At 38.6% G+C, this 121,896-nt stretch overlaps 7 protein-coding genes, 1 long non-coding RNA gene and 1 other non-coding gene across 14 annotated transcripts; 7 read left to right on the plus strand and 2 right to left on the minus strand.

The window, feature by feature from the left end:
- Positions 1-18,726: 18,726 nt before the first annotated feature.
- Positions 18,727-23,031, plus strand: LOC131543564 (E3 SUMO-protein ligase ZBED1-like). The gene is made up of 6 exons (XM_058781027.1): positions 18,727-18,918; positions 19,020-19,259; positions 20,612-20,672; positions 21,057-21,246; positions 21,405-21,955; positions 22,073-23,031. The coding sequence occupies exons 1-6, from the start codon at positions 18,727-18,729 to the stop codon at positions 23,029-23,031; spliced, it is 2,193 nt and encodes a 730-aa protein (XP_058637010.1).
- Positions 23,032-25,843: 2,812 nt separating this feature from the next.
- Positions 25,844-26,481, minus strand: LOC131543381 (uncharacterized). Its single transcript, XR_009271896.1, has 3 exons — positions 26,411-26,481; positions 26,148-26,298; positions 25,844-25,975 (listed from the first exon to the last, which is right to left on the minus strand). It is a non-coding gene; the product is annotated as an uncharacterized LOC131543381 (long non-coding RNA).
- Positions 26,482-58,279: 31,798 nt separating this feature from the next.
- On the plus strand, positions 58,280-63,636 carry penkb (proenkephalin b). Its single transcript, XM_058782822.1, has 4 exons — positions 58,280-58,332; positions 59,568-59,660; positions 59,819-59,959; positions 62,480-63,636. Exons 2-4 carry the CDS (start codon positions 59,655-59,657, stop codon positions 63,119-63,121), a joined length of 789 nt encoding a protein of 262 aa, XP_058638805.1. The 5' UTR covers positions 58,280-58,332; positions 59,568-59,654; the 3' UTR covers positions 63,122-63,636.
- A 1,335-nt stretch (positions 63,637-64,971) lies between these two features.
- sdr16c5b (short chain dehydrogenase/reductase family 16C, member 5b) lies at positions 64,972-69,755 on the plus strand. 2 transcript variants are annotated; one of them, XM_058783571.1, is made up of 7 exons: positions 64,972-65,146; positions 65,310-65,648; positions 66,270-66,401; positions 66,515-66,614; positions 66,705-66,849; positions 68,505-68,630; positions 69,162-69,755. In XM_058783571.1, exons 2-7 carry the CDS (start codon positions 65,328-65,330, stop codon positions 69,256-69,258), a joined length of 921 nt encoding a protein of 306 aa, XP_058639554.1. In that variant the 5' UTR covers positions 64,972-65,146; positions 65,310-65,327; the 3' UTR covers positions 69,259-69,755. The 2 variants fall into 2 exon arrangements, with proteins under 2 accessions (XP_058639554.1, XP_058639555.1); XM_058783572.1 differs by having other exon boundaries at positions 65,346-65,648.
- Positions 69,756-80,472: 10,717 nt separating this feature from the next.
- chchd7 (coiled-coil-helix-coiled-coil-helix domain containing 7) lies at positions 80,473-87,939 on the minus strand. 4 transcript variants are annotated; one of them, XM_058782699.1, is made up of 5 exons: positions 86,018-86,117; positions 83,760-83,801; positions 82,686-82,769; positions 82,338-82,436; positions 80,473-80,843 (listed from the first exon to the last, which is right to left on the minus strand). In XM_058782699.1, the coding sequence occupies exons 3-5, from the start codon at positions 82,743-82,745 to the stop codon at positions 80,739-80,741; spliced, it is 264 nt and encodes an 87-aa protein (XP_058638682.1). In that variant the 5' UTR covers positions 82,746-82,769; positions 83,760-83,801; positions 86,018-86,117; the 3' UTR covers positions 80,473-80,738. The 4 variants fall into 4 exon arrangements, with proteins under 4 accessions (XP_058638682.1, XP_058638683.1, XP_058638681.1 ...); XM_058782700.1 differs by lacking the exons at positions 83,760-83,801; positions 86,018-86,117 and adding an exon at positions 87,765-87,939; XM_058782698.1 differs by lacking the exon at positions 83,760-83,801 and having other exon boundaries at positions 86,018-86,120.
- plag1 (pleiomorphic adenoma gene 1) lies at positions 86,264-96,554 on the plus strand. The gene is made up of 3 exons (XM_058782696.1): positions 86,264-86,584; positions 90,245-90,580; positions 92,682-96,554. Exons 2-3 carry the CDS (start codon positions 90,348-90,350, stop codon positions 93,628-93,630), a joined length of 1,182 nt encoding a protein of 393 aa, XP_058638679.1. The 5' UTR covers positions 86,264-86,584; positions 90,245-90,347; the 3' UTR covers positions 93,631-96,554.
- A 797-nt stretch (positions 96,555-97,351) lies between these two features.
- Positions 97,352-99,100, plus strand: rps20 (ribosomal protein S20). Its single transcript, XM_058783471.1, has 4 exons — positions 97,352-97,509; positions 98,292-98,391; positions 98,573-98,646; positions 98,853-99,100. Exons 1-4 carry the CDS (start codon positions 97,507-97,509, stop codon positions 99,033-99,035), a joined length of 360 nt encoding a protein of 119 aa, XP_058639454.1. The 5' UTR covers positions 97,352-97,506; the 3' UTR covers positions 99,036-99,100.
- Positions 98,431-98,499, plus strand: LOC131545105 (small nucleolar RNA U54). Its single transcript, XR_009272342.1, has one exon. It is a non-coding gene; the product is annotated as a small nucleolar RNA U54 (small nucleolar RNA).
- A 747-nt stretch (positions 99,101-99,847) lies between the features above and the next one.
- Positions 99,848-104,921, plus strand: zgc:56231 (uncharacterized protein LOC406257 homolog). 2 transcript variants are annotated; one of them, XM_058783469.1, is made up of 18 exons: positions 99,848-100,152; positions 100,263-100,358; positions 100,655-100,774; positions 100,879-101,017; positions 101,112-101,296; positions 101,461-101,551; positions 101,635-101,811; positions 101,897-102,008; positions 102,174-102,236; positions 102,310-102,456; positions 102,538-102,703; positions 102,860-103,036; positions 103,174-103,313; positions 103,384-103,549; positions 103,787-103,901; positions 104,061-104,125; positions 104,245-104,343; positions 104,601-104,921. In XM_058783469.1, the coding sequence occupies exons 1-18, from the start codon at positions 100,030-100,032 to the stop codon at positions 104,832-104,834; spliced, it is 2,415 nt and encodes an 804-aa protein (XP_058639452.1). In that variant the 5' UTR covers positions 99,848-100,029; the 3' UTR covers positions 104,835-104,921. The 2 variants fall into 2 exon arrangements, with proteins under 2 accessions (XP_058639452.1, XP_058639451.1); XM_058783468.1 differs by having other exon boundaries at positions 99,849-100,152; positions 104,224-104,343; positions 104,601-104,919.
- Positions 104,922-121,896: the final 16,975 nt, after the last annotated feature.

Consider the following 121,896-nt stretch of genomic DNA (forward strand, 5'->3'; position numbering starts at 1 on the left):
GGAATCAGATAAGCCCTTTACACAATCTGACATGGCTGCGGTTGGAATTGAACTGCGGGTTTCGTCTGGCCAGAGGAGAACTGGCCCCCTGACTGAGCCTGGTTTCTCCAAAGTTTTTTTTCTCCATTCTGTCACAGAGGGAGTTTTGGTTCCTTGCCGCTGTCGCCTCTGGCTTGCTCAGTTGGGGACACTTCATTTCTAGCAATTATCGTCGATTTGGTTGCACAGATGCTATTTAAACTAAACTGAGCTAGACAATGACATCTCTGAATTCAATAATGAAATGCCTTTAACTGAAAATTGAGAAAATTGAGTGTTTAATCTTATCATTATACATTACTGACACTCTGTCCTCCAATTTGATACTGTTAAGTGCTTTGACACAATCTGTATTGTTAAAAGCGCTATATAAAAAAAGATGACTTCTCTTGACTTGACAGAAAACGCTTTTTCTTTCCGTTTTTCGGAATCTGCCCTTGTCTGTGCATTTGCTCCCTCTGGCACATTGTCAGTTTCCACCACCATGCCCCATAGTCGTTTTGATTTCATCAAATGTGCCATTTGAAATTTCTGTGTGCTGTCTGTGCACAAATTCAAAAATTGACACCAGAAGAAACATTTATGTCAGCTTTGGTTGTGAAATGCCATTGGCTTTTGTGTGTCTCGTGACCGACTGCAACATGCTAATGTTTGGGAGTACCTTTTTGAATGAAATGTGAGTGGATCATTTTCAGCAATTAAAACCTTATTTTTAAAGTTATCATATGGCTTCAGAAGACTTGGAATGTAACAGAAAACTGTTTGTAATACTTTGATAGTGCTTTTTTTGTGGTCAGTTTTTGCAATAAATTATGTGTTTAATGAGTCACATGTTTTATATTGTTCAGAAGTGGGTAGATTTAGGGTAGGGGTGGGGTTACATGCTCCAATTAAAGTATAAATTTATGTAGTACTCTCTTAATAATAAATGAGAGAGACAGAGACAAGAGTTAGTGGTTGCCCAAGCGGTCCTCTTTGTTGTCTTTAATATACATTGTATTTCATTAAGACACTTTGAATCACAGTAGTCATCAACACATATAAATACTTAAATCAAATCACAGTCAACAAATAAATAGATAATAATATGTACAGAAATGTTGCAGATCTTCCACACATCTGGATTTACTCATAAATATCTCAGATCAACTACTCCGGTAAGTATTAAAGGTAGTATGCAAACGACTCATATAAACTTCTCTATGAAACGGGTATGAAAATTACACAATTACACAAATGATCAATTTAAACAAATTATTAACACATTAAATCATGTAAACTGTAGTTTGGCATTACATTTTAATAACTTTAACTAACCTTAATAATAAATGAGAGAGACAGAGACAAGAGTTAGTGGTTGCCCAAGCGGTCCTCTTTGTTGTCTGAGGATGCGCTGCAGTTGTCACGGTAACTCTACTCTCTCTCAACTGCCACCAGGAATTCGGAAAATGCAGCTGGACTGTCCAGTGCAAACTCATTATAACACATTAAAGTAATTTTAATTTAACTTATATACACATGTAAATAGAAATAGACATACCTAAATACATAACAAAATATATACAAATAATTTAATATTGTTATGACACAAACTCCATGCAGCAGGGTGGTCACACTCTCCCCAACAAAATAAAATGTCGTCCCGACATCAAAACACTCAAAGCCCTAAACCAGTCCATATTGTTTTACTTCACACTTGTAAAGGTATCAGGTCACACAGTTTTCAATACTTATTCTCAATTTTCATTTTTTTTTTTTTTTTTTTTTTTACATTCAGTACATACATTCAATAATCACTCATCATGTTCCTGTTTTACAGACAGTCCTTGTTAGCTGATTATCAGCTTTTCTGAATTCAAGTCCAATGAGCTAGTGCCCCAAACAACAGTCCCAGAATCAAGGCACTAAGGAATGTTCATTAAGTTCAAGTGCAACAAATACTTCAAGCCGTTCTCCGAGCTTCTTCAATGAAAGTTTCAGAACATTCAGCTCATTTAATTTGTCTAGGCCTTTAAACAGTCCATGTTCTTTCAAAGTGTACAGTCCATTTAATCTGTCTAGGCCTTCAAACAGTCCATGTTTTCTTTCGGCCCAACAACAGTTTATTCTATGAGTGTCACAGTCCCTTTGTTGGCAACAGATAAGTGCAATCAGTTAGGCAGTTAGTGTCAATATGATGTCAATGCAGTTTGTCAGTACAGTTCTGCAGTGCCACCTGAGACCTGGTCAAGTGAAGGTTCATTGGTGTTCTTTAATTTGCTGGATAATAGATAAGTGAGGGCTGAGAATAATGAATCTGCATTGGTACCCAAGAATTCATATTTGGTGTCCATGTGTGTATGGGGTGTGAATTAAAGTCATTTCTTGCATTTTGTACACTGTAGCATGTAGGAGTTCCAAAATTTTCATATGTGAACCTCTTTGGTGGTCGCCGTTGTCGGATTCTAGATGGTTCCTCTGCAGGATTCCTCTGTGCAGGTGAGTGATGTTCTGGTTGTTGTCGTTCTTTGACAGGTAAGTGTTGTCTAGGTGAGTGTTGTTCAGGTAAGCAGTGTTCTCCAGCAGGTAAGTCAACATGTTCTATTACATCTTGTTCCTGTTCAGCTTGATGTGGCAACACTGTCAACTCGAGCATTTGTTCTGACTGAGCTGATGATTTCTCACTAGTATGTAACAGGTGTGATGTGGTTTCCTTTTCCATCTGATTATGACTATTTGGCTGTGTTCTGAACTGGTAGGGTTCAACTTGCACATAGTACTCTTCATCACTTTCACTGTCATTCTCTGGCTCATGTTCCTCCCTTCTCTCGGCAGGTAAAGCTGTGCTTTTCTGTTGGTGCTTTCTCAGTGTGGCATTTTGAGTCTGTGTGGTAACCTGAGGTAAGTGATCACAGGGGAGAAGATGATTACGATGCAACACTCTCGATCTGCCTTTACCCTGCTCTGGTTTCACTTCATAGATTGGAGTATCTTCAGCAGCCTGGCGAATGACAATGTGGACTTCATCCTCCCAGAAATTTCAAGTTTTCCTGGACCCCTTTTGAGCCAGATTTTTCACAAGAACTCTGCTGCCAGGACATAAACTAGTACATCTCACTTTTGGTCATAATTTCTTTTGTTTCTCTCAGTACACTTCTTTGCATGCTCACTGGCAATCTCATAAGCCTCTTGCATACCCTTTGTCCACCTCTCCACATATTCACTGTGGTCGATGGAACCTTTGTTTGGATTGAGGCCAAACAATGCATCAACTGGAAGCCTTGGAGAGCGACCGAACATGAGGTAGAAAGGTGAGAATCCAGTCACTTCACTTTTAGTACAATTGTAGGCAAACACTAGCTTATTCAGTTCCTCTTTCCAATTCAATTTCTGTTTTTCTGTGAGAGTTTTGAGCATCTGCAGAATGGTCCGATTGAATCTTTCTACTTGTCCATTTCCTTGCGGGTGGTAAGGGGTCGTTCTAGAGGCAGTGATGTCGCTGTATTTTTGGAGCTGATCAAAGAGTTGATTTTCGAATTCCCTGCCTTGGTCATGGTGAATTCGCGAGGGGAACCCAAACCTCAGGGCAAAATCATTGAACAAACGATCTGCTACAGTTTTTCCAGATTTGAAGTTGTAGCATATGCCTGCACGTGTCGAGTGAAATGGTCGATGATCACCAGGATATACTGTAACCCCCTTGCACTTGTCTAAGTGAAGGAAGTCAATGGATACTAACTCAAATGGATGTGTCGTCTTGATGCTCTTGAGGGTGCCCTAATCTCTCTGCATGGTTTTTCTGCTTTATGCATGAACAGGTTCTCAGCACATAGTGTTCAATATCCTTTTTCATGTAAGGCCAGAAAAAGCGATCTCTGATGAGACTGGTTGTGCGGTCAAGACCTTGGTGACCCATCTCATCATGCAGTTCCCTCAAGACGGTACTCTTAAACTGGGCAGGCAACACTAGCTGCATTCGTTGTGATGTTTTGCGGTGCAGTATGCCATACTCGTCCAACACCAGCTTGTCCCACTCACGCATTAGACCTCTAACTGTAGGATTGGCTGACCGCCACTGCTTTGAAGAAGGTCTACTTCCCGACTGTAAGTAGTCTATGATTTCTTTGACATTCGTGTCATCTCTTTGTGCTTGCCGGATCTCCTCTTTTGATAATGATTTGTAGGGTTCATCACCAATCTCCATGCTTGCTGGCGCACACTGACAGACTAACGTAAGGGTGGATCTGGGTCGTGCTGAACCTCCACAGCTTGTATTGTGGCTCCCACACATTCTGATGAAAGCTCCTCTGTAAATTCTCTCATTGCTGTTTCTATATCAACTGGCATTCTGGATAGTGAATCAGCATCCACATTCTCTTTACCTGGGCGATAGTGAATGGTGAAATGGAAATCTGCAAGTTCAGCAACCCATCTGCATCCAGTGGCATTTAACTTTGCAGAGGACAACACATAAGTGAGGGGATTGTTATCACTGTACACGGTGAAGGTAGGTGCATAATATAGGTAGTCTCGAAACTTTTCTGTTATAGCCCATTTGAGGGCTAGAAACTCCAACTTTCCACTGTGCAGGTGGTAATTTCTCTCTGCATTGGTCAATGTTCTTGAACCATAGGCTATCACCCTTAACTTTCCGTTCTGGTTCTGATACAAGACCGCACCTAGACCTTGATTGGATGCATCTGTGTGAAGTACGAATGCTTTTGAAAAGTCTGGAAATCCCAATATTGGAGGTTGAACGAGACAATCAATCAGCTTTGACAATGTTTCTTGATGGTACTCTGTCCATTCGATCAGCTTACTGGATGGCACCACGTGACTTTTTCTGTTGGTAACTACTTTGTAGTTTCTTTTCTTTGTGCTCTCATTTTTCTCATTGCTCTTCAGAAGGTCGTAAAGGGGTTTAGCAATTCGTGAAAAGTCTTTGATGTACTGGCGATAGTAACTCAGTAGACCTAAAATTTTCCGTAGCTCTCCCACAGTGCTTGGTCTTTTCTCTTTAAGTGTTGTTACAGCAACAGTGTCTGCAGGGTCCATTCTACTGCCTTCTGCGGAAACAATTCGGCCTAAGTAGCGAACCTCATTCTTGAACATATCACACTTTCGTGGTTTCAGCTTTACTCCATGGGCTTGTAAACGTTGCAACACTTTTCTCATCGCTTCAAGATGTCCATCAAATGTCTTGCTGAAAACCAGGATGTCATCCAAGTAAGGCACACAAATTTCATCTCTAAGTCCTTCTAAGCACTCTTCCATGAAATGCTGAAATGCTGCAGGTGCATTCATGAGGCCAAAGGGAATACGAACCCACTCATATAAGCCCCATGGTGTACTGAATGCTGTCAATGGTCTGCTTTCTGGAGACATAAAACCTTGATGGTAAGCTTTGCCCTGATCTAATACAGAAAACCAGGCATTACCTCCTAAACTGTCTAGAATGTCTTGTACTCGGGATAGGCTGGCGATCAGGTAGTGTCTTCCTATTGAGGTCTCTATAGTCAATGCACAACCTAAGGCTGCCATCTTTCTTACGAACACATACGATTGGTGAAGAGTAGGAGAATGGGTTTCTCTATCCAGCCCTGGGCAATCAAATCATGCAGGTAGTCCTTCATTTCCTGATACAGTGGCTTGGGGACTGAAGTGTACATGCGGACAACAGGCGTATTGTCAGTCAGAGAGATACTTAGTTGAAGATCTTTGATGCACCCAATATCGTCATCTGACCTTGAAAATGAATGGCACTCTTCTCGTAGTAGCTGTTTTACTTTATTTTGCTGGTGCAAAGGTAAGTGGCTTACATCAGCAGGTGGGTCCCACAATTCTTCACTGTTACTTTCATTAGCATTGGTGGTTTTTTGAACCTCGCTGATCATGGCTGTTGTTGCACAATGTGATACTGCAGTTGGTAGTACAGATTTTATTGATTGCATTGTCCCAAGCTCAGTTTTCCCTGCAAGCCTGATATCATGGTCTGTGATGTTCTGTATGCTGATCTTGACCACTGGACGCCTTCCTTTCTGAAGAGTTACTAGGGTTTCCAGAGGTTCCAGACCATCTGTACACTGTGGGTTTACATGTGGTTCAAACAAGAAAACAGTGTCTTGCTTCATATATGGCATTTTAACTTGACACTGTATCTGCATAATTGTGCGTTTTGGTATGTTCACAGGGTCTTTCATTGTTTTCACCAAATATTCACCCAGATTCTCAGTAGTCACAAGATTAATGAAGGTCTGTATCTTATTTTTCTTCATGCCAGGGAAGGCATACTTGACAATCTTGTGCAAACGTCCTTTACTCACTTCATTCTCTTCACTTGCTTCACTCTGTCTCATCACTTGTTCAATCACATTGTAGCCGATGATTGGTTTGGATAACCTTTGATCTTTTAAGACGAGGACAGGAATGCCTAACTCTTTTACACTATCAACAGGGGAAGCCAATTTGAAAGTTATCTCTACCCATCCAACATAAGGCATACTGGTCCCATTAGCTGCCACAAGCTGCAAGCCATCTGGAGCTTCTGTTGCCTCAGAAATGTCCTTCAATTTCACTTCAGGTATGTACTTGTCTCTCCATTGTTCATCTACAATACATACTTGAGAACCTGTGTCCCATAACGCCTCAGTTTTGTGTCCTTGTAAGTAGCAGGTTACCAGACATTGTTTGCCGACGAGAGAAGTGACAGGTGAATATTTGTTAACTTGACATGAAGCAGTTAAAATGTGATCAAGTGGAGGCAACTCAGACAACTCTTGTTCTACATTCTCAAAGTGCTGCTTTGGACGTTGGTGGGACATTTTGCAGTTCGGGTCACTCCTGTCCCGTGGAGGCAACCCATTTCCGTTTAAAGGCGTTCTACTTTGAAATCTTGCACCTCTGGTTCTGCAGCCTGCTGAAAAGTGCTCACTGCTACCACAACAATAACAATGGGTGCATAGTTCCTCTGGTCCCCTTTGCTGGCAATAAAAGCACTGTCTTGTTCTTGGGGGACGTGGCTGTCGAAACTGCTGAGGGTATTGTGGTAGTGGCGATGTTGCTGTATACTGTTGGGGCGCTGAATTAAACTGTGGTGGGCGAGGCTGTGAGGTTGCATATCGTGATGGATGATTCGCATACTGTGTTGACGTTGGATGTAGCAGGGGCTGCTGTAATGGCATTGAACATGGTTGCAGACTGTGAGGCTGTGATGTCATATACTGTTGTTGTGAGTTCTGTTGTGATTTAGGGTGGTGGAGTTGCAGTGGATACTGATGTTGTTCATGCGTTGGGTGACTTATTCCCCATGTTTGGTTTGGCAGCTCTTTATTCCACTCTGCTACTGGCTGGTAACTTTGTGAGAAATCTTGTAGCGGCTGACGAGTCATCGTCATAGCTGGAGCCTTGTTACTGACCGCAAAACACTGAGAAGCAGGTGAGGGCTGTTGGATTGTTTCTTTAATTTGCATTATCTCATTACTTAAGCTTTGCAGTTGCGACATCAGGTCAACTTGTGTCTGTTTTGATTGATATTTTGATTCATTTAACTGTGCGACATGCACAGCAACACTGCGTTCGGACTTCCGTTTGTTTTGTCTTTCTGTCTCATGGGAACATGCAACATTTAATCTCTCCAACAACACTTCATCTGAAATTGTGGGGTCAGACAGGAATGGCTGGAGGTCACTCTGAACACGGTCATTCTGTAAGCCAGTCAACACGGTATGGAGGAACATGTTTTGAACTAAAGCCGGGTCATATTTTAAGCCAGACTCATCTTCTTGTGAAGCGAACAGAATTTTCTGTCTCAGATCAAGAACACGAATGAGAAAGCTTTGTGGTGTTTCTTTAGCACGCTGGGCCTCTGCAGTGAGCTGTTTGTATAGTTCTGTTGCATTTTCTCTTGATAGTGAGAGCGGAGAATTCTTCTTAATGTTGGAAGTGTGAGGTCTGCTTTGCCTTCAAGATAACTACGTAACTGAAGTCCAGGTGTGATCGCTCGAATGACTGAATCAATAATATCTTGCTCAAGGTAGCTTTTATTTAACCCACTCTCTATTTGACGCGCAAGACTTGAAAATGACAATCTGTCCTTCTGACCTGGCTCACCAATGAGGCCTGAAATTTTAAAGTCTTTGCGCCACAGTGCTGGTGGGATTTGTCCCTGTAATGCAGATGTAGAATCACCACGTGCATTGTCAGTCGTTATCTGTCTTCTTGTCATGCTCTGTGACACAGCAGGGCTTATATACATGGCAGACAATGATTCAGATGCATTGCCAAGTTGTCTCAATTGTCTTTGAGCTAAACTTTCTCCTCTTTCAGGTGGTCTTAACTCTGTTCTCAGCTCAGTTCCATTTATATCAGTCATCATCAAATCACTTAATTTCTCATTGATGCTGAGAAGCTCGGCCATGCCTCCATCCTCCAGCTCTTCTAATTCTTTTCTTAAGAGATGATTACTGAGGAGGTTTACTAAAGACAGGCGATTTGTGTTTTCAGTGTCCTCTGCAGAGATTTTTAAGAATTGGCAGAGTTCAATGAGCTTTCCTCGTGTTAGTGCACATAGCCGTTCACCTATTTCTTCGTGAAGGCTCTGAAGTGAATCCATCTTTATCTGCAGTGGCTGACAGTATGATGAAAGTGGATGTTTACCTCACTGACTTGACTTTTGCTGCCTCTAGTAGTCACTGTACCTCAGGCTTATGCACAGTTCAATCAGTTTTGCAGTACCACTTCACTCAGCTGCTTCACACTGCTGCTTGTAGGTAAGTATGAATGTTACAGGGTGGGGCTCTGCTGATCAAGAAGATGAACCACCCTATAAACATCCCAGCGGTGCCTCCAAAATTTGTAGTACTCTCTTAATAATAAATGAGAGAGACAGAGACAAGAGTTAGTGGTTGCCCAAGCGGTCCTCTTTGTTGTCTTTAATATACATTGTATTTCATTAAGACACTTTGAATCACAGTAGTCATCAACACATATAAATACTTAAATCAAATCACAGTCAACAAATAAATAGATAATAATATGTACAGAAATGTTGCAGATCTTCCACACATCTGGATTTACTCATAAATATCTCAGATCAACTACTCCGGTAAGTATTAAAGGTAGTATGCAAACGACTCATATAAACTTCTCTATGAAACGGGTATGAAAATTACACAATTACACAAATGATCAATTTAAACAAATTATTAACACATTAAATCATGTAAACTGTAGTTTGGCATTACATTTTAATAACTTTAACTAACCTTAATAATAAATGAGAGAGACAGAGACAAGAGTTAGTGGTTGCCCAAGCGGTCCTCTTTGTTGTCTGAGGATGCGCTGCAGTTGTCACGGTAACTCTACTCTCTCTCAACTGCCACCAGGAATTCGGAAAATGCAGCTGGACTGTCCAGTGCAAACTCATTATAACACATTAAAGTAATTTTAATTTAACTTATATACACATGTAAATAGAAATAGACATACCTAAATACATAACAAAATATATACAAATAATTTAATATTGTTATGACACAAACTCCATGCAGCAGGGTGGTCACATTTATATAAAATGATTTCTAATTTTACAAATGTATGCAAACCATTACAAACAACTGAAAGCAATGGAGTACCCAGTACGTCGAAAAGGGATGCTAAAGGTGCACCCTGTAAATTAAAAAAAATATGCTAAATGGGTACCTTTAACGTCAAAAAGCGGGTCCTGACCAGCCGTCAACATGTGACAAGTTGGGAATGTGTTGCAGGTATAGGCTGAAGTACTACTTAATTCTTGAAGAGTTCAAAAACTCAAGTCCCGGAATTACTGGAAAAGTCAGATCACAATCTCTCATCACACAGGCTGTAAGAAATTAACTCAAATTTTCAGCTTCTTAAGGAATTGATTCTTAAAGATTCAATGTTGATTTGATTAAATTGATCTGGTTCAAAATTTATAGTTTACACTTTATCAACTGTTCGTCCAGTATCTTAGTAGACTTTAGTGTGTCTTATCAATTCTGTTGGTATTACTCCATGGCCAACGATAATACCAACAAAATGATAATTTTACTGAGCAAGGTAACAAAGATCGACAGCTCAACTGTCGGCAGTAAATGATCAAGCACATAAACACAAACACTGCTCTTTAAAATACATCAAACTAAACACACACACACACACACACACACACACACATACTGAAGATGAGATTTACGGAGTTTGCATGAAGTTCCCCAGAATTCTAGTACCTGCTACTAGATCTTTAATCTCAACCTGAGAAAAATCATAAAGCAGAGATTTTTGCTTATCTTTACTGCTTAAAGATTTAGCACCAGTTTCCAGCAAGAAAGGAGACTTTGTTCATCTACTTGCGTTTGAGCTGACAGCTGAGCTTTGACTTTACTTCTCTGGCTGAAGTCAGGGAATTCCGGTGTTGTCTGGTTGCTGATTGGTTTTTCGGATGACGTCCCGTTGGGAAACTTGGTAATGAATGGAGGTTTCCTTGTGATGCGGAAACTTTGGAAGTCGGTTTTCTGGGCTACAGCTGGTGATGCACTTGCAGTTCTTCTCAGAGTTTTTTTGCGTGGCTTCAGGCTTCTAAAGATTTCTGCAATCACGAAGCTTCACTGAGCAGTTCACTGAGCAGTTCACTGAGCAGTTCAAAAGATTCAAGCCGCGAGTTCCTTTTGGTCACTTGGTTTTAACCAAGTCGAGTTAGTCCGTCCCTCGGCGTGATCTTCCAGTCAGACATTGTGGCAGGGCTTGGCCACGCCCTGTGAGGCTCCTCTTCGTGCATAAATTAACATATTACTTAATATTCCACGTGCGGAATATCTATGCAAATTCTGTTAATAACTTCTTTAAAGTGTTATCACCTGAGTATGATACTGAATACCATTTTTTTTTCATTCACACCAATGTTCTGCAATTTTTGTGACCATTCATTCGACACCAAACTTAAAATATCTGGCACACACATTAATAGCTTTATCTGCTAAAAGGGGTTATAAGGCAAATATTAAAATATCATAGATTCCAATAAACACATAAGGCATAAAACACAATTATTAGTGAATATATTGCTCTAATAGCAGCAGCAATAACTGATTGTCCTTTTAAAAGGAAACCATAGAGTTTGTGTACTGCTTTGTCTGGGCGAAATAGTGATTTGGGCCATGGAAGAGCAGGAAGCAGATGGTCAAGAGTCATGGGACGCGCTGTATAGAGATCCTGTGTGCTTTTGCAGGCCCGAGGGTCAGTTAATTATCCTGTTCCGTTGGCTATACTGATCCCATACATTCGCGAACACGAGGTGCTTCTCGACCACAAGTTGCATGAACAAACTTTAGTTCTTGACACAAAAAAAACCTTTGTTATTCTCATGATTAGATTAGTTTTTATCACTCTTCTGAGTGGATAAAAACAAGGCGCTGACAGGAATTTTAGATTCTCCAGGAATATGTTCAATATCTTACGTGGTGGCCTGCTCGAACAGAGATCCTATAAGGCTCTGAACAATTAAACATAGTCATTTATTGAGCATTATAAGGATACTTTTCTTATTGAAGCCATTAGCTAAGAAAAAGTTTGCCCTCTACTGGACTGCCAGGTTTCTCCTTTTTTATGTTATTCCAGAGAGTTTCTTGAATCAATACATATGTGCTGCAAGTGTTTATTATTGCCTCACAGTGATGGTCCCAGATGACTAGAGGTAAAGTTAGTGAGGTTATGGGTCTCTGACCAGTCTCTGTATAGATAGCTATAGTGGTGGCCAGAATTAGAACACTAGTATGTTCACCAGCTAAAAATGGTTTTAAGTCAGTTATTTCTATCTTTTGCTGTAGTGTGTGAGTATAGGAAATATCAGTTTACTTTTCCAAACATTCATTTTGCCATTAATTGTAATAATCCAATGAAATTTTTGTTTGCACAAGGAGTCTGACCACAGCCAGTGCTAAATCCAGAACAACTGTGGCAACATATCCAAGATGCTTTAAGAGCCCTACCTGCAAATCTACCTAAAAAACTATGCACAAGTGCACCTAGGGCAAAAGCTGCTTTAAACACAAAGGATGGTCACACCAAATGTTGATTTAATTTAGCTAATAGAAGTTAATTGGAAAAAAAATAAAAATCTATTTATGAAATTACTTTGACAGCATTCTCATTTTACAGCATTTTTACACAAGTGACTTAAACTTTTAACAGTACTGTGCAGGTAGGTTTCTTGAAGCATCTTGGAGATGTTGCCACAGTTCTTCTGGATTTAGTCTGTTGTAGGATCAGAACGAATCAGACAATTTAAGATTCGATCAGAACATCGAAACACGACAGGACATCACAAATCAGATTCCTAGCTCCAACCGTCTGAACACAGCCTAACTAACAAGCCTCTTTCACAGAACAGCTTGCAACATTAAGACAAAAGAACACTTATTTATAAGTCCAACGCAGGAAGGAGATTGTCAAATTTGGGGCAAATAATCAAGATTAATGGTCAAAGAGATGGCCATCACATGTGTTCCACAAGAGAAATCACGAGCTTCTTTAGATTGACTTTTCCTCCACACATAGAAGACAAAGAACCAGACTGAAATTCCTTTGTCCAAACAACATGTTTTTTGGTCTACATAGAACTACACAGAGGCTTTCTTTTTCATATGTACCTAAAATTATCCTAAAAGGACATTTCTATGCATAACCCCATATTATGTATGTAACCCACACATTAGACTATCATGTTTTAAGCATGATAGCATTTTTAATAACTATTGAATAACTTTAAGGGTTATTCGTGTTAGGTATGTATGAGTTTGACAGTTCTAGCTTGAAACGTTTCTTCCAATTGATTCTTTGTCAAATGTATCATATTCTGGCTATAGAAATCACATCCAAAAGTATACTTTGCAAGAGTGTGTAAAATTTGGACCATGTGACTGATAACATGCTGATTTATGATGGAAGGAACAACCCTAGCTAAGATAATAGCCTATCTATTATTGGTCAAGACACCAGATGGGATGTGTCCAGAAGCCGAGTTTAAAAACTCAGGACACCATCAAATCTTCCCTTCTCCCTTCTCGTCTCTCTTCTTCTTTTTGCCACCGCATTTTGACGCTGCTTGTAGTGCTCTTTGAGCGTGCTCTGGCCTACAGGCCAGTTGCTACTTAACACCACGATGAAAAGAAAAACCACCTAGTCTCATTATATCTTTTCTTTCTTTTATTTTAGTTTCTTTTCCTTTGCGAGTTTCGTGTTCTCAGTTTAAGTTTTGCCGCCACGCCTTGTCTCCAAGTTCAACTCGAGCCTGTGACCGCCTCAAAACTTCAACCAGACCAACTCCGCATCTCCAGTCAACGCCCAAGACATCACTTCAACGACTACTGAACTTCCAGTCAATCGGCAACTTGGGAAACCCCTTTTCATGCAACGACGACGACGACAAAAGGGAATCCCTTAACACAGAGGCAACGCAACACAAGTAACCTCCAGATTCTAACTGAGCTGGTGCATTTAATAAACATTTTAGCCTCATTGAGAAACTCAATGCGAGGGTTAAATAAGTGATTGATGGTTGTTCAGGTCTATACAATTGCACATATTGCTGTAAACTAGGGATATCACATTTTCATTCTCTTAAACTCATCCTGTCCTCACTTTCTCTCTTTCTGCAACTTGTGTGAATGCGTGTGTTCATTTGTTAGATTAGTTTATGTCTTATTTATATTGAAAAGAGAAGTATCTTGTGTTTTGTGCTTACAAGTTAATGTCTTAATCTGCCGATCGTGTTACTGTGCTTATTAATAGTGTTTTCACTATATTTTGAATTTGAATATCCAGTGCAGAATTAATGTTATACGGCTCGTTCAGTGAATTGCCTGCCGACTCAGTGATTAGCCGCAAAACAGTGATTCTGTTCAAATTCCCTATAAAATCATAAATTAAATTATTTACCTATTAACCCCTACACTCTCTTGGTTTGTTTTGTTTATTCATGTCATTCCAGACAGACTGGATGATGATGATGAGATCAGATCTTTGTGTGGAGCACTGGCTGTTGTCAGACTCCTTTTGCAAACAAAAATCTCACTGGATTATTACAATTAATGGCGAAATGAATGTTTGGAAATGTAAACTGATATTTCCTACTGACACACTGCAGCAAAAGATGACTTAAAACCATTTTTAGCTGGTGAAAATACTAGTGTTCTAATAATTTTGGCCAACACTGTATATTGGGACTGTATGAATGTCCTTTCCTGTGATTTCCTGATACATCAGGTTTTTGCGCTTGTTCAGCACTTTGCGTTGACATCAAAAGGCTCTCTCCTTGCTTATGTCCCTCTCTACCAGCTCATATATTGTACATACTCTTCCTCACAGCATGCTAGCTATATATGAGGTTTACAGTTTCATAGTGTGGCTTGTAGAAATTCTAACTCAAACATAGAAGGTTTTAGCCTTAAGTACAATGCTCTATAATGATAGATGAATATGCATATGTTCCTATCCAGTCTCTGGATTGAATCTCTAATCCTTTATTCAGCTTTCATCTCATGATCATCAGGTAGGAGTGAACAAAGGAAGACAATTGGTCCACGTTTTTACTTGCCAAAAGCACAGCGGCACTATATGAGGCTATCGGCGCCTAGCCACACACTTTCCTAAGTAGGGTCCTCCCCATCAAGGCTGACTATTTTTGAAATTCTTATTTGACAGAATGTACTGGTTGAGAAATGTTGTAAGAGGGGTTGGGTCTAATGCTGCATTCACGGCATGTCATAATTACTGTAATTTTGAGATGACAATATGTGACATTCTACTAGGTGCTGTTCACACCCTTGGACCTTTCAGAACTAATTGCACTATCAATGCCTAAAGATAACACTTAATGAATCTGAGGCAGTCAAGTGGTACAGAAAATTCCCAGTTCACAACTTGTAAGTCCAAGTTCTACAAGGATGTGAAGAGTTTTTACAAGTTGGCATTGTCAGGGTGCACACAGCAGGGAGGAACGAGGAACACGGAGACGAGGATAAACTTCAAAATTAATAGTCTTTAATGATGACATCAGGGCAAGACAAGGCAAGGTTAATACACAGTGAACGTTCAATACCAGACAGTGCCTGTGCGGGAGGAATGCCTTCATATAGTGCTCGGACTGAGTGGTGACAGGTGGCGGTGGTTATTACTCTGGTGACCGTGATTGGTGGTGACTGTGACTCTCTGACAATAAGGACAGGAACAGGACCAAATATGGAAACAAGAGGCGGGAACACATGACAGAGGACTGACAGGTATCTTGTAATCACAGTAATTACGATATGGCGTGAACGTTTACATTTATGCATTTAGCAGACGCTTTTATCCAAAGCGACTTAAAGCGACTTTTATCAGTATGTGTGTTCCCTGGGAATTGAACCCACAACATTTTGCGCTGCTAACGCAATGCTCTACCACTGAGCCACAGGAACACATTGAATGCACCTTAATACTGCACCTTAATACTGCGGTAGTAGCCATATTTGGCATGGAGCCATTAATTGGTAATCCCTCTGTTTCATACCTCTGTTATCCCTCTAGAGTTTGAATGTTTTCATCTAACTGATATACACTTCAATAAAGCCATTAGAGTTTCTGCTAGCTTTTCCTGAGCTGCTGTCAGCGAATCCACGCAGCCACTGCCTTCATCACCACAATCATCAGCCACCACTTACAAGAGATCACAGTCACTTGAATTCTCATTACCTGCACCTGTCCTCTTCAATCAAGCCACCTACAAGAGCACGCTCTTCACAGTCACTCATCATCTGGTCTACCGTTCACATCCATGAACTTTACCTGACTCCTTGCATTCTACTTACCTGTGTTACATTTCCCTAGATCCTCCGCCGATCCTTCTACTCCATGTTTCCGGCCAGCAATCTCCGATGAACCTGCATACAGATATCCTTCAGTACTCCGCTAAGAACCCTTGAACTGACACTAGTACTTCATACTCACCTGCTTGCTAACCTGATTATCTTCTTCCCCGCATCATTCAATAAACCACTCCTGTTTATTCACTTACCTGTTATCCCTGGCTTTATCTGTGACAGCTGTTACGAACTGCAAATTAAACCCCTACTCAAAAAGAAAATGAATTGTTCCGTAACAATTAACAGGGATCCATCTAGGAAAGGTCCCTGGGGTCCCCGCTCTCATTCTCAGTTTCTCAACCACAAGACACTTATTTAAGTGCAAGTAAACGTAAGTTTATTAAATAAAGATAAACAAAGGAGCATCATAAACTTTGAGAGGGGCAAATTGCCAAGGTAAATTACAATAAACAAAACTACTACTATACACAAACTAACCTAGAAATCAAATGACAAATAAAATACAAGTTCTTACCTCCCTGCTAACATAAACTGGAGAAGACGAACAAAACAAACAGGCACCCACCTCCATACCAAGCTCCACTGAAACAAGGTCCAGGATGTAAGCAACCGAACATAAACATACAATTACAACTAAACTGTTACTTAATTCAGTGGTTGACAACAAATGTCTAAGTTAGCGATCCTTTCGCGAACACACATTACATAATGGAAACAACAATGTTCACAACGAAGACAACAGGAGAGTGGGGAGCCAACGATTCCTTCCACAGGATGACTTAAGTACTGTGGGGATCCTTCCTGTCACCAACCAGTCCAGTCCTCCTAATTACCCCTCATGTCAAGCCCTCTGGATATTGTTCGCCGATCGTAGACCCACGCTAGCCCTAGAATTACTCTTTGTCTTGCCTGTGTTATACCTGTTTGCCATTGTTTCACTCTTGCCTTTTTGTGATCACGTCTTGGAATAAAGCTTGCAAATGGATCTGCACATCTCACGTCTCGTTCGCCCTGTAACAGAATACTCGGCCAAACAAGGATCCAGCGGCTTCACCAAGGAACATTGGCCAGGTATGAATGCCGCAATTCTGCTGCTAGCGTTCATGCAGGGCATACAATCAGGGTTACATTGTGGAATATTTGGCAAATGGCTCAGAATTACCTGACTGTATGTTATTAGACTTTTTCTGTGATGGTCTTAACCAGCCTTTAAAGTCAAGAGTGGTTCAAAAGGGTCCTTGTTCGCCACGGAGTAATTTTTTGGATTATGTTTGGTGTACTGTTGGTTCAGCGTTCACTGTGGGTGTACTCGCACTCACTTGTGTAATGGTGTCCGCACTAGAGCACGCTCACAAAATGGCGGCGACAGTGGAGCCTGATCGCAAAATGGCGGACACAACAGCGCCCCGTTATGTCACAGCTGCCAATCCTGAGTCAAGCCAAGGCACTGCTGATCTTCATGAATCAAGTCAAGTCACAGTTGATCTTAATGAGTCAAGTCACAGTTGATTTGACTTGATATTCGTGATTCCAGTCAAGTCACAGTTGATCTTCATGAGTCAAGTCAAGTCACAGTTGATCTTCATGTGTCAAGTCACAGTTGATCTTCATGTGTCAAGTCAAGTCACAGCTGATATTCATGAGTCATGTCAAGTCACAGCTGATCTTCATGAGTCAAGTCAAGTCACAGCTGATCTTCATGAGTCAAGTCAAGTCACAGCTGATCTTCATGAGTCATGTCAAGTCACAGTTGATCTTCATGAGTCAAGTCACAGTTGATCTTCCAGAGTCACATCACATCTCCGCTGATCATCCAGAGTCCCGTCACGTCCCGTCTGTCACACCCAGAATCACGTCACGTCACAGCTGATCATCCAGAGCAGTGATCCTCAAATCTGACTTGCAAGATCCACTTTCCTGCAGAGTTTAGCTCCAACCCTAATCAAACTGACCTGTGATTTTCTAATGTTCTAACTGTGATTTCTAACTAACACAGAAGTCAAGGGTCAAGAGCCCAACTAAAGCAGACACTGATCTCTAACATGGTTACTTCAAATGAAACAAATCTACATCTAAACCTTAGTTAATTCTCAATAAGATCTTCTGTAGATGTCTGACAGAAATAGTCAGTCTGGTTATTAATAAGTGGAGTTGGTGATGCTGTTTGTGGGGTTGTTTAATCAGATTTTGAGAGATTTAATGTATTTTATTTCAGTTGATTTCATCTAAGGTTATGGCTGAAGTCAGTTGTAGTAGTTCTTGTGTTTCTCTTTTCTTCAGTGATTGTTAACAGCAGGTGTTCATCACTAATGCTCAATCAGCGCTTAATTAATCACTTAATTACTTAACTGCAAGTTTTAAAACTTACATGGTTTAAGCCAAGGGGAATTGGTTTACTCAAACGGTTTGAGTTACCTTGACTTGTCGGGTTTTACAGTGAAATTGTCATTTTAAATTTTTAAACTGATATTGTTCATTGCACTTTAGTCTATTCAGCTTTATTCTTAGTTAAGACAACTTCACAATTTAAGTTCACAAAACTTGACATTTTAAGGCAGCACAAACACTTACTTTTTTAAGTTGAAACAACAACAATTTTTTTAACAGTGTAGAGGTGTCAGTGGTACCCACTTTTGAACTCTCGTCCTGTCCTGTCCCGGCCAAGGAGGCCATCTGTGAACTCTCGTCCTGTCCTGTCATGGCTATGGAGGCTGTCTGTGAATCCTTGATCTGTCCTGTCACGTCTATGGAGGCCATCTGCGAATTCTCGTCCTGTCCTGTCACGGCTACGGAAGCCGCTTATGAGCTTTTGTCTTGCTCTGAACCGGCCATGGAGGCCAATTATGAACTATTGTCCAGTCCTGACCCAGCCGATGAGGCAACCTCTGAACTCTCAGCCTTGTCTGTCACACCCAAGGATGCGGTCTGTGAACTTCCTGACCGTTTTGCTGCGGCTACAAGGGCTGTTCAGGAACTCTCATCCCCACCTATCACTGCCATGGAAGCCTTAAATGAACCTTCTGTATGCCCTGTTAACCCTGTCATTGCTAAAGAGACCATTAGTGAACAGTCTGTCTGTCTTTTTCCAGTCAATGAGTTTAATCCTGAGTTATCTGTGTCCAGTTTCAACCAAAAAGCCTGAGAATAAGCAGTGATATGACTGATTGCGAACTTCCTGTCAGCCTAGTGTCTGTCAATGAACTGTCTGTCTGTCCAGTTTCAACCAAAGAGTCAGAGTATGAGCAGTTTGGTTATCCCATTTCTGTCAATGTGTTCAATTCTCAGGTGTCTGTCTGTCCGGTTTCAACCTATGAGTCTGAGTTTGCCTGTTCAGTTGTCACTAATGCTCTTGATTTTGACCGGGTGCCTTAATCAAAACTGATTTACAGAAAATGTAACTCTGGAGCGTTCTTTGCTGAAAGGCACATAAATGGCTTATGACTCAGTCTTGATTATTAATTGACTAATTTGATTATTTTAATACATATTATATGGTATAAATGTTTGAGCTCATATTGAGGCATTTGACTTGGTGCACACTTTGTAAAGTTATTGAGATCACTTCTTAAATTTAGAGGAGATCATTGTGAGAGCTCCTGAGTCTTTCGTGTAGGAGAAATATCTGAGCAGAGTGTGTGATGTTGTTGAGATCTCTTCTAAACTTTAGATGAGACAAATGTGAGAGATCCAGAGTCTCTAACTATGGAGAAAAATCTGAGCAGCGTGTGATGTTGTTGAGATCTCTTCTAAAGCTTTAAAGGAGACCATTGTGAGAGAGTTAGAGTTTTTGTCTCAGGAGACAAGTTTGAGAAGCAGAAGACTCAAACAAAAGTTTCCATTCAATCTTAAAATAACCTAATTTCTGTCTAGGAGAAATATTTGAAATGTTAAAGAGATCTATTTTTATTTTATTTTTCTTCCCTCTGGTTAGCTTCAATGTCATGTATCCACACCATTTCAATCAAAGACAATACATGCATTGTCATATCTGAAATTTTTAGACAGTATTTAGACAGTGTTTTATTGCACAGTGATTTGACAGAGGAAACCATAACCTATATTGGTAACACTTTATTTCGATAGTCCACTTTAGACATTCTACTAACAGTAAGTAACTTTAGAGTATTATTAGACTGTCTTCTTATATACAGTGGGGCAAAAAAGTATTTAGTCAGCCACCAATTGTGCAAGTTCTCCCACTTAAAAAGATGAGAGAGGCCTGTAATTTTCATCATAGGTATACCTCAACTATGAGTAGGGATGGGTACCGAAACCCGGTATTTAATCGGTCCCGGGGCTAAATTATGAAAGACCGAAGTATCGATAAGCTCTGACATTAACGGTTCTGCTGTCGGTACTGGAGAAATTAAGAAAAACATTTCTATTTATTATTGCTAAATAAACGTTACCTAGCATATTTTAACTGACCAACCATTTCTAATTTGCGATTAACATTAAAGACATTTACCTGCATTTTCACGCGCGAAATGTCCGTCTGTCCCGCAGTATACAGAGCTTGTGCGCACACAACACGAAAGCTCGCACTTAATAGAGTGACGATGGCGGAGAGAACCAAACGGTCTAAAGTATGGTTACATTTCACTCGAGTGGATGCAGACAATGCTCGTTGCAACAAATGCAACAAGATTTTTGCTTGTAAGAGCGGAAACACAAGCAATCTGTCAAAACATCTTCCATAAGTGCATTATGTGCAGACAGAGAAATGCAAGGTTTTCGACTGCCTAGCTACTAGTTCATCATCCACCTCCTCCTCAGGTACGTATGCTAGCAGTCTTCCCAAATAACAATGACATAAGCATCGCATAGAGTCTCTCTAAATTAGTATGTAATAATTTAATTAACACACATCTCATTCAGTTACATTAAAATAGCCTCCATATGAATCTTTAGAGTATTTTTCTGCAGTAGCCTAAATAAATCTTTAAAAATGCCTTTACAGTACTGCTTACCTAAAAATTAATTTGTAGTGATGAAATACATTAACTTTTTTTGTGTGTGTACATTGCAAGAGGTTCCGAACCTGTATAACTTTTAAGCCCGAACAGAGTTAGCTAAATTATGTGAATGTTCATGATAAAAAAAATAAACATTAGCCACAGCTGATTGTTTAGCTGCATTTTGCAACTTTTTTTGTTAAAGCTGCAGTTACAGTGAACCAACCCACTCCTCCTGCATCTGGTCCAAGCAAAAGACAAGCCCAAAGCCCCTTCACACTGGCAGCTAGTGGGAGGATGCCTGAGGAGAGAGTGAATGAGTGCCACTTAGCCTTGACCAAGTTCATAGTGAAAGGCCTACATCCCTTTGCAACAGTGGAGTCCAACTGTTTTAGGTAACAGTCTGTCAGTATATATACAGAGTTTATTAGGATATAGTAGAATTATAAAAGTCCCATCACTCACATCCAAGTGGGTGTGTAATTAATTAAATAATGATATTATAACAAATGAAAGAAAGATTATTTATTTATTTATTTATTTTTTACTGTAGGGAGATGTGCAAGGCACTCAACCCCAAATATACCCCTCCCTCCAGGAGTTATCTCAGTGACACATTAATTCCCTCCTGGTATGATGTTGAAAAGGCCAATGTGATCAGTGAGCTGAAGGATGTGCCAAAGCTGGCCATCACATCAGATGGGTGGACCAGCCTCTGTCAGGACCACTATCTTACTGTTACAGTGCACTACACAAGCCAGGGCAGTGTAAAACAGAAGGTCCTCCACACCAGGGCAGTATACCAATCTCAAACTGGTGAAGTAGTGGCAGAGGAGATCTCTGACATTCTAGAAGAGTTTGAGATAGAGCCAAGCAAGATTGTAGCTGTGACTGTTGATAATGCTGGTAATATGGATGTTGCTATCAAGAAGCTACAGATCCTAAAAATAGGATGTTTTGCACATACATTGAATCTAGCAGCACAGAAAATCTACAAAATTGCTTCCATTGATAAATGGGCAGCCCGAATCAGAGCAGTGGTCGTGTGGTTCAAGAGGTCCTCCCTTTCCAAAACAGTGTTGACCGAAAAGCAGCAGCTCCATGGTAAGTCCGTTTAATGTATTATGCAAATGTGGTTTTGAAATTTACACATTTAAAAATTTAATTCAACAATCAAGTGTGTGGTAATTAAATGCATGTTGTTTGTTGTTGTTGTTTCAGGCCTTCCACAACATTCCCTGATCCTTGATGTCAAGACCAGATGGAACTCGCTCTACCTAATGATAGAGAGATTCATGGAGCAGTATCCAGCAATTCAAGCAGCAGCTTTGGACCCACGACTTCGAAAAGCAATCACCAAGGACAACCTGGACCGACTGAAGGATGAGGACTTCCATAAGGCTGAGGAGTTTGTCCAGCTCATGAGAGTCCTCTATACATCCACACTGTGTGTGTCATGTGAGAAAAATACTACATGTGGACAGATCATACCCATCCTTCAAAAACTGGAAGAGCATTTTACTATGAAGGATGAAGATACAATGTTTGTAGCATCCATCAAAGAGAAGGTGTGGGAGAACCTCTCCCAGCGCTATCAGGATGATGATATCCAAGCCTTCCTGCATGAGGCCACAGTAATGGACCCCAGATTCAAAGGGAGGTCAGTAAGTGATGAAACTTGGGACAGGCTGAGGAGGAAAGCTATTGAGGCCAATGTGAGACCAACAACAGGGTTGTCAGATGAGATGACAGACACAGAGCACCAGGAAAAGGAGGAATCCGAAGGAGAAGGTGAGAAAATGGAGGAGACCATAACTCCATTGCACATAAAAAGGAGTGCCTTAGAGGAGCTATTCTCAGAGGAGGACAGGGAGTTGAGGTTGAGGATCCAAAAGGACAACTTGTCCCTCACCCTCAGTGAACATGTTGACTTAGAGGTTGAACGCTACAAAAGCCTGCCTCCCATTCCCATGGCTGAAGACCCAGTGATGTGGTGGTGGGAGAAGAGAGCTGATCTGCCCCTCCTCACAACCATTGCAACAAGTTACCTCTGTGCTCAAGCCTCCTCCACCCCTAGTGAGAGGGTATTTTCAACCGCAGGGAACACAATAAGCCAAGAGAGGTCCCGACTTCTGCCAGAAAAGGCAAATATGTTGATTTTTCTCCATAAGAATGGTTAAAAACTGTTAGTGCTTTTGCTGCCTACTTGCATGTCCCAAGTTAACTGTGTTCCTTTAAACCACTGTACATTCTTTTACAGGAAAATTGTTTATTTATTTGTTTTACAATTATTTGTTTTGTTTGTATATTTGCTCAAACATTGCTGTTTGTTAAGCTATAGATAATTATTTTACATTTAAAAAAATAAAGTGTTGTTAATTCTGTTCTCAATTTGTTTCTTTTTTTTCATAAAAAAACACAACAAAAAGTACCGATAAGAGTACCGTTAAAGTACCGGATCGATAACTGGTATCGATAAAAGTAGTAATACCGTTAAAACCTTAACGATACCCATCCCTAACTATGAGAGACAAAATGAGAAAAAAAAAAAAAAAAATCTAGAAAATCACATTGTAGGATTTTTAAAGAATTAATTGGTAAATTCCTCGGTAAAATAAGTATTTGTTCACCTACAAACAAGCAAGATTTCTGGCTCTCACAGACCTGTAACAACTTCTTTAAGAGGCTCCTCTGTCCTCCCCTCGTTACCTGTATTAATGGCATCTGTTTGAACTTGTTATCAGTATAAAAGACACCTGTCCACAACCTCAAACAGTCCAACTCCAAACTCCACCATGGTCAAGACCAAAGAGCTGTCAAAGGACACCAGAAACAAAATTGTAGACCTGCACCAGGCTGGGAAGACTGAATCTGCAATAGGTAAGCAGCTTGGTGTGAAGAAATCAACTGTGGGAGCAATTATTAGAAAATGGAAGACATACAAGACCACTGATAATCTCCCTCGATCTGGGGCTCCACGCAAGATCTCACCCCGTGGGGTCAAAATGATCACAAGAACTGGGAGCAAAAATCCCAGAACCACACGGGGGGACCTAGTGAATGACCTGCAGAGAGCTGGGACCAAAGTAACAAAGGCCTCAAATCCTGCAGTGCCAGACGTGTCCCCCTGCTTAAGCCAGTACATGTCCGGGCCCGTCTGAAGTTTGCTAGAGAGCATTTGGATGATCCAGAAGAGGATTGGGAGAATGTCATATGGTCAGATGAAACCAAAATATAACTTTTTGGTAAAAACTCATCTTGTCGTGTTTGGAGGAGAAAGAATGCTGAGTTGCATCCAAAGAACACCATACCTACTGTGAAGCATAGGGGTGGAAACATCATGCTTTGGGGCTGTTTTTCTGCAAAGGGACCAGGACGACTGATCCGTGTAAACGAAAGAATGAATGGGGCCATGTATCGTGAGATTTTGAGTGAAAACCTCCTTCCATCAGCAAGGGCATTGAAGATGAAACGTGGCTGGGTCTTCCAGCATGACAATGATCCCAAACACACCGCCCGGGCAACGAAGGAGTGGCTTCGTAAGAAGCATTTCAAGGTCCTGGATTGGCCTAGCCAGTCTCCAGATCTCAACCCCATCGAAAATCTTTGGAGGGAGTTGAAAGTCCGTGTTGCCCAGCGACAGCCCCAAAACATTACTGCGCTAGAGGAGATCTGCATGGAGGAATGGGCCAAAATACCAGCAACAGTGTGTGAAAACCTTGTGAAGACTTACAGAAAACGTTTAACCTCTGTCATTGCCAACAAAGGGTATATAACAAAGTATTGAGATGAAATTTTGTTATTGACCAAATACTTATTTTCCACTATAATTTGCAAATAAATTATTTAAAAATCCTACAATGTGATTTTCTGGATTTTATTTTTCTCATTTTGTCTCTCATAGTTGAGGTATACCTATGATGAAAATTACAGGCCTCTCTCATCTTTTTAAGTGGGAGAACTTGCACAATTGGTGGCTGACTAAATACTTTTTTGCCCCGCAGTATACTAACACTTTATTTTGATGGGTCCACAACATATAACATACTGAGTATGAGAAACTTTGCAAGTATATGTCAACTTATTCTACTAACCCTAAACAATGAGAGTTAGTAGACATGTAATGCAAATTAATGAGAATTAGTTGACATGTAGTTGACGTAGTTACAAAGTTACTTCTAGTTAGTAGAATGTCTAAAGTGGACTATCAAAATAAAGTGTAACCCCTATATTTACTTGAATGCAAAAATGGGCTGTACAAGACAAAGTTTTAATGCTAAACAAAGCAAATAATTAAATAAATAAATAAAAACTATTGCTCTTATACTAAACATCTTGCACTTGTAAGTCCTTTCGGTTTCACTTTATTTTGATGGTCCCTTTAACACATTCTATTGACTATAAGTAATTCTGCACCTACATTTCTACTAACTCTCATTAGAGTGTTAGTAGTGTATTAGTTGACTGTACACTGTAAAAAATGTACCGTAGAATTTACAGGATGTTACTGGCAAAAAAGTTGCCAATAAAATCTTGTAAAAATGATGTTATTTGCTGTAAAATGGATTACAGTATAATACTGCAAAGCAAATCACAGTCATTTGCTGCATGTGAAATACAGTAATTTGTAGTATTTTTTTACAGTAACATTGAATTAAACTTGTAGTTTATATTACAGCAATATTTTGTAATCTCACGAAAGTACAGTATTTACCTGGCAACAAAAGTTGCCAATAAAATCCTGTAAATATATTTTACAGCAATATTTTGTAATCTCACTATAGTACAGTATTTACCTGGCAACAAAAGTTGCCAATAAAATCCTGTAAATACCCCTAAATCCAAGATGATGTTGTAATAATTTAACAATGAAAATGCTGCAAAGAATAATTTTAACAGTAAACTGTAAAATACTGATTTAAATTCTGTTGTTTGAGCTTATGTTATATTAAATTTAGAATATTGCTACAAAAGAAAATTTAATAAATACATACTGAAAGTCCATCAACTTTCTGAGATGAGCACACACATGAGGGTTGTCCCTCTTCTCTGAGACCTTTCCACTTGTTTTGCCTCTATGTATCCGTCTTGTATCCAGTGAGTGTTGTGATTCCAACAAAACATCTGCACATAAAAACAAGCAGAAGCTTTAGAATAAAGTTCAGTATTGAATGAAACTAGCTCAATAAAATAAATGTAAAAATGCCACTTATACAATACAATCAGCATTTACCAGTACTTAAACTAAATAAGTAACCTTTTTCACAAATGAAATTACTCAAGTAAAACACATTACCTTTGAAATTAATTAAAGTGTGCAAAAGACGCCTGCTCCCGGGACACCAGACTGAAGTTGTAATAAGACTGAAAATCCAGCCGCAAAGTTGAGGTATGAATTCACAACCATGTGACCCTCGAATAGGCCTAGTCAAAAGCCACTGGTGCACCTGAAATGAATAAATAGAAGCAATAATGTAACTTACAATACAGTATTTCAATATAAAATGTAATCTAAAATACAAGTTTATCAAATGATTTACAACATAATTAATGCATTACCTAATATAAACAGCTTCAGAGAGTCTTGAAGCATCAAACATTTCTCCACATCAGCTGCTATTCTTTGCACCTACAAGAAATAATGAAAATTATCTTGTGATTAAAAAAAAAAATGCATTTACATAAATGAGACCAAAATGAACACCCAAAAAGGCATATATTTTAAAATAAACGTTTACATTTGATTAATAAATTCAATTATAACAATACATTGTAGAACTGTACCACCAATCAAATTAAATAATTTATAATGCAAAATTACAACTGTGTTATGACATTAATGTTTTACATTAATTTTTGAAATTACAAATAAGAAATGTTGTAAAAATGCAATGCTACTTTTTAAACGTGAAACTAAACCGCCATTAGGTGGCAGCAAATAATTTAATGAGTGAATCAATTGAGTCATTCATTGAACCGATTCGTTCAGAATGCTGAATCATTCAGTAAAAACACCGCTGAGTTTTGCTTTGATCTTCGTTTGGAACGATTTTCGTTGGTGAAATAAAACAACAGTCAATATTGTGTCTAAAAAGTAAGTAACTTAATGTTAACTAATTGTTTATTGAACTACGTAACATTTGCAATCGTGATAATCAGCAACAGATCACTTGTTATGCTAATTAACAATGTCATGTGTTATAAATAAACTCAACAGTTTGAACATTTACCTCATGTTTCTTCCGTGAGTTTGTGTGTGCTGTTAAGGTTATTTGTTTTGATGTTGAATGTAACAGTAGTAAAATCAGAATCAGTCCTGCTTTTCGATGCTTCCCTAGTTATTTTTTTTTTCACTCAAGTTTTAATCAGGCTAACTTGTCCAATCGGGCATGTAAAGATGTATTTCACAAAAAAATTGCCCCGGACAAGCTTTAATGTCCAGTACAACTACAGTGGCAATAGACACAATTTCTCATTTACATGTTGTTTCTAATTATAGTAAGATGTCATGTCAATATGGGACAGTTGAAAACATATAAACAAATTAAATTTCACATATTTTGCTGTTCATCAGTTATTTCGACAGATAGAAGTTAACGTTACTATGTACAATCCTTCACACTGGGCATTACATTAAAAGTTTAAATGTTCTCAATAAGAAAATTAAACTGCCAAAATGAGAAAAATGCTGCATTTAGCCTAACTGCTATGATAGCAATTTCCATCTTACTGCACATACCAAGGCCGCTTGTCTAAATGTGTGATAGCAGGCTATTGTGACATGATATCACTTATACATTAAATTAAATAAATATAAAAGGATATTCTTAAGTAAAATTAAGTGAATTTACCAGGAATTATGAATAAAGCCTCTAATCTTCAATCGTTCTGGCACTGCTCCAGTCGCTGGATTTCAGATTTGAATGATGCATGCAATCCCATAATGCCACACTACAGTAAAGTAGTGTAAAAAGCAGGAGCTACAGTGATAACACCTGCTTCTTGTAAATTAATTACAGTTGACATGGAAATATACAGTTAACAACTGTAAAACCTTATTTGACCCATAATGCATTGCGAATTACAGCTACATCTTGTAAAATGTTTAAACAGTAAAATTGTGCTGTAGAAACTACAGCAATTTTTTACAGTGTAGGGTTAGGGTTGGATTAAGTTGACACGTTTTGCAAAGTTACTTATAGTCAGTAGAATATCTGTTGGGAGACCAACACAATAAGGAGTTAGTAGATATGAAGTAGACAGTCTACTAATACTCTTATGAGAGTTTGTTGACATGTAGTTGCAACATTACTTAGTGTCAACAGAATGTTCAAAAGGGACCATCAAAATAAAGTGTTACCGTCATTTCTAGTGTGTTTGTAAAATGTGGTGTATATACAATGCTGGACATTGAAGATAAATTTAAACATTTAAACTAGTAACCCTTGATATTCTGAAATGTTTAATGCTATTTAAATGATAGTTTTAGTATTTACAATATTAGTAAAGGTTTAACGTTTCTCCTAAAATAAAACCGAAGACATCTTAAAACAAAGTTGATATCTCAATGAGACATATAAGAGAATCACCCCTTAGTGTCCTGAGCGTAGAGTAACCTCTGTCAGAGCCAAAGCCTTGTGGGCAGCACATCAACGTGAAAGCACAGCAGCACCTCACACAGCACAGGTTCGAATCCCAGTTAAAGGTACTTTCCTGCTCCTGTTCAAATCTCACCTGTCCAATTGTTTCCTGTCTCTCCTCCTACTGTCCTGACCATTAAAGGTGAAAAAGCAACCTTTTTGGGAGAAACATCTGAGACACTGTTCAGACCAAAATGAGAAATATGTGAGAATCAAAACTATGTCTCCTGAAGTTAGAAAGAGAAACCACTGAGCAGTGGTGGAGGTAACGAATTACAACTACTCACGTTACTGTAATTAAGTAGTTTTTTCAGGTACTTGTAATTTTTTGAGTATATTTTTAAAGCTGTACTTTTACTTGTACTTAAGTACAAATTTAGCAAAATAATCTACTTCTTTACTTTTAAATCATAGTTCATTACTGAGTACGCCAACAATTTGAATTGATAACCTTTGATGGCACTTCAGTAGCCAATAAAGACATCTGATTGTAAACAGATCAATAAAAGCCCCGATCTGAACCAGGAAAAGCCGCTGCTGTAGCAGCAGGCTTGAAGAGCTGATCGCTCAGCGTAATTTATGGACTCAAAGTTTGGAGAAACAAACTACATGGTAGTGTTATCAACATATCTATATTTTGATACCGATACTGAAATATCTGACACGGTTCCATTACTCATTTACCACAGTAGGCTATCTAGCGTAGGCCTATACACTGATACAAGATGCGTCTCGCTCTTTCCTCTCCGACAGTGAGTTTGACACGCATCGCCTCCTGTCAATACAGATGTCCGCACGGGATTGCAGGTATTCCGCATAATTTTAATCATTCCCGCGCAAATGTCGCAAGCACTTTATTGTAACATGAGGACACAGTCATGTAATCGCAGAAAACTGGATGCGAGCTCTCAAATAGGCCCTAACTTATACAAATGAACTGCCTGTCCTCTCACTCCGATATTGCTTGTTCATAGACTGTGTGCAATCGCGATCTCTCCATGCTTTTAAAGTAGAAATGATTTCTCTTTACTCCTGGATTAAACTGTCAAAAGTTATCATCCATTCAGAATAGATCCACGCCTGACCGATGAAAATGCTGCTGGAAATTTTATTGGCTGTAAGTGCAATGCACCAGAAAGTCTTTCAATCAAAGATGGAACTTTAATTACTTTACAATGTAAGTTTATGCTAGAAATGTTTTGGAATTTGTATGATTTGTACATATAAATATCCTAGTCTGTGTAACTGCATCAGTACATACAGACATTACAGGTCAAAGCCATCCATTTATCTAAACAAACAACATAAATGGCTCTAAAAATCACTGCTTAAAAACAATTCAGTGTTGTCATTTGTTTTATAATTTTATTACTGACAGTGTACTTGTCTTTTTTTTTTTTTTTTTTTGAAATTCAATTAATTTTGAAATCAAATTTGAAATCAAGCTTCCTTGTGCTGTAAGCTTTTGCAACAAAGTTACCCTATTTTAAAGATGCAAATGCACAGAATGAGCAAATGTTTAAGATTGAGATTTGTGTAATGGTAATTGATCAATGTTTATATGTATGTAAATAAAAGCCTAAATGAAAATCTGTTCATCATATAAAGCGAACATATCTTTTTAGAAGACTTGGATTAAAGCACTCAAAGCTTGAAATAATGATTGCCTTGAAAAAAATGGATGGACAAAAAGAAAATTGAAATATTACAATATCTATATGGCAGTATATACTGTATGTGGTAGTTTTGCCAATGGTACTGAAAATGATTGACGTCATCATGAAATCAAAAATAGCCCTACTTACTTTTTTAGTGCACATTACTAGTCCTGTGGTGAACAATTAAACCGTGCAAGTCAATACACCGGAAAAAAAAAAATTGTCTGATGTTGTAATCTTTAATCAAAATCTGAAAATATGTTTCCGCTCTGGAATTGTGTTCTCGCTCTGACGTCAGTTTGAAGAATCCTCTTGTTAACTATGACGTAAGGATTGCTGTTTCCGGGTCCAAGCCTCTACTCATTTCACTTGATCTCAACAACCATCTATGAGCACTATTTAATACTACATATTTAAGCTAAGCATATCAAAATTTGCTGTGCACACTACAGTCTCTGTTCTCACAGTGGCTTAGACACTAATATTTTAGCTGAATCACTGTCTGGCCATCTGGGATTTCAGTATGGAGATAAAGGTTAGGGTTATTATTTTTCAGTATTACATGATATCGTGGGTGTATATTAGCACAGTTTGTTGTTTTTTGGGGGCGTCTGGCAGAGCGTTAGGACCCAGAAGCGGTGAAGCGTGATGTCAGACGTAACAAGCAGATATTCTTAACCACTTAACTGTGAGTCTGCTCTGAGCAAGAGGTGGAGAGGAGGTGCGCCACAATAAAACCCCGCCCTTTATTCAATATTCTGTTTCACTTGAAAATGCATCACAATACTGACGTCAGTTGCAACTTCCGGTTAATGGGGACCTTAATATTGATATTTTTCAAGGTATTGAAGTTAGAACTTCCTGTATCATGACCACTAATTCACATTTTTTGTCAATAAGATAAAAGTGGGTTTTGTTCAAAGCAGCTATTATCCACATATTTTTTGATATGAATTAATATTTTTTGGTAAATCATTAAATATCGCCGGCTAAAAAGTAACTAGTATCTAGTATTCTGAGTAGTTTTTGAGAAGAGTACTTTGTACTTTTACTTAAGTACTGTTTTGGCAGCAGTACTTTTAGTTGTAATTGAGTATTATTTCAGCAATGTAACAGTACTTGTACTTGAGCACAAATTTTCAGTTCTCTTTCCACCACTGCCACTGAGAAATAAAATATTCCTATAATGGAGTCTTGATAGAGATTGCAGCAAGACAATAAAGATATATTCTATGTTTCTTCCAACACATTCTCAGTTTTGACTCTTTGTTTCTCAAATATTTCTCATGTCTCATGTGTGTCTACTTCTATTTCTTTTAAGGAATTTTAGGAGAAACATCTGAAATGAGGTTGATACTAAAATAAGAGATATATGAGAATCTCATCTAAGTCTCCTGAGTTTAGGAAGAGCAACCACTGAGCAATACATTTTTCCTATAGGTAGAATGATTATGATGCAATATATGTACAATCAAGCATATAAAGTTTTCTCCCTGCTCCCCTCCCCACAGCATTACATAATACTCAATCACAACAAAGCAAGCAAGACAAAACCCAACAGCAAAACTCAAAATGGAACCTATAATCCAGTAATGATTTGAGTTTAGTGTCCAAAAACAACAGTCTTTGCACACAATGTCCATCAAATAAATACACTTGTATTGATGTTTAGTCCCAATGACTGATAAACAAATAATCCATAATAGTTTATGTATAATCCAATATAGACCCCAGTCGAATGACGATCATTCGAATAATCAATAAGTAATCCACATGCAGAACAGGTTGGAATCCATTAATACAGTCCATGGGGGATCAGCATGATTCAGGACCTACTGAATATGGCCTACTGAGTTTGAGGACATACTAGTTCCTCCAAAATTAGGCTTCAGCCCAGAGAAACACAGGTGAGAAAAAAAACAAAAAAAAAACAGTGTTCTACCTCACTCATCACCATTCTGTTAGGAAGCTCTTGCCCTAATGGCGAGGATGTATACCAACTATCATCTGCGGGCGGCAGATCCTTTTCCTATTTAGCGGCCAAACTCTGGAATAATCTACCTAACACTGTTCGGGAGGCAGACACACTCTGTCAGTTTAAATCTAGATTAAAGACCCATCTCTTTAACCTGTCTAATACATAACACACTAACACATTTCTATTATTCAAATCCGTTAAAGGATTGTTAGGCTGCATTAATTAGGTCAACCGGAACCGGGAACACTTCCCATAACACCTGATGTACTTGTTACATCGTAAGAAGAATGACATCTATGCTAATATTAGTCTGTTTCTTTCTTATTCTGAGGTCACCGTAGCCACCAGATCCAGATCAGATGGCCACTGCAGTCACCCGGATCCTGTCCGTATCCAGCCCAGATGGTGGATCAGCACCTAGAGACGACCTCTACAGCCCTGAATGTCAGCGGAGATCAGGACAACTAAATGAGCCCCAGAGACAGATCCCCAGTGAAGAGCTTGTCTACTAGACGGCCATCGGGAGAATACATTGGGAACCAGATGAGTCCTCAGCACAAACTGCTGGTTCGTCTGGCCAGAGGAGAACTGGCTCCCCCTACTGAGCCTGGTTTCTCCCAAGGTTTTTTTCTCCATTCTGTCACCGATGGAGTTTTGGTTCCTTGCCGCTGTCGCCTCTGGCTTGCTTAGTTGGGGACACATAATTTCCAGCGATATCGTTGACTTGAACTGAGCTGTATGATGACATCACTGAATTCAATGATGGACTGCCTTTAACTGAAAATTGAGTACTTACTATTGTCCTTTTGTATTGCCGACACACTATTTTCCTATTTGATACTGTAAAGCTGCTTTGACACAATCTGTATTGTTAAAAGCGCTATATAAATAAAGGAGACTTGTCTTGACTTGACTGGATGAGTACAGTACACCCATAAAAACAGCTTGTAACAGTGAAGGTACACATTCCAAATTCCATTTTTGAAGCAACATACTGTATTTTCCTCAACGAACGTTAATGTGGCCTTTCTTCGTTTTCTTTAAGCAATACACATGCAGTGAGAGCAGTGATGCCTGTAGCAGCTGTACGGCTGTACACACTGTGTGTACCATGAGTGTGCTGGATTACCTGAGAAACGTTTGCTCTGCAGATATTTCAGCAGTTATGTGTGTCACATATTTCTGTCGACTGAACCAGCCATGCCTGTAAATATGGATTAATCATTCTTTTGAGTCAGTTCTTTCACCGAACTGAACATATCTGAATCGATTTGTGTTCATTCGGACAGCTCTCACACTGAATCATATGAAGTTTTCCTCCGTCAGTAAAACAGAAAGGATACTTAAGAATATAGAGATCAAATAGCATTGGATGAAGTGGATTCAGTGCTAAACGCAGTAAAAACTCAATTGAAACCTTTCACACTCTAGCCTCCTGAGACCCTGCGTCCTCATATCAGGACATTATATTTTAGTGAATTTCTCTGAGATTATACACGCCACAGTTTGAAGTCTGGATGTCCTGTACAGAGCACATTCACGGATTTTCAGAGATACTAAATGTTTGGATGTTTCACCATGACCACTCCCTCTCCTTGGTCTTCAAAAATGTCTGATATTAATTTAGTGACACTCTTATGGAAATATGATAATATTTTGTAATTATCATTTAAATCTGACTAATTTTAAACTGTGTGTCATAAATCAACATCTCAAGAAAATGTTATGGGGTTTCAAATCAAAATATGACTCTCTGTTACGAAACAGGAAGTTGATTTCATACATGTCCTCATATAAGGACACTGAGACTAAAAGCATGTTTATTACACATTTTGGGAGACACAACAAATGAATAGGGAAAGAAATTATTAGGGATGCACCGATACCACTTTTTCCAGTACTCGCCCGATACCGATACTTTTATTTTTGGTACTTGTCGATATTGAGTACCGATACCAATATTTTCATTGCATTTGTACATTTTTTAAATATTGGATACAGAAACCAAAAGAGTATGTATAATGTTAGTTGGTTAACTTAATTTATCAAATAGATACAGTCAAACCAAAATTTATTCAGACACCTTCAACATTTCTCACATTATCACAGTTTATTCGCTATAGTTTATGGTAGTAAAATATGACAAGAACTCAGAACTGTGTCAGAACAAATTCAGCTTGATAATATTAGATAATTTTGATAGAAAGGTATGTGATGGATTACAATCAACCAAAATTATTCAGACAGCTGTTTGTATGACAATATTTACACAACTATCAATACTTTGTCAGGCCACCCTTATCCTTAATGACAGCCTGTGCATGCTGTCAACCAGGAGCATGCAAACCTGAACAGTTTTTTTTCCCAGACTCGGTCTGAATAATTTTTGGTTCCAAATTTTTATCAATTTTATTGGTAGTCCACTGTATGAAGAATTTTTTGGATATAATATGTCAAAGTTTACTTTATTTTGCTATCCTCACTTACATAAATGAACTATAGTGTCCTGCACCCGCTAGTAAAAAATATCAAGAATTATATTTGGTCTCTGAAAAATTTTTGGTTTGACTGTATATCCTTCGGTTATTTTCACACTTAATTATGCACATTAAAATGTATTTTACAAGTTGTTACTTTCACTCTTCATTTTTTTTTTTTTTTTTTTGCTCTATGGTACATCATCTTTAATTCAATTGCATTAGAGCTGCTAAAATCACGCGTTTTGCTGTAATAATGCAGGGAACCACTCGTTATAAATCTCCTAACTGTGATATTTTCAGAAATAGAAGTCGCGTTTTTCTTTGCTTTTCTCCTCCACCTGGAGGAGGGTCTGTCTGGCCCTGCTCCAGGTGCGGCGGCATCTCTGGACAAAGGCGTGGGCAGAGGGAACCGCGACTTCGGACTCCACACTCGGACAAAGTGGTGGCTGGTACCCTAAACTACACTCAAAAGGAGATAGGCCCGTAGCTGAGACTGGTAACGAGTTATGTGCGTACTCAACCCATGAGAGTTGCTGGTTCCAAGAGGAGGGGTTCTGAGAAGCCAAACACCGCAACATTCATTCTAAATCTTGGTTGGCCCTCTCCGTCTGACCGTTACTCTGGGGATGAAACCCAGAAGACAGACTAACAGTCGCCCCCAATAATTTACAAAACTCTCTCCAAAATTTGGAATGAAATGAGTTGCCTTCGAGAACCGGTCCACCACGGTCAAAACCACCGTGTTTCCCTGTGAGGGTGGGAGACCCGAAACAAAATCTAGCGAGATGTGGGACCAGGGTCTCGAAGGAACTAACAACGGCTGAAGAAGTCCAGCAGGGGGTCGATTGGAAGACTTAGAAACAGCACAGACCGAGCAAGCCAAAACAAAAAGGTGAACGTTGCGAGCCATACCTGGCCACCAGAACCGTTGTTTAACAAGAAACATGGTACGATTAATCCCAGGATGACAGGCTACCCTGGAACAATGACCCCATCGGATAACTTCGGACCTTAAACATTCTGGCACAAACAAACGACTCGGTGGGCATCCGGGCGGGGGCGTTACCCCTTGAGAGGCCGTGCGGACCTTCGACTCGATTTCCCATGTGACTGCAGAAATCAATTTTCTGCGGCACAATGGGGTCGGGAAAAAACGGGCGCTCCGAATGGTCAAAAATACGGGATAACGCGTCCGGTTTGATGTTCTTAGACCCAGGACGGTAAGAAATAGGAAAATCAAAACGACCGAAAAAAAGAGCCCACCGAGCCTAGAATTTAACCTTTTGGAGGACTTGATGTATTCAAGATTTTTGTGGTCGGTCCAAACGGCAAAAGGAACCCCCGAACCCTCCAACCAATGACGTCACTCTTCCAAGGCAAGCTTGACTGCCAGCAACTCTGTTACCAATGTCATAATTACACTCGGCGGGGGACAAACGGTGAGAAAAATAAGCGCAGGGATGCACCTTGCCTTCCATGAGGGAACGCTGGGATAGTACTGCACCAACCCCCACCTCCGACTCGTCAACCTCCACCACAAACTGCCGGGACGGGTCAGGGGCAACTAAGATGGGAGCTGAAACGAAGCAGCTTCTGAGTTTGGAGAATGCAGCTTCAGCTGCACAGGACCACCTGAAGGCAGTCTTGGTGGAAGTTAAGGCAGTCAAAGGGGTGGCTAGCTGGCTGAAGTTGCGAATAAAACGCCGGTAAAAATTGGCAAAGCCCAAAAACCTCTGCAGGGCTTTGCGGGAATCTGGGGTTGGCCAATTCACCACAGCTTGAACCTTATCGGAATCCATGCGCACCCCCTCGGCCGAGACGATGTATCCCAAAAAAGGAACAGACTGTGCATGAAAAATGCATTTCTCCTCCTTGACAAAAAGCCCATTCTCTAACAGCCTCTGAAGCACTCGCCTGACGTGCTGAACATGTTCCTGGAGAGAATGGGAAAATATCAGTATGTCATCCAGGTAGACATAAATGAACTGATCTACCATATCTCTCAGCACATCGTTGACGAGTGCCTGAAAAACCGCGGGGGTGTTAGAAAGACCGAAGGGAAGAACACGATATTCAAAGTGCCCCCTGGGGGTATTAAAGGCAGTTTTCCATTCATCCCCCTCTCTTATGCGAACCAAATGATAAGCGTTGCGGAGATCCAATTTTGTGAAAAATGACGCTCCCTGCAAACGCTCGAAAGCCGAAGTCATCAACGGTAAAGGATAAGTGTTCTTCACCGTGATGTCATTCAACCCCCGATAGTCAATACAGGGACGAAGAGAGCCGTCCTTCTTTTTCACAAAAAAGAACCCCGCACCAGCTGGAGAAGAAGAGGGGCGGATGATCTTGGCTGCTAGAGAATCAGAAATATATTTCTCCATAGCCTCCCTCTCCGGAGTGGAAAGCGAATATAACTTGCCCTTAGGCGGAGACGTACCTGGTAATAAATCTATAGCACAGTCATAGGGACGATGCGGAGGTAGAGAAGCAGCCCGAGACTTACTGAACACTCCCTTCAGGTCAAGGTACTCACATGGCACGTTAGACAGGTCAGCGTGATCATCCTGAAACACAGAACAAGACACAGGAGAACATGCAGACAACAAACAGGAAGCATGACAATATTCGCTTCAAACCAAAACAGCATCTTTGCCCCAATTTATCTGGGGGTTATGCAGCACGAGCCAGGGGTGTCCCAGAACTACAGGAGCAGCGGGAGTGTCGGTCAGGAGAAAATCAATATTCTCTGAGTGTTGTCCAGAGGTGACAAGTCTTAAAGAGGCAGTGGCGTGTGTGACGGTGGGTAACGGCTGACCATTCAGCGCAACCACAGAGATGGGCTGAGAAAGCTCCATCACTGGTATCTTGAGGCTGTGAGTGAGACCAATGTCTAAAAAATTACCCTCCGCTCATGAGTCCACTAAAGCCTCACAATCATAAGTAAATGACTGCATCCTCAACTTTATCGGAAGATGAGTGGCTGAAAGAGAGGATTTGTTAAGAGTAATCCCACCCGTCAGTAACCTCTTACCTACTGGTGGGCACTGGCTTTTACTGGACAGTGCAGAGCAATGTGACCGGCAGTTCCACATTACAAACAGAGTCCTCTCTCCCTGCGTCTCTACCTCTCCTGCTGTGAAAGCCGAGACCTGCCCATCTGCATGGGTTCTGGATCTGGAGAAGAAAACACAGACTCGTCAGGAACTGGAGAAAAGTGACCCTGTGGAAAGACCGGCAGTCCCCGGAATGTCTGCTGGCCCCGTCACCGCAACCTAGTATCCACCCGAATGGCCAGGTCAATCAGCTCATTCACGCCGGTAGGTAAATCCAACGAATAGACCTCATCCTTGATGGCATCAGACAGGCCATATAAGAACATGTCCCATTGTGCTTCCGAATTCCAACCGCACTCCGCAGCCAACGTGCGAAATTCAATAGAGTAATCGGTAGCGGAGCATTCACCTTGACGCAGTTCAGCGAGAAGTCAAGTCGATCAAAGACTTTTTTAAGTTCCTCAGAAAATGACCGGAACGAACAGCAGCAAGGAAGTCTCTGCTCCCACACGGTAGTTCCCCAACTAGCCGCCTGGCCCGAGAGCAAAGTGATAATAAAAGCCACCTTAGACTCCTCGGTGGGAAACGATGAAGGTTGGAGGGAAATGTACAGGGAGCATTTGGCCAAAAAAAGAGCGACATAATTGGGGTTCCCCGGAGTAAAAGGCTAGAGGCGGTAGACGAGGTTCAGTGGAGCGGACAGAGTGATCCACGGAAACAGGTGGGTTGCTGAGCTGAAGCGGTCTCCACCTTAAACCACTGAAACTGAGTGGTTAACTCAGACACCTGAGTAACCAGAGCCTGGACCGCATGCCCCGTGGCCATCATTTGTTCCTCCTGGCGCTCCATGCGGGTGTTGCTGCTAGTCAAAATATCCCTCAATTCCGCTGAACTCGCTGGATCCATAATGGTCGGTTCGTTCTGTCACGATAAAGAGTCAAGGATCCAAGTGCGAGTGCAATGATGCCTTTATTTATAACAGCAAAGAACAGACAAGACTCTAGCAGTGAGTAGAGTATCCAACTCCGTGCCGATAAATCCAAGGTGAGTGCGGGTTAATCCAGTGAAGGCAGGATGTGCAGCAGGAACACGGAGTGCTGGCAAAAACATGACATAGTTAACGAACCGACAACACACACTGAAAGCGCTGGCTAGATATAGGCAGCGCAACGAGCTGCAGCTGGTGCGTACTGATTAAGCACCAGCTGTGGTAATTAGATGACGACACACACACACACCAGAGAGACGCAAGATGAACACACAGACCCATGAACCGTGACACTATGTGAGCGAACATCAATAAAAATCACAGAAGTGCGCGCGTGCTCTATCTCTCTCTCTCTCCCTCACTCCCTCCCTACCGTTAAGTAACTTGTGCATTGTTTTGCTTACTTGTTTTTGACATTTCCGACCGAACTACAAACGATCCAGTGATGTCTGTGAGAAAAGTATATTCACTCGACAAGCTCGCGCATCTGCGCCGGCGCCCGCTCAATCCACTCAGCGCTTTGCTTTTCAGTTCGCGCACATCAGCTATAAAGGCATTAATACTGAATGATTAACATTATTCATTGCATACATCTGCTTTGTAGACATCCTTAATCTCTAATAACTCCATTCTGCTGCATGTTGTCCTGTTTCTTTGTCTGAATATGGCAATTATCACATGCTGTGAGGTATCAGCGCTTGGTATCGGGGCATTTTAACGAGTACGAGTACAGGAGCTCAGTATCGGGCCGATACCGATACTGGTGCATCCCTAGAAATTATATTTCAATATTCCTATGAAATATTATACTGTATATTATTATGAAAATCTTGTCAATTATTACTCCCATTATTACACTTCTTTTTTTCATTACATGTTGCCTCAAAAACACATTCATATGCAAATTAGATTTAGCTTATAGATACATTGTATATAATGAGAAAACCTGCTTATGGCCATTTTACACACATTTTGCATAAAGAAAAATGGTATATCAAATCATTCTTTTATAACACAGTTGAGAATCATCTTTATACAAAATTTGATAAAAAACAAAAACCTGAAAAATAAAAAAATCAGAAAATAAGAAAATCAATTGTTTTTGCCTATGCATGTTCATTCATGTCTTTTTCTAAAAAATTTTTTAAAAAGAGTCCCGATGTCCTCTACCAAGGATATAGCATAACCTTATGAATGAAATATGATTTTTTTTTTATGCTCTAAACAATGTAACAACATGAAGAAATACAAATTTTTTCCTAATTTTAATTTTAATTTTTTCCGGGTCTCAGGAATACACTGGACAGTTTGCCGTATTTATTTTGCCAATATGTTATAATTACAGCTTTAACTGGGCTTAAAACCTTAATCCTAAAAATTGGGCCTGAAGGGGGTTTTTATATTTGTGGGTCATCGACATCAAACAATTTGAAAAACCACTGATCTATGGACAGCGCATTCATACATGCAATACATTTACGTATAAATACAATTTTGTAGCTATATAAGTTTTTGGGTTTTTTTCAATCGTGAATATTCACCTCATCCAGCTTTATGTTCTCTGAAGTTGTTTTTCTCTGTGAACATGCCCTTGTATTTTGAATTTTATAACTTTGTTGATTTTTTCCTGTTTTTGATCCATTTTTAAAAGGTATAAAATGTGTGCATCTTTGTTCTGCTCTTCTGTCTCAAGTCAGACGTGTGTCTTTAAGTTACAGACATAGACACAGACATACTCAAGAAAATTTTAAAATTTGGTAAGGTTAGGATAGTTTCAAGAGCCCTGAGAGAGAGGTGGGGCCCGACTTCTGCGTCTGAATTTTTTTATTATTATATATATTTTGTTTAGTTATTTAATAAAGTAAATGGTTGTGATTAGATCCATCTCTCCCTCTCCCATCCTTCACCTGCCAAGCCATAACAACATCCTTGAAAAAGAACAAAAGTGAGTTCTTAAACCTGGCTCAGATCACCTTTTTTTGGACTAGACTTACAACTCCCCTGTGCACTGATGATCCTCAAGGGAAATTAATGGATTTTTTTTTTTTTTGAGCTTGTGCTCTCAAGGACTGTCTCTTCTTTCATTGTAGGTGAGGTGGAGGAGGACGATGATAGATAACAATCCTCTGATATAACTCTTCTCTAAGTCAAAGCTTGATGCATATGGGTTTCAAAATGAGTGTCATATACATTATCTTAAAACACATATCTAGGCAGTGCTGGGCAAATTATTTACAAATTGTAGTCCGTTACTGATTAAAGATTGCATGATGAAAACTGTACTATAATTAATAATGTAATCAAGGTTACTCATTTTAGGTAATGCATTCTGACTACTTTTTATAATGCCTTTAGATTATTTTTATCAAACTTGTTTTAAAGTTACCATTAAACTTACCATATTGATATTACAAAAAAAAATATATATATTTAAAAAGAATAATAATAATAATCAACATCATAAAATGCATTAAACGCTACATTATACCACAGTTTCCCAAACTGGAACCTCTGGAATTAACCTAATAATTAGAATTTCCTTCAGGATTTCCAGTGTGGTTGGATGCATTGATGACACACTATCATTGCACCTCCCGAAAATGAAGCTGATTACTGTATGGAATGGAAGGATGCCAGATGGAAAGGTAGTGTGAGATACTGTATATGCCATAACCACTACCACAGCTGTTAAATTAACACAAATTATTCACAATTAATTTGGTCATCTTTATTTCCTACAAATACAAAAGCGATAATTATTATTTTCCCTGTTGGATTTTAATATTGGTATTGTGGCCATCTCTTCTTCATCTGTCAGTGGTGCTGGCAGAGTCTCCGCCTTCTTGCTGTTGGCTGAATAGAAGTCGAATGTTTATTTCATTACCCTAATTAAGAAATGTATGTTGGATTAGAGAACATTTAATTAGGTGAAAAGAGCATTAGACTATGTGGAAAAAGCTGGTGCACATTGAAATAGATACTGAATGATATTTATTGAATGTCAAATATTTGTAAAATATTTGAACCTTTTACAGTTGAAGCTTTACCTGATTTACCTTGTTAATTTTTTTTCTGCTGCCACATTTTTTTGTTGGGTTTTTTTGCCCATGGGATATCATGAAAATGAAGATTAGTTTAATAACTTACGTTCTGACAGTTTTCATCTCTGATATTATAACAGTGATTAAGAATTAAAGTTACATATTGCGTAGTATGCGGAACTCTTTTTGTCGGGTGCTGTTGCCATGATCAACATACTCAGAGTGGACTGAACTAACTCTTTTCAGCTGTTCTTAAAACGTAATCTCAGAGTTTCCGATCTCAGGGTAAGTCAACTCAGAGTTCAAGTTTTAACTCAAAGTTTGTTGAACCTCATTTCTGGAATACACCCCAGCTTACATCCATCTGGGCTTTAAATCCATGTTTAGCTTGCAACATGCTGTGTTAAAGTCACCGATAAAGGGTCCTTCTAAAATACATACAAATAAACTGTATCAACCTTTTAGCATCAAATCCAACATAGCTTATATACACAGATACAATTGCTCAGCATATATCAAACAAGTTCAATAACATCTTGGCAACAAACATCATCAACAAGGCAAGTTTTTATTTAACACGGAAGAAAACAAGTTGAGCATGAAATGGAACATTTCCCAACCAGGACACAGCACAAATACAGTTAAGCCATACTTTCTACTGCTGCTGTTCTGCTAACTTCCTCTACTGACCCACCTTTTCCTAAGGAGCTCATTTTAGGACCATAGCACCCCTAGCCGTAGGGAAGAAAACTGCAGATAACAGACTTAGAAACCGGCTCGTCTGTTACATATCCCCCTCCTCACTGGAAGACTTAATACATCCATAAAAAGGTTTCAAATTTTTAACATGATAAGAATCAACAGTGTCAGGATTATCAAGAAATGAGATGGCATAATTAACTGGGCCAGGACCTTTAGCAGGTTTAGCAGGACCTTTATCCCATTAATGATGGTTGTTTCCCGCATATGAGGCGATCATGGTCTTCAAGGTCCTGTTAATCCATTCGGTGAGATTAGTTTGAGGGTGGTATGCTGTAGTTAAATTCTGTATAACTCCCCATTGTTTGCAGACAAGACTTAACAAGTGGGATGTACAGTGGGGCAGTCACCAATTGTGCAAGTTCTCCCACTTAAAAAGATGAGAGAGGCCTGTAATTTTCATCATAGGTATACCTCAACTATGAGAGACAAAATGAGAAAAAAAAAAATCCAGAAAATCACATTGTAGGATTTTTAAAGAATTTATTTGCAAATTATGGTGGAAAATAAGTATTTGGTCAATAACAAAATTTCATCTCAATACTTTGTTATATACCCTTTGTTGTCAATGACAGAGGTCAAACATTTTCTGTAAGTCTTCACAAGGTTTTCACACACTGTTGCTTGTATTTTGGCCCATTCCTCCATGCAGATCTCCTCTAGAGCAGTAATGTTTTGGGGCTGTCGCTGGGCAACACGGACTCCAAAGATTTTCGATGGGGTTGAGATCTGGAGACTGGCTAGGCCACTCCAGGACCTTGAAATGCTTCTTATGAAGCCACTCCTTCGTTGCCCGGGCGGTGTGTTTGGGATCATTGTCATGCTGAAAGACCCAGCCACGTTTCATCTTCAATGCCCTTGCTGATGGAAGGAGGTTTTCACTCAAAATCTCATGATACATGGCCCCATTCATTCTTTTGTTTACACGGATCAGTCGTCCTGGTCCCTTTGCAGAAAAACAGCCCCAAAGCATGATGTTTCCACCCCCATGCTTCACAGTAGGTATGGTGTTCTTTGGATGCAACTCAGCATTCTTTCTCCTCCAAACACGACAAGTTGAGTTTTTACCAAAAAGTTATATTTTGGTTTCATCTGACCATATGACATTTTCCCAATCCTCTTCTGAATCATCCAAATGCTCTCTAGCAAACTTCAGACGGGCCCGGACATGTACTGGCTTAAGCAGGGGGACACGTCTGGCACTGCAGGATTTGAGGCCTTTGTTACTTTGGTCCCAGCTCTCTGCAGGTCATTCACTAGGTCCCCCCGTGTGGTTCTGGGATTTTTGCTCCCAGTTCTTGTGATCATTTTGACCCCACGGGGTGAGATCTTGCGTGGAGCCCCAGATCGAGGGAGATTATCAGTGGTCTTGTATGTCTTCCATTTTCTAATAATTGCTCCCACAGTTGATTTCTTCACACCAAGCTGCTTACCTATTGCAGATTCAGTCTTCCCAGCCTGGTGCAGGTCTACAATTTTGTTTCTGGTGTCCTTTGACAGCTCTTTGGTCTTGACCATGGTGGAGTTTGGAGTTGGACTGTTTGAGGTTGTGGACAGGTGTCTTTTATACTGATAACAAGTTCAAACAGATGCCATTAATACAGGTAACGAGTGGAGGACAGAGGAGCCTCTTAAAGAAGAAGTTACAGGTCTGTGAGAGCCAGAAATCTTGCTTGTTTGTAGGTGACCAAATACTTATTTTACCGAGGAATTTACCAATTAATTCTTTAAAAATCCTACAATGTGATTTTCTAGATTTATTTATTTTTTTCTCATTTTGTCTCTCATAGTTGAGGTATACCTATGATGAAAATTACAGGCCTCTCTCATCTTTTTAAGTGGGAGAACTTGCACAATTGGTGGCTGACTAAATACTTTTTTGCCCCACTGTAAACTGCACTCCTCGTTCAGATACCAAATAGACAGGAGTTCCCCACCTTTTAAAAATCTCCTCAACTAGAATACGAGCAATTAGTGCTTTGGCCACTCTCAATGGAACAAGCTCCACCCACTTTGAACAGTAATCGACTACAACTAAAAGATGCTCATGTTGTTTAGAGATTTTGGGAAGGGCCCATCAAATCTACATCCAGCATGTACCCGGGTTCTTCCACTGGTGTTGATTGCAAGTAACCTGACAGCTTTGAAAATGATGGTTGATACTTTTGACAAGTTGCACATTCCTTACAGTATTTCCAAACGTCAGCTCTTAAGCTTGGCCAGTAAGCAACTTCCATCAGTCGTAGTAGAGTTTTCAGCCGAACCAGGGGCCTGTACCATGAAGCCGGTTTAGCAGGCTAGCCAGGTAAGTTACAGTTTAGTTTGCGCCAACTCTGGGTTTTAGGTACCATGAAAGTGGCTTGGCTTTTAGAAGTGTTCATTGCCATAGTAACTTACGCTCCACAGCTAACCTGCTCCGGGGCAGGTTATGTTCTGGTTTAGAGATCTTAAACCGTTATTTGACCAATCAGCATCAAGCAAAGTGACACGTCTCTGATGCAATAAAGCCACTCCTCCAGTTTCTCTAACTCCAAATTAAAGGACTCTACATAGTATAACATTTTTAAAGATAAAATCATCTGATTTTTAGAGATGATTATTTTTTAGAATTATTTTATATTATTTATATAATTATTATACCCTTAATTCATTACACAAGCCAGCTTAGTTTAATAGTAATTATTAAGGTTTTATTTAAAATCAATGTAAACATATAGATAATATGCAATATTAATAACTTTTAGAATCAATAGCTTTAAACATGACTATATATGAGCTTAGTTTTTAAGTGTTTTTATACCTATAAATATGATCAACTCTGTAAACTAACTTTACAACTTTTATTTGCACTTATACAGTATGATAAGTTTTCCTCTTTCATGGATAGATCGTTTCACGATCGTGCTGTGTAAATGTTTAAATTCTATAAATTGTCTTTGCACTGACTCTCTCACAAGAAGTGAATCATAGTTTTAAGGCATGTGATTGGCTGCTCATTACTGATGTCACACTTTCATGTGCACGCGTTCCATTAACTCAGGATCAAGCCTGAATTGACAGAGAAAGTTGATGATCAGCTTCATGGTACCAACAAAGCCGGATTGAACTGGTTTGGTTTTGTCAACTCAAAACTAATCCTGTAACCCTGAGTTTGTTCAGCCACCATCATGGTACAGGCCCCAGGTGTCCACTTAAGGGGTTGTCGGAGCTCGTTCACGCGAGTGACAATCGTGCAGTGTGAATTACCAAAGACGCGATCTGAGGGAATCGCCGACACGTCGCCGACGCCCGTGAAATATTTGGCATGCTAAATATCTGGAGCTGTCGGCGATTCACAATCATGCTGTGTGCAATGATTTCTGACTGAAAACTACGTCACGGTGACCTTCAGCCAATGAGAGACAAAGATACAGGGCAGAGGGAAGTTCGGTGAGGAGTTATAGACCATATCAGTATTTTAATATGTACAATTATATCATACAGAGACAAGCACAAACGCTTGACCAGCCGCAACATCAGCATAACAGTTACTGCAAAATTATTATTTACCACTCTTTGCAGAACACACGCCTCTGGCTTGCTCAGTTGGGGACACTTAATTTCTAGCGATTATCGCCGATTTGATTGCACAGATACTATTTAAACTAAACTGAGCTAGACAATGACATCTCTGAATTCAATAATGAAATGCCTTTAACTGAAAATTGAGTGTTTAATCTTATCATTATACATTACTGACACTCTATCCTCCAATTTGATACTGTTAAGTGCTTTGACACAATCTGTATTGTAAAAGCGCTATATAAATAAAGGTGACTTGACGTGACTTGACAATCCCTGTTCCCTGCATCTCCCTCCTGCATAATCTGTTTTTCTTTTTTTAGCTGGAAATCAGCACACAGACAATTTGCGGGCTATATTTTTTTAATACTTCCAGTCTCACTCGAGAACAACGGGCTGACGCACGCAGGTTCTCGCGTTATTTCCTTATCACTTCTCGCGTGTGTTTTGTTGTGAAATGTGGTTTGCGGATCAGACAGAGTTGTCGGCGATTCTTCCTATTGTGAAATCGTGCAATGTGAAAGCCCCTGTCGCCGATCCATCGTGCAATGTGAACACAGCAGCGACTGAATGCTACCCCAGATAGTCACGCAGTGTGAAAACAACAGCGATCCGACGAGTTTGAAAATCGTGCAGTGTGAACTCGGCATTAGGTTTATATTCAGTGAGCATATCTGCAATGTATTTAGGTCCTAGGGCATTGAGTGATTTGTAAATGAGTAAAAGTACTTTAAAATCAATCCTAAATGTAACTGGAAGCCAGTGTAAGGACCTGGGGACTGATGTGATATGCTCAGATTTTCTGGTTCTAGTCAGAATCCTGGCAGCAGCGTTCTGGATGAGCTGCAGCTGTCTAATGGTCTTCTTTGGAAGGCCGGTGAGGAGACCATTACAATAATCCACCCTGCTGGTGATAAAGGCATGAACAAGTTTCTCCAAGTCTTGACTGGACACAAAACATCTAATTCTTGCAATGTTTTTGAGATGATAGTATGCTGATTTAGTTACTGCTTTGATATGACCACTAAAACTGAGGTCTGTCTCCAGAATCACCCCAAGATTTTTGACTTGATTTTTAGTTGTTTGACCCCTAGAGTCAAGGTATGCATTCACCTTGAGAACTTCATCTTTGTTTCCAAATGCAATGACTTCAGTTTTCTCCTTGTTTAACTGAAGAAAGTTCTGGCACATCCAACAGTTTATTTCATCAATGCATTGGCAGAGGGAGTCAATGGGGCTGTAGTAATTTGGAGATAAGGCTAGGTAAATCTGGGTATCATCAGCATAGCTGTGATAGGCAATTTGGTTCTCTCTCATTATTTGACTTAATGAGAGTATATACAGGTTAAACTCTCAAGGACAATTCTCAAGGACATAATGCATTCTTGAAGGATCAGGACTGGGTTGGAAAACAGCCTTGCTGCATAACTCTCAAATTTAGCCCTGTGATCATAAGTTTCATTATCTCTGCAGCATGATCCATCTTACTCTTAGCTACAGCATAGGCCCATTCCAACTTTTTACAATGATCTTGGACCCACCCTCTCAATCCCCACTTCTGCTGGTCAACCACTACACCCAATTCCAAATCTACAGGGATCCTCACTGCCTGCCCAAACATCAAATATGACGGAGCAAAACCTGTGGCGCTAAGTACAGTGTTGTTATAGGCCTGCATCAGCTCAGGAAGGAAATCAGGCCACCTATCCTGTTTCCCTTTCTCCAATGTACGGAGCATATTCAACAATGTCTGATTAACCCTTTCTACCCTACCATTACCTGCAGGGTGATAAGGGGTAGTTCGACTCTTGGTTGTTCCATATAACTGACAGAATGCCTGGACTAACTCGGAATCGAAATTTGACCCTCTATCTGAATGGAACCGCAAGGGGCAACCAAACGTCTGTACCACATTAGTCCAAAGTGCCCTCACTGTAGCCTGAGCAGTTTGATCCTTCGTTGGAACAGCCCATGCATAACGTGTGAACATGCCTACCATAACAGGTATGTTTTGATAGATATCATTAGGTTGACCTAAGGACAAAAAGTCCAAAGCTGCTAATTCCAATGGACAGGACACTAATACAGGATTCAAGGGAACTTTAAGAATATTCATTTCCTTCTGCAGGCTGCAAGCAATGCACCCAGAATGGAACCCTCACACCACCTCCTCCATCTTGGGCCAATAGAAGTGGTACTGCACTCTGGTCAACGTGCGTTCAATACCTGCGTGGGCCAATGATTCATGATATCGCTTTCATACCTCCTCTTGCTTGGCAGTTTGACATACAGTCTGGAACTGGCACTCATGGGTATTGTGATAAATCATTCTTTTGTATAATACACCATCAATTATTGTAAGTCTTGACATATGGCGAAGTAACTGTTGTACAATCAGAAGCAATGTTCTCCTCTCAAGGCCAGCTGGTACACTAGCAGACCTCACATACCACATCACCAGCTGAAGATCTTTATCCCCTTGTTGTGACTCTCACCACTCATCAATCAATTAGTAGCGTCTCCACTGGCATCAATGTGTTGGACTTCTGCAGACTGCTTGTGCTCTGTTGGGGGCACAGGTAATCAGGACAAACTATCTGCGTTTCCATTTTCCCGCCCAGCCGATATTTAACCACAAGGTCAATACTGGCAAGTTGGCCGATCTAGCGTTGTTCTACGGCCCCAAGTTTAGCTGTTTGCAAGTGAGCCACAGGATTATTATCTGTAACTACTCTAAACTTTGCTTCAGTCAAATAGTCTTTGAATTTCTCTGTTACAGCCCATTTCAACGGCAGTAACTCCAGCTTGAAGGAGCCATAGTTTGCATCATTTCGCTTGGCAGAGAGAAGGCTTCAGCTGGCATAAGCAATCACATGTTCTCGTCCATCTTGCACTTGTGACAAGACAGTACCTAAACCTTGATGGCTGGCATCTGCATACAGAACAAACGGTAAAGAAAAATCAGCATACGCCAGGACAGGGGCTTCAGTAAGACAAGACTTCAAGGTTTCAAAAGCAGCCTGGCATGAAGCAGTCCACTCAATCCGGCAGGCTCCAGAATTCTTGTCCACAGGAATTCCCAACAAGAGAGTATTCAGAGGCTGGGCTACCTCGGAAAACCCGGAAATAAAACATCTAGAGTAGCCCGCGAGGCCCAAAAGGCCCTTACCTCCCGGACTGTCGTAGGGGTAGGCCAACCTTGGACTGCTGCTGTCTTTTCTGGGTCAGGGCGTACGCCAGCCTTATCCACCACATGGCCGAGAAACTTCACCTGATGTTGGAAGAGCCGGGCACTTATCAGGTATTAATTTTAACCCATATTGGGACAGTCGCTGGAATACCTGCTCAAGATGACTGAGGTGGGTAGCATAATCAACTGAATACACAATAATGTCATCTAAATACACCAAGGAAAAATTTGTTATATAGCCACTCAGGCAGCGCTGTATTAACCTGAAGGAAGGTGGCTGGAGCATTGCACAGCCCAAACAGCATACACTGGAATTCATATAGCCCCAGGGGTGTAGCAAAAGCTGTTTTAAGACGATCTTCAGGGTGAATACCCACTTGCCAATAACCATTTAAAGTGCTGAAAAACTCACCTCACCTCCACAATTCCATCAGTCTTCATAGTTAGTCCAAGGCTGGCTGCAGATGTACATAATTAGTAGGGGTGTAACGATACACGAATCGCGGTTGAACGATTCACGGGCATTTTCCAAATGGAAGTGATCATCCCTATCCCCTTGGAGTGGGGACTTGGGAGTGAGCAGGGCACGTGCGTGTCATTATGTAGTCGTTTGGAATGCACTTGGTGAAGGGAGCGTAATTTCCTCATTATCTTCAGCTGGGATGTTCCCGTGACAACGCAGCACGGTGTGTGTCAGCAGATGTCGCTGTTTAAATGTCAATAGTCTTTTTATTGTTGTTAGCATAACTGTTGCAAATAAACATACATTTTATATTTTTAAAAGTTTTTAAATTATAAAATGTATTTTTTTTTTTATGCGGTTGTCCGCCAGCGAATCTGCTGACGCACACCGATCAGGCTCCTGAATTCCCTCTTCAGTGTTTCCGTCTGCCGCAGCTTGATGTCATTCGAGAACACGAGCACCAGGGAAACAGTGAGTGTGCACTTTACCTTTAGCAAGAGTAGCACGGACATGCCAGATGATAGAGTCTCCGATGATCACAGCGTCGCGATCTGTCTCGTGGAGGGGAGTGAAGTGGTTCCGGGTGGAGATCTCGAAAGCCGGAGGCGGCAGAGGGGGAGAGGTCCTCGCCCGGGGCTTTACTCACGTCTTCTACTGCTGGTGCACCCAGGGTCCGTGGTGTCCCAGCGCTGGAGTAAAGGAGGCCTGGGAAGATCGTGTCCTGGGTGCACAGGGCCTGTGCAGAGAAACACACAGAGTAGAGGTGGTGGGAGTGTTAGCAGCGCACTATATACTTATCCCGGACTTGTGAGCGTTGGCCCGGGATGTTCCAATGCGGCTCTCAGCTCAGGATCTGCTTCTCCACGGCTTCTCTTCTTCAGCTCGAACGTGTCCTCATTTGGACTCAAAGGTAGACACAAATCCGCCATTTAAAGCAAGTAACAGTGAGTAAAAGAATGGAGTTTAAGCAATGTAAGCAAGATTAGTGGCGACCTTGCTAGCGATGCTAACAGGCTATAAGCTAGTGGTGGACTCAGCAAATCAAAATATACAGTATCTCACAAATGTGAGTACACCCCTCACATTTCGGTAATCATTTTAGTATATCTTTTCAAGGGATAATTCTATAGAAATGAAACTTGGATATATTTTAGAGTAGTCAATGTGCAACTTGTATTGCAGTACAGATTTACTGTCCTCTGCAAATAACTCAACATACAGCTATTATCGCCAAAAAAGCTGGCAACAAAAGTGAGTACACCCTACGTGAAAACAGCTATATGTCGTTTAACCATGCAAAGCCACATGTCCTATTCATCATGTTCATGTTTTTGTCTGCTTGACAGGACTATACCAGTTTGTGTATCTTGTTTTAGAGCAGTTAAAATTTGGTGCTTTGAGTACAATTCTCTCATACTGACAACTGGATGTTCAACATGGCACCTCATGGCAAAGAACTCTCTGAGGATTTGAGAATTAGAATTGTTGCTCTTCACAAAGATGGCCTAGGCTATAAGAAGTTCGGTAACACCCTGGAACTGAGTTACAGTACAGTGGCCAGTGGCATAAAGAGGTTTTCCAAGACGGGTTTCACTCGGAACAGGCCTCGCAAGGGTCAATCAAAAAAGTTGAGTCCTTGTGCTGTGCGTCAGGTGCAGAAGCTGGCTTCAAAAAACAGATGCATGAGTGCTGCCAGCATTGCTTTAGAGGTTGCAGAAGTGGAAGGTCAGCTTGTCAGTGCTCAGACCATACGCCGCACACTGCAACAAGTCGGTTTGCATGGCCGTCATCCCAGAAGGAAGCCTCTTCTGAAGCTGGCTCAAAAAAAAGCCTGCAAACAGTTTGCTGAAGACAACCTGGCCAAGAGCATGAATTAATGGAACCATGTCCTATGTTCTGATGAGTCTAAGGTAAACTTGTTTGGCTCAGATGGTGTCCAGCATGTGTGGTGACGTCCTGGTGAGGAGTACCAAGAAAATTGTATCTTGCCTACAGTCAAGCATGGTGGTGGTAGCATAATGGTCTGGGGCTGCATGAATGCTGCTGGTACTGGGGAGCTGCGGTTCATTGAGGGAAACATGGATTCCAACATGTACTGTGACATTCTGAAGCAGAAGATGATGCCCTCCCTTCAGAAACTGGGCAGAACGTTTTCCAACATAATAACGACCCCAAACACACCACCAAGATGACAACTGCCTTGCTGATGAAGCTGAAGCAGATGGAGTGGCCAAGTATGTCTCCAGACCTGAACCCTATTGATCACCTGTGGGGCATCCTCAAGCGGAAGGTGGAGAAGCACCATCTGTCTAACATCCAACAGCTCCGTGATGTCATTATGGAGGAGTGGAAGAGGATTCCAGCAACAACCGGCGCAGCTCTGGTGAATTCCATGCCCAGGAGGATTAAGGCAGTGCTAGATAACAATGGTGCCCCTACAAAATATTGACACTTTGGACACAGTTTTGACATGTTCACTTAGGGTGTACTCATTTTTGTTGCCAGTTTTTGGACAATAATGGCTATTAGTTGAGTTATATTTAGAGGACAGTAAATTTGTACTTCTATACAAGCTGCACATTGACTACTCTAAAATATATCCAAATTTCATTTGTGTAGTATTGTCCCTTGAGAAGATGTACTAAAATTTTTGCTGAAATGTGAGGGGTGTACTCACTTTTGTGGTGCTCCCGGCCCCCTTTGCAAAAGCAAAACAGGATAATCTCATGGACTGACACTGTCAGTAGCAGTGTTCAGTCTTATATGTTTGAACCAGAATCGGTTTAAAAGTCAGCCCATCTGATTGTACTGTGCATAATAAATGCGCGTTTATGAATTACACAGACAAGGAGCCTGGCATGATAAAAATAATGACATAGCTGGTCTTTGTGATAGCAAACTTTGTAAGTCCCACTTGTGATTATGAGCAGAGACCGTCAAAAATGGGCGGGACCTTTTCCCTACGATGATGTTTACGTAGGGAGAAATCTGGAATTGCTTGTTCTGAGAGACTGTTAATGATATATTGGGATTAAAAAAAATGAATGGGTGGATTTTTACCATTATAGGCTGGTTGTTTTTATACACTGTGGCCACACAACTGTGCTCAAACAGATTTTTGCATAATAGGTCACCTTTAAGATAGAAAGTAAAAGAAAAAAAGAAAGTTTGCATGCTTGATTCTTTTTTTGTCTTTTTAAATCAAAATGTCCATATTTACAGCAAACAGAAGAGGTGGCAAAAAGTGTTTTTAAATTCTGTTGAAGTGTTTAGAAAATACACATAGTCAAAGTTGGTTTCAGCTTTTATTATTATTATTATTATTATTATTATTTGGTTCACATATTTTCATAAGAGACACAAGTGGAGACTGTTTTGCAGAACGACCTCGATGACTTTTGGTGGATTTTTTGAGGACATTTTTCAGTGAATGTGAATCTGTTGCCCCCTAATCATTGATGGATTAATACAGTACCCATGAGCATAATTGCATATTGCAATTTTTATACTACATAGTTATATGAAATAATTTGTAGTTATTACTTTCAGACAGACAAATCTAATCTCTGATTTTTCTTTCTAAATGGACAGCGTGTGAATGTCAGTGAGTGTGCACATGTCTGCGTGTCACTAATATTACTGAAGAGCTTTCGTGAGCTTTAAGAGGAGCACCAGTCACTCACTATTCATCTGTCTGCTGATCATCATGCATAAATAAATAAATGCAAAAACATGAATAATGCAGCTGTTTAAAAGAGCACCACTTCATATGACAGACACACAATGAACAAACAAATAACACTGTCACAGAGAAACAATGAAAAATGAGTCAGAGTTGGGGGGATGGGGGGAGTAACAGAGTATCTGTGTGTATAGTATGCCTGCTGGAAAATCCAGCTGAAACAAGCTTTTTACTGTAGTTTTCATAATAATTCTATCTGGTCCAAGCTGAATGGTAATTAGCTGATTCAAGCTAGACTAGATAGTTGGACTGCGAACTGGTGGGGCTGAGATTGACGTTTTAGAACCTCTTGGTCAAACTATTTAGTGATGGAAGATCATTCCAAGAATATTACAAAAATCCTTTGTGTATGGTGAGTTCACACCATTCTCTCTAATCCACATTAAATGGCTAACGGTTGTGAAGTCTCTGTACTGTTAGTCACTTTAGCAGTTCAGATGTAGCCAACTAGGAGAAGGATTAGGGAGGAGTCTGCACTCTCAAAGTCAGGATGTGGTAGTTGTAACATTGCATCACTACGCATTTGCATAAAGTTGAACTCTGCTTAACTTTATTGCATCAACACTCTGCTGCTCGTGTCGCCATCTCTCATACAAAAGAAAGAAATAATGAAAGAAGTGACTTGCAGAGTCTTTAATCAATGTAACCACTTACAAATCTATCAATGAGGTCATCCATTTTCTTTTTCTTTGTCCTAAACACCCAGTCATCTTCCAAACACATACTGCAACATGCCACTCCATATCTTTTTTATTTCTTTATTTTTCCCCATCACTCAACTGTCCACATACTTGCATATAACACTCTAAAAAATGGTGCTATACAGCACCAAAAGTGGTTCTTTGGCTCGTAATCATAGGGGAACCACTTTTGGTGCTGTATAGCACCATTTTTTGAGTAAAGAAATAAAAAATATATGGAGTGGCATGTTGCAAATCTCGGAGCTTTAGTGGTTCTTCAGCGGTTCTTCACCGGTTCTTTGGCATGACTGAGGGGCTATATCGCACCGCTACCATATACAGAACCTGTTAAGCTCCTGTATGGTTCTTCAGCGGTTCTTCAGCGGTTCTTTGGGGTGATTAAGGTTCTATATAGCACCACTGCCGTACAAAGAACCTGTTAAGCCCCTTTAAAGATTCTTTACAAGCCAAAGAACCACTGATGGTGCTTTTTAACACCATTTTTGTTGAAGAAATACAATGCAATATGGCACCTCTTATGGTTCTACATAGCACCATTTGGCAAAGGTGCTGTATAGCACCAAAAGTGGTTCCCCTATGATTACGAGCCAAGAACCACTTTTAGTGCTATATAGCACCATTTTTTCTCAGCTGCAAATCTGAGGTCTATATTCCCAATCTCAAGGGAAAAACAAACTGCAGTTGCATCAGATATGATCATCTAAATTTTTTGAATTTCAGTCTGAGATCATTCCATGAATATTACAACAATCCTTTGTGTATGGTGAGTTCCCACAAAGTTAGGGTGTTGGGGGAGCTTTGCCAGGCTGTTCTGAGTGGATGCTAGGGCATTTGCTAGGGTGTTTTGGGGCGGGTGTATGATTATGTAATATACATATAATTATTTCAAATGTATTTTGTTCTTGATTAATTATGTAATGCTGACCCACTAATTTCAGTAACAGACAGTTCCACACGTTATTCTCTGAGGCCTGTTTGCAAGAGACAGGACAACATTCCCTTGAGCAAAACTGCACATTAATATCAAAATAAACATAATACATCAGAAGCCCTCAGTGTAGTGAGCACTAGAATGAAATTAAATTATGTCCACCCCCGACTCATCACACACACACCACGCACAAACACACAGTTAGGATGACTTGCTTTAGATTATATTTTAGGCAGCAACTCTTGGCCTTCTGCAACAAAATATCAGTGTGTCCCACACACCATGTCCACATTAGCATGTTTCCAGAATACAATACGTGATCTGACTGGCATCATCATTTTACCTACAGATGCACAGGAATATATTATCATAACCACAACACATCATCAATTGCAACTGTTTGTAAGAAGACTCTCTCTCTCTCTCTCTCTCTATATATATATATATATATATTATGAAGAGTTCAGATGCAAAAAACCTCTAGGTCTGTCTGACTTTTTTTTTTTTTTTTTTAATGAGCATTTTGATCCGGCTTCTATGAATGTCATTTTTGAAAATAAGCCCTTTCAATAACTGACTGATAACCTTTTAATTGTCATTAAAGTGAAATTACTGAACCTAAACATAACAGCCTGAAATAATTTTAAAAGAAAAAAAATGTCAGATGGACTTCTGACATGTATGTAGTAGGGTTGCTGGATCTAGTGCTTCCCCGAAAAATTCAATTGAGCAATTTTCTAAATGTTCACTATGTCCATTAGGATTTAACATTTTTTGGAACGGTTTTCTCAGTGGCTGCTGGTTGACTGCTTACTGAAATTTGTGTGTACCTGCATTTATCTTTGTATGATTATGTTTTTATGTGCTACATTGAAACCTATCTGGCCTTTAAGTGCGTTGGTGTGAATAGAATGTTGTTGGCTGTAGTAATGTCAGTAAAATCAATAGTCTTTGCTATGGTGAAGAGTGGTCAATAATTACCACTGAAAAGACACATAAAAGCAGTGCAAGTCCAGATGAAAAGAATGAATAACCAGCATTCTACCAATACTAGGTTGTCTCTCCCTTTCCCTCTCCCTCTCCCTCTCCCTCTCTCTCCATCTGTGTGTGTGTGTGTGTGTGTGTGTGTGTACGAAACAGGGCTGCTGTAACAGGGGGGAAGGTCAGGATGATTCCAAGGGCCCTGATCAGAAAAGGGGCTAATCATGATAAAAGAGGGTAAAACTGATATACCTGAACCAAAACAGTATCTTGTATAGTTATTATATGTGTTCTGTAAAGGGCTGATGGCCCTTAAGTGGCCCACATGTGGCTGTTAGGGCAAGGTATTATTTATCAATATAGACCAATTTGGAGTAGACGTCACAGTTACATCATTTGCAGCTGCGTGCGCATTGTGGTGGCAGAAAAACACTGGTAACAAGTGGAGGGAAATGGTTAAAATCCATGGAATAAGAGATAAAATGTATTGCTGTGCCTTTGGATGTCAGAATCAGAATACAAATCCGAAGAACAATTTTTATAGAATACTGTCGTCAAAGACGCCATTTGAAGCTAAACGCAGATGTTTAAAAGGACAGACTATGGATGAAACATGCTATGATGACTTTACTTTTAAAGCATAAATTTGATTTAAACAATAGATCTACATAATATTCACATATGCAGTTCTTAGGGGACATATTTTATTAGTCCTACAATTACAGCATGAAATACTATTTAAACCTATAACATTTCACATAACATTTACCTATTTTTCTCACAATTCTGACATTCTTTTTCTTTTCTTTACAAATGCAAGTTTATATCTCCTAGTTCTGAATTTATAACTTGATTTAACTCAACAATAGTGAGTTTGTCAATTCTGAGGAAAAAAGCCAGAAGTGTGGGATATAAACTCATCATTCTGAGCTGAGGAGAATAGAGAGAATGACGAGTTGGTTTTTCTTATCAGAATTGTGAGATACAAACGCAGAATTGCAAGAATAAAGTCAGAATTTTGAAATATGAAGTCAAATTTACCTTTTTTAATTATTTTGCTCCATGGCTACATACTGCTACTTGAAAACTGTTCCATTCTGCCACCAGACACACTCTGCCCACAAAAACGTCATCACTGTTTGCAAACACCAATATTGGTCTATTTACACCACACCTATGCTGAGGTGCCCCTCTCGATTTCAACCAAGAAATAACTGCCCTACCCCCAGTGATTTCAGCAACTGCCAACCCCCCAGATTTGTTCACTGAGAAAATTTTGACTGTCTCCTCTTTTGACGGACTCCTCTCAAAGATTCAAAAACAAAGGCAGTTCATTATACAGATTATCAGAGAGCAATGCAATCTGTTTCCAGTTTCTGTGGCTAAAGCACTTGTTGGATTGTCATCATGATCTAGATCTAGATCTAAATCTAGATCGCAATTTTTCAAAGATTGGTTCTCATCATTGTATCATCTCATCATCGCAGCATTGTAACGTAACTTTTTTACATGTATTTATTACATTTATTTTTGGCGTTTTATGCCTTTATTTTGATTGGACAGTAAGTGGACAGGAAGCGAAGTGGGAGGCGGGATCGGGAAGAGTCCGCGAACCAGGACCCGAACTTGAAGCACAACGGCTCTATTCATGTCAGCGAGCTGCCCACAAGGCTATTGGCACAATTAAACATAATTTAACATTTTAAGACTAACAACACTGTTCTGTGTTCATGTTTTTAACCTAATTCACAGTTTACTAATGGTTTTGTATAATTATTAATTACATGCTGTTATGGTCATTAAGACTTAAATTTCAACTTTGTTGAGCACATGCTAAACGTAGTCCAATCTCAGCAAAATTTGGTTTGTTTCCATTTCTCATTAAGGAGAGTTGACTGGGAGGAGATTTCAAAAGTCCAAAAATAAGGGCCACCCCAACCTGGGCCCATTAAAGTTTGTATACCAGTACAGCAGGTTCACAGATGATGCCATCAACCGTACCCTACACATTGCCCTCTCCCACCTGGATCTGAGGAAAGGGAAGTATGTGTGGATTCTGTTTGTGGATTATATCTTCAACTGTAACAGCATCTTCCCTTCGCATCAAAAATTTCCATAATCTGCCACCCTCAGATTTACTCCCACTATGGCGTAAGTACTTAGAGAAACTGGACATCCTCTATGGTGTCACATTAACAGTCACTCCCTGAATGTTACCATCTCACAGAAGATCTCTCCTAAAACACATTTACACTCAGCCATGCAGGATCAGGCATTCAACACCCAGGACAAAAATTCTTGAGTGCTCCCATTAGGTAAGTTCTGCTTGATCCTAAAGACAAATACAGACTAAGATGGAGTTTGTAACCTCAGGCAACTGAACAAGGACAATTGGAGAGTCTGCATACATACAATTCAGCTTCTGTATATTGTAGAGTTTTTATATATTTTGAAAAAAATAAAAATAAGATTTATACTTTATTCTTATTTCTACCATATTCTATGTTCTACCTGACAGACAGACACATGCAGAAATTGCACTATACTGTAGGACTACAGCTTCTGTTTACTTTGTATATTTTTGTATATTTTGAAAAAAATACACACACACACACACACTTTAATCTTTTTCTAATCTTCCATATATTTAGTTTTCTTTTTGTTTTCCTTTCTTTTTCTTTCACATTTTATTATTATTATTATTACTATTATTATTATCATCATCATCATCATCATCATCATGTATGTGTATGTCCTTAATTCATTGTTGTTTCTGTTTGTTGTTGCACTGTCAGATGAGGAATTAAGGAAAAACATTTAACCACATAATAACACATGCATGTAATATTTATATGACTATTAAAGAACTCTTGATATCTCCCCTACTGAAACATTTGGTGCAGGATTTGCTGCTAAAAGGAGGGTAAAAGTCACTAAATTCAAGGGTTCAGTTACTCCACACTGAATGGTTAATCTATGATGTGAAACATGTGAAAAGTATAAAACAATAATATAAAACTGTTTGTATTATTAGTTGAGTCTAATTATGTTTGTTTATTTGTGAGCTAAATTGAAACCAACACATTTTATTAGTAATTAATGCAGAAATATTGCTGATATTTTCACAACCTTATTCTTGTAGGTTCAAGAACAATCTGATTTGCAGACATAAATGTGCTTTTGATGAAGAGAAATAAATCGCTGTCAAACACTGCACATTGTGCGTGCATAATCTTAAGAAAAAACACCATTATGATTTAGTTCAGCATTTGCACATCAGTTAATAAATTTAAGGCGATTAAAACAAAACATCAGATCGAAAACAAAAACATAACTGCGTAACACCCACAGTCAATTGTTGTTTTTCACGCATAATGTTATGTTTTGTCAAGAACTATATATTTTAGTGTAAGAATTTCACTGAATAAATTGGCTTATTTTTGTGTAGTGCTTATATTGGTTTTGTAAATTGATTAAATATCCCCATATGCCGCTATACTCTCTCTCTCTCTCTCTCTCTCGCTCTCTCTCTCTCCCCCCAAACATTCAGTGCACTCTAGGGAGTAACGCACACTTGTACGTTTAGTATTGACGAGATTTTACTTGCACCAAACAGACTGGAGTAACTTGCGCCGTCATGAAGGTTAGTAAACCTGCTTAAATACAAAATGTTTTGTGGTATTTCCAGTGATATGAATTGCGAAATATTGTTAATTGTTGATTGTTTTCATGGCACTAATTTGAATAAATGTGTTGGAAGCATTAAACCGAGTGTAATCTGTTATTTCTTTTCCGATAAAGACCCTGACAGTTCCCGTAAGCTCCAGGTGGACACTGTTGCTGAGCGCGTATCTGACGCTGACTGCGAGCGCAGACTGTGGCGAAGACTGCGCGTACTGCTCGCAGCAACTGCCACTTCAACTCATAAAAATACACTCAATAGTAAGTCTACTGTTTTAATGCACGTACATAAATAACTATGTTTATTTATATAGGCATATGTGAAGAAAACGGGATGGAAGTAGGCTGATCATTCATACGGAATTCAATCCCGTAAAAATACTAAATTATATAGGCTATTCAAAGTATGGATGTCTGATCTGAAGTGCTCTTTTGCTAAAGGTTTACTATTAATTTTTATTTAAGCTATTTGGATAGGCCTACATGTTTACATAAGTCTTTTTATATTTGTTAAAACAAATCATTAAAACAAAGAAACTATGATTTCATTAATTATTGCAACACTCTGGAGAAGCTAATTTATCAGATAGTCATTGCAAACCATTATTAAATTAGCTAATGTATTAAGTAATTTGTCTATAATGACTTATTCGGGGGAAAAAGCTGGAAGATGATACGCAACTCTTGCTTAGAAAAAGTCTTCAAAGATTTTCATATAGGCCTACTATAGAACAGTTCATATAGGCCTATTCTAGGTACTATAGGGTCTACAATTATTTATTTTCAGCAGTGGCAAGAAATATTGTGAATACAAAATTATATTTTACAGCGATTTACATGGCCAGGATAAATATCTCTGGATTTTACAGCGATATGTAGGCTATTAATGTGATCAAGAACTGATCTGAGAAAAAAAAAGTCTAAAATCGTGAAACGCACCAGATTGTTTGTGAGACAGACCACCACTAGCCTGCACTAAGTTACCTTTAAAGAACAGCTGAGTCAAAATTGCGTAGTCGCAGAAAGATATTCTCCGCTGTTAATATTAATCACCTAATGGCTCAAAAGAATAATGGCGTAATCAAGTATTTGAAATTTTATAGCAGAATCTTATAGACCTACTTTATTTAAAGCAACAATTCATAAGATCATAAGATCTTACACTTTCTGTAAAATTTTCATCTAAATAAGTCTGGAACTCTGACATTCTTGCAGAACAATTAAGTGTTAAGTGCTCAAATAAATGTCAGCAATTGTAACATTTTGCCAAAATAAATGAATATAAAACTCTGACATCTCCACAAAGAAAAAAAAAATCTATTTTAATTAGTTTTAGACCAAAAAAAAAAAAAAAACAACAACAAAAAAACAACAACGAGGGAATGAAAATAACATATTTTTCAATTTTTGTTGAACATCATGGATGTGTTCTTGTCAATGTGTGAAAATTTTATGTAAGCAAAATTATACATTTGTTGTCCTGTTATTTGTGCTTGTGTTATGGACTTTTAGTGTTTAGTTTCAACATTCATAATTGGAAGACCTGACCAATTATGAATGAAGCAGATGAACTCATGAGCTTTAACTGAGCATGAGCTGAACTCAGTGTAGGTATGGCCTACACTGAATCATTCTGTGGTCCGGCTGGCTATGTGGACTTGGAGGGATTGTGTGCTCAAACACTTGTTTTGAATAAAAAAAAATCACGATATGTCCCAGCCCTGCTGATTCCACTGTGGTGGTCTGTTTCTCAGCTGTGGTGCTCTGATCTGCACTCTCAGAAATAAAGGTACAAAAGCTGTCACTGGGGCGGTACCTTTTCAAAAGGTACATGTTTGTATTTAAAGGGTCCATTTTGGTACCTTAAAGGTACATATTAGTACTTAAAGTGTACATATTTGAACCTAATAGGTACAAAAGTATACCTTTTGAAAAGGTACCGCCCCAGTGACAGCTTTTGTACCTTTATTTCTGAGAGTGTGCCAACACCCCTGTGGTCTCGTTCTCTGCTGAGATAATCTTCTTCTCAGCCATGGTGGTCTCTGGCTTTGCTGTGGTGTTCTGCTCCGCCGGCACCTCCGTGGTCCCTTGCTCTGCAGTGGTGATCTCTGCTACACTGTGGTGGTCTCCTGCTCCCCTGTGGTCTCCAGTTCCTCCATTGCCCCAGAGCCCAGGCCCACATTCACCTCAAAATCCTGGACCATTGTTCTGTCATTCATTGGCTGCAATTTGATTCCTGTTTTGTTGTCATTTGGCATGACAGGAGCTATTCCTGCTATACACAGAATATGCCATATATAAGCCCTTGTGTTTACTTTGTTTATGTGTCAGGACTTGTTCTTACATGGAGGTTAAGTTTTGGCTCTTTTGTTATTTTATAACATTAAATAATGGGTAACTGGATCCTGCTCTCTCCATGTTTCTGAGTTCACCAAATGTTATATCATTTAAAAATTGATGTTCGTGTGGTGGAGAGACTAGGGTATTGGAGTATTTTGTTCAAATTCAGTATGTCACTCTGTATTAGTGTTTCCATGGTTTCCCACAAGCTTAGCACACACTCTACACCTACTCATCCCCATATCACCCAAAACACACTCATTCATTTGCATATTGCCCAGTTATGAATTGGGAGATGAAGGCTGAGGGAGAAAAAAAAAGTATGTTTGAGCAAGTGTTTCATATCCTCTTTTAACGTTAGTGTCTGGGCAAAAGAGAAATCCATTACTTTCTATGAATTTTCTGTATGTCTCATTGACTATATTTTCACGTTTTTCACAGGAATGCGTGGTGGAGTGTGAGGAGCATCTGAGTGCAGGCAGCTCTTGGAGTTTGTGCAAACGTTTTATGCAGAATGCTGATAACACTCCTGAGGGTAACCGAGCATCCACAGAAACAGAACACTTGGACACCCAACAGCACCCAGTAGACAAAAAATACGGTGGCTTCATGAAGCGGTATGGGGGTTTTATGAAGCGTTATGGAGGCTTCATGAAGCGTTATGGAGGATTCATGAAGAAGACTGCGGAGCTCTATGGGCTGGAGCCAGAGGACGTTGACAATGGCAGAGCAATCCTGACTAATCATGATGTTGAAATGCTGGCCAATCAAGTTGAGTCTGATGGCAAGAGGGAGGAGGAGGCTTTGACAGACGTCCTTGATTCAAAGGGAGAAGCACAGGGTGTAAAGGGTATGGCAAAACGTTATGGGGGCTTTATGAAGAGGGGACAGATTTATGACTTGGAAAGTGGGGTTAAGGCACTACAAAAACGATACGGGGGCTTCATGAGGCGTGTAGGTCGACCACAGTGGTGGCAGGAGTCTAAACGCTATGGAGGCTTCTTAAAACGCTCCCAAGAGGAAGATGAAGATGAAAATTCATCAGAGATAGAAAAGAGGTATGGTGGATTCATGGGATATTAAGATGCTCTTTTCTCCTGTGCCCTAGTCCACTTCCTCTCTAGCCCCTTAGATACCACCTGAGAACCAAAAGAGGAGACACGCTTTAAATGTGCTCATAATGTTTTAATGAAGTGTTTATGTCTTTATTGTGATGATATGATTTAATGTGAATAAGACCTATTAAAGACCTCAAAGACCATGTATATATTGTCTTAACATTACATAACAAATCTGAATTAAAATTTACATTTACAAGTTGTGTAGCAGATTTTAATAATCAGGATTACCTACTTCTGACAAATGCTGTATCACAACCATTTTCCTTTTTTAATCAACACTACAATTCTGGTTTGCATGAGACATTCATTCAGTCTTAAAAGAGGAAGATTTTAGAGAAAACGACAGACATTTACTTTTCCAGTACATGGTGATTATTTCTTCATGACACTTGTCTTTTACACAGATGTATATTTTTTGGGTACCAGTCTGAATATTGTCATTTGCTGTATAGCTTGAATAAACAGCTCGAAACTGCACTAGAATGTGTCTTGAATAGAAATGCCTTTTTTTTTTTTCTGCACAAGATATCAGCATTTTCTGTCTGAGGTTTGTGCCTCAGCAGCCTTTTGTTAGTGAGTAAAAGCAAGTTGCATTACCTCTTCTGAATTGTGCTGAGATTATGATTCAGACCAAACACACTTATTTGAAGTGGTAGTGTAATTGCATGTTTTATGATGCGAGTTAGAACTGAAAAGCACTTCTACTAATGGCATGACTATCATGGAACTCATACAATCAAGACAAAAGGTAGTACACTTTCAGGGGGATTTGAACTTGTGAAGCAGTTTTCAAAAATATTATCCTGCATAGAAAATTCACCATGCAAGGTCTTTATTATACAGATTATGCACCACTAGTGTGAAGAAGCAATAAATACAGCATGTTATCACTTTATCTATTTGAATGTATTTTACACGTGGCATATCTAAGCCAGATGTCTCTTTCCTTTGATCCTTAGCATAACCCTGTGATTGCTAAACAAGAGGTCTGCCATGCATTAATTAAATGTCTTATGTATTTTGGGTATCTTACACGGCATATAAAATCAAATGATTATCAAGAAAGCTTTAGGTTCTCCATAGTTCACTCAGTAATATCAGTAATGAGAATTCATAGTAGAAGTGTATCTTCTTCCCAAATCCCACTTTTATTGCACTAATTGTCACTTAAGGGCTATGAAAGTCAATGGTATCGAGACAAGATATAGGCTAACCTTTGTTCTGTGAATGTGAAAAGTCTCATGATATTCACAAGTATCTTTCATACACTGTTTATTTGAAGTGCAACCTAATAACTAAATGCTTGTTCAAACCAATCATGATAACTGTAACGAAATAACTAGCCTATAGCCTATTAACATCCACACTAACAGATGAAAACATTCAGTTAATACTCTGCAGTTCTGTTTTTAGCCTATCGTTCATCAGCATATTGTTAGGCTACTCTGATGTTAGTGATATGGACTCTGCTATTCTATTCTCTCTTTTTTTTTTTTTTTTGGTGAGCTATATGGTTATTGTTATGATTATGGTTATAAATGTTTGCCTGAGCAGACCTTAATCTTGTATAATATTGTTACAAAACAAGTTTTACCATCCTGACAATCAGCTTAGAAAAGATTTGTCGCATATTAATTCCATCACCATAATAAAATGAGCTGCCTGCAGCTGTAATTCCCTTTATGAATTTATTCAAGGCAAATGATACATGTTTAATTCAATAGTCAGCCGGTTTATATTTTCCTATGCGCGTTGTTAAGGAAACTCGCGGGCGTCAAATGGTTAAACATATGCCGCGCCCATCACATCCTGTCCCGTTAGTAGGCTACTGTCGCTACACATATACTGAACTTTGCCTTTCGGTAAACACGAAGTGTAATAATTGGACAGCCAGAGCGAAGGTCGATAATCCATCCACTCGGTTAAATGCTAAATGAATAGAGCAAACCTGTTATTGTATTAGTGAGCGCTAATCGAAAAGAGTGAGGTAAGACACCAGTTGTTGCGCATTAATAGAAAACGAGTAAATACGACTACATTCGAATGTACACGGTAACATTCGCCTAAATTATTAATTTGTGATGACATCGTAAATCTACTATTGTTGAAAAATTGAATAAACTTGCTAAACGTATAACCATTGTCTCTAGGATCTATTCATTTTCATCATGAACTTTCTCTTGGAGACTCTTCAGGTGCTTTTGATGTCACTGGTCTACAGCTTAGAAGCATTCGTTAGGTTATTTGTACCGCCTCGAAAGAAGAATGTGTCCGGGGAGATCGTGTTGCTGACCGGGGCGGGCAGCGGCATAGGTCGCCTCATGGCCCTGGAGTTCGCGCGCCTGGGCGCGCGCCTTGTGCTGTGGGATATCAATGAGGACGGTAATAAAGAGACTGCTCGTATGATTAAAGAAACGCACGGCGCGCGAGCGTACACATATACCTGTGACTGCAGCGACCGCGAGGAAGTGTACAGAATCGCAAACCAGGTAGAATACCCGTTTGCGCCTCAGTACAAAGACATATAGGCTAGTACACTACATGTAATCTACAATGTAATCGTCTACATTCTTGTGTAGGTAACTGCAGTGTACATAGCTGACAACTGGACATAGGCATAGACACAGTATATTTTATTTATTTATATATTTCACATTCATGTATTAGGTGTAGCCTATTAGGATTTATTTATCTGTAAATTTTAATGGGATTTGCCTTTTAATTTATTTGAGATCAGGAAAAGAATGTCATTTTGTGCCACAGGACCTACACAACTGCCAAATTTGTAATGACCATAAACATTATGACTATAAACATTCACTCTCTTGCTTAAACGTTTATTTTCAGTACACTGTAAAATGTTTTATCACTATAACAGTGTCTGTTATTAATTTTTAATGGTTTCAGCTTGATTTTCTTAATTAGTATGTGTAATCAAAATGATTGAAAAACCACAATGAACTGCTGTGACTAAGTTCAACTTTGACACCTCTTTGATACTTTCAACTTTAGGACAGTAATCCCTTAAGTGTTAAATTTTAGTGAGTTTACATTTTGACAGTCTAATAAGATCTTGCATAATTCATGATCAATCCCTTTGTTTTATTAAGGTAAAGCATGAGGTTGGTGATATCACAATTTTGATAAATAATGCAGGAATTGTTACTGGGAAGAAGTTCATGGAATCTCCTGATTCACTCATAGAGAAGTCTATGGAGGTCAATAGTCTGGCACATTTCTGGGTATGTATACTATCTATCTATCTATCTATCTATCTATCTATCTATCTATCTGTCTATTTGCCTCTAAATGATGCTCAAACAAAGCATGAATGATTGCCTATATCTCCTCTTAGATGTACAAGGCATTTCTGCCAGCAATGACTGCTGCTAATCATGGCCATTTGGTCAGTATTGCAAGCTCCGCTGGACTTATTGGAGTAAATGGACTGGCAGGTAGATGTTCTCAGTTAACAATGTAAATCTCTCACTTAGAAATAAGTACACATTTCATATGACAATTGTGCTTTTGAATGTTTTGTACAGATTATTGTGCAAGTAAGTTTGCTGCAGTTGGCTTTGCTGAGTCTATGGCACTAGAGCTGCTGGCCATGGGCTATGATGGAGTGAAGACCACCATAGTTTGCCCATTTTTCATTAACACTGGCATGTTTGATGGTGCCAACACAAAGTAAGAAACATACTGTTTTTAAAAAATAAACATAACCTACTTTTCCTGCCTACTTAACCAAACATTTTCTGTACTGCTCAGCACACTGTTTTTTTTTTAAATTTATTTTTTATGATAAACGTGTGGACATGGCTGCGTAATTTATGAATGCTAGATCTGTGACAATGCATGTACAATCTGCTCCAGTACATTGGAGAAGCATGCACATTTACATTTATTAATTTCTGTCATGACAACTCTCAGAAGAGAGTTTAGCATGGTAATATACATGCCAATGTTAATGTGTTTGGTCTTGGCGGAATAGATCTACTACACTGCTGCGGCAGAGCAAGTACTACTGCCAGTACGTCCACGGACATGCTGCTGTGAGCATGTAGAAAATAACCTCCATATGTAAAATGCATAAAATTAACTTGTAGCAGATCTATACAGGTGGAGCTGGGGAAGGTGGAGGGTTTCATCCTATAGAAAGAATAACATGAGTAGTGCTAAAAATACAAAATCTATAAGAGTACATGCTAGAACAATAAGAAATGGTGAGCATAGAGCATATAATCCATCAACAGGATTATGTCATGTTCTTACAGCAGTTTTTTTAAAAACATTTCTTGAATATTATAAGTGGAATCATCTGTCTGTAGGGTTAGTAAGAATATTCTACCAGGGAGGAACAATGTACATGAAATTCGTGAATACATTGGAAAGTGATAATGTGTCTTTCTGCGGTGGTGTGAGTCACGGCTCACTTTATAACTGCAGGCTTTTGGAGGGGATGTAAATTTGTATGAGTGGAGGTAAGAGAGTGCAGAGCCAGTGACTGTTCTGCACACAAACATCAAACATACAGTGCACTTAAACATGCATTACATTGTTATATAATATGTTGAAAAACATGGAAACAGTTTTATCTAGAGTTTATGCATATCTATATGCATTATGCAATTTTAATTAGCGACTGGATTATGATGAAATAAGAGTAACGGTGAGTTTGCTTGAGAAAGAGACACTCAAGTAGGACAGACAGAATATGACAGAGGTCATGTAATTCACCCAGTGCTCTCTAAGATCTGTGTGTGAGTGCGTGTGTTTTTCTCTTATTCTCAACATGGAAGAGTGTTCGTATGTTTGGAATTTATTGCTGGTCGAACTGTCTAAGTGGGTCACAACCCGAAGATGGGTTACAGGTCTGTTTGCAGACACGAGGGAAAAAGCAATGCTAAATGCAACTAAGAACTATTGTCTTAACATTTCTCACAGCCAAAAGGTGGGCTGCAGGTGGGTTCAGTGCATAAAAACACTGAAATTCAATGGTCGGTTTTCTCATTCAGCCTATATCATGTTAATAATTTTTGCATATTGTAGGATCTGTGTAGTTCCCTGTAATATTAATACATTTCAATGTTTGATTCTAAGGAGGTTTTTGTTTACTTTTGTACATTTGTTCAATTCAAATTAAAACTAAAATGTGTTCAGCAAAGAGTTCAAATTAAAACTAAAATGTGTTCAGCAAAGAGTTCAAATTAAAACTAAAATGTGTTCAGCAAATAATTGGGCATGTTGGGATGCCTTATTAGTCCTGTAGTTCCTCTTGTCTGCTTTGTAAATGTCTTCAAAGACAAAGTGCTCATACTGGTGTGTATATGTGTTTTTTGCAGATGGCCCAGAATCATGCCTATTCTTGAGCCGGAGTATGCATGTAGGAAAATTGTGGATGCTGTTAGAAGGGAACAGGTTTATGTTTATATGCCTCGAAGCATCTACATTGCCATTGTTTTGAAGAAGTAAGTCACGCTGGACCTCAGTGTTAAAGATCTATTTTAATTTCATGTTTATCTATTATAATAACAGCATTTTAAGCCGTTATATAATAGCTGCCATGCTAAAGCTATACAACTTAAAGTGTGGTATCACCGTTGGCACAATTGGGTTTTAATACAAATTAGCTATATATACAGTAAAAAGGTTTTTTTTTTTCTTATTGTGCTCTGACAATAAACAGGGATAATCTCAGTGCAGGTAACACTGAGAAAGAGTATGCATTGTTCATTTACAACAATGTGAGAATACAAAGCAAACTTATCTTTTAACCTCTCTGATCTAGGGTTGTCTTTCACCTGTCTCTTCAGTATAACAGACACATGCAAGACTACTAAAGTCTTTTTCTCAGTGAAGCCTAAATCTAACGCTGCTTTCTGGTTGATGTGCAAGATAAATAATTGAGAACTTTAAATGGTTTAATTTGTGTGTGTGTGTTTCTTTCAGTTTGCATGTATAACATTTTCCATCTCTGTCTTGCTTTTACTCTGTCACAGTCTTTTACCCACTAAAATGGGTGTGCTGCTTGGTGAATATCTAGGAGCGTTCAACTTTATGGCTAAGTTCAAAGGCCATGGAAAAAAGATCAAATAATTTCTACCACCAGAGGAATTCAGAACCAACCAGTGGGACCAGATGGACAAATCACAGTGAGATGTTTGAGGACACAAAACAGTGTTCTGCCACAAAGTACCTAAAGAGTGAATGGAATAGTTACACATAAAACAAGCATAAAATCACTTCTTACATTCAGCACTGTTTAACCATCTAACCATTTAACCAGTTTTTATTATTTTTATTCTTATTTTTTAATAACAGCAATAAACTCATCTTGAGCCATTTGCACATAATTTGCACCCAATAAAACATTTTAATGAAGAAAAACTGTCTCTTTGGCTTTAGAGGTTACATATTGTAGATAGTTATTTCTGTTGATTTTTTTTTTTTTTTTTTTTAATGTATGTATGTTTGACCAGAACCAAACTACTTTCTAATTACTTATTTAATGACTGACTGATTGTATTATGGAAGCAGTTGACTTGGCTTATGATTATGGCTCCTTAATAAATGTATAATAATAATATTGGTGTCACAAATCATATGTTCTACGACTCTTATTTTGTGCATTGTTCATATTTAGTTTTGTTCTTATGTTCATTGCTTTCCATTGTCCCTATGATCTCAGTTCTTGTGCTTAGTTTCTGTGTACTTGGTGGCTAGTGTTCCTTTGTTGGTTTCCATAGTTAATCATTTGCTGTGTTTGAAATTGCCCCTTATACCCTCATTCACTATTCCCTACATTAGTCCACTAATATAGTCTACTTGAAGGAGTGAATGAAAACAAGTGAGCAATTCAGACACTGAGTGCACTGGAAGGGCTGCCGCTTTTGCATAGTTTGTGGTTGCAGTTTATAATCATAACTCATAAAACTGGCCACTACAGTAAAAAAAGACTTCTCAAACTCTATCATGGAAACTAACAATAGTAAACTTTATTTAAATTATTTAATAATTGAATAAAAGGGACATTTGTATGATATTACACTGTACCTACATTGGTCAAGCGGTTTGGAAAATGGATGGATAGATGATTCAGTTGCAAGAGTCATCTTCTCGTGAGATGCAGGAATTCATTTGGCACAACCCTGCAACCCACAAGTGCATTAGGAGTATTCTCAACCCATTGAGTGTGCATCTGTTATACAGTCGTTATTATGGTGCATTATGGGATTGAATGAGCGCACTCGATAACATCACTGGTTTCAGACAGCACTACAAATGGCTCTCCCTTCAAACAGTGCCCTGTTTAAGGGTATGGGGGTGATTTCGGACACAGCCATTCTGTTCACCTGTATCCTGGTTAATTACTTGTTATCTGTTGTATTTATAGCCCTGTGTTTGATTCCTTTGTTGGGGACACAGGGACACACGGACACGGGACACACGGACACACGGACACACACACACACACACACACGGGGACGGACACACACACGGCAGGGTAATGCAAGGCAGTGAGTCCACGCGAGTAATCAGGGAATGGTAAGGTTTTTTTTTTGTCTTATCTGAGAGTGATTTGTCCTTTTCCAGGAAATCCAAATGGAGCGACAGAGTGTGGAGACGGTGGCACACAGGAACAGTGGAGAACTAGGAGTGGAACACAGGTGCAACTTACGGGTCAGGTAAATACACATACAATCTTCAAGACCAGACAATGAAGGAGAGAATAGTGACTGCTTATATAGTGAGGGAACGAGGTGATCACTGACAGGTGCACTGATTGGGAAGTCATTGCAGGTGTGGATCATTAATATGCAGGTGATCGTGATCGTGACTGTGGACAGGTGTGAGCCAGGGAGGATTCTGGGACATGGAGTCCAGAGCTGGTGAACGAGACTCCCTGACAGTTAGGGTCTAAGCAGAATGCTTTTAGGCGCTTTTGGCAGTGTGGTTTCGGAATACTGCAGGTACTTTTACGAAAGGAAATTATCATAATTTCCTTAAATAACTTGCTTTAATTGTTTCAGAGAACATTTATTTAAAATGTTCGAATTTATGTGAATTTCTGGGTTTTTTTTTTTTTTTTTTTGTACGAATGCCTGCTAATTTGACACTACTAAGGTTTTTACATGAATGAGACATTTTGTTATATCTTGAGTCCTGTCTTCGATGACATTGTCTCTTTGATCTTATGTAATCATGTTTAATTGTGGAGTCAACAATGTTCAAAATGCTATAGGGTCTGACTCATCTATAAATGACTAACAAATTAGTCATTAGGGAGCATGACATGAGTAGGAGTGTACAATCCCAGCATATCAGTAATTCCAATGAAGGTTTCCTATTGTTTTTACCTAGGAGAAATTATTAAATGTTACAAACAAACAAACAAATAAATAAATAAACAAAACAATAAAAATAAATTGGACTTCTAAATGTAGAATCAGACTGTCTAAACTAGCTGGGGCATTATATCTCAGTGCAGTATCTGTTGTGAGAGCAGTGCTCCACTATGTGGACACAAATTTTTAAGGCCATGCATGAAGGACTACAAAACCCATAAGTTCACTAATGATTGATGATTTAAATACAATCAGGTACCAGCATTAAACTTTATAAACATTGACTTACTATGAATTTATTACAGTGTCTTTTTGATTATTCAGGCACAGTGGCATGCACAGACCTCCACTCGGGCAAGGGAGAGACTTTTTTCAAAAAATAAATAAAAATAAAATGTAGCAAGTTAGCAACGTCTAGGACAAACCTTATAGTTTCGGACACTCACCAATACTGCAGTATCACAAAGTCTTGGTTTCCCACTGAGGCACTTAATAAACTGAGAGGAGCAGTTTATTCAGTTGAGGCTGTGCTTTGTATAAAAGAAACCAACAAACCAACAAAAATAATCAAATAAAAAGTACTTTTTTCTTCTAACTTCTAAGATGTAGAAATAGCCGAAATCACCATCAGGCAATTTCCTTTATCTTATGTCTATTGTAATTTTGACAGACAGTGCCTCGGTTATAAATCTGGGGCCGTATGCATGTCAAAAGAGGTTCATAATGTTAAGACTAGATCTCAGCTCCTAAATTAGATGATTTAAGGTATCCTAACCTAGTTAGGAATAACAAGATGGCAGTAAGGTGTCGGAGACCATGCACTTTCCATTAAAGAAAGAATGTGTTGGAAATATATGATGACACAGAGTTGCTAAAATGATACAGATTGTGAAGGTATTCTTTTTGTTACTGACCTTGTAAGAAATTCAGTAACTTCTCCAACTCTATGAAACAATGCTCTGACTGCAGAAATAAAAAATTAGAATGACTCAATGACATTTTTTGGCAACTGGATAAATGCAGCAGTGCACAAGTGATGACTTGGAGCCCAACACAGTCCACAATAAGCAGGGTATTAAATACCACTATTGCAGCCCTAACCATACCAAGCATGGTATGGCAGTTCATTGACTTCCCAACTGACCTTCAAACCATACGGCAAAATCAAGCTTCTTTTCTGAGGATTGCGGACTTCCCTAAAGTTGTTGGAGCCATCGATAGCACTCATGTAATGTAATCCAATATGGTGGGGTGGACAGATGCAACTACTACTCTAGGGCCCTATTAAATCCGTTTTAATTTTTCCCAAACTCCGTTTTATTTATTTTTTATTTTATTTTATTTTTTAATGGTTAAATTCATTTTTATTTATCAAAAAGCATGTCTAATTAATTAAATTAATGAATCACAGTCATGGCCAAAAATATCGGCACTCTTGCAATTCTGTCAGAAAATGCAACCCTTCTCTCAGAAAATTGTTGCAGTTGCAAATGTATTGGTACTCATATGTTTATTTTTTTGTTTGCATTGGAACAACACAAAAAACAGAGAAGAAAAGTCAAATCTGATATAACTCCACACAGAACCCAAAAAATGAACTGGACAAAATTATTGGCACCCTTAACTTAATATTTGGTAGCACCCCCTTTGGAAAAAAAAAAAAAAAAACTGAAATCAATTGCTTCCTGTAACCATGAATGAGTTTCTTACACCTCTCTACTGGAATTTTGGACCACTCTTCTTTTGCAAACTGCTCCAGCTCATTCAGATTTGAAGGATGCCTTCTCCCAACTGCTGTTTTGAGATCTCTCCACAGGTGTTCAATGGGATTCAGATCTGGACTCATTGCTGGCCATTTCAGATCTCTCCAGTGCTTTGTTTGTAACCATTTCTGAGTGCTTTTTGAAGTGTGTTTCAGGTCATTGTCCTGCTGGAAGACCCATGACCTCTGGTGGAGACACAGCTTTCTGACATTAGCCACTACGTTGCGCCCCGAAATTCTTTGGTAATCATCAGACTTCCTTAGTCAGATCGCCGAGTATTATAGCATTTATCACTCTCCTAGCGATAGCTACTTTACGGAGCTCATGTAGTTGTCATAGTCTTGCCTGTTTTCTCGAGTTTTGATTCCTGCCCGTGTTTCCTGGATTAACCCTTTGCCTTGCCGTTTCGGACTCTGTTTGCACCTCGCTTGGACTATTGCTCTTGTACCTGGATTATCTCTCTGCCTTACCCTGTTGGATATTGTTCGCCGATCGTCGACCCACACTTGTCCTAGGATTACTCTGTGTCTTGCCCATGCCATACCTGTTTGCCGATGTTTGACCCTGCCTGTGTTTGATTATGTTTCTAAATAAAAGCTTGCACATGGATCCGTATGCCTCACGTCTCCTCGGCTCCGTTACATCTTTACACTTCTTTCTTTTCTCCATGCTCAGTGTGACACACAACACAAAGGTTGAGTCAACTTTTCTCCATTTTAACTGGTTGCAAGTGTGATTAATATATTGCCCACACCTGTTACTTGCCACAGGTGTCTCTAAATAGAAATTACAGGAACATCACATGCTTGAAAAGCAATTAGGTCTTACAATTTTGACAAGATGCCAATAATTTTGTCCAGTCCATTTTTGAGTTCTGTGTGAATTTTTATGAAGTTTGACTTTTCTTCTCTTTTTTTTTTTTTTTTTGTGTGTTGTTGCAGTGCAAACAAAAACAATAAGCACGTGAATACCAAAACATTTGCAACTGGAACAATTTTCTGAGAAAAGGGTTGCATTTTCTGACAGAATTGCAAGGGTGCCGATATTTTTGGCCATGACTATAATTATAATCATGAAACAATTTAACATCAATTTATTAAGTTTAACAAAAAATACATGTTTAGGGCCCTATAAAATGTTTTATATGTTTAATTATATGAATGCATGAAACCAATACAATAGATTTTTATTTTTTTATTTTTTTCAGAAATTGTGTTGTGTATTTAAAATTTTCTGGTTATCAAATGAACACATAAAACATTTGTTTAATTTAGTTTTTAATTAATGAAAATTAAACAAAATGTTTTGGCAAATAAACATTAAAATGAGTGTTCCTGTGGCTCAGTGGTAAAGCATTGCATTAGCAGCGCAAAAGGTTGTGGGTTCAATGCCCAGGGAACACACACACTGATATAAAAATAAATATGTATACCCTGAAGTTGCTTTGGATAAAAATGTCTGATTAATGTAAATGTGAAATATTCTATGATTATTCCTTCAGAAATAAGGTTTTAATAATTGTAGTGGTAGTAGGAGTATTTCTGCCATAATAGGTGCGTCCCAAATTGCTACTTATGCGCTATTCGATGACGTTTTTTTCGTATAAATAATTGCGAGTAGTGTGATCATGCTGAAAATTCCAAAAAGAAAAAGTGCACTTTAAATAAAGTGTGGAATGTTGGACACTTCATGCACTCAACTGTTGCAGCTTTAATTATGTTGCGAAGGGGGAGGGGCTATCAAACTCCAATTATCAATGACAAAATAACCTTATAAAAGTCATACAACTACATGGTTGAGTACATAGTGCGTAAGTATATACGTGCATAGTGTATGGTGCATCATTTGGGATGTAGTTAACCAAACTTATTTTGATGAGTTTCTGTGAATTTACATTTCTGTGTGTATATGATATGATGCTAGTTTTACTCAGATGCAACAGTAAATGCTCATGAAGTGACTCTCAGAGCAGTTCTGGAGTTATTGTTCATGTATTTATGTCCTAGTGAGACTGTAGGCGCTGAAATCACCGTGAGCTTCACGCGTAAAGTTAATAAACAAAACCGTGCGTCTGCGCCATTCATTTACACAGAGACACGCAGATTCATATTTTAATAGTCTTTTTGCAGCTTAATATTTACAAATACTAGTCCATATCGCGATTTTGATTTATCATCGCATAAATCATAGGGGCCTACTACTCTGGGTTCTAAAGATGGTGCCTTTATGTAATTTATTCTCAAACTATCATAAAACTACACTGCAACATGTCTACAATGTCAGTGCCTTCTGGAAATTGACAGTGCATGTATATCATACCTCGCCGATGACTACTGAGGAGCGATAAGGACTTTGTTTACTGCAGAAGCCATACCCTGAGACCTAAGCCTTGGTCACTAATGCTAAGTGCTCAAGGAGACACCACAAGAGGTGTGAGTGGGACATAAACATTGAGGCATACAAGCTAGGCTAAAGGCAAACCCCACAAGACCATACGGTTTGCAGAGGTGGTTTGTGTTGCTATATCAACATGGTGAAACTATGCTGTCATAATCTCCAAACACTGTTCGTCACTGGTAGAGTTCATGTTTGTAGAGTGTTGACACTCCTATCTGCTGTGGGAGTTCTCAGCCATTGTTATTGTCATTGTGTATATACCCCATGTGCTAACGCTTCACATACTGTACAGCTCTATCAGCAAGCAACAAACCAACAACCGTGTTTGGCTTTTTCATTGCAACTGGTGACGTCAACCAAGTAAAGGCAGTTTTGCAGAAGTTCTACCAACATGCTAACTTTGCAAAAAGGTGAACACACTGGACTTGGTGTACACAACCAAAAAATTAAGGCAAAATACTGCATACAAAGCTCTCCCCCGCCCCCAACTCAGGTACTCGGATCACATCTTTGTCATGCTAATTCCAGCATACAGACCTCTTCTCAAACTCGCCAAACCGGTTCAAAAGCATATAACAGTATGGCCAGATGATGCTGCCTCAGCACTACAGGACTGCTTCCAGGACACAAACTGGAACGTTTAAAGACACAACCTACAACCATCACACAAACCTGCAAGAGTACACTGAATCAGTGACTGCTTACATCAAAAAGTGCATTGATGATGTGACAGTCACCAAGACCATCACCATATGTGCCAAACAGAAGCCATGGCTGACAGCAGATGCCCATGGGATGCTAAAGACCTGGGATGATGCATTCACATCAGGATATAAAGCTGCCCTCAAAACAGCAAGAACCAATCTGAGACACATGGAGCCTGTGGCAGGCAATTCAGACCATCACCGACTATGATGATGACACATCCCTCACATATGCACTCAACCAGTCCTATTCACGGTTTTAAGTTCATTGACAAGCTAAGCTTGCTGGGCCTCATCATGTCCCTCTGTAATTAGATCCGAGAAAACCCCAGCGAAAAAGGATTCAAGATGCAACGCTCCCGTGAGCATGCTAGACACATTATTATGGCTAGTGGCATTTTACACAGTATTTGCAAAGCTCGCAACCTTCCACTCCTTGGTGATGATGGTGATCATGATTACTTTTGATGAGAATTTCTGGGAAAGAATCGATATGGGACTGCTTTGCTAGCTTACATTTTTGATAGGCAAAACTTGTTGACAATATGTAACAATACATCAAATTTGTTATCATCATATTTGATTTACTCAAAACGTACAATCATTGCGTGTTTAATCTCATCAGTTTTAGTATGTAATATCAATATTCATATTGAATTCCCAGAAACTTTATTTGCAATTTGAGACTTTTAAGAGATGTTTGCCTACTAAACAATAACTGGCTCTGCGCCTCTTTACCTAAGTTCACTACTTAAGACTTATGTGCCTTCCAAAAGCTTGTGCTCTGCAATGAACAGCACATTATTGTGCCATCCCAAAGAAGCACAAAATCACTTTCACAGACTTTTACCTTAACTGTTCCCTGCTGATGGAATGACCATGGAAGCAATCAAAATCAACAAAAGAACAATGATATGCAAGTGCTATGACAAGTCTCAGTTAGCCTAACGCAGTACACATAGCAGGTTTTTATTTTTTTATTTTTATAATATAATAACAGATAGAATAGAAAAAAAAAGAGTAAGCTAGTGTTAGAGGCCTTTTTTGCTTTTTGTTAATTGCATAATAAATAAAAATAAATCAAATAGTTAGAATACAAAAAGAATAGAGAAGCTAGTGTTATTTTTTAAAACAAGCAGTTAGTAAATGAATAGAGTGAAAGTCTCTAGAGTGAAAAGAAGTTTTATTTTTATTTAATATAAAAACTTGACCCTCTAACACTAATACTCTTTATTCTATTTATATTGTATCTACTTGTTTTCTTTTATTTAAAAAAAAAAAAACTTGACTAACACTCTATTCTGTTTCTATTCTATCTACTTAAGAAAAAAATATATATATACATATATATATATATATATATATATATATATATATATATATATAAACCTTGCTACATATATTATATATGAACCTTGATACATACTGATTTAGAATAACCGGGACTTGTCACAACATTTACATATTGTTTATCTTTTGTTGGCTTGATTACTTATATTGTCCTCATTTGTATATTACTTTGGATAAAAGCATCTGCTAAATAATTAAATGTAAATGTAATATAAATGTAGAATACACCTGTTATCCACATCAATAATTTGATGTGATCAAATTATTCAGTAACCGTGGTGATTAACAAATGGTGGAAAAACAGAGAAACAAAAGTGACCAACTAGATAACTAAGGCAGACAAAACATGAACTGAACACAATGAAAAAGAAACTAAAACAGAACATAATTGTTACAGCGCTCTGTGCAACCCCTGTATCTTGTGAGGCAGAAGGCACATTTGGAAGACACAGGGAGACATCTAGTGATGATACAGGAGATGCATCAGATGGACCGCCTCCATCATCATCCACCACATTCACATGCGGACAACATTAAACAGTGAAAGTTTATTCAATCCCAGTGTGTCATGTTTTTTTGTTGTTGTTTTTTTGCATGACTTGCATTGCACAAATACAGGAACATTCCCAGTATCACAATTACAATCTCAGCAATCTTAGAAGATTACATGGAGGGATGGCCTCCTATACTATATATATACCGTCAAACCAAAAATTATTCAGACACCAGATATAATTTTTGATACTTTTTTAGAGGGTGCAGGACACTATAGTTAATTTATGTAAGTGAGGATAGCAAAATAAAGTGAACTGTGACATATTATACCCCAAAATTCTTACCAGTTTTTGGAATACCAGTAAAATTGAAAAAAAAAAAAAAAAAAAATGTAGGACCAAAAATTATTCAGAAACTTTGACCTGACCATGTTTTGCTTAAGTGTTTTGTCTTACGCTAATGCAAACTTTTTACACCACAGACTGAACAAAACTAAGCATTGCTCAGTAATTGGTTGACCTAAGTATCAGAATCAGAATTAGCTTTATTGCCAGTAATGTTTTCACATACAAAGAGTTTGTTTTAGTGACAGCAGCTCCACAGTGCGACAGAATGACAGTGACAAGACAAGACACAGATAATAAAGATAATAATAAACAAATATACAAAATAGACAATGTGCGAAATAGCACAAACAATATACAAAATAGACAATTTAGTATGTACAGGTATGTTAGGTGCGAATTTGAAATGTAATAAGCATGTGTGTTAAATAAATATAAATGTATGATAGTGTTGTGTGTTTCATGTTTATTGTCAAGTGTTCATGAGATGAATTGCCTGAGGGAAGAAACTGTTCCTGTGCCTGGTCGTTCTGGTGCTCAGAGCTCTGTAGCATCGACCAGATGGCAACAGTTCAAAGAGGGAGTGTGCTGGGTGTGAGGGGTCCAGAGTGATTTTGCCACTAAATTGGAATTATCTAATTATGTACTTAAATTTAACAGCTGAATCATTTTTGGTGGATTGTAATCCTTTACATACCTTTCTATCAAAATGATCTGACATTATCAAGATGAATATGTTCTAACACCGTTTAACTCTGAGTTCTTGTCATATTTTATTACCATTTTCTTAACTATAGCAAATAAATGTGATAATGTGAGAAATGTTGAAGGTGTTTGAATAAATTTAGGTTTGACCGTGTATACACACACACACACAGACATACACACACATATATATATATATATGACAGAATATTTCTGTGCAATTACAATGACATACTGAATATGCTAATTAGCACATACATTCATTAGTGAAATTTAGTGATTTTTAGTAGGTTTTAGCTACTTTACACTATGCCCTAAAAGCATGCACACTGTTTGTAAATAAAGAATAGATACTTTTCAGTGAGTAGATTAGACCTAGGCAGCTCTTAACTGTCATGAAATTGCGTTGTCACAGATACCTGCATTCTGTCACTGTAAATTTATTTTACCTTAATGCAGAGAAAACAAGTAGCATGTTGATTTGCCAGTTGTGGGTCTTTTTTATGAGAACTTTTCTTTCTTTCTTATTCTTTCAATTAAAAAAAAAAGAAAAGAAAAAGTTAAATAATAATAATGAGAACTGTCCCTTGTTGTAGCCTGTTTTATCACAAGTCCCCCCCCCCCTCTCCTCCCCCCTCTCCCTCTCCTCCCCCCTCTCCTCCCCCTTCAACATCAAATTGAGTTTTTGGTTTCTTGCCACAGTTGCCCTTTGGCCTGCATAATAGGGAACTCAAGAGATTTTATATTATGTATGATGCATCTTGTACAAGTATTATGGAATGACAATTAAACTGCTTAGATGGGGATGATGTGACCAGTTTTAAATGTCAGTTTAGATGCCTCATATAACTGTGGTAGTAATACACAATTTGTTCATCAACACACCAAATTGTTATATATTTAACAAAACCTTACAGATTTCCATATCACCACACACTGAATTAACTCCAACTTGCAAATGGAAATATATCCAGCTTCATCTGCATACAATCAGTATACTCACATAAAGCAATATAACAAATCGTCACTGCTTAACTGTTTATATCCTCACCATATGTAAACATTCCTATCACCCATCTCTCAGCTGCCAAATGTTGACATTTAGTCATTAAGGTATAACATTATGAGTTTCTGTAAAACTGCTTTGATACAATGTGTATTGTGAAAAGCGCTAAACAAATAAAACAGATATGACACAACACCCACACATATTAAAAATGTGTTCTATTTTTAATAACTGAATACATTAAATTAGGCTGTAATAGTCTGCCATTGACCGTATCATACATACAAACACAGCATTAGTTGTTACACAACTACATAATTGCTGAAATTATGCAAGTACACATTTAATCTCTTTCCCCACCGGACTGAAATACATTTTCATAAATCCAGAAGGATAGATTCGTAGTGCGTCTCCTCTGCAAGAAATTTCAGTTTTATTGAGTCCGAACACACTTATGTTCTAACTGCTTAGTAGGGCTTCCCTCCAAGGGCTGTGATGATCTGCTCTCGCTCCTCAGCGGTTGGCATATCAGGCTTTACTCCATCACGCCTACGCTGCAGCATCACGCCATGCTGAAGTGTGAAATACAAGGGGGGGAGGAGGAAGGAGGAGTATGTTCTTTAGTACTTTTCACAAAACAGCATTTTAGAGCAGCATTACAGAAAATGTTTATATCAACGAGCCCCCAGTGAAGCCAAAGTGACTGTGGTAAGGGGAAAAAAATGGAGATGAACCAAACTCAGCTATAGGGGAGCCCATACTCCTCAAAATAACAAAAGAGAAGATATCGGTTTGATTTACAGAGTATACTGTGGTCTTTCACCTTTGGTAAAGTGGATCAAAATATGATATCATGTTCTGCTCAGGGACATATACAATTTTGTTATATTATTATCTTTTAATCCAATAATAATGCTCTCAAGTAGCAAATCTTGGTCAAGGTCAGGGTTTGGTTGATCGGCCCCCTATGTCGCTTATTACATCTGAGATTATTTGAAAGATTCCAGACCTTCTAATCCTGATAACTGATCTCTGGCTAATTTGGTTCTTCAAACGACTTTGTGCATTAGATTAAAATATCTGGATTAAGTTGTCTAAGATTACTGCGCGTTGCATGTTCCTCGAAAAGAGCAGATGTATCGATACTCGAAACCACGATCAGCAATGCACCAATTGGCTGGCGGCAAGACAGCAACGTAATGACATCATATCATTAAAAAAAAAGACACCTGACGAAAGAGTTGACATTTCTGGACCTTTATAAGGAAACAGCCAAGCAAGCAAAACTACATAAATTTTATAATAAAAATATGAAATGATTCCCAATTATTTATATTCATGATTTCTAGTATTTGTACAGGCTTTACATTTTTATTTCAATATTGTAATTAGTAATTCATTTAATTTATCTTCGAAGCAAATTTCTTATGTGACAGCATTAAAGTTTCTTAGAGATCCAGTTATCCACTCACCACTCAAATTAATGCACGATTCAGATTAACTTTATAGCATGCGTGTAAGACTCCAATACAATTATAAAGTAATTATTTCATCACTAATAATTCTTTCAATGAGTAAAACTATAGTATTATAGACTACACAACATAGTTATATTATATTATTATATTGTTCTATTATTTTCAAATTAATTTTTAAATTATTATTATTTTAAATTATTGTCCCTGGACCAGTAGGGTACTCTTGTAATAAAGTAGCGGTGGCTAGGACAGATTTTAAGTATCAATTCTGCTCAAAAAGATGCAGTCTAATCTGGTTTACGTGAAATAAACCTGCTTACGGACCTGTAGCTATGACAGCAGGTCTTCGAGCTTCAAAGAACCAAATGATCTAAGATCAAGCGAAATCGTCAACAATCAAATCCAGCTAACAGAGTTAGCGACGTACAAAGAACAGGCCCCTGCTGGTAGATGCCATAGCAACATCAGGCAGAAAAAGTGACTATATAAGTGCATTAACGGTTTTGTATTGCAAACAATAAAATATATATTTTTTTCAATTAATTCATTATTATTAAAAGTTAAGTAACATTTTCATAGTATACTTACCCAGTACTTCCTGCAGTTTTTATACCTCATGAAGTATGCAGAACACATGCTCTTCTCATAGTTGTATGCATCCAAACATTTTTGAGAACCATCACTCTCCTATGCCAATGCAAACACAGATGAAATGTTTTAAAATACAAATCTCATTTTACAATGCGTCATGATACAACTAGCAATATAGTTAAAATAAAACTTATTACAATTACAATACTACAATTGCTACCTCTTCACTCACTTGGCACTGTGCACAAAATTTCACATCAATTTTAAATATATTTAGACAAAAAAAACATATATAGATTACATTAAATGTAACATGTTATTTAGCCACACACTCAGTTGACTGACCTCAATGCATGGGTTGATATCCACATTCCGAACTTTGCATGCACTTGATTTGCCAGCCATTCTCCAACTGCATCTGTGTCACAGCTGGAATGTCAGAGAGCTCCAGTTACATAAGAATTCAGGAATGGGCATTTCTTGTTTTTCCTTTTAAGTACATGACAGATCTGTAAAACATTTACTTAACTACCGGGATGCGCAAGAAACAATGATAATTAAACCATTTTAATTAAACCATACTTTTGACAATTGTGGAGAGAAAAGTAACACTACTAGATTATTAAAAATGCAATGTTTTTGTAAAAATAATCATATAAAAAAAGGAATGTCACGGTTTTAAATAAATCATGATTGTCCAATCCTGCTCCGGGAGGGCCAGCATATAACTGCCAAGTATAACTCCAACCAGCTCCAACACACTAGCCTGGAAGTTCCTAGTCGCCCCTATACCCTTATTCACCATTTCCTTCATTAGTCAACTAATATAGTCCAGTTGAAAGAGTGAATGAAAACACAAGTGAGCAAATTCAGACACCAAGTTTGCCGGAAGGGATGCTGCTTTTGCATAGTTTGCGCTTGCGGTTTAATAATCATTTTAATTTTAGCAAACTGGTAGCTCCACTAGTAATGAAAAGATTTATCTTGAACTCTGTCATGGAAACTAGGATGTATAAACCTTAATTAAACTATACAATCAATTACAAAGTAATTTATACCTGTATGACATTACACTGTACCCACATTGGACAAGCAGGTTGGAAAATGGATGGATGGAAAAATTATTCAGCTGCAGGCGCCATCTTCTGGCGAGACGTGGAAACTCATTCAGCACAACCCTCACAATGCATTATGGGTGCTATGGTTAACATTCGTTGTACACTCATCATTATGGTCCACTGCACGATTGAATGAATGCACTTGATAATGTTCACTATGGTTTCAGACCCCACTACACATTACCTTCTCCTCAAATAGTGCCCTATTTAAGAGTATAGGGGGTGATTTCGGACACAGCCTGGTAATCCTGAACACCTTGATGATCTAGTTCATGCGTGTTTAATTAGGGTTGGAGCTAACCTCTGCAGGACAATGGCCCTTCAGGAACAGGTTTGGACTCCCCTGAAATAAATAAATCATAATCAATGTTGTGCAATACCATTTGAGACTGCATGAGTGAAGGTTAGTGAATGAACCCTGAAGTGAATGTAAACTGAAGTGCTTTGCTAGCAGGTTAATAAACTCAAACCTATATGGGATAAATCAGATAGATAGACAACTCCTTTAACCATCACCATGTTTCACCCCAGTGATACCTCTGTGTCAAGAAAACACACACATACATATATATATATATATATATATAGTAGAGTGGTGGCCAAAATTATTTGAACAGCAGTATTTTCACCAGCTAAAAAAATGGTTTTAAGTCAGTTATTTCTAACTTTTGTTGTAGTGTGACGGTAGGAAATATCAGTTTACATTTCCCAACGTTTATTTTGCCATTAATTGTAATAATCCAGTGAGATGTTTGTTTGCACAAAGAGTCTGACAACAGCCAGTGCTCCACACAGAGATCTGATCTCATCACCATCAGTCTGTCTGGAATGAGAAGAAACAGAACAAACTGAGACAGACTAAATCCAGAAGAACTGTGTGACCACTTCTGGAAAAGCATTCTTTGGACTGCTGAAATTAAGGGACTGTGTATAAGAATGGTTGTAATTCCTAAGCATTTTGATATAATTTTTGTTAAACCCCTTGCATTAAAGCTTAAAGTCTGCACTACAATTTCATCTTGATTGTTTCATATTAATTCTAATCTGGTGGCATACAGAGTCAAAATATATATAGACCTAACTGTGTACTTTATTTTATTTTTTAACTTTGTGTTTGCAGGGTTTCTGCAGGTTTTCTGATGGTAATTTTAAGACTTTAAGACCTTTTTAAGACCAAGTATAAATAAATAATAAAATAATAAACTAAAGTGAACCCAGTACGTCAACATGTTTTACTTAAAAGTCAGTAAATACAACTTTCAACAGATCTCCATTATTAAACCATGGTTTGTATTGTGTTATAATTTTGTCAAGTTTTGCTAAATATTTTTGCAGATTCATTGAATAAATCCAAAATACGGAACATATGATTGCTGACATGTTGACTGAGTGTTGATTAAACAAACAACAACAACAATGTAGGGGACAGCATGATTTTGTATGATGTTGTTTGTTTCTGCTTAGGTGCATGTTAATAGGTTTTGTAGGCAAATCAAAATTGTGCCTGCATATACACACATACATATATATATATATATATATATATATATATATATATATATAAAATTCATTAAATAGGAGGTGTTATATGATAGTGAAACAAAAACAGGCAAAGTGTTAAACAGTACAGTGTTAGGGGTCAATAAGGTTTAAACCCAGAATTTGATAGATAGATAGAAATTACAAACATAAAACAAAAGGTAATAAAACTGAAATGAAATGCAATTAAAATATACAAATAAAAACCAATTCAAAACATTTATATAAACTCTAATAGTAGCCTCTCTTATTGATGCTAAAATAACAAGGTCAAATGCATGTCATTCAGGAATTTCTTGATATATATTTTTTTCTTTATTTTGCGCTATAATAAAACCCACTAAACAAAACATGAGATGACTTATAACTCTCTCAGTATTAAATGGCACTGATACACTGATCCCTTTCAAAAAACCATGGTTTCACTATAAAAACAAAAACAACAACAACAACACACGGTTACTAGTTAAACCATGATAACCAAAAATTAACCACAGTTTTGCTACACTAACCATAGTTTATCCACGGTATTTGTAGTAAAACTGTGGTTATACAAATGGTAATCAATATAAGCCAAAAAAACAACAACAACATGGTTACTACACTTTTACTACAATAAAACTATGGTTAATTTTCGTAAGGGTCTCTTAGCTAGTATTGTCGCGTAATGCAAACTAATTTAACGTCCCTTCTTCAGACCTAACTGGTTCAGTTCATCAGAGGCTATTGCAAACTAAACGCCTCAAATACGACTTAAAAAAAAAACAAAAAAAACACAATGAGCACCTATAGTCGTACCCTAACTCGCTTTAAAACAAAGCACGATAGCATGGGAAACGACCAGAAATCTCCCATTTAAATTAGTGGACAAGAAGACCGGTGAGCCCGGCCGAATGCACTGAGACGTACACTTCTACAAATTCTATTGGCAAATTACAATAAAAAGGAACACGTTCAATAGCAAAACACAAATAAACTGTGCTTGCCACTGAACAATAAGTTATTGTTGCAACTACTTACAATTTGCTTGTCCCATATGAACACTCAACCTTCCCTCGTCACCTCAAAACAGAGCGTAGGCTATGTTACAAAAACACAACACAACTTAACTTATTTGTAGGTGATTGACAGGCATGGATGGCCAATCAAACAGCAAGTTGAAAATCTTCACCAGTAACGGGTTGCATGAATTGTCACCTCTTTCAGCCAATGGAATAAGGATGATAACTGTTTTACCCTCCTATTGACTAAACAGAAATTAAACGAAGTCGTACCGATTGACAGAATTACCGACGAGTCCTAAATGTTAGATTTTCTTAAAGGGAAGTCAGTGGCAGTAAAATCTGAAAATGACAGTTTATTACACAAATCACAAGAGCGAGGAAGGAGGGTTTCGTGGTGGGCGTGGCCAAATCTTGGTTTGGTTGCATCGCAGCGCATACACAATGGCTGCTGGAAAGAGGGGAAAGCAAACAATTTTTAGGCCCGCCGCGTCCAGCAAAAAATATGAGAAAAAAATTATTAAAAATCCGGGAAATAGTTGAAAGTCAAGAAAAATACCATAGAAAGGATGTTAACGCTCCCACGGTGAGTTTTATGCATATTTAGAAAATTGTTACGACGTTCTTTAATTAAAATATCGGGGTTATTCAAATTATGAGAGAGGGGTGAGCTAGAGAAAAAAAGTTTTGGGTTAATCAGCGCCTAGTTTGGGACCTGAGAGAATAGCAACGAAAGACTGAATTATATAGAAAATCTAACATAATTCTGTTATTTGTTTCTGTCAAGTCAGGTTGCGCTCGGGCGAATGTCAATAAACAGAGAAACGCGTGAAGTTGTAAAAAGTTGAAAAAAAGTTTTTGAAAAAAATGTTTTGAGATTTTCTCCAAATATACAGCAACGACATGGCTACGGTGATAGCCGTAGCAAACTCATGAGTATTTAAATATTTAAAAAGCACGCTGCATACATGGTGCGAAAATTTTGACACAAACATGCACGCGAATCGAACGCAAACACGATTTTGTGATAGAAGCACCTTTCCATGTTTGTAATCACATTTAAACGCAAAATGTAATAAATAAGCGGCATAATTCTGCTCAGATTTGGCACAATTTACAAAGTTAGTTGTTTGGGAGTCACAGTCAGTGACTAGGCTATATTAGGGGTGCCAATGAGTTATACAAAGTTGCACTATGGGTCATTATAGGAAGAGAAAGCTGCTTGTCAATATCAAAAACAACCAAAATGGTGGGAGAAGTGAAGGGGGACTAATTAGGTGATGCTCAGCAGAGCTCTTCAATGTTCATCTGTCTAGATTCTACTCCGAGAGAAAGTCCCACTTAGGACCAGGATGAGTGACTGATCTTAAATCTTAAATGGCAGAATCCTTTAGTAATAGTTTGATTTTTCTCTCGACACCGAGAAGTCAATAAGAATATCAGAGTTGTTGGTTGCTACGACACGGGGTGTGGTGCGTTTCTGTAGAATGTCAGCATACATTTATTTTATAGTTTGCAATCAGATTTCATATGAACATGTGCATGTGATGGCGCTGCGTGTGGTAACGCAAGAGCATCAGCGGCATTGTGCGCAAAATACATTGTAGAGCTGTTAAAATCGGCGCTGGTACGAGCGTGTGTGTGTGTTTGCAATTAGAGATAGAAGTTTTAGCCTATAAACATGTAGCCTACACGGCATATGGCCAGATGCGGTGGACGGTTGGAGGTTAAGATTCTCCATCTGGGCTATGAAGCACCATACTTACTGCTCCTGGATGTTCTTAAAAAATAGCCTTTCAGCTGAATGAGGTCATCGGGTTTACCGCGCAGTTGTTGTGAATGTGAATGTGAAGTTCGGAGTCCTTCAAAAACTCAAAACACGTCGAACCCTCCCGTGTAGCAAACTGTATTAGAAGTGCGAACTGCATGGATCAGTTTCGCAGAAAAAAAAAAAAAAAGCCAAAGGTTCAGAATTCAGGAAATGTCGTAGCCTATTGTAGCTATAGCCTATTTAGACCTCATAATTTATTTCAGTAGTCAAAAAACTGAAATAATTGTTGGACCGCGTAATGAAGTTGTAAGATTTGGTGTAGCTAAATACGATTTTGAAATATGAATAACTGAATAATTTAAACATTTTTCTGCAAAACTGGTCCATGCAGTTCGCACTCCTAATAGCCTATAAGAGGCTTCACGGGAAATGTTTATGTTTTTTTGTAGACTTCCTGCAGCTCAAACAGAGCTAGCAACACAAAGGCCATGGGTTTGATTCCCCGGGGAAAGCTAGAGCCTTTACCTAGATAAAATGTGTGCCCTGAATGCAATATAAGTCACTTTGGATAAAAGTTTGCCAAATTAAATGTATTATGTAGCCTATTAAATTAAATGTGAATGAATGAATAAAGCTTATTTCATCAGAGTAGAATATTATATGCTTTATTTTTGTTTGTTTAGGCTACATGTTTTAGGCTATTTGTTTTCATAGTCTTGACCATATAGGCTTAAAACTGTCATAATTTAATCAAGTAATGAATTCTTAGATATAGATGGTGCTTTATGCTCTCTTGCATTAAAATGTCTTACTGAACTACATTATATGTAGCCCTAACTGAAACTCTGCAGACATTAGTAATTTGTCTTGTCAAGGAGACTACAATTACAATATACAGTATGTTATTTTTTCCTTGTAAGATTTAGTTTAATATTAAACAATATTTGTTTAATGCCTTTCTTCTCCTTCTTCTTCTTGTTATTTCAAAAAACTGAACTTACTTGTAAGAATATATTGGACATAGCCTAGCATTTCAGTGTTGTGCTGGTACAATTCTAAAAAAGTTTATATGTTTTGTGTTTTGCCATTTAATTAGTAATTACTACAATGCTATACACATCTTGATGACAAAAACGTTTATGCAATTCTAAGTAACAAACCATTTTGTTCTAAATAATAGCCTAGTTGTAATATACATATTTTAATAAATCATAGAAGATGAGGCATAGAAGAATAAGTTAACTGGTTTAACTTTTTTATTTATTTATTTATTTTTAAGGAATGTGTTTGTTGTTGTTGTTGTTTTAATGTTTAAAGAGTTGTTGGATGGTAGTCTGGTAGTCTTTAATCCATCCAGTATGGAAAGGACAATGTGAGAGATTAATGTGAGAGAAAACATTTATAATTTTAACTTAATTGGGAAAAAAACAAACAAAAAAAAAAACAATTGTGACAACCTTTTAGCTTTAAATTTTCACACTTCCTCTTCTTTGTCTTTTCATTGCAAATATTCCACTGAAACAGTTTAGCAAAACACACATGGAATGCCGTGAGGGGATTGTATAGCACTGAAAAAACAAACAGGATATATAGTTGGTCAGACTTTTGTTAGTTTGTGAAATAAATTAAAGAAAAATAAGTGAAAGAGAGACAAGTGAAGAAGTGATGTTGGCAGGGTTACTACCTAGTCTTTGAAAATAGGAAGGCAAGTGGATACCAGTGCAAAACACAAAGTAAAGAAGAGCAGCTGAAGTTATTAAAGAGTTTTACTAAAGTTTAGAGAGTCTGCACTTCTGTGTTTGAAATGTTTGGTGAACCTTGCGTTTTACATAATTCTTTATCTGCATATCCTGTATTTTAATTTTTTTTTTTTTTTGTATGCCAGTAAGTATAGTTTGCAGCTGTATATTTATTGCATGTTTTCTATATTTTTTATATGTATGCAGTGTGCCACTTTGTTTACACAGTTTTTACTGTTTCAAAAACATTTACACTTTACAATTAGCCTAAATCAACCTACAAGTGGTTTCTGTGTGACACTGCATATGATGGCATGGCCGTAAATTAAAGTATTTTATTAAAGGAAAGCAAGTGTTTTATTACTTAGTAAGGTTTTAGCTAAAGTTTTTTATTAAGTGTTCATCATTTTGCCTGGATACAGATTATTGTATCCTGTTATCATTGTGTTCTCAAAGTGTGGTACGAGCACAATCAGTGGTACACGGAGTGTCCCCAGGTGATACATTTAAATTTGTTTTTAAACATTTTAAAAGGTAATCTAATCAATTACAGATTTGAAAACAGTAATTTATTATTATTATTTATTAATTAATTTGTTTGTTTGTTTATTATTTTTTTGGGCTGTACAAGCTGTGAAAGTACTATTGCAATGTATTTTTTTACTGACACAATACTACATAAAAAGTAGTCAATTAATTTGTCTAGTCAATTCACTGTGTGCTGTATTTTTCTTAGGGCCTTGCGTCTCTGCTGTGTTGAAGATTTGGGCTGTCACACTCTCTCTGTGCTGGGACATATCACTCGTGTCCACCACATGGCTTGCTGTCGCTAAGTTGCCATGGCAACGGTATCTCCAAACGACTGCCCCACCACGGCAGAACACTGTCGAGTGCGGAAGAGGAGAGTAGAGGGTAAAGTGAGGAAGAACTTCTCCTGTCAGTTGTGTGAGAAGGCTTTCAACAGCTTGGAGAAGCTGAAGGTACATTCGTACTCCCACACAGGGGAAAGACCGTATCACTGCACACACACTGACTGCACCAAGGCCTTTGTCTCCAAGTATAAACTCTTACGGTAGGTACTTATACTTTCACAAACCATTCCATGGCCATCATATGTCTCTGATGCAAACCCACTGTTTTTGTTTCAGTCAAAATTTGCAAATAGGTGAGTGGTCTGAAATCATATGGTAATTGTTATTTTGCAAAATAAGGTGTTCTTACTTCAGTGGTCTTGGAACAACATTCTTACCTACATCTTAATCGTGACCATTAACCCATTCAATCCCACAATAGTGACCGTAAAAAGGTTTTCATTTATAAAGCTCTAAAAACCTTACTGACTGATATTTGCACTTCCTGCAAATATGGAAAAAATAAAGGCCCTCAATTAAATATGTGCTGTTTCACATGGTTAGTGCAAGGAATCACATGACCCGAGGAGTTTATTTCCTGTTTGCACCTTGAGAAGATGATGGCTTATGTTAACATAAAGATATGACATATTTTTGGTACACATTATCTTTAAGGTGTCTAGTATTAATATATGAATTCACATATATTCAGTTTTGTTGAGTGTGGTCATAGAATGAGTAAACATCTTGATTGTCACAATAGTGACCGGTGGGATAACAGTGAACTTAGGTATACAGTATAAATCCAATTGCAGTTGTTAGTGAAAATTGCAATAAAATGTTGCAATGACAAAATATTGTACTAAATTAAAAGTTCAAATGTTAAAATTAAGGAATACTGAGATAAAAGACAAAAAAATACAACCATCAACATATTTCAAAATTGTTAATATTTTGTAAAATGCATCATCAAATTTTTATATTAGTACTACAAGTATTACAACATCAATATTGTAACACTGGTAGTACTAATATAAAAATTTGATGATGCATTTTACAAAAAATTAACAATTTTGAAATATGTTGATGGTTTTTTTGTCTTTTATCTCAGTATTCCTATCAATGTTGTATAAAGGTTTTTTTATGCATAATAGTAACCCTAGAATGTGATCAAACAGTTTAAAATAGCTGGGCTAAGATATATATAAAAAAAAATTTGACTGCAGAAATATGTTAATTCAGTACTCACCTTATCCCACCGGTCACAATTGTGACCGAGCATTAAACACAATTTTTCACACACTTTTCCAAAACATTTTCCAAAAATAATTATTGATTATTTCAAAGGGTTACTAATGACACCTAATTTGGATATTGTCATGTCTGGGAAAAATTTGGGATTAAACGGGTTAAAAGGATAGATCACTTGAAACATTCTCTCATTTACTCTCCCTCTTGTTGTTTCAAACGGTACTTCTGAAACTAAATGGGGTCGAAACCACATCACCAAACTTGTGGATAAACTTTTTATCCTTTTAACTACCACAAGACTCAGAGGTAAATAAATAGTTCAGCCATGAAACTCTAGATGGCGCAAGCTGATGGGTTGTTAACGTAACTGATGATATTCAGAGAGTTAAACGACTTGGCACAAGCTGATTGGTTCATGCTGGACATGCAGCCAATGAGCTTAATGCCTTGCCTTGCTAGTGTCCACTGAGATTCCTGCAGCGCTCTTTCGAAGTTCTCTGAAGCCCTCCACCTTCCCCAGCTCCACCTGTATAGATCTGCTACGGGCTATTTTACATACTATTGTGCAGCAGCAGTATGTCTTAAATACTCACGGCACCGTATCGCCATATGCATTGGCAGTAGCAAGTTCCTGTACTTGCTTGCAGCAGCAGCAGCAATAATCTACAACTACATAACCAACAGCAGCAGCAATTCAGCAGCAGTGTAGCAGATCTATTTCGCCAAGACCAAATACATTAACATTGTCATATCCATCACCATACTAAACTTTTTAGAGAGTTGTCATGACTGAAATGCGTTTATTATATTGTTGAAGCCCTAATCCCAATTTACACCTAATATCAGAAGGTAATAATTGATTAAAAGAAATGTTAAAGCCCCAAACTGTGATCCTAACTCCACCTCCTAATCTAAAACCAAAAATCTGATTGACTGATTGATAAGAATGTTGGTCCCGTAACTTGAAAGTCTTATTAAGCACGACCAGATATACTCAGGTTTGTTTTATGACATTTGGACATTAATAGTTTCTAGTCTGGTCAATGTACGCTAATGCGTTTGTATCCATAGGCACATGGCCACACACTCTCCAGAAAAGACACACAAGTGCAGCTACTGCGAGAAGATGTTCCACCGTAAAGATCACCTGAAGAACCACCTCCACACACACGACCCCAACAAGGAGGCTTTCAGCTGCACAGAATGTGGCAAGAGCTACAATACCAAATTAGGCTTTAGAAGGCACCAAGCCCTTCATGCCGCACACCGTGGAGACCTCACCTGCCAGGTGTGTCTACAGTCATACCCAAGCACTCCCCTACTGCTGGAGCACCTACGCGGGCACGCAGGGAAAAGCGCTACCGCAACTAAGGAAAAGCGACATCAGTGTGAGCACTGCGAAAGGCGTTTTTACACCCGTAAGGACGTGCGACGCCACTTGGTTGTGCATACAGGACGCAAGGACTTCCTTTGCCAGTACTGCGCACAACGATTCGGCCGCAAGGACCACCTTACCCGGCATGTTAAGAAAAGCCACGCTCATGAGTTGCTGAGGGTTAAGGCAGAGCCCGTAGATTTGATGGAGTCACAATCCTTGCCAACATCTGGGCCTCTCTCTCTAAGGTATCCAATAGGTCATGCTTCTTACTCGCCACCGCCGCCACTGAGGGCGGAGCTTGAAAGTTATCTCTTAGAGCTACAGGCTGAAGATACACCCAAGCTGAGTGCTTCTGCAACGGTGACTGGAGAGACAACATCGTCCCTGGATTTTCTGTCTCCATTGTTTAATTTTCTGCCTTACAACCAAGGGGCAGGGCCTACTTTGGGAGTGGCTTACAGCCAGGAGGAGGGGCTACTGACCACCCCCATGCAAGACACCCCAGAGCCTCTTAGCCTCCTTCACACAATCACACATTCACACACACTGTCACAAACAAATGCACTCACTCCGAGTTATACACATCCACCATCTCTGAATACAACCACCACCCTGCCTCGCTTCCACCAAGCCTTCCAGTAACCCAAATACATTCTCACACTTACAATTTTTGTAGCACTTATTAAAACACTCTTATGTTTATTATCAACTTAGCCCTTAATCAGATTCATACAAGCATAGAGTCTCTGAAATCCCGCCAAGGCAACAATCTGCTTCCTCAAGCCAGTACCACATTTTTAAGGAAAGTCTTGAGGACAGTATCACACTTTTGGTCATTCAAGAAGTTGAAAATGCAATACTCATTTTATTTTCCGTCTAGAGGTGTTTGGGCAATCATTTTAACAATGGAGGATGCCAATCACCTGACAAATATAACTGAACATTAAATACATGGTTATGTGATTTGTAAGAGCAGAGTTCAGTTTGCAGTGACGTTTCACTCTCAACATGCTGAAAGAGAGAGAGAGATTAACACTTTTAAGTCATTAACACTTTAAACTTCTAGCGGTGTTGAAGTTCCATCAAAGCTAAAATATATTTTGTCAAATGTTGTTTCCATCTTGTTGTTTAATATATAGCTCATAAACTGTTGGGTACTGACCTACCACCGTTTTAATGACTATGTCAACTATTTACAGCCAAAGGCAACCAAAACCTTCATATCTAAAAAAATATATATAAAAGGAAGGTTCATCTCTTTATGTTTTTTTTTTTTTTTTGATGGCTGTTTGCCATCATGCTGCTGCTCGTTGTAAGGGCCTCAAAGGATACCAGTGCAGGAATGCTTCACAATTCACATCAACAAAGGGAAAGAAAGACGAAGACTCTCTCTCTCACCCACATACACGCTCACATCCTTTTACTCTCTTACTTCATTCAACCTCATCCACCAGAATGCTGGCTATTGCACTGATCAAAGCTGTCAATGAAAGAAACATTCATATCAAGTTTTTGCTGTCTCGGTTTAAGCTCACAGCTTATCTCCAAAAGACAAAATACAGTCTGTGACCGAGTGTGTCATTATATTGACTTCTCTACAGTTTACCTGAATATAAGCTGAGGATGTAGTTGATCTCGGTATCAAATCCATTGAAGTTTGCATTGAACATAAAGGTTATTCACATTGACAGTGATTTGCAAAGCAACCATTTGACATTTATTTTTAATTAGAGTTGGCAATTTGAGGCGACACAAGTGACAAAGACCTCATCTTTATGCAAATGGCCAGTGAAGCAATGTGTTGGTTACTAAAGGAAGTCTGCACACATATGATGAGATCACTCATATGATCTGTCACTGAGTAAAGAAGTTGAGTGGGGATACCTGCTAGTAACCCACAGTACAGCAAGTGGTTGATCTCCAGCAATGTAACTGCTGTCAGTGTGAATGCATCGTCCTCTGTAGACATCCTCTAGAGATGGATCTGTGTGTGTGTGTGTGTGTGTTTATAGGTATTTGGACAGAGTGTTGGCTAAATGTCTGTTTGATGGGTTTTGATTTACTTCCTCGGAGGCTGAAGGTTGTTAAAATCTTAAACATTCAGAGAACCTCCATTTGGGGCATATATTTCATAATAGCACTTTCAGAAAAAAACAATATGCCTTTTTTTGTGAAAGTAAATAGTATAGATGTCATAAGTAGCTTTTAGAAGATTTTAAGCATACATACACAATGCTATATGTGTGATATTTTTACAGGTACACTTAATACAGTGTTTTTGTTATTGTTGTTTTGCTTTATTGCACAAAATATCTAATTGTCAGTGTCTCTCGATTGAGGCTTCAGCCAAACAAAGAAAAAAGGTCAATTCCAGCAAGATTCCTTTAGCAAGTACTTACAATATTTAAGGTTTCTGGTAGCTTCAGTATTGACAAAATTGTGTAGATCTAGGTGGCCTGCTACCATGAGGTCATCTGAATGAGTGATGTCATTCATTTATATTGCTGCTGAATCATGGATTTATATTGTTAATCTATAAGATTACTCGAAAAGAAAACTTTATCATTGGGAGCCACAGACTCTCCTGTTCATTGTCATTGGTACAATCACAACACTGAGTGTGTGAGCAACACTCCTGCAATAAATCTGATGGATAATGCTGCTAATGGACAGTGTATAGCCCCTGGTGGTGCAACCGACTTTCTCTCCTCTTTTTACCCCCCAACATTTCAAACTGTGTTTTAAAATAGGTGTGTGTGTGTGTGTGTGTGTGTGTGTGTGAGAGAGAGAGAGAGAGAGAGAGTGTGTGTCATGGGTTGGGGGTTACGTGAGCCATATTGTTAATGTGTTTGTAATATGGTGCATATGACACAAACCATTTAGAGGATGGATGACACCACAGCATGGGGAAGGCCGTGGAGGTACTGACCTATGATCCAAGATAGATGCAATGGACAGACAGCATTCCAGCCATAATTATGTGTGTCATTGTGTTCTTTTTGTTTTAATGCCATTCTTTGTTAATGGCCTGCTATTGCTAATCATGTATATTTTACTTTAATGTATTTTACAAACTACTGTTGTACATGTATAGCCTAAGACAGACAGAATCATATATATCTATGTGTATGAATGTGTGTTATGCGTTTGTCTACGTCATGAGAGCCTGCTGCCACAGCTGACAATTAATTTGTCTCCTAACTGATAACATCATCCAAAGAGAAAGTTATTTATTCACTGACTAGCTGAGTCAGGTATGTGTTAAGGAAGGCAGGCTGTTGGCAGTTGTGCATGTTTCTGATGAAAAGTGTGTGTTTCTGTGTATGTTCAGACGACCTTTGCTGCTATGTGAGGAGAGGAGAGATTTGGTCCAGTGTTAATACTGTCCACAGTAATGAGTGATCAATAAACACAAGAAAGACTCACTCTACCAGGTGTTTGTATAAATGCACATGCACACACACTGGTTTCCATTTTTTATTGGGACATTCCATACATGTAATGATTTTTATGCTTTACAATCTGTATTTTCTACCCCTTTACTCTAACCCTGTCCCTAAACCTATCCCTCACATGAAACATTTTTATATTAAAAATAATAATAATAATAATCTGTATGATAAATAAGCTTCCTCATGGGGACCAAACAAATGTATCCACAAAGTCAAAATTTACTGGTATTACTGTAATTGTGGGGATAATTGGTGCTGTAATGTAGGGAACCAGGACATACACTCACTTTTTTTTTTTTCAAATCCTTTACAGGACATTTTTACGTTGCTTAAAACAAAACAAAAAAAATGCACACACTGTGTCCCACAATGGAAAGAAGAAAAAAAATAAGCTGTTGTATGATAACAGTGATAACTTTGCAAATATAAGCAAGCAAATAAATAAACAAATGAATAAAAAAATAACATAAGCAAGTCATTAGCAAAGATTTTCACATCATAGATCTATCTATAATAGATCAGTGTATCATACCCAAAAAGTCACAACGAAGTAACGTTACTGAGTTAAGGGTCTGAATATTTTTGTCAAAGTGTGTGTTGTTTTTCTTTTATCTTTTTATTTTTTAAAAACATAAAAAAAATATATATATATATATATATATATATCGTGGAACTTTCTTATTATTTAGGCATTGTTATTCGTTGTTCAAATTTAGACATTATGGTAGTTTGTTTTATGAATGCTTTTTTTATTATTATTCAATTTCATTTTATTTGCAACATTTATTATATTTAAAAAAAAATCCATGTTCATTTTTTATTCATTGTATTTGCTATTATCCCCAGTGATCGGCAAAAATTCAGTAAAATGCTTTTTGTTCCGGCGGAAATGTTGACGCGGTGTTGTTGTCACACAGTACCCGGATGCGTCATATAAATGAACGAGCAGGCCTATAAGCCTTCCTTTCTTGAAAGACCGGAGCGACGTCGTGTTGTGCGCTTCCTGACTCACCGCTGTTCGCGTTTCAACCATTTCCACGAATAAGTCGGTCAGGAATTAGTAACCATGGTAATTTGAAGTTTTACTAATATTGTATTAACACAGAGAAGCAGTCTTTATTCTCCTCTGTGTCTGTATTTAGGCATTAAGCATCTCGTGTAAACACGTGTCGCACCGTGTTTCTGAATTGTCCCGGCGTGAGCGGTTTGCTATCATTGAAAATCATGTTATGCCAAGAGAGTGCTTATGATCTGTTGATAAATTATGACAGTATTTACTTTTGTGTTTTATATTGTAATTTAGTGTATATGGTTGTAGGAGTACACATTTTATCTTCCATCTTTTTGAATGAGCAATTGTGAGTAGTAAAGCAAAAAATACAAATTTTGCATTCACTAGAACCCCCATTACTGCATTCAAGGTTATAAAAGTGTTTGTTAGTCACATTAATAACATCATAGCATTGCCGGAGGTATTTATTTATTTTTTTTATAACGGAAGTAACTTGGAGCATAGACATTTCATAACAAGAGGTGCATATTTCTGGCTTGTTTATAATTAAGTGTTTTATGTAAATGTTTTACCGATCTCCTCACTATGAGGAAAGACTAAGAACATATGTGCCCCAGACTATTTAAGTAAAATAACTTGATACAGGATTTGTTGATACTTGTATGGGTTTGTTCTGAATTAATATACAGCTTTCATTAGATTTTTGTAGAAACTTGCTTAGTTTGACCTGTTTAAGTTTAGTGGGTGTCAACCCTCTGGGTTATAACAAAAGTGATCTAGGAAAAAAGAGCAAGTATTTAGTGAGTACTGTTTATTAACAGCACATGTATGTTTTGCAGGCATTCAAAGACACTGGTAAGGCTCCTGTTGAGGCCGAGGTGGCAATTCACCGTATCCGCATCACTCTGACCAGCCGCAATGTCAAATCTCTGGAAAAAGGTGTGTTTGCACGCCAGCGTACTGGTGGTACTAAATTGATGGCAGTGAGGATAATAATATATGAATGACTCAAACATGAACTATATTATACGCTATTCTGAGCCTTTTTTCTCAAAACTCTGATTTGTGTGTCTGAATAGGGTCAGGCATGTTGTCATTTAAACACTTGTTTTCTCTTTAGTGTGTGCTGATTTGATCCGAGGTGCCAAGGAGAAGAGTCTGAAGGTGAAGGGACCTGTGCGTATGCCCACCAAGGTGAGTACCAGTTTTGCCTTTTTTCTTTTTTTTTTCCTTAGTTATCTTATCTAAACAAATGGAAGTTTCAAAGGACCTCAATTAAATACTCTTAGTCATAGACAGACGTTTGCCAAGAGAATGTCCCAGTTTTTAAGATGCTTGTTATCAGGCTGTTATTCTAAATTTGTTTTCTTATTTTCTTATTCTCTCTCCCTGTCAATAAGACTCTTCGTATCACTACTCGCAAGACGCCATGTGGTGAAGGTTCCAAGACCTGGGACAGATTCCAGATGCGGATTCACAAGCGCCTCATTGATCTACACAGTCCATCTGAGATCGTCAAGCAGATCACCAGCATCAGCATTGAGCCTGGTGTTGAGGTGGAGGTCACCATTGCAGATGCATAATTGCTGTCTTCCCACTTAATCAGCTGTGTGTTTGCTATCAGTTCAATAAAATTGAGACTTTTGGATTTCTGTTGTCTTTTTTCTTCTTTCCCCACTGACATCAGACTGGTTAGGTCTCCCATAAAATTCATTTGTCTACTCATTCATGTTGATAGAAGCCTGTATGCATTTATTTCATTGTGTGGAGCATAGTGACGTTTAAAAAGGACAGTCAGTGCATTCCAATATTGTTTGGAATCCAATGTTCTTAAATGTTGTCTCTTGTGTTCTTCAGAAGAAAAAAAAGCATACAGGCTTGCAACTACACGAGGGTGTGTCGGAAGAATGAGTACTCGGAAACGTTAAGATGTGAAGTTAAATTACTGCGTGTGCTTTGCGGTGCCATTGCTAAACTACCCAAAAGAAATACTGAAGCAGTCTTTGTCATTAATAAACAGACAAATATTTTTACTGAAATGTGTACAGCTTATTCACATGAACTGGAAAAGTTAAATGAAGAAATGAGTAAATATGGAGCTCCTCACAGCAACTGAAATGTGAAATTATATAGAAATTAGATTTTTTGTTTAGGCAACACTTTGGTCTTGATGTTGAATGAATATATGTATACATAAAACTTGTTTTGGTCAGGACTAATTAAAAATTAAAACCAAGAACAAGATGTCATCCCAAACTGCACCTGTAATTTTTGATTGCACCACAGTAAATATACATCCTGAAAAGAATTTACAGGTGTGCTGAATGTCTTTTTAGGACCTGATCATTAATTACTGATTGGTGAGCAGGTGTGAAAAATGCATTTTGGATAAGATCTTGTCTTGCCCATGTTATCAAAGCAGTTTTATGTTCCTGTTTAAAATAGTTTCAGTTGTTGCAAGTTATATCAGTTTGCTTTTGCTGTCTTGTTTAAATCGCTGACCCATGCTAATGTCAAGTTGGAGACCTTAAACTTCTCGTTGTTTTAAGCACAGAGCTGTTTTATTACCGTATAATCATGACAACAGTCATTGACATGACAAATGAGGATACTGTGTCAGTGGCTATGGAGTCAACTGCTTGTGAAGCTCATCATGCAGCCCTACCTGAACTTTCTGGAGTTTCTTCCATAACGTCACAGGTCATAAGACTACAAGTACTAATGTTGTCATGAACTCTTTTAATAATGTAGTGTATTCTTGCTTTATGTGTGTCGTATAGCACTTTGTATGGTGTCTTTACTATGTGCAGAGTGAGACCGCTGAAATCTCTGAAAAACAGCAACTTCGAGTTTACTTGAAGGTGCGCCCTTTCAGTGAAGAGGAACTCAAAAGCAATGAAGATCAGGTATTGTGGAACTTGGTGTAAGGCGGATGATACATGGGACAACTTTTTTTGAGCAATGTTGCTTGAGTACTTTCCAACTGAGAATGGGTAACAAATTTCTATCTGGGTACTTTAGATCGGCCTTGGGGCCCACCTGGTTGCCCGTTGACCGCAACATTAACCAAAGTTGCTTGGCAACATTGCTCAAAAAGTTGCCCCATGTATCGTCAGCCAAACGTTAATCAAGTTTGTTTTGTTTGCTTTAGGAAATGTTGGACCTATATGTTTATTTTTTTTCCCTTCTCTTTTCTCCCCAGGGTTGTGTTTTATTGGAAGACTCTGAGACCATTGCCCTTCATGCTCCTAAAGGATCTGCCACCATGAAAAGCAGTGAGAAAGGAATTGGTCAACAGGTTTATAAATTTAGCTTTACCCAGGTAAAATGCTACTTAAAAATGCATAATTTGGGTGAATCATAACTCTACAGATTGACCTTTTTTATTTATTTTATTTTTTATTTTTTTGTTGTAATGAAATTCAGATCTTTGGGCCAACATGCACTCAGGCAGAGTTTTTTGAAGGCACAATCAGTTCACAGGTGCATGACTTTGTTCATGGCAAAAATGCATTGGTGTTCAGTTATGGTGTGACCAATGCTGGAAAAACATACACCATACAAGGTGATCTTAACAGACATTCACACGGTTTGTGTCCTGCGATATCTTCTGTTGTTGGGTGTTTGTAATTGTTACATGTGAAATTGTATGTTTTAAGGTTCTCAGAAAGAACCCGGCATTTTGCCACGTGCTTTAGAGGTTGTTTTTAAGCACATTGCTGGCAGCCAGTATGAGCATATGGACCTAAAGCCATATTTGAGCTCCGACGTGCAAAAATTGGACTCTGAGCAGCTAAAAGTAGAGAAGAATGCCAAGGCAGCACTCTTCAGTTTGCTAAAAGAGGTAAGACTGGTCTGCACATGACATTAAGTTTTGGCTTAAATAATAGTCATTCTTTGATATAGCTGCATGCAGTTTGCTGAATACAGATTCCAGTACTCTTTATTTTAAGTCCTGTGTACTGCTTATGAAAGTCATTGTTAAATCTGGTATATCTCTCTTTTCAGGAGCCTGAACCCACAAAATCCAGTAGAAATAGAAGCTCAACCTCCTCAGTCAGTAGTTTGTCATTTTCCAGCGTTTCATATGACCACACAGGTAATAAGCATTATGATAACAAAAATGTGTGGAAAAGACCATGTGTAAGGCCCTGGTTTCAGATTTATGCCCATGTCTTTCAGCTGACAGTGTTGATGGTATGGTTGAAGGGCAATGTCTGTACTCCGTTTGGGTGGCATTTTATGAAATCTACAATGAGCATGTCTATGACCTGCTTCAGCTAGCCCACACCAGCAAAACCAAAAGACGTCTTGCACTGCGGGTTTGTGAGGACAGCACAGGGAGCTCTTATGTTAGAGGTATAGTTTCTTCATTAAAAGAAAAGCAAATGAGATGTTTATTTGCTTAATGCTTTTTTTGTAAAAGTAGCTGGTGTTTTTGTAGATTTAAGATGGGTTAATGTGCAGAATGCAGAGGAGGCTAGTAAGATCCTACGTGTGGGCAATAAGAACCGCAGTGCAGCAGCAACCAAGATGAACCAGTCATCCAGCAGAAGGTCATTTATCAGTTTACCCATTTAAAAAAAATAAAATAAAGTGATAGCTTTTTGTGTATTCCAAATATAAAGGTACTTCATACAGTATGTGTTGCAACTTAGTGCAGCCTGTAAATTTAAAGCAAATGAAGCTGCCAAAAAACCCCCACTTTGGTCTGTTTGCAGTCATAGCATCTTCACCATCAAACTGATACGCATGGAGGGAGGAGATGTTCAAGGACTGTCAGAGTAAGTGAAATGCATATGTTTTGAAATGCATGTTGTTTTGAAAATGTAACATCTCTCTTCTTTTTTGCATAAGTCTCTCACTTTGTGACTTAGCCGGCTCTGAAAGGTGTAACAAAACCAAAACCTTTGGAGAGCGTCTCAAAGAAGCTGGTAATATAAACAATTCATTGCTGATTCTAGGCAAGTGTATTGCAGCACTCCGGAATAACCAAGGTTGCAGGTACATGCAAATACTAACTAGACTGTTAAGCGTGTCGGGTTTATATGTGCTGTTTTCAAAACTGTGTTCCTGTTTCTCTAGGATGAAGATGAGTTACATCCCATTTCGAGAAAGCAAATTGACAAGGCTCTTTCAAGGAATGTTTTGTGGGCGTGGCAGGGCTTCCATGATTGTGAATATTAATCAGTGTGCCTCAACTTACGATGAGACCCTCCATGTGATGAAGTTCTCTGCTGTTGCCAAACAGGTTTGTGAGGACTGTGTGTGGGGGGCGTTTTTTTTGTTTTTGGTAACATGAGCTTTGCAATAGGCTGAATCGAATGAGACCTTCTATAGTCATGGTTTTGATGGTTGCATAATGCATATGACCACACAGCTCAGATCTGAGGTCTGCGTATATTAGGTATTACAGGTTATACCTCAAAGATCTCTTGAGTCTCTGGCACCACGTCTCATTGGTCTGGATGGGAAGCCATTGCTGAAAAATGGAGTTATTGATGAACAGGCTGTGGATGACTACTTGTCAGAGGAAGAGCTGCTGGATGGAGATGAGGCAGATATGTCAATATTGCCTCAAGAGGTGACATTGCTTTTGTTGAATACTTGCATCAGCTGTGACACTGCTTCACTATTGTAACTCTTCAATAAGATGCTCATAAGATTAACCTTTTAACAGAAACCTTTGCAATGTGTTCACTGACTTAATTCTTTTTGTAGGAGTTGGTAAGCTTGGTGGAAGGCTTGCGTGTAAAGCTGTTGGCTGAGCGCAGAAAAAATCTGCTGCAGGAGATTCAGATACGAAAAGAGATGGGAGATGCAATGTTGCAACAAATCATGGAGGCAGAGGAACTGCACAGGTAAAAAAGGGAAGCCACAGTAACGTGGACTTGTGAAAGGTTTTCACTTTTTTTTTTTTTTTTCTTTAAGTCGTCAGATGGTGGACCTAAAGGAGAGTTATGAAGAGAAGATGGACAGCACATTTGAGATGTATAAAGAGGCACTGAAAGAGCATGCATACCAATGCGCTTTGGAGAGACTAGAAGAAGATTACATCCCTATAGAGGAATACAATGAAGAGCAAGAGCGAGTCAAGGTATATACACAGTTGTTCAAATGTAATTAACCCCCAACTATTTAGTGTGTAACAGCACTGGGTGTGGTACATTTGTCTGTGCATATAATTGGCCATATCTAGGTATGAGAATATAATGGGCCAGCAGTCTAGCATTGTAACTGCACAAAATGTCCACCTAGCTGCCTCTGTTAATAAATTGATTGGCTAAAATCAGGTGTTCTATGTATAGAATGTTAGTCTAACATTTTAATATAGGAGCTAGAGAAGCTTGTTCGAGAGTTGGAACAGAAGTGCCAGTATTGTGGTCCTCCACCACTCATGCAGGATGACTCCACACAAACAAATCCAGTTCCTGTCACAGAAGAGTCAGGTATCATCTCTTTAGTGTGTGACTGGGCATGTCTTGGAGTTGTTGTGGTTTTGGGGTTGACTTAAGGCAGCAAGGTGTGTGCGGTGGTGACTAGTTTTTGTTAGATTTGTACAGTCGTGTGTACTCATTCATCCATTGACTGAATTCTATCCATTGCAGAAAGGTTGAAAATGCTGTACAAGGAAAAGTGTGCAGTGGAGAAACTATGTGTTGAGAAGCAAGAGGTAAATGGACAACTGAAAGTTTCTGTAGCAGTTCCATGACTTGTTCTGAGGTGTGTTTGGGTGTTTACTCAAATTTTTTTTTTTTTTTTTTTAAATAGTTGATTGTGTCTTTCGAGCAGCGGATCAGTGAGTTGAATGAGACTCTGCAGGAAGCTGGGGAGAGCTACATGGAAAAACTTGCAGAGATCCAAAATCTACAAAACAGGCTCTCAAATCAGGCAAGAACACAGATGGAACCTACACTCTAAAAAATGCTGGGTTAAATGCAACCGAGTGCTGGGTAAATATTTGACTGAACACATGCTGCCTTGTTAATGCTTAACCCAACCTTCTGGGCAGTAACCCAAGCGCTGGGTCTAAACGACCCAATCGCTAGGTTCGTCCATATCTTACCTAGCACGGAGTTGTATTTAACCCAGCTTTTTTTGTGTACTGTACGGCTTTGTGCTCATTATGAAAGCTCTTTATTTAACAGGAGCAAAAAGTTGAGAGTTTACAAAGTGATGTCGTGGCCAAAGAGAAGGAGATAAACTGTTTGCGGCAGGAAGTTGCAAAACTGGCTAATGATTCTGTAGGACCGCCTCGTCCAAGGTGTGGTCTGCTGGTCAACATTAAAGAATCAATGACGCCACAATCTACAGGAAGTCTATGTCGCACCATTAAAAAGTCTGTAAGGGCAACAACATCTCTAAGGAAAAAGCCAAGCTGATTACATGCTTTGAAGCACTATTGTAGCACTATTTGTTGAATGGGTTTCTTCTTTTTATTTTTGTAATAAAAGTCTATTTTAAACTCTGGAGTCTTTGGGAGTTCTATCAATGATTGTGATTTAACATGCTTTGACCCTAATGTTCACTGCCCAGATGGTTCCGAAACTTGTAAAGTGTCTGCTTATCACCAGTGTTTGAATTGTCAAAGCTCTTGGGAGCTTCAAAGCTCCTAAAGTTTTTGATGGCCTATTCTTCATATTCTGTGGTCAGTTCAGTGACAAATCTTTTCCAACAAGTTTAAAGTAGTTTTTACCTTTCTATAAAGCTTTTTTTTTTTTTTTTTTTTAAATGTGCATTCTTTTGCGTCAAATTCTTATTTAATCAAAGCCAATTACAATAAGACATTTAGGGCAGTTACCAAACAAATAAAATCAACAAAATTCATCTTTGTAATGCAGAGGAAACACAGAAGCAGCATCTGAAGAGGTGTTTAGATTTATTTACACACACTGTAAGACATGAATGCATTTAACCTGCAGTTTACAACTGCATAAATGTTTTGATATTTTAATCCTAAAACGTTGAATACTGATATTTGAAATTATTTTTTTAAAGATGAAAAGGTACTTTAAATGTGAAGTTAAAACTGCCAGTAGGTGATAGCAAGTCACTGTTAATGAGGGAGTCATTGCGATTGAACCGAATAATTTAAATGGTTGATTAATTCAGGAACGAAACACTGTCATGTTGCTCACGCAAAACAGTGCTGTGGCTGTGTTTGGAACCATTTTTCTTGGCTAAATGGAGCAAAAATAGGCAATGTGTTTAAAACACAAGTCTATTAATATTAACTTGTTTATTGACCTGTTATATAGGCTAAAATCAGTATCACATTTGTGATTTTTGTGAAAAATGTCACTATGTGTTGATATTGACTAACTATATGAAATGATATAGCCTAAATATATACATTTTCTACAATTTTTTTTTTTTTTTTTTGCAGCATTCTAAATGCATTTTATTAGACTGAATCATGCAGTGAAAGAACACTCTAAGCAGTCATAACTCTTATAATCTCTATGATAAATTGATAAATTAATTGGGTCATATATTCCGAGACATAGGCTAGAATCTGTGATTGCGAAGTACAATAAACATCCACACCAGTGCGTGACTGACAGCCACACATTCACCTCAAAACATTAGATTCATCCGCGCTGGAGCCGTGCCAACTCACAACCCAGGCAAGCGAGATAATTCCACAAGCAGCTTGCAATTCCAGGTTTTCAAACAGAGATGGCGACAAAGAGGCAAAATTTACAGACTGCAGCTTTAAATAGTAGCCTACAATTAAGAACACAATTACTGTGTCATTAGTAGCACTTATTTCCACATTAAAAATATAGCACTTCAGGTACTTTATGCTAAAAGTATAATTTGGTACTTTTGCTAAATAGTAAATTGTGGTACACATCTAAACACATGAATGAATAACCCAATCATGTGCTATTAGTGCATTTATAGTGCAATATATGAGAAAGAGAAGTGTTTCCCTCCTTTAACAACTAATAAACAACATTCTTTAAACCTAACACTATACAGTATTGATCCTTATTTCTTCTAATTGCTTATGTTCACTTAAGACACAACCGACTCTTTACTTTTGTTTACTTACATCAAGCATGTCTAGGCTTTATTTTTATTTATTTTTTTATCGCTCCTTTATCGTTGCTTTCTCAGCACATAAAAAAATTAATCAACCCTGTGAAACTACTGTCATACTGTCTAGTCCTATACTCAAGAGGATGGCTCAAGCTATTTCACTTTCAACAGTAATTAACTCCTAAAAATGATGATGTTTAGCTGTTAAAGGGCTCTATGTAGAATTAAGAAACCCTTGTTATACAGTGGTGACCGTTAAGTGAGTTGTGGCAACTTATTGCTCATGCTTTGCACACACTCCATAATGCAAGAGAGCGATGATGACCAATGTGATTCACCAACATGTCGACAGAGGAGGTTCTTTAAAATAACACTGTTATGATAGTTTCCCTTGAATTTGCCCTTGAGTCCTTCAAATAAAAAATTAGTCTACAGGCTCTAATGTTTTAAGTTTCTTTACATGCTGTTCAGACATTGGCAATAAAAAAGCGATTAATACTTGAAAATTATTTTATGAGGACCCTGTAAAAAATGTATTATGTCCGTAGAAAAGTAGCTAATTTTAGCTAGCAAGCTAACGTCACTCAGCAAACCAGCAAAGTTCTAAATCAGCACAGCACTTTTCTGTCCTGTAATAACATTCAGTGAGCAATATCTAAAGATATATATTTTAGTACATACTTTGCACTGAGCACCACAACATCTTTCATTTTTTTTTTTTTTTTCTTCCCCAGTTGGAACCATGGACAAATGTTCACACAAAAATGAAAATACTGTCAATAATTACACACCCTCATGTTGTTTCACACCTGTAAGACTTTAAAATTTATGTTCTATTTTAAAAGTTCTAGTCATTCATGCATATGTGTATATTTATTTTGCTTATGCTAGTTTGTTTAATTTTTATGTATAATTTGTTCATATTTTATTTTTAATTCGTGTTCATACATATACATAGGCCTACCGGAAGTTTTAAGCGGCCATACATTATTATAATTTTTTTCTTTCTTGTTTTCTCGTGATCTCGACATTACTGTTGCTATAGTAATGAATGCAACCTTGACAGGAACATTCTAAGATACTTAACCTGGCTTAATGCGTTAATACTGTTTGCAAATCATGTTCTCACGCAGTGAAAAATACATCGCAGAGCAAAGACAAAACTGACAACACACCGACAGAAGAGACAGAGCAGGTTACTTCTGAATGAAACAAGATCTCAGGACTCTCAGCTTAGAAATTGTCATTTTTAAAGAAATTAAAACAATAGGCTACTGTTTTGTGGCTCTTTAATCTATCTTGACAGATCATTGTATTGCCTCATTTCAAACACGTGACTGATCATCTTAAAGCAAATGAACATGAATAAACATCAGAAAGCAATTTCAACCGCGGAACACATTTTTCATGTTTAAGTCCACCGAAGTTAATGCACTCTCCTGTCTGATTTGTCATTAAGGCTAGAAGGGATACAGCAACAATATCACATGACGTGAAACCTATGAAAATGGTTTAAAAAGAACATAGCGCCATAGTTTCATCACGAGTGTTGCAGTGACCGTCTTTTTGTAGTAAGGACCTGTCATAGTTTAATGAGTGGGAAGATGACACTAAGCGAAGGTTAGCTGCATTGAAAACAGATGATACATGTGTTACGGGGCTGACGAGACGTGAGACGTACGGATCCATATGCAGACTTTATTAGGCAGAGACGTGGTCGTACAGGCAGGGTCAAACAATGGCAAACAGGTATAATATGGACGAGACAAAGAGTAACCAGAGACAAGCGTGGGTCGACGATCAGCGTACAGAATCCAAAGGGGCGAGACAGGAGAGGTAATCCAAAACGTAGCGATAGTCTAGGCAGGGGAAAACACGATTAAACAAAGGCAAGGCTAGGGGAGGCAAGGCTAGGAAAACTAACAGGGCTCTGTAGGGCAGCGATAATGCGTACAATACTCGGCCACGAGGGAGAGAAAGTCCAGGGTAGAAATAGTGTGTGTGATAGTGATGCTGTGTGATCAGGTGTGCGTGTGATTAGTGCAATGAGTGATTGGTGACAGCTGTGTGCGTGTGATTGGTGAGATGGCTGATGGGAAATGCAGTCCATGTGATGTGTGGTGTGAAAGTCCATGTGGTGACCTCTAGTGGTGAATGACCGGGAGTGCAGACCAGATTCGTGACAGAGCCCCCCCCCAAAGAGTGGCTTCCAGACGCTCCACACAGTCTATAATCCAGGAGGGAGGTGGAGCGGAGGCGGAACAGGGGGAGGGATGGAGGGCCAGGTCCTTGTGGCAGGGGAGTGATCTGGGACCGAGGTAGAGCCGGCAGAGCAGGAAGCCAGGGCAAAGTGGACGGGACTGGAGCCCACCAGGGCGGAGCAGGCGGGACTGGGGCCCACCAGGGCGGAGCCGACAGAACACGAGCCCACCAGGGCGGAGCAGACGGAGCTGTGATATATCTCCTGAACCGCAACTTTCTTTTCAGCGCCAATCCCGCCATGCAGCCAATTTCACTGGTTAAGGTTGGGTCAGGTATGGGGTAGGTTTAAGGGTTAGCATTTTTTTGTAGCATAGTGTATGAAATTAAATTAACACTGTGATTGACACAACCAATAAAATCTTTAGAATCAGCTGTGGGGTGGAGTTTGTGCTGAAGTTGATTGGGAGAAAAAATTGCGTATGCATGTCATGTGCCTGTCTGTCAATGGGAGGAAGCCACGCCCTATTTTGGAGCTCCCACCCCGTTTTGGAGTTCCCGCCCCCATTTGGAGATCTCCAGGCTGCAGTTATACCACTTCAAATACGCTAAATCCCAGCCTCAACCCATTCAGAAGTACAAGTACATAGAAACCTATACATAGTAGCCAGAAAGAAATACAAATTTTAAAGAAAAATGTCAGACGTACTTAGAGGCTTTTGCATCTGAGGTCTTCATATATATATATATATATATATATATATATATATATATATATACATACATACATACACACACACACACACACACACACACACTGCCGTTCAAAAGATTTGTAATGTTTTTTAATGTAATTTATTTCAGTGATGCAAATCTGAATTTTTATCAGCCTTTATGCCAGTTGCCAGTGTCACATAATCTTTCAGAAATCATAATGTTGATTTTTTATCAGTGCTGTTCTTTTTAGCTTTTTATTCATCAAAGAATCCTGAACAAAATGTCACAGGTTCCAAAAAAATATTAAGCAGCAAAACTGTTTCCAACACTGGTAATAAATCAGTATATTAGTTTTTAGAGTCATATCCTTCAGAAATCATTCTGATGTAACAGCTGATGAAAATTCTGATTTGCATCACTCAGTTCAATTAAATTTAAAAGTATATTAATTATATGTATATAGCCTCTCTCTCTCTCTCTCTCTCTCTCTCTCTCTCTATATATATATATATACTGTATATACAGTGTTGGGCAGTAACTAGTTACTAGTAACTTAGTTACTGTAATAATATTACTTTTTGCAGTAACTAGTAGTGCAACTAATTACTAATAAGATTTCAGTAATAATATTACAGTTACTATCCATAAAACAGCTTAGTTACTTAGTTACTTTTGATGCCTCAACCCCGCTGATTTAAAATCCAAGAATCTAATAATTCCTAGATTTATTTTCATAATTTTCCCAACTCGCACATGCATGTGATGTCCCCAGTGCAGCAGGCAAGCTTGGAATGTGGAAAAGCTTACATTCAGCAGATAGAAATATTGCATTGTATTTATTTTGTCAGGAGAAAATATGATCTGAACACTGTTGTGTAAGTTGTGGCTTTACTTTACTCTGGCATTACATCCCTCTGATCAGCATGTGGTACATTATATTACTATAATAAAAAATATTTTTGGAAAATTAAACAGTTTCTTACAAACTTATGTGATTTGATAAAATACATAATGAAATATAATTGTATATGGGTAACGGAGAAATTACAATTAGCTTCAAGCTACACATGACAATTAATGAGATTAATACAACACTTCTACTTGAATGTCACCATCAATCACTACTGAGTGTTTGTAATAACTTCTGACTGCAATACAATGTGGATTTTGCTTAAATGATGAGGCAGAAATATGTTGTTAGTAACATTCTAGCCCCTTCAGACCTGATTTTTTTCTGCTGAGCAAAAAAAAAAAATTCCCAGTTGATTTTTACTTTAGCATAGAAATAAAGGGGGGAAAAAACAATTTTGATAACTCAAAATATTTATATAAATAACTCAAGGTATTTTTTCATGTCCATTACAATGGACGCCACGACTAAATGAACATAAAATGCCATGTTTTTAACATAGGGGCCATGTTTTTAACATAGGGGGTTGGTGGATTGAATGGGTTGGATGATTGTGGGCAATGTAACCCCAAGAAATCAGTTTTGCATTCAGTTATCACGGAACTTCCAAACGCATTGCTAACTTTTAACATTGTAAGCTAATAAGAGATCACCCAAATACTAACAAATGGCCACAGCCATATCACCCTGCAGCCCAAGACCGGTTGCCCACGAAGCTAAGCAGGGCTGAGCCTGGTCAGTACCTAGATGGGAGACCTCCTGGGAAAACTAGGTAGCTGTTGGTAGAGGTGTTAATGAGACCAGCAGGGGGTGCTTACCCTGTGATCTGTGTGGGTCCTAATGCCCCAGTATAGTGATGGGGACACTATACTGTAAAAAAGCACTGTCTTTCGGATGAGACGTTAAACCGAGGTCCTGACTCTCTGTGGTCACTAAAAATCCCAGGACACTCATCGTAAAGAGTAGGGGTGTAACCCCGGTGTCCTGGCCCAATTGCCTCCACTGGCCCCTGTCTATCATGGCCTCCTAATAATCCCTATCCACTGAATTGGCTCTCTCTCTCTCTCTCTCCTCTCCACCTGTAGCTGGTGTGTGGTGAGCGCACTGGCATCGTTGTCCTGTGGCTGCCGTCGCATCATCCAAGTGGATGCTGCACACTGGTGGTGGTTGAGAAGAGACCCCTATATGATTGTAAAGCGCTTTGGGTGTATAGCAATACACAATAAAGCGCTATATAAATGCTTCATTCATAACAAATGGAAAATAACAAAAATACATCTGCTGGATATTCCCATATATTCTTTCATTTGCGATGAGCAGCCTTGAAGCAGTTTCTGTGTGGCACAAAGCAAAGGTGGATGTTGCATTTGTCACAGAATACATGTGTTTTCCCTGTGCAGCGTGGCCTCTGTCTTCTCATCATAATTGGGCACGTGGTCAACCGTATCATACTGCACTTCAGGTAGAGGCCTTGCATCCAGAACTCGTGGTCTGTGGGCATGCGGTTGTGGTTCTGGAGACATACTGGGTCTTCCACGTTTTGCTGCCACTGGTTTATGGACACTCACCAGACACTGGGCCACATTCATCTTGAAATGGAGGAGATCAAGGGTGTCTTTTGTCTGGAGATTGGCCCTCTTGGCACCCAGCCTGTACTCTAACCAACTGTTGACCACAGCTAGATCAAAAGGATGTGTAATCATTCGCAGGGTCCACTTTCTTGACTATAAAATAAATCAATTGTGAAGTCATAGCTTAGCTATGAAATGCTTATAGGTATTTTGTTTCTTTGCATGAACTAACTGAGTGCTGGCTAATATCTCTTGACTCCTGATGTCCATTGGGATGGACATTAAACTTTGAAAAAATCCTATAACTTAATGAAATTAAATATTTTCAAAATAACTTGAAATATTAACACTTGCGATTGTTAAAATTATGCTGAGAGAAAATGTATTAGGCTAGCATGAACATAAATTATTTTTTTTTAATGAAAAATAGGCACTTACTCCTCCCTCTCTCAGATCAAGTCAAAAGTAATTTCTCCATTGTGATTGGATAATCAGGAACCAATCAGTAATAAGCATTATCCAAACAATGAAATCAGACTAGCGCAACACTGTGTATATAACCTCTGACACGGAGAAGAGTGAAAAATCTTCACATGACCGTTACCGAACATCTGAACATAACGAAACAAATGCACTAACGCGGGTTGGGAACATTTCATACTCTGTGACAGCTTATTTAATGTATACAATTATGTACATTGTATTTAATGTATAAGGTACATGTATAACAAACTGGTAATGTCATAGTGGTATGTACTGTAATCGAATGCAGCCTATGTATACCTGGAACCGTAGACAGCACACGCGGTGTTCATCTAACAGGCTAAATATCTTCATAGCTAGCAAACAATAGCCTTTGCAGATTTGCTTTCAATTGACTGTAGATCCAAAGCCACGTCTTTATAACGCTCTTTCTGTTACAACTCTGAGTGAGAACCGCTTCAGACGACCCAGGGATCTGAACGAATAATTCAAACTGATTCGCGAACCAATTCAATGGTCTGCCAACTGGTTTGATCAAGCCTTAGAACAGTATTGACTCAAAAGAATGAAGCATCGCTCATTGACCAGAGAAAAGTAGATGGCGCATTTGGAATAAATTGAAGCATTTTTAACTAATATTGCATTATGAGCGTCGCCCAGAGTAACGAAGTAAAAGTACCGTTTTTTCACTAAAAATGTACTTGAGTAAGAGTAAAAGTACCCATCTTTAAACATACTCTAAAAGTATTAGTTACCCAAAAAATTTACTCAAGTAAATGTAACTCGTTACTACCCACCTCTGGCTATATGTGACAAAGTTGGGACACCCTATGACTCAATTGCCTGTCGATCCAGTTTTAGCAGCAATAACTTTAAGTATTCATTTTCCATATGACATTATCAGTCTCTCACATTGTTCTGGAGGAATTTTGGCCCACTCTTCTTTACAACATTGCTCCAGTTTATTGAGGTTTGTGGGCATGTTTATAAATAAATAAATTATAAAAAATAAAAAAATGCACAGCTCACACCACATGATTTGAGTTAGGATGATGTCTGGACTTTGACTGGACTGTTGCAACCCTTGTTTCTTTTGTTTTCAGCCCTTCTGTTGTAGATTTGCTGGTGTGCTTTGGGAGCATTGACCCATTGTTGCATGACCCAATTTTAGTCCAACTATAGTTGTCGGATGGATGGCCTCACATTATCCTCACTCTAGAATACTTTGGTATACAGAGGTGTTCATGGTTGATTCAATGACTGTGAGATGCCCAGGTCCCGTGGCTTCAAAACAAGCACAAAATCATCACCCCTCCACCAGCATGTGTGACTTTTAGTATGAGGTGTTTGTTCTGATTGTTTGTGCTCTTTAGGTTTTCACCAAACAGGCCACTGTGCATTATGGCCAAACATATCCACTTTGGTCTTATCAGTTCAAAGGACATGGTTCTAGAAGTCTTATGATTTGTTCAGATGCAGCTTTGCAAACCTAAACCGTGCTGCTATGTTTTTTATAGAGAGAAGAGGCTTTCTTCTGACAACTCTTCCATACATGCCATACTTGTCCCATATTTTTCTAATTGTACTGTCATGCACTGTTATTTAACATGTTAACTGAGGCCTGTAGAGTCTTTGGTGAAATTCTTGGGTTGTCTGCCATTTCTCTAAGCCTTACACGGTCTGATCTTGGGGTGAATTTGCTGGGATGTCCACTCCTGGGAGGATTGGTGTCTGTCTTGAATGTCTTCCACTTGTGAATAAACTTCCTCACTGTAGAATGGTAGACTTCAAATTGTTTGAAATGGCTGTATTACCCCACCCAGATTGATGGCGGTAGTAATTGCTTCTCTAAAATTATTGCTGATGCCTTACCTCTTTGGCTTTGTATTAACACACACCCGAAGGCTCCAGACCAGCAAACTGCCAAAACCTCTGCTTTTATAGAGGTGCTCAGACTTCAGTTAATCAAAGCCGTTTGATTAGCAGTGCCTGACTGCTACTTACCCTCTTAATTCCTATGTTAACAGTCAAGTCAAGTCACCTTTATTTATATAGCGCTTTTACAATACAGATTGTGTCAAAGCACTTAACAGTATCAAATTGGAGGATAGAGTGTCAGTAATGTATAATGATAAGATTAAACACTCAATTTTCAGTTAAAGGCATTTCATTATTGAATTCAGAGATGTCATTGTCTAGCTCAGTTTAGTTTAAATAGTATCTGTGCAATCAAATCGGCGATAATCGCTAGAAATTAAGTGTCCCCAACTGAGCAAGCCAGAGGCGACAGCGGCAAGGAACCAAAACTCCTCTGAGACATAATGGAGAAAAACCTTGGGAGAAACCAGGCTCAGTCGGGGCCAGTTCTCCTCTGACCAGACGAAACCCGCAGTTCAAAAGTTTCTATTTCTATTTTAATTTTGTTGCAATTTCTAACAATAGTAGTATTATGTAGTTAGGTATTTTATTATATTTTAGTTATTTTGTTATTTTTGGTTGATATATCTGGGGATATATCTCTGGGGTCATCCGGGCGTCCTGGTCTCCGCCGACGATCAGGGCCGCAGACGTCACCTCCGGCGCCGACCCACCATCTGATCGGACACGGACCGAGAAACAGACTAGGAAAAAACAGACAAACATTAGCGCAGATGCCATTCAACTTACGATGTAACGAGTACATCGTGTGTTATGGGGAGTGTTCCCGGTTCCGGTTGATCTAATTAATGCAGCCTAACAATCCTTTAACGGATTTGAATAATAGAAGCGTATTAATGTGTTATGTGTAAGCCAGGCTAAAGAGATGGGTCTTTAATCTAGATTTAAACTGACAGAGTGTGTCTGCCTCCCGAACAGTGTTAGGTAGACTGTTCCAGAGTTTGGGTGCTAAATAGGAAAAGGATCTGCCGCCCGCAGTCGATTTTGATATTCTAGGTATTATCAAACGGCCAGAGTTTTGAGAACGCAGCGGACGTGGAGGACTATAATGCGATAAGAGCTCGCTCAAGTACTGAGGAGCTAAACCATTCAGGGCTTTATAAGTAATTAACAAGATTTTAAAATCTATCCGATGCTTGATAGGGAGCCAGTGCAGTGTTGACAGAACCGGGCTAATATGGTCATATTTCCTGGTTCTAGTAAGGACTCTAGCTGCTGCATTTTGGACCAACTGTAGTTTGTTGATCAAGCGTGCAGAACAACCACCCAATAAAGCATTACAATAGTCTAACCTTGAGGTCATAAACGCATGAATTAACATTTCTGCATTTGACGTTGAGAGCATTGGTCGCAATTTAGATATGCTTTTGAGATGAAAAATGCAGTTTTACAGATGCTAGAAACATGGCTTTCAAATGACAGATTGCTATCGAACAGCACACCTAGGTTCCTGACTGATGAAGAAGAATTGACAGAGCAGCCGTCAAGTGTTAGATAATGTTCTAGGTTACATGTGGGGTTTTAGGTCCGATAATTAACACCTCTGTTTTTTCAGAATTTAGCAGTAAAAATTACTCGTCATCCAGTTTTTATATCGACTATGCATTCCGTTAGTTTCTCAATTTGGTGTGTTTCACCGGGCGAAGAAATATAGAGCTGAGTATCATCAGCATAACAGTGAAAGCTAACACCATGTCTCCTGATAATATCTCCCAAGGGTAACATATAGGCGTGAAAAGTAACGGCCCTAGTACTGAGCCTTGAGGTACTCCATACTGCACTTGTGATCGATATGATACCTCTTCATTCACTGCTACGAACTGATGGCGGTCAGATAAGTACGATTTGAACCATGCTAAGGCACTTCCACTAATGCCAACAAAGTTTTGTAGTCTATTCAAAAGAATGTTGTGGTCGATAGTGTCGAACGCAGCGCTAAGATCCAGTAGAACTAATAAAGAGATACAACCACGATCAGATGATAGAAGCAGGTCATTTGTAACTCTAATGAGAGCAGTCTCAGTACTATGATACGATCTAAATCCTGACTGGAATTCCTCACAGATATCATTTTTCTCTAGGAAGGAATATAATTGTGAGGATACTACCTTTCTAGTATCTTTGACAGAAAAGGGAGATTTGAGATCGGTCTGTAATTAACTAGATCTTTGGGGTCAAGTTGTGGTTTTTAATGAGAGGCTTAATAACAGCCAATTTGAAGGTTTTGGGGACATATCCTAATGACAATGATGAATTAATAATAGCCAAAAGAGGATCTATGACTTCTGGAAGCAGCTCTTTTAGTAGTTTAGATGGAATCGGGTCTAACATACATGTTGTTGGTTTAGATGATTTAACAAGTTTATACAATTCTTCCTCTCCTACAGTAGAGAATGAGTGGAATTGTTCCTCAGGGGTCTATTGTGCGCTATCTGATGCGATACTGTAGTTGACGGCTGCAGGATACAATTTTATCTCTGATAGTATCGATCTTGGAAGTGAAGTAGTTCATAAAGTCATTACTGCTATGCTCTTGGGAAATGCCAACACCTGTTGATGCTTGATTTTTCGTTAATTTAGTTACTGTATTGAATAAATATCGGGGGTTATGTTTGTTTTCTTCTAGAAGAGACGAAAAGTAATCAGATCTAGCAGTTTTAATGCTTTTCTGTAGGATAGGGTACTTTCCGCCAAGCTAAACGAAATACCTCTAATTTAGTTTTCCTCCAGCTGCGCTCCATTTTCCGGGCTGCTCTCTTTAGGGCGCGAGTGTGCTCATTATACCACGGTGTTGGACTCTTATCCTTAATCTTCCTTAAGCGTAAAGGAGCAACCGCATCTAAAGTGCTAGAAAAGAGAGAGTCCATAGTTCCTGTTACATCATCAAGTTGTTCTGAGCTATTGGATATGCTGAGGAACTGAGATAAGTCAGGAAGATTATTTATAAAGCAGTCTTTTGTGGTAGAGGTAATGGTTCTACCATATTTGTAACAAGAAGTTGGCTTTACAGCTTTAGCTATATGGAAAATAACAAAAATACATCTGCTGGATATTCCCATATATTCTCTCATTTGCGATGAGCAGCCTTGAAGCAGTTTCTGTGTGGCACAAAGCAAAGGTGGATGTTGCATTTGTCACAGAATACATGTGTTTTCCTGTGCAGCGTGGCCTCTGTCTTCTCATCATAATTGGGCACGTGGTCAACCGTATCATACTGCACTTCAGGTAGAGGCCTTGCATCCAGAACTCGTGGTCTGTGGGCATGCGGTTGTGGTTCTGGAGACATACTGGGTCTTCCACGTTTTGCTGCCACTGGTTTATGGACACTCACCAGACACTGGGCCACATTCATCTTGAAATGGAGGAGATCCAGGGTGTCTTTTGTCTGGAGATTGGCCCTCTTGGCACCCAGCCTGTACTCTAACCAACTGTTGACCACAGCTAGATCAAAAGGATGTGTAATCATTCTCAGGGTCCACTTTCTTGACTATAAAATAAATCAATTGTGAAGTCATAGCTTAGCTATGAAATGCTTATAGGTATTTTGTTTCTTTGCATGAACTAACTGAGTGCTGGCTAATATCTCTTGACTCCTGATGTCCATTGGGATGGACATTAAACTTTGAAAAATCCTATAACTTAATGAAATTAAATATTTTCAAAATAACTTGAAATATTAACACTTGAAATTGTTAAAATTATGCTGAGAGAAAATGTATTAGGCTAGCATGAACATAAATTATTTTTTAATGAAAAATAGGCACTTACTCCTCCCTCTCTCAGATCAAGTCAAAGTAATTTCTCCATTGTGATTGGATAATCAGGAACCAATCAGTAATAAGCATTATCCAAACAATGAAATCAGACTAGGGCAACACTGTGTATATAACCTCTGACACGGAGAAGAGTGAAAAATCTTCACATGACCGTTACCGAACATCTGAACATAACGAAACAAATGCACTAACGCGGGTTGGGAACATTTCATACTCTGTGACAGCTTATTTAATGTATACAATTATGTACATTGTATTTAATGTATAAGGTACATGTATAACAAACTGGTAATGTCATAGTGGTATGTACTGTAATCGAATGCAGCCTATGTATACCTGGAACCGTAGACAGCACACGCGGTGTTCATCTAACAGGCTAAATATCTTCATAGCTAGCAAACAATAGCCTTTGCAGATTTGCTTTCAATTGACTGTAGATCCAAAGCCACGTCTTTATAACGCTCTTTCTGTTACAACTCTGAGTGAGAACCGCTTCAGGCGACCCAGGGATCTGAACGAATAATTCAAACTGATTCGCGAACCAATTCAATGGTCTGCCAACTGGTTTGATCAAGCCTTAGAACAGTATTGACTCAAAAGAATGAAGCATCGCTCATTGACCAGAGAAAAGTAGATGGCGCATTTGGAATAAATTGAAGCATTTTAACTAATATTGCATTATGAGCGTCGCCCAGAGTATGAAGTAAAAGTACCGTTTTTCACTAAAATGTACTTGAGTAAGAGTAAAAGTACCCATCTTTAAACATACTCTAAAAGTATTAGTTACCCAAAAAATTTACTCAAGTAAATGTAACTCGTTACTACCCACCTCTGGCTATATGTGACAAAGTTGGGACACCCTATGACTCAATTGCCTGTCGATCCAGTTTTAGCAGCAATAACTTTAAGTATTCATTTTCCATATGACATTATCAGTCTCTCACATTGTTCTGGAGGAATTTTGGCCCACTCTTCTTTACAACATTGCTCCAGTTTATTGAGGTTTGTGGGCATGTTTATAAATAAATAAATTATAAAAAATAAAAAAATGCACAGCTCACACCACATGATTTGAGTTAGGATGATGTCTGGACTTTGACTGGACTGTTGCAACCCCTTGTTTCTTTTGTTTTCAGCCCTTCTGTTGTAGATTTGCTGGTGTGCTTTGGGAGCATTGACCCATTGTTGCATGACCCAATTTTAGTCCAACTATAGTTGTCGGATGGATGGCCTCACATTATCCTCACTCTAGAATACTTTGGTATACAGAGGTGTTCATGGTTGATTCAATGACTGTGAGATGCCCAGGTCCGTGGCTTCAAAACAAGCACAAAATCATCACCCCTCCACCAGCATGTGTGACTTTTAGTATGAGGTGTTTGTGCTGATTGTTTGTGCTCTTTAGGTTTTCACCAAACAGGCCACTGTGCATTATGGCCAAACATATCCACTTTGGTCTTATCAGTTCAAAGGACATGGTTCTAGAAGTCTTATGATTTGTTCAGATGCAGCTTTGCAAACCTAAACCGTGCTGCTATGTTTTTTATAGAGAGAAGAGGCTTTCTTCTGACAACTCTTCCATACATGCCATACTTGTCCCATATTTTTCTAATTGTACTGTCATGCACTGTTATTTAACATGTTAACTGAGGCCTGTAGAGTCTTTGGTGAAATTCTTGGGTTGTCTGCCATTTCTCTAAGCCTTACACGGTCTGATCTTGGGGTGAATTTGCTGGGATGTCCACTCCTGGGAGGATTGTTGTCTGTCTTGAATGTCTTCCACTTGTGAATAAACTTCCTCACTGTAGAATGGTAGACTTCAAATTGTTTGAAATGGCTGTATTACCCCACCCAGATTGATGGCGGTAGTAATTGCTTCTCTAAAATTATTGCTGATGCCTTACCTCTTTGGCTTTGTATTAACACACACCCGAAGGCTCCAGACCAGCAAACTGCCAAAACCTCTGCTTTTATAGAGGTGCTCAGACTTCAGTTAATCAAAGCCGTTTGATTAGCAGTGCCTGACTGCTACTTACCCTCTTAATTCCTATGTTAACAGTGAGGGTGTCCTAACTTTGTCACCCATGGCTTTTCCATGTTGGCTTTATTTTTGTTAAATAATGACACGTTGCAATGTGTTATGTGTAGTTGTTCATCTGAGGTTTTATTTTCCAAATGTTTAGACCTGGCAAGTACCAGTTAATGTTTTATTATGTCCTGAAATGGAAAATCATAGAATTCAATAGGGTGTCCTAACTTTTTCTCGACTGTATGTTGAATGTGTTACACTTAATACAAATTTATACACTTAAAATGAAATTGTTATTCTATGTACTTGCTCTTCACTTGTCAAATTGCTATTACAGTGTTTACACCAGTGGGTCCAGTTTTCATGATCTTGACTATAGGGCCCCACAACCCTATAGGCCGGCACTGTTTGTAGTTTTGTAAAACTTTACCGCACTCTACTGCAGGGGTCACCAGACTCGGTCCTGGAGGACCGGTGTCCTGCACAGTTTAGCTCCAACCCTAATTAAACACACCAGAACTAGCTAATCAAGGTCTTGCTAGGTATACTTGAAACTTCCAGGCAGGTGTGTTGAGGCAAGTTAGAGCTAAACCCTGCTGGACACCGGCCCTTCAGGATCAAGTTTGTTGACCCCTGCTCTACTAGTTTGGCTTTGCTCGCTCTCTGACATGAAATTATACTCCCTTGAGTACTTATTTTGAATAAGTAATTACTTTGGGCCACCTATTGATGGAGTGTGGAGCATCAGTGTGGAGTAAATAAAAAAGGGGATAGATTGAGTAGCCCCAGAGTGCACCCTGGACGATGGGGCGGGGCGACACATTAAGGTGGGGCAACACATGTCGCTCCACCCACCTTCAGTTTCATTGGTTTATAATACAGCAGAGCTTATTGGTGTAGACATTTGCGCATGAGCATTCTTTTATATATGTTTTTATGAATGATCTACACTGTTTGGCTGTACTACAGACATATTAAGTGCTAACAACAGCGATTTTAGTTAGAATCAATTAGCAAATGTGTTTTTCTAAAAACTTATGAAGAATTAGTTAGATTAAGTTCCTATCAAACGCTTGGTGGCGGGATCTTCGAGTACTTCGGGCAGAACTTCGGGCAGCTGTGTAATATGAGCGGCTCACGAATTAAGTCTGGGGAACAAATTCTTAATTCGTGGCCATGATATAGTCCTACCTATGCTATAAATAGCCTCACCTATGAGAAATATTAATTATGTTTCTGTGTGATGAATGTAAATAGTGGTCCTCAATCTCAACAGGTGGGTTGCACGTTAAATGAAGTTTATTGCACTTTTCACTGTACACGAAGCAGACATACTTTAACATTGAGCAGTTTTAGCCGGGCGATGTTGATAAAAATGATCCACTGTTTGAGATTTAGCTGTTTTGTATAGTGTATATTTATATGTAGCCTATATTCTTTATTTTAAGATCGGTGGATAAAAACTTAGGATATGATGATAATTCACTGTAGTTCAGTGAGACATAGGACAAACCTGCAAATGGACTTATTTTAAAGAACAACTGCGGTGACAAATAAGACAATACCAAATAGTCCATCAGCGTGAACTGGGGTTTTATGTGTGGAAAATGGGAATAAAATCCTTGCTGAAACAATATATATATAGGCCTTGCATATAGGCCTATTTTAAATGTTTTTGTTTACTAAAACAGCTGTTATTAAATCTGACCTACAGCAAATATTATTATTAATGTGCTTTAGTGCGTATTTAAGCAATAAATGTTTATTTTCTCTGCA

Source organism: Onychostoma macrolepis, chromosome 07 (genome assembly GCF_012432095.1).
Source record: "Onychostoma macrolepis isolate SWU-2019 chromosome 07, ASM1243209v1, whole genome shotgun sequence".
Taxonomy (NCBI): domain Eukaryota; kingdom Metazoa; phylum Chordata; class Actinopteri; order Cypriniformes; family Cyprinidae; genus Onychostoma; species Onychostoma macrolepis.

What these genes read in the sequence shown, in the direction of transcription:
- rps20 (XM_058783471.1), top strand. An exon ending in TGTCAAATCTCTGGAAAAAG is followed by an intron (nt 98,392 to 98,572) that starts GTGTGTTTGCAC and finishes TTTTCTCTTTAG; the next exon opens with TGTGTGCTGATTTGATCCGA. An exon ending in CTGTGCGTATGCCCACCAAG is followed by an intron (nt 98,647 to 98,852) that starts GTGAGTACCAGT and finishes CCTGTCAATAAG; the next exon opens with ACTCTTCGTATCACTACTCG.
- sdr16c5b (XM_058783571.1), top strand. Translation starts at nt 65,328, where the DNA reads ATGAACTTTCTCTTGGAGACTCTTCAGGTGCTTTTGATGTCACTGGTC. An exon ending in TGTACAGAATCGCAAACCAG is followed by an intron (nt 65,649 to 66,269) that starts GTAGAATACCCG and finishes TGTTTTATTAAG; the next exon opens with GTAAAGCATGAGGTTGGTGA. An exon ending in ATTGCCATTGTTTTGAAGAA is followed by an intron (nt 68,631 to 69,161) that starts GTAAGTCACGCT and finishes ACTCTGTCACAG; the next exon opens with TCTTTTACCCACTAAAATGG.
- zgc:56231 (XM_058783468.1), top strand. Translation starts at nt 100,030, where the DNA reads ATGACAACAGTCATTGACATGACAAATGAGGATACTGTGTCAGTGGCT. An exon ending in GATGTTCAAGGACTGTCAGA is followed by an intron (nt 102,237 to 102,309) that starts GTAAGTGAAATG and finishes TTTTTGCATAAG; the next exon opens with TCTCTCACTTTGTGACTTAG. An exon ending in GAGGCAGAGGAACTGCACAG is followed by an intron (nt 103,314 to 103,383) that starts GTAAAAAAGGGA and finishes TTTTTCTTTAAG; the next exon opens with TCGTCAGATGGTGGACCTAA.
- chchd7 (XM_058782700.1), bottom strand. Translation starts at nt 82,745, where the DNA reads ATGGCTGGCAAATCAAGTGCATGCAAAGTTCGGAATGTGGATATCAAC. An exon ending in ATATCAACCCATGCATTGAG is followed by an intron (nt 82,437 to 82,685) that starts GTCAGTCAACTG and finishes GCATTGGCATAG; the next exon opens with GAGAGTGATGGTTCTCAAAA. An exon ending in AAAACTGCAGGAAGTACTGG is followed by an intron (nt 80,844 to 82,337) that starts GTAAGTATACTA and finishes TTCACACTTCAG; the next exon opens with CATGGCGTGATGCTGCAGCG.
- penkb (XM_058782822.1), top strand. An exon ending in TCATAAAAATACACTCAATA is followed by an intron (nt 59,960 to 62,479) that starts GTAAGTCTACTG and finishes CGTTTTTCACAG; the next exon opens with GAATGCGTGGTGGAGTGTGA.
- plag1 (XM_058782696.1), top strand. Translation starts at nt 90,348, where the DNA reads ATGGCAACGGTATCTCCAAACGACTGCCCCACCACGGCAGAACACTGT. An exon ending in TCCAAGTATAAACTCTTACG is followed by an intron (nt 90,581 to 92,681) that starts GTAGGTACTTAT and finishes TTGTATCCATAG; the next exon opens with GCACATGGCCACACACTCTC.
- LOC131543564 (XM_058781027.1), top strand. Translation starts at nt 18,727, where the DNA reads ATGGAGGCCAATTATGAACTATTGTCCAGTCCTGACCCAGCCGATGAG. An exon ending in ATCATCCACCTCCTCCTCAG is followed by an intron (nt 20,673 to 21,056) that starts GTACGTATGCTA and finishes TTTTTGTTAAAG; the next exon opens with CTGCAGTTACAGTGAACCAA. An exon ending in GTGGAGTCCAACTGTTTTAG is followed by an intron (nt 21,247 to 21,404) that starts GTAACAGTCTGT and finishes TTTTTACTGTAG; the next exon opens with GGAGATGTGCAAGGCACTCA.